We start from the raw sequence: 138224 nt of genomic DNA, 5'->3' as shown, positions 1-138224 counted from the left end.
GCGGAATATGCACAAGAAGAAAGTGCCTCCTGTTGGTAGGAGGCTGCTGCTTTGCAGGACCGCAGGACCCCTTTGGTGCTCCTTCTCCCATTCTTTGAGAGCACCAAGCTGTGGTGCATCTGCTCAGGATGAGGAGGTAGTTCAGGGTGTGTTGCGGGTGCTGAGAGCGCCCGTGATAGGGTTGCTGTCCTCAGAGCACGCCAAGAGGACCTGGATCTTTCACTTCTGTGAGGGAACTGCCTGCCACCCTGTTAGAGGTGGCGGCTGGTCCATCTCTCTTGATGGGAACACAGGGAGTGCGGTCCTCCTTGTCCTGCAGAGCTGTCTTCTGCTGCAGAAGGAGGCACACAGCCGCTGAGCCCAACATGCATGGAGTGCAGAGCACTCTGCTCCGGCTGAGCCCCTGGCGCCTGCTCTTGCACTGCTCTTGCACCAGGGGAACAAGGCAAGAGCCCGCCAAGTCCTCCAGCAAATGCCACGCAAAGCCCTGCCACTGTGACCGTCCCAGGAAGGCAAGATGGCTGCAGCTTCCCAGAGGCTTTGGTATTCAGGGGGGAAGAAAGCGGGCAGAACCCTGTGAAGAGATCTGCTTTCAGCCCCTCTCCTGGCACAACCAGAAGGCTTTCTCTGCCTTGGCATGCTCTTGTGCCATGCAATCGGGAACTTTGAGGCAGTGCCCTGTGCTGCGAAAGCTGCAGCTGCAGCACCTGGGGCTGCCCTTGGAGCCCAGGGGCCCTGCCCTGTTGCCTGCACCAAAGACAAGAGCCGTCCTTCCCCTCCGGCAGACAGCTCCTTTGATCAGGAGTGGTGCAAGCACAACTGGCTCTTAGCGGCGCTGAGGCAGGAGGCAGGCTCGCTGCACCTGCACAGTGAAGGTGGCACATCTCTGTGCTGAGGGATCACACGAGCTGTGGGGGACACCTTTCCAAGAGGCTCTTTGCTTCCTCATGCCTCACAACTTAATCGAAACAAGTGAACAAGTGCCCTCAGACTGCCTGGAAGAGCAGAGTCCTGCTTTGCAGAGAGCCAGCTGCCCTTCTGCCTCTCTCTACATGTGCTCAGCATGCGTAGCTTGTGCAGCCTGCCTCAGGAATGGAACTTCAGGAGCCACACATAGCACCAAGGTGAACTGACACAAGACAGACTCCTTTATTGTGATTCACAGAACCTCTCTACTCTCCTGGCTCAGCTGGAACCTCTGAGCTGCCATTATGCCATGAACCTGCACTCGGTAAAGGCAGGTGTACTCGTGCTTCCCCCAGTTGCTCTTCACCTTGAATTTGATGAACTGGAAGGCTCTGGGAAGCTGCTTCTGTAAAGGAAATGCAGTGTTAGCCCTGCTGGGAAGCAAAAAGTATCCCCGAGCAAGGAGGCAGCCACGGGTCATAAGGCAGAGCCACAAGGCACAGGACTCTTTGGGTCACCCTCTGTTGCCCAAGCCCTTGCAGGCTAACCCAGCTCCTTCCTTGCATTGTGCCCACACGCACTCACAGTACCTTGAGGTGGAAGGTCTGAACCGCCTCTTGCTCCACATCATATGCAAAAAGCCCCAGGAGCTCTTCTTCGGGGCCTTCCTCATCCATACCCTTAAAAGCAACCGACAAGGATAGCAGGTAATGCTCAGGCAGAGCCAATGGAGAAGAGCCCGCTCAGTCACCATTGGGAAGCCTGCATTATGTCCCACTGCTCTAGCAACAGGTGGGTTGAATCCCAGAAAGCACAACGCTGGAGAGGCCAAAGCACTCCAGAGCTCCCCACAGGCCCATGCAGGATATGCTGCTCTGCAGCAACAAGGCCGCCCTTCTTGGAGAGGAGGCGCCAAGACAGTGAGGCCTCCCCTGGCCCTTCCCTCCCAGCAGGTGCAAAGCAGAGACTTACAAAGACGGCAAAATCTTTGGGGGCACTGCTGACTTCCCCGGATGGAGACACTGCCTTTGAGATGTGCTCCACGGTGACAGCCACTGGCCAGATGTGCTGCGGCAACCGTATGACCACTTGGCCCTCGGCTCCTTGGAAAGCCCAGCACTGACCAGGGGAGGTCTTCGGCTGCAAGCAGAAAGCAGCCCCCTTCAGCGGCAAGGCACTCCAGGAGCCCACACTGGCACACTGGGGGCTTTGCAAGAAGCGCACACCTGGGGCTGGCGTTGTGCATGGAGAGGCACACAAGGGGCGCAAAGGGGCAGGAGGGCACTGGGCACCTGTGCTCAGCAGACCAAAACCCTCAGTAGGAAACATCTCAGAGCGAGTGACTTCCCAAAAGCCGCTCTCATCTTGCACGCCATCGCGAGAGAGCTCAGGGCTCCCTGGGGGAGGCCACGGCAGAGCCTTCAAAGCCTGAGGCAGTGGCAAGGCCCTTGTGAGCCCCCACACTTCTCCAAGGGGACAGACCCCAGCAGACCCTCCTCAACTGCCCTCTCTCAAAAACAGGGGCCTTCGGCGTGGAGGTGGCAAAATGCAGCTGCCAAGGACAAGGTCCCCAGAAAAATGCCACCAACCCTTGCGGGCACCTTGCTGCTGTTCTTGGCTTCAGCCCTGGTGGGAGTGCAGTGGCCAAAGGCACGCGGTGGTCAGGAAGAGGGGCAGCGCAGTAGGGCTCAGCGAGCCTGGGGCTGTGAAGGGAAGTGCTTGGCCTTGGTGCCCCCGCTAGAAACAAGGAACTGTCTCGGACGTCCTGCATGCTCTCCATGCTGTTACCTGCAAAATGGTGTCCGGAGGATAGGCCTGGGTAAAGAAGACTCGACAAAGCCAGCAAGATACAGAGTGTCGCCCACTGTAACTCTCCGATGTGCGGGCTCTGTCGATGGTGGCCCCTGAAATACACATGCAAAGCAGCTGCCTAGGACCCTCCAAGAGCTAGGAGAAGCAGTGAGCTAGCACGGATCTCTGAGGCTGCAAGCCCACCTACGCAGTCTTTTGGGGAGGACCATACAGCAGCCCAGTGCCCGCACACTTCCCAAAGGCTTACCTGTGCTTTGCAGAGCCCAGTCAGCCATCTCAACATACGTGGCCCCTATCTGCTCAAGAGCTGCCCGGGTCAACTCAAGAAGGGCCTGAGGAAAACATTGCAAAGGTGGAGATGGAAATTAACGCAGAGAATGAGAGCAGCTCCTCAATGGGCACGTCTGCATGAACACTAAGTGCGAGGCAAGGGCAGCCGCGCGGTGCATCGGCCTAGGGCATCTCCCGGTGGGGAATGGTACCACAGCTTTTTGGTGAGCGCTTTGTGACGAGTCAAGGGGGCACAGTGGGAGAACAGCAGTCTCCTGAGCCACAGAGTAGACCTTGCTCAGCTCCCCGCTGCCCCAAGGAGCCCTGAGAGACACCTTTGCCCCGGGCAGCAAGAGGACAGAGTCACTCTGGAAGGGCCGAGAGGAAGCAGCAGCGGGGAGCCTCCAAACGAGAGCAAGGCCTTGCATCAGATGACAGTCTCTTTACCTCTCTCTTCTCAGCGTCCATCTCCCTCTCCTCCAAGACGTCTTCCACTGAGCGCAGGATGGCCTCATGTTCATGCCTGATCTCTTCATGCAGGCGAATCACCTGCTTTTCTAGAAGCTCCCGCTCTCTCTTTTTCTCCTTCAGCAACCCCAACGTGTTACTAAGGACAAAGGGAAAGCAGGTCTTGTGCAGCACCTGCGCAGCCCCTGCAGGCAGCTCCCCAATGCACTCACAAGCAGCTTGCCACCTTCTTGCCCCCATCCCCTTCCCTCTCTCGCATTAACAAAGGCTTCCCTTGCACTCTGAGCACAGGCGGCAGCCTGCAGCCCTGCCTATTTTTCCATTCAAGCAGGTGCGGGCCAAGGAAGCGCTCTTACCTGAGAGCTGAGAGCTCAGCTTCAGGCACGCTGGCCTTATCCTGCAACACAAAGGGCCTCCGTGAGAGCAAGTCCCACGAGCAGCATGGGCACTTCCCACAGGATCCTCCCCTAGGAGGCAGAGTGCCTGCTGCTTTCCAGCACTTGGAGCAAGGCAGAGGAACGAGGCCTCTCAGCAGCCGGTGTCTTGGGGCAGCCCATTTCCTCTTGGAGCACTTGCAGGCTCCAGGAGCTAAAGCAAGAGCAAAGGCACCTCCTGCCCAATGTCTCTCGTCTGCTGCCTATAAAGCCACAGAGCTGACTCCAGTGGGGAGATCTTGGCCTCAGAGCTCATTCAGCAGCTATGCAGACACAAGGACAAGCACAAGCATCGACACAAGTCCCTCTCCCGCCCTGATCTCTGTGAGGACTAGCCCTCCAAAGCTGCACCACATTCTGAACTTTTGTAGGGGAAGCAGGAGCTCTGCTCTACGGCCTTCACAACGCTTTTCATTCCCATAACAAGAGGCACGTACCTGCAGCGCTTCCTCTTCACACTTGGTCTTGGGGAGGAGCAAGACCCAGCAGTAAACGCCAACTGCAAGTCACAACATCAAGAGCTTCTGAAGCAGGGAGGCACTTCTAGCCATAACGCTCCTAAGCACTCCACTCTTTCACACTGCCTGAACCCATGGAAGGTAGGAGGCAGGCTGTGCTCCACCTAAGTGACCCGCCCTGGCATTCCCAGCTTCCTATCTTGGAGATCTCGGGATCTGCCGCCTCTCCCTCCCCCTCAAAGCTGCCCTCCAGCATGCCTGGGCAGCCCCACCAGATGGTTGGTCAGCACTGCTCACCAGCAAACACTGGGGCCAGCAAGAAAAGGATCTGGATGAGCCTTCTGCCACCCCGTGCTGAGGAGACGCATGGCCTGCAGGAGAAGGAATGCAGGTGTTTTACCAGCCTAGAGCTGAGCTTTAGTGTCCCGCTCCTGTGCCTGGGGGCTTCACTTCCGCCAGGTTTCCCAGTGCGGCAGGACGGTGAAGACCCACGGGCTTTAGGAAGCTCTGCGGTGGAGCAGCCCTCCCTGTGCGCGCTGAGGCCCGTGAAGACCTCTGGCTTGCACACACAGTCCCTGCCCGGTATCGTGTTCTGGCCCGACACGGTGTGGTGCCCCGGGACTCTCCCGAGGAGAATGGGCTGTGCCTTGCGCCCCGAAAGGCTCTGCTGGGCTGCCTGGCTCCCCAGTCTGGAGGGCAGTGCTGCCCACAGCCCAGTGCTCAGGAGCGCTCTGGCCCCACCAAGGAAGCTGCCAGGATGCGCACAGGGCTTCTGCTCTTCTCCCTCCCTGCTCTTTGGGCCCCATTGCACCCACCGGACCAGACCGGCTGGCATCTCTGCTCTGCTCCAGGTAAGACTCCAGCAAAAGAGAAAAGGTCGCTGATCTGCAAAGACACCAACGCCTCTTCCCAAGCACTTGCTGGCCTCTGCAAACCTGTTCACTCGCAGAGCGACAGCCCTCTGCGCACTGGCCTTTTATGTAGGGCAGCTGAGGGTGAGGTCACAAGAGCCGAGTGCTGTGAGGTCAGGGGCCGCCTGTGATGACCTGCGCAGAGGGGTCTTAGCACGGAGTGAGGCCGCAGTCTGTGGCCTCTGCTGCGGCCTCTGCAGTCTGTCAATGCCGCCCTTGCACTGGCAGGATCCAGCATGGACACAGGCGAGCCGACCGGGTGCTGAGTGTCTTCCTCGCACTCTGCCATCCACTCGCGCAGGAAGAGCTGATGCAGCCCCATGCAGGTTTGGGCTTTGCTGACGCTGGAGCATATTCCCAGCTCTTGTTTTGCTTGCTCTGTGCCAGGGCACCCAGGGCCCTTTGCCCCGGCCAATGATGCCGCAGCCTGTTCTGCTTTTCCTGCTTGCACTCAGCCAGCGCCAGGGCAGCTCCGCAGGACAGCCCTTTCCTTTGACCATTGCTAAGGCTCAAGGAGGTCTAGGTTCTCGGCACGCTTGCTGGGGGTGCTGGCAATTCCCACACCCTTCTGGTGTAGAGAGCTCCTGAGTAGGATGAGAGTGAGGGGAGCTCCAGAGCAGCTCTACTTGGGAGCAGCTGCTCTTTGCACTTGGAGGAATTAAGCAGCAACCTTGGAGCTCAGCGCTTGATGCAGTCTCTAGGCATGGAGGCTTGTGGCACGTCTGCCCACTTCTGCTCTTGCCATGTCGTGAGCACTTTGCTTCTAGGCTGCCAGGTGCTCACGCCTCCTTGTCTAGCTCTTCCTTTTGCTCCTCAGTGTCGCTGCTTGCCGCTCCGAGCAGCAGGCTCTCCAGGCAGAGCAGGGCTCCCATGGCTCTAGCGCTTCTCAGGCTATCTTCTCTCTGCCCCGCAGCACCACCCTCCAGGATGCCTGAGGTGGGAAGGGACATCTCGCAATGCTGCCCAAGCCCCTCTGCTCCCGAAGGGTCACCTAGAGCATGTTGGCCAGGACCGCCTCCTGGGGACTTTGGACTCTCTCGAAGGATGGAGAGGCCACAAGCTCTCTGCGCCATCTGTTGCGCGGCACAGTCACCCTCCTAGGAAATAAATGATTGCTCATGAGGAGATGGTGGTCCAGTGCGTGCCCACTGCCTGGCGTCGTGTTGCTGGGCACCACTGAAAAGAGGCTGGCCTCATCCTCATGAGACACATTAATAGCATCTAAAATCTTCTCCAGGCCTAAGAAGAGCACCTCTGTCAGACTTTCCTCATAGACGAGGTGTTTCTGTGCCTGCCTTATCCTGCCTCCTAAAAAGCAGCATATTACAAAGTTATGTTACATCTTAAATTTCCATTCTTTGGCCTCTTCTCTTGATCTTGCAGAGTGTATAGCGGCCACCAGTAATTAGAATACTGCACAAGTTACTTACACTAACTGTCATTCGTGTCAACAGCAGGCCTATTGGCCTACACTTGCCTCCTAGATGGCCCTTGTCAGGGATTGCAGCTGGTCAGTGGAATCCATGGCTCCCATAGCAAAGAATGTTAGCCTTGAAAAGATTAGCGTGAATCTATGAGGCGGAGTTCACACGGAGACAGCAGAAAATTCTGATCAATTTAAGGAGGTTATGGCCACGGAGCAGAAGCTGGCCAAGCTAAGAATCGTCCAGTCATAACTCTGTTACTAGCTACTGTCATTTGTAGTCCTCACCAATAAGTAGCAGCCACGACGAGAAAATCTCAGTATAAATAATGTACTTAGAGAACAATAAAGCATAGTTTGCATTGCATCTACTGCGGTTCTTTGTGGTTTTGGCCGCCACTGGATAGAAATTGTGTTAGTGCTGTTTGTGTCTGTGGTCTTTAGATCTGTATTGTGTAATATATATCAGCAGAGAGGGCTGAATAAGCACAACAAGAAAGTGCAGAGTTTGAAAGCAGGAAAGCCAGGAATAACTGAGACTGCGGCGCCCACCCACCCCACCAGTGTAGGACTGGGAGCCGTACTCTGACTTGTATCCTTGGAAAGAGACTAGGGAAATACTTTGGCATAGGAAACAAGAATGAAGCGATGGCCAAGCTCCAGTGCGACTGGCATGGAAGGAGCAGCAACGGTCCTTACAAATTGTAAAAGCCTCTGTTGCTCCTGGAGCGAAGGCCTCCTTAATATATGGAAATCCCAAGCAATTTTTGGGGAGGAAACCAAATTGAAGTTGTACAAGCATAAATAGAAATGAAAATAGAGAATCTCCCAAAATGATTGTATTCAGTTATCATAATTCCTGTTGCTGAATATGTAATTGGAATTGATATTTTAAAGGGACTGACTTTTAAACTTTCTGACGCCTTGTAGCAATTTGGAACAAAGAACTACATTAGTACCCAGACAATTTTAGTCAGAAAAGTAAAAATGCCCTCTGTGCAGATTCATGCCGCAACTAAATCAATAGCCACGACACAGTACAAGATTCTGGGGGCATGAAGACATTTCGCAGACAATTAAAGACCTAGTGGATGCAGCAGTTATAAACCCACTACCACAGCTTGGAATAACCCTGTCTGGCCCGTCAAAAAGAGTGACGAGTTGTGGAGAACGACTGTCGCCACGACTGCGACAGGCCCTCAGAGAGAGAGGTGACCATCACTTACATCAAGGTCTGGCATGGCATATGTCCCCACCGCTCAACGCCTAATGGGTGGCAGCCAACAGCAGAGCTCAAGTTTCTTCTTGGTGGCGAACACAGAGGCCAACCCAGTCTCGCCCTTGACTATGGTTCACCAGGACTCCAGGTAGCAGGCCCATAATGCTTGATTATTCTTTCAGGAGGCTACTCAGTCTTCCCCCACTTTTGTTTTCCACCTATATTAACCTCGACAGATCGCTTGTCGCAGGCAACCTCTCTCTCTCCCAGATTACCATACTCCGATTAAAAGCTTGGCTTACAGGTCTTGCTAACGAAACAAATTCGTTATCCTTAAATGGATCATATAGATTGGTGGAATTTGGGGGAATTGGCTTCTCCTTACTCTTAGAGATAACCCTCCAGAACAATATAATTAAAAATGACATAGACATTTTAACCAAATTATATTACAATCAGCATCTGGTTCACATCTTCTGTGGGCGAATCTGGGTCACTTGCTTCTTCTTGAAATGAAACAAAAGACTTCTCGAGTTAGAAAGAGGGAACAATCCAACAATCTTATGGATTTTCCCATGGGTGTTTTTTGCCTTCCAGGTGTATTTGTTTATTGGAGTGTCCAATACCAGTGGTACCGCCCTCACGGCGGGGATTTCAACCAAGACAGGCTGTCCTGGGGAATAAGATGGATCTCTAGGGTGATCAGGATCATGTGGGGTTGGTATGATCTTTGGAGCGTTTGGGTAAAATGTTGTGATCTTTGGACATCCATTTATTCCCCAGTGACTGTTAACACTGATCACCACATCCCACACCTGCTCAGCCCATCCTGGCTCATGTGGTTTGAGGAATTGTTTTCATAAGACCGTTCTTTCCACGATTCCATTCGCTTGAGGGTAATATGGAGTATGAAACACCCACGAAATTTCCTCCTGGGCTGCCCACTCCTGGACCACTTTAGCTGTATAATGTGAGCCGTTATCTGATTGAATTGACTGCGGTTTGGGGAAGATTCCAAACCATTCTTTCAGAGCCTTTATGGTGTTTTCTCCTATTGCCTTAGCACATGCTTTAGCTTGCACTAATCCAGATACTCTGTCTGCGCCTGCCAGTACATAGTGCTTTCCCTCTGACCTTCGAAAGGGGCCGATGTAATCAATGTGCCAGGCCTCCCACAGGCCTTTTCCCTCTCTCAAGTGCAGAGGGGCAGCTCCCAGAGGGTGTCTGTCCAGATGGACTCAGCATTATTTGCAAGAAGATACACAGGTTTTACACTCCTCCCTTGTAACCGGCCACCCTCGGGCTTGTGCCTCACAAAACAGCTCCTTCGCTCCTGAAGGTTTCCGTTTTACATGTAGCCATTCCAAGAGATGTTCCCAATTCTCCGCTATCTGGGTGTTTTGTAGGGGAGCCAGCCCGTGCTAGTTCATCCACTTTGGCATTCCATCGGTTCACCGCGGTGTCATCTCGTTGATGAGATGCTATCCAAGCTACTGCAAATGCCCCTTGTTTGGCAATGGTAAGAATATCCTGCCATTTTTCCTTTTGCCATAGAGATATTGTATTGACCTCCCATCAGTTTTATTCCCAGAATGGAAGCCACTCAGTGCAGCCTTTAAACACGGCATAAGACTCAGTACAGATATAGACAGGAGAAGCAGCTTGAGCCTCATGTGGGAAAACGCTCCACACAGCGGTTAGTTCTCCTACTTGTACACTACCTTCTCCTTCAGTAATGATCTGTTCCTCAGTACCTATCCAAAGTGCCACTGCTGGATATTTCCAAGTTTTTCCCTCTCGCTTTGACGAGGCATCCGTAAACCAGACATTCTGCAATTGTTCAGAAAACAGAAGAGCTACCTGTATTACAGATCATAACCCGGGTGTTTCTCTATCCAAGTCCACCTCATCTTGTATACTGAACGCCTTTGTGGTTCCTTCAGATACAGAAAAAAAATCACGATAGTGTTCTATTTGTGCGTACCATTTTCGCACAGAGTCTCTCAGAGCCACCCCATCAGGGGGTGGGGTTCCTGCCAATACTGCTTTAATCACTTTAAATGGGCCTCTGAGCACTATAGGTTGTTGCCAGATAGTCCGTTCAGCTTCCCTTAGAGCTTAACTAACTACAAATAAACCTTTCTGCCAAGCTGTATATCCTTTTTCAGCGTCTTTAAAGCTGTGAGAATAAAAACCAATGGGCCCACTAGGTCCCTCTGGACCCTTTTGCCGCAAACGGATTCACAGTCCAGTCTTGGCAAATCCCCATTCAGTTTGAACTGGATCGGATGGGTGAGTGGGACCAAGGGCCTGATAGGCAGTCGCTTCAAACACCAACAGCTGTAAAGCCTCATCATGAACCTGAGTCCATTCCCACTGAACTCTTTTTCGCAGTAAGTCGTACAGGGGTCTGGCAGTAATTGAAAAGTGAGCAATATGCTTCCTCCAGAACACAAGCAACCCTAGTGCATGCTGTAAGTCTCTCTTGGATTCTGGCATCTTGATCCGGTCAAGAGAGGAAAGGGTATCCGGTGGGATACATGTCATTCCTCCCACCCAACCCCTAAAAATGTTACCTTACTTGAAGGAGCTTGTATTTTCTCAGGTGGAATTGTCAAGCCTGTACTTTCTAAGTGGTTGATGATGTCCTTCTGGGTTTCTCTAACTTCTTCCACCTGACTCCCTCCTATCAGCACATCATCTATATATTGATAGATCTTTACTTCCGCCCTTAGGAGGATTTTTTGTAACTCTTGCGCTAGAGCATGGTGGGCCAGCGTCAAGGAGTGCTTGTATCCTCGTGGGAGTCGTGTAAAGGTGTACTGGTGTCCCTCCTAGGTGAAGGCAAAACAATCCTGGTCCTCAGGTTGTAAAGGGACCATGAAAAATATATCCTTGACATCGATCATTGCCATAACAGGATGAGATTGTTCCTGAATGGTCGCTCTGAATTCAGCAATGTTAGTGGACCTGTGTTGGCATTCAGTCTCCGGTAATCTATAGTCAATCTCCATTTACCGTCTGCCTTTCTGAAAGGCCACGCTGGGGAGTTAAGGGGGGAGTGAGTGGAAACTGCAACCACTTGTTTCTCTAAATCCCCCAGAACTGGTGTGATCCCCTCTGTGGCTCCTAATGGCAGTGGATAGGGTTTCAGATCTGTCAGTTTGGAAGCGGGGAGGGTAGGCGCCACTTGCAGCGGATATTCCGGTCAATTGCCTGATCTATACAGGCTGGACAACTGGGCGGTGAAAAACCTCATGCAATTCAACAAGGCCAAGTGCAAGGTCCTGCACCTGGGGAGGAATAACCCCAGACACCAATGCAGGCTGGGGACTGACCTTCTGGAGAGCAGCTCTGCGGAGAAAGACCTGGGTGTTGTGGTGCATGACAAGTTGACCATGAGGCAGCAGTGTGCCCTCGTGGCCAAGAAGGCCAATGAGATCCTGGGGTGCATTAAGAAGAGCATCTCCAGCAGGTCGAGGGAGGTGATCCTGCCCCTCTACTCAGTCCTAGCGAGGCCTCATCTGGAGTATTGTGTCCAGTTCTGGGCCCCACAGTACAAGAGGGATGTGGAGCTGCTGGAGAGAGTCCAGCGCAGGGCCACAAGGATGATCAGGGGCCTGGAACATCTGCCCTATGAGGAGAGGCAGAGGGAGCTGGGCCTGTTCAGCCTGGAGAAGAGAAGGCTGAGAGGGGATCTGATCAGCGTATATAAATACCTCAAGGGAGGGAGCGCAGAGGACAGTGCTGGTCTCTTTTCAGTGGTGGCCACTGATAGGACTAGAGGAAATGGCCGGAAACTGAAGCACCAAAAATTCCATAGGAACTTAAGGAAAAATTTCTTAACAGTGAGGGTGACAGAGCACTGGAACAGGCTGCCCAGAGAGGTTGTGGAGTCTCCTTCTCTGGAGATCTTCAAAACCTGCTTGGATGCAGTCCTGTGCCACGTGCTCTAGGTGACCCTGCGTATGCAGGGAGGTTGGACTAGATGATCTCTAGAGGTCCCTTCCAACCCTAAGCATTCTATGATTCTATGATTCTATGATCTGGGAAATACCAAAAGACCACGAATTTCCCTGGGTATCACGCCACTGCCTACCCTTCAAAACATCTATGCCTAGAAGATTCATCTGAAAAGAGCCTACGGCCACAGTGGTCTTGACAGGCTCTTGTTCTTCTGGTAACCATAGTGTCACTGGACTCACAGGCACCGACTGTGTTTTTCCCAAGGCATTTAAAACAATTAGCTTCCTGGATGGAATCGAGATTCCACATCACTCTGCTTCAGTCCACATTAGTGCGGTAATTTGTGCTCCTGTATAAATTAAAAAGGCTACCGGTCTTCTCCTTGGTCCTACAGCAACAGTAATCAATAAATCCCCTTTCGTATTGCAGGTGACTTGTCTTGCAAACATCCATCCTCCGCCTCCCCCCTCACCCTCTGGGAGAGGAGGAATTAGTTTCCCGCCCTTGCCTTCTTCTCAGCCAGCTCCTCCTCAAGGTCTATTAAGGGCGTGGCACTGGGGGTTGATCTGAAAGAGGCCGTTTGCCCTGACCATTCCTGCACTAGTCGTTCTAATTCCTTGGTTGGGAGTCCGTCCATCGAATCCCGGGGAATACCTTTCTGAAGCCCTAGCCGCAACAGCTCGTTTCAGGTTGGAAGATTCTCTCTCCCAGAACTGTGATTTTGGATTGACCCCAAATCTCGACCCTTCACGGGGGATGATCACCGCCCACTAACCCGTTCTGCAGCCCATATAACCCTGGTTTCACTTCTTTGGGACAATTCGGCAACAGGGCCGTATTTTCTCCCCAGATTAATCAACTCCTGGGCGATCTCTCCCCATTTCCATACTTTCCTCCCTGGCCACTGACAGTCAGGGGTCACCATCCCCTCCAGAGCGGCTTTCTCCATCACGGGTAATGGAATCCCAATGGGTTTCAGGGAGTCAGGAAGTCCTCGTATCAGGGGAGTCATTCTCTCTGGGTCCACAGGCAGCATCATTAGGGAACGCTGGTTAGGCTTCAGCTCCTGATCACACATCATCTGGAGACAGGCCGCCTTTTGCACAGTTTCCACTAACTGATCCACCGTCCCCGTTAGGGCAAGCGGATCTCCTCTTTCCAAAGGGGTCAGCCCTCCAGCCCAATACGCAGCTCTCTGAGTCAATGACCATGGGGCTCAGCGATCGCCAGCAGTCAGAAACACAACCGGACCCTGATACCCTTTTCTTTCTTTTTCTGACAACAAGATTCCATCCCCTCCTGACAAAGACACTCTCCACACATACTCTGTCTCTGATTCCTGCGCAGTTTTTGCAAAATCTTTTCTCAGCTTTGCTAATTCAGTTGCAGTGAATGGGACTTCTTTGGTGGTAACCTGAGGATGTTCATCGCCATAGTCCTCATACACATACTCTTGTTTTAATCAGTGGACACGTATGGGGTGGGCTTTTTACAGCTTCTTTGGCCTTCTGTAAATCTCCCTGGGGATAAATTTGCTGTGCCCCCTTCTCTGCACGTGTCATTTCTATTTCTGACAAAGTATCTACTTCCCTCAAAAAAGAGTTGTTTCCTCAACTCTTTCTTTAATATCATCTTTTGGTTTCTTTCCTCCTCCAACAATTGTTTGTTCTCCTTTAGCTGTTCCTGCAGAGTGTTTACTGCCCCTTGCAGGGAGTGGATCACCGTATCATCTTGACAAAACTTCTGCTTTCTCTCTTCCACCGCATCTGAATAAGCACAACAAGAAAGTGCAGAATTTGAAAGCGGGAAAGCCAGGAATAACTCAGACTGCGGCGCCCACCCGCCCCACCAGTGGAGGACTGGGAGCCCTACTCTGACTAGTACCCTTGGAAAGAGACGAGAGAAATACTTTGGCATAGGAAACAAGAATGAAGCGATGGCCAAGCTCCAGTGCGACTGGCATGGAAGGAGCAGCAACGGTCCTTACAAATTGTAAAAGCCTCAGTTGCTACTGGAGAGAAGATGGGCTGGAGAGAGCGGGGGCGAGGATCCTAACATCGAAGTCTACGTTGTCTCCGCAGGGACACCCGCTGAGTTAGGAGCCTGTCAGCAACCCTGTAAGCCGCCAACTCGAGAGAATGTTCAGTCTCAGGATCCTGCAGGCAAGTATTACCTCAAGAGTAATTATTCATACTTTGCTTCTTTAATGTGGTTTCACCTGAAAAAAGACTCGCCATAGCCACCTTTTTGTGTGTGATTATTGCCGAACCCCAAGCCCATTCGCAACCTAATTGGCGACGAGGATGGCATTCGGCAATTGAAACAGTGGAACTCACTAGGGGAGTGCACAGCTATGTGAGGTTGTGCCACTGGATAGAAACTGTGTCTGTGCTGTTTGTGTCTGTGGTCTTCAGATCTTTATTGTGTAATATATATCAGCAGAGAGGGCGGAATATGCACAAGAAGAAAGTGCCTCCTGTTGGTAGGAGGCTGCTGCTTTGCAGGACCGCAGGACCCCTTTGGTGCTCCTTCTCCCATTCTTTGAGAGCACCAAGCTGTGGTGCATCTGCTCAGGATGAGGAGGTAGTTCAGGGTGTGTTGCGGGTGCTGAGAGCGCCCGTGATAGGGTTGCTGTCCTCAGAGCACGCCAAGAGGACCTGGATCTTTCAGTTCCGCGAGGGAACTGCCTGCCACCCTGTTAGAGATGGCACCTGGTCCATCTCTCTTGATGGGAACACAGGGAGTGCAGTCCTCCTTGTTCTGCAGAGCTGTCTTCTGCTGCAGAAGGAGGCACACAGCCGCTGAGCCCAACATGGAGTGCAGAGCACTCTGCTCCTGCTGAGCCCCTGGCGCCTGCTCTTGAACTGCTCTTGCACCAGGGGAGCAATGCAAGAGCCCGCCAAGTCCTCCAGTAAATGCCACGTTGCAGCTTCCCAGAGGCTTTGGTATTTAGCAGGGGAGAAAGCAGGCAGAACCTTGTGGAGTGACCTGTTTTCAGCCCCTCTCCTGGCACAGCCGGAAAGCTTTCCCTGCCTTGGCATGCTCTTGTGCCATGCAATCGGGAACTTTGAGGCAGTGCCCTGTGCTGCGAAAGCTGCAGCTGCAGCACCTGGGGCTGCCCTTGGAGCCCAGGGGCCCTGCCCTGTTGCCTGCACCAAAGACAAGAGCCGTCCTTCCCCTCCGGCAGACAGCTCCTTTGATCAGGAGTGGTGCAAGCACAACTGGCTCTTAGCGGCGCTGAGGCAGGAGGCAGGCTCGCTGCACCTGCACAGTGAAGGTGGCACATCTCTGTGCTGAGGGATCACACGAGCTGTGGGGGACACCTTTCCAAGAGGCTATTTGCTTCCTCATGCCTCACAACTTAATCGAAACAAGTGAACAAGTGCCCTCAGACTGCCTGGAAGAGCAGAGTCCTGCTTTGCAGAGAGCCAGCTGCCCTTCTGCCTCTCTCTACATGTGCTCAGCATGCGTAGCTTGTGCAGCCTGCCTCAGGAATGGAACTTCAGGAGCCACACATAGCACCAAGGTGAACTGACACAAGACAGACTCCTTTATTGTGATTCACAGAACCTCTCTACTCTCCTGGCTCAGCTGGAACCTCTGAGCTGCCATTATGCCATGAACCTGCACTCGGTAAAGGCAGGTGTACTCGTGCTTCCCCCAGTTGCTCTTCACCTTGAATTTGATGAACTGGAAGGCTCTGGGAAGCTGCTTCTGTAAAGGAAATGCAGTGTTAGCCCTGCTGGGAAGCAAAAAGTATCCCCGAGCAAGGAGGCAGCCACGGGTCATAAGGCAGAGCCACAAGGCACAGGACTCTTTGGGTCACCCTCTGTTGCCCAAGCCCTTGCAGGCTAACCCAGCTCCTTCCTTGCATTGTGCCCACACGCACTCACAGTACCTTGAGGTGGAAGGTCTGAACCGCCTCTTGCTCCACATCATATGCAAAAAGCCCCAGGAGCTCTTCTTCGGGGCCTTCCTCATCCATACCCTTAAAAGCAACCGACAAGGATAGCAGGTAATGCTCAGGCAGAGCCAATGGAGAAGAGCCCGCTCAGTCACCATTGGGAAGCCTGCATTATGTCCCACTGCTCTAGCAACAGGTGGGTTGAATCCCAGAAAGCACAACGCTGGAGAGGCCAAAGCACTCCAGAGCTCCCCACAGGCCCATGCAGGATATGCTGCTCTGCAGCAACAAGGCCGCCCTTCTTGGAGAGGAGGCACCAAGACAGTGAGGCCTCCCCTGGCCCTTCCCTCCCAGCAGGTGCAAAGCAGAGACTTACAAAGACGGCAAAATCTTTGGGGGCACTGCTGACTTCCCCGGATGGAGACACTGCCTTTGAGATGTGCTCCACGGTGACAGCCACTGGCCAGATGTGCTGCGGCAACCGTATGACCACTTGGCCCTCGGCTCCTTGGAAAGCCCAGCACTGACCAGGGGAGGTCTTCGGCTGCAAGCAGAAAGCAGCCCCCTTCAGCGGCAAGGCACTCCAGGAGCCCACACTGGCACACTGGGGGCTTTGCAAGAAGCGCACACCTGGGGCTGGCGTTGTGCATGGAGAGGCACACAAGGGGCGCAAAGGGGCAGGAGGGCACTGGGCACCTGTGCTCAGCAGACCAAAACCCTCAGTAGGAAACATCTCAGAGCGAGTGACTTCCCAAAAGCCGCTCTCATCTTGCACGCCATCGCGAGAGAGCTCAGGGCTCCCTGGGGGAGGCCACGGCAGAGCCTTCAAAGCCTGAGGCAGTGGCAAGGCCCTTGTGAGCCCCCACACTTCTCCAAGGGGACAGACCCCAGCAGACCCTCCTCAACTGCCCTCTCTCAAAAACAGGGGCCTTCGGCGTGGAGGTGGCAAAATGCAGCTGCCAAGGACAAGGTCCCCAGAAAAATGCCACCACCCTTGCGGGCACCTTGCTGCTGTTCTTGGCTTCAGCCCTGGTGGGAGTGCAGTGGCCAAAGGCACGCGGTGGTCAGGAAGAGGGGCAGCGCAGTAGGGCTCAGCGAGCCTGGGGCTGTGAAGGGAAGTGCTTGGCCTTGGTGCCCCCGCTAGAAACAAGGAACTGTCTCGGACGTCCTGCATGCTCTCCATGCTGTTACCTGCAAAATGGTGTCCGGAGGATAGGCCTGGGTAAAGAAGACTCGACAAAGCCAGCAAGATACAGAGTGTCGCCTACTGTAACTCTCCGATGTGCGGGCTCTGTCGATGGTGGCCCCTGAAATACACATGCAAAGCAGCTGCCTAGGACCCTCCAAGAGCTAGGAGAAGCAGTGAGCTAGCACGGATCTCTGAGGCTGCAAGCCCACCTACGCAGTCTTTTGGGGAGGACCATACAGCAGCCCAGTGCCCGCACACTTCCCAAAGGCTTACCTGTGCTTTGCAGAGCCCAGTCAGCCATCTCAACATACGTGGCCCCTATCTGCTCAAGAGCTGCCCGGGTCAACTCAAGAAGGGCCTGAGGAAAACATTGCAAAGGTGGAGATGGAAATTAACGCAGAGAATGAGAGCAGCTCCTCAATGGGCACGTCTGCATGAACACTAAGTGCGAGGCAAGGGCAGCCGCGCGGTGCATCGGCCTAGGGCATCTCCCGGTGGGGAATGGTACCACAGCTTTTTGGTGAGCGCTTTGTGACGAGTCAAGGGGGCACAGTGGGAGAACAGCAGTCTCCTGAGCCACAGAGTAGACCTTGCTCAGCTCCCCGCTGCCCCAAGGAGCCCTGAGAGACACCTTTGCCCCGGGCAGCAAGAGGACAGAGTCACTCTGGAAGGGCCGAGAGGAAGCAGCAGCGGGGAGCCTCCAAACGAGAGCAAGGCCTTGCATCAGATGACAGTCTCTTTACCTCTCTCTTCTCAGCGTCCATCTCCCTCTCCTCCAAGACGTCTTCCACTGAGCGCAGGATGGCCTCATGTTCATGCCTGATCTCTTCATGCAGGCGAATCACCTGCTTTTCTAGAAGCTCCCGCTCTCTCTTTTTCTCCTTCAGCAACCCCAACGTGTTACTAAGGACAAAGGGAAAGCAGGTCTTGTGCAGCACCTGCGCAGCCCCTGCAGGCAGCTCCCCAATGCACTCACAAGCAGCTTGCCACCTTCTTGCCCCCATCCCCTTCCCTCTCTCGCATTAACAAAGGCTTCCCTTGCACTCTGAGCACAGGCGGCAGCCTGCAGCCCTGCCTATTTTTCCATTCAAGCAGGTGCGGGCCAAGGAAGCGCTCTTACCTGAGAGCTGAGAGCTCAGCTTCAGGCACGCTGGCCTTATCCTGCAACACAAAGGGCCTCCGTGAGAGCAAGTCCCACGAGCAGCATGGGCACTTCCCACAGGATCCTTCCCTAGGAGGCAGAGTGCCTGCTGCTTTCCAGCACTTGGAGCAAGGCAGAGGAATGAGGCCTCTCAGCAGCCGGTGTCTTGGGGCAGCCCATTTCCTCTTGGAGCACTTGCAGGCTCCAGGAGCTAAAGCAAGAGCAAAGGCACCTCCTGCCCAATGTCTCTCGTCTGCTGCCTATAAAGCCACAGAGCTGACTCCAGTGGGGAGATCTTGGCCTCAGAGCTCATTCAGCAGCTATGCAGACACAAGGACAAGCACAAGCATCGACACAAGTCCCTCTCCCGCCCTGATCTCTGTGAGGACTAGCCCTGCAAAGCTGCACCACATTCTGAACTTTTGTAGGGGAAGCAGGAGCTCTGCTCTACGGCCTTCACAACGCTTTTCATTCCCATAACAAGAGGCACGTACCTGCAGCGCTTCCTCTTCACACTTGGTCTTGGGGAGGAGCAAGACCCAGCAGTAAACGCCAACTGCAAGTCACAACATCAAGAGCTTCTGAAGCAGGGAGGCACTTCTAGCCATAATGCTCCTAAGCACTCCACTCTTTCACACTGCCTGAACCCATGGAAGGTAGGAGGCAGGCTGTGCTCCACCTAAGTGACCCGCCCTGGCATTCCCAGCTTCCTATCTTGGAGATCTCGGGATCTGCCGCCTCTCCCTCCCCCTCAAAGCTGCCCTCCAGCATGCCTGGGCAGCCCCACCAGATGGTTGGTCAGCACTGCTCACCAGCAAACACTGGGGCCAGCAAGAAAAGGATCTGGATGAGCCTTCTGCCACCCCGTGCTGAGGAGACGCATGGCCTGCAGGAGAAGGAATGCAGGTGTTTTCCCAGCCTAGAGCTGAGCTTTAGTGTCCCGCTCCTGTGCCTGGGGGCTTCACTTCCGCCAGGTTTCCCAGTGCGGCAGGACGGTGAAGACCCACGGGCTTTAGGAAGCTCTGCGGTGGAGTAGCCCTCCCTGTGCGCGCTGAGGCCCGTGAAGACCTCTGGCTTGCACACACAGTCCCTGCCCGGTATCGTGTTCTGGCCCGACACGGTGTGGTGCCCCGGGACTCTCCCGAGGAGAATGGGCTGTGCCTTGCGCCCCGAAAGGCTCTGCTGGGCTGCCTGGCTCCCCAGTCTGGAGGGCAGTGCTGCCCACAGCCCAGTGCTCAGGAGCGCTCTGGCCCCACCAAGGAAGCTGCCAGGATGCGCACAGGGCTTCTGCTCTTCTCCCTCCCTGCTCTTTGGGCCCCATTGCACCCACCGGACCAGACCGGCTGGCATCTCTGCTCTGCTCCAGGTAAGACTCCAGCAAAAGAGAAAAGGTCGCTGATCTGCAAAGACACCAACGCCTCTTCCCAAGCACTTGCTGGCCTCTGCAAACCTGTTCACTCGCAGAGCGACAGCCCTCTGCGCACTGGCCTTTTATGTAGGGCAGCTGAGGGTGAGGTCACAAGAGCCGAGTGCTGTGAGGTCAGGGGCCGCCTGTGATGACCTGCGCAGAGGGGTCTTAGCACGGAGTGAGGCCGCAGTCTGTGGCCTCTGCTGCGGCCTCTGCAGTCTGTCAATGCCGCCCTTGCACTGGCAGGATCCAGCGTGGACACAGGCGAGCTGACCGGGTGCTGAGTGTCTTCCTCGCACTCTGCCATCCACTCGCGCAGGAAGAGCTGATGCAGCCCCATGCAGGTTTGGGCTTTGCTGACGCTGGAGCATATTCCCAGCTCTTGTTTTGCTTGCTCTGTGCCAGGGCACCCAGGGCCCTTTGCCCCAGCCAATGATGCCGCAGCCTGTTCTGCTTTTCCTGCTTGCACTCAGCCAGCGCCAGGGCAGCTCCGCAGGACAGCCCTTTCCTTTGACCATTGCTAAGGCTCAAGGAGGTCTAGGTTCTCGGCACGCTTGCTGGGGGTGCTGGCAATTCCCACACCCTTCTGGTGTAGAGAGCTCCTGAGTAGGATGAGAGTGAGGGGAGCTCCAGAGCAGCTCTACTTGGGAGCAGCTGCTCTTTGCACTTGGAGGAATTAAGCAGCAACCTTGGAGCTCAGCGCTTGATGCAGTCTCTAGGCATGGAGGCTTGTGGCACGTCTGCCCACTTCTGCTCTTGCCATGTCGTGAGCACTTTGCTTCTAGGCTGCCAGGTGCTCACGCCTCCTTGTCTAGCTCTTCCTTTTGCTCCTCAGTGTCGCTGCTTGCCGCTCCGAGCAGCAGGCTCTCCAGGCAGAGCAGGGCTCCCATGGCTCTAGCGCTTCTCAGGCTATCTTCTCTCTGCCCCGCAGCACCACCCTCCAGGATGCCTGAGGTGGGAAGGGACATCTCGCAATGCTGCCCAAGCCCCTCTGCTCCCGAAGGGTCACCTAGAGCATGTTGGCCAGGACCGCCTCCTGGGGACTTTGGACTCTCTCGAAGGATGGAGAGGCCACAAGCTCTCTGCGCCATCTGTTGCGCGGCACAGTCACCCTCCTAGGAAATAAATGATTGCTCATGAGGAGATGGTGGTCCAGTGCGTGCCCACTGCCTGGCGTCGTGTTGCTGGGCACCACTGAAAAGAGGCTGGCCTCATCCTCATGAGACACATTAATAGCATCTAAAATCTTCTCCAGGCCTAAGAAGAGCACCTCTGTCAGACTTTCCTCATAGACGAGGTGTTTCTGTGCCTGCCTTATCCTGCCTCCTAAAAAGCAGCATATTACAAAGTTATGTTACATCTTAAATTTCCATTCTTTGGCCTCTTCTCTTGATCTTGCAGAGTGTATAGCGGCCACCAGTAATTAGAATACTGCACAAGTTACTTACACTAACTGTCATTCATGTCAACAGCAGGCCTATTGGCCTACACTTGCCTCCTAGATGGCCCTTGTCAGGGATTGCACCTGGTCAGTGGAATCCATGGCTCCCATAGCAAAGAATGTTAGCCTTGAAAAGATTAGCGTGAATCTATGAGGCGGAGTTCACACGGAGACAGCAGAAAATTCTGATCAATTTAAGGAGGTTATGGCCACGGAGCAGAAGCTGGCCAAGCTAAGAATCGTCCAGTCATAACTCTGTTACTAGCTACTGTCATTTGTAGTCCTCACCAATAAGTAGCAGCCACGACGAGAAAATCTCAGTATAAATAATGTACTTAGAGAACAATAAAGCATAGTTTGCATTGCATCTACTGCGGTTCTTTGTGGTTTTGGCCGCCACTGGATAGAAATTGTGTTAGTGCTGTTTGTGTCTGTGGTCTTTAGATCTGTATTGTGTAATATATATCAGCAGAGAGGGCTGAATAAGCACAACAAGAAAGTGCAGAGTTTGAAAGCAGGAAAGCCAGGAATAACTGAGACTGCGGCGCCCACCCGCCCCACCAGTGTAGGACTGGGAGCCGTACTCTGACTTGTATCCTTGGAAGCAGACTAGGGAAATACTTTGGCATAGGAAACAAGAATGAAGCGATGGCCAAGCTCCAGTGCGACTGGCATGGAAGGAGCAGCAACGGTCCTTACAAATTGTAAAAGCCTCTGTTGCTCCTGGAGCGAAGGCCTCCTTAATATATGGAAATCCCAAGCAATTTTTGGGGAGGAAACCAAATTGAAGTTGTACAAGCATAAATAGAAATGAAAATAGAGAATCTCCCAAAATGATTGTATTCAGTTATCATAATTCCTGTTGCTGAATATGTAATTGGAATTGATATTTTAAAGGGACTGACTTTTAAACTTTCTGACGCCTTGTAGCAATTTGGAACAAAGAACTACATTAGTACCCAGACAATTTTAGTCAGAAAAGTAAAAATGCCCTCTGTGCAGATTCATGCCGCAACTAAATCAATAGCCACGACACAGTACAAGATTCTGGGGGCATGAAGACATTTCGCAGACAATTAAAGACCTAGGGATGCAGCAGTTATAAACCCACTACCACAGCTTGGAATAACCCTGTCTGGCCCGTCAAAAAGAGTGACAAGTTGTGGAGAACGACTGTCGCCACGACTGCTACAGGCCCTCAGAGAGAGAGGTGACCTTCACTTACATCAAGGTCTGGCATGGCATATGTCCCCACCGCTCAACGCCTAATGGGTGGCAGCCAACAGCAGAGCTCAAGTTTCTTCTTGGTGGCGAACACAGAGGCCAACCCAGTCTCGCCCTTGACTATGGTTCACCAGGACTCCAGGTAGCAGGCCCATAATGCTTGATTATTCTTTCAGGAGGCTACTCAGTCTTCCCCCACTTTTGTTTTCCACCTATATTAACCTCGACAGATCGCTTGTCGCAGGCAACCTCTCTCTCTCCCAGATTACCATACTCCGATTAAAAGCTTGGCTTACAGGTCTTGCTAACGAAACAAATTCGTTATCCTTAAATGGATCATATAGATTGGTGGAATTTGGGGGAATTGGCTTCTCCTTACTCTTAGAGATAACCCTCCAGAACAATATAATTAAAAATGACATAGACATTTTAACCAAATTATATTACAATCAGCATCTGGTTCACATCTTCTGTGGGCGAATCTGGGTCACTTGCTTCTTCTTGAAATGAAACAAAAGACTTCTCGAGTTAGAAAGAGGGAACAATCCAACAATCTTATGGATTTTCCCATGGGTGTTTTTTGCCTTCCAGGTGTATTTGTTTATTGGAGTGTCCAATACCAGTGGTACCGCCCTCACGGCGGGGATTTCAACCAAGACAGGCTGTCGTGGGGAATAAGATGGATCTCTAGGGTGATCAGGATCATGTGGGGTTGGTATGATCTTTGGAGCGTTTGGGTAAAATGTTGTGATCTTTGGACATCCATTTATTCCCCAGTGACTGTTAACACTGATCACCACATCCCACACCTGCTCAGCCCATCCTGGCTCATGTGGTTTGAGGAATTGTTTTCATAAGACCGTTCTTTCCACGATTCCATTCGCTTGAGGGTAATATGGAGTATGAAACACCCACGAAATTTCCTCCTGAGCTGCCCACTCCTGGACCACTTTAGCTGTATAATGTGAGCCGTTATCTGATTGAATTGACTGCGGTTTGGGGAAGATTCCAAACCATTCTTTCAGAGCCTTTATGGTGTTTTCTCCTATTGCCTTAGCACATGCTTTAGCTTGCACTAATCCAGATACTCTGTCTGCGCCTGCCAGTACATAGTGCTTTCCCTCTGACCTTCGAAAGGGGCCGATGTAATCAATGTGCCAGGCCTCCCACAGGCCTTTTCCCTCTCTCAAGTGCAGAGGGGCAGCTCCCAGAGGGTGTCTGTCCAGATGGACTCAGCATTATTTGCAAGAAGATACACAGGTTTTACACTCCTCCCTTGTAACCGGCCACCCTCGGGCTTGTGCCTCACAAAACAGCTCCTTCGCTCCTGAAGGTTTCCGTTTTACATGTAGCCATTCCAAGAGATGTTCCCAATTCTCCGCTATCTGGGTGTTTTGTAGGGGAGCCAGCCCGTGCTAGTTCATCCACTTTGGCATTCCATCGGTTCACCGCGGTGTCATCTCGTTGATGAGATGCTATCCAAGCTACTGCAAATGCCCCTTGTTTGGCAATGGTAAGAATATCCTGCCATTTTTCCTTTTGCCATAGAGATATTGTATTGACCTCCCATCAGTTTTATTCCCAGAATGGAAGCCACTCAGTGCAGCCTTTAAACACGGCATAAGACTCAGTACAGATATAGACAGGAGAAGCAGCTTGAGCCTCATGTGGGAAAACGCTCCACACAGCGGTTAGTTCTCCTACTTGTACACTACCTTCTCCTTCAGTAATGATCTGTTCCTCAGTACCTATCCAAAGTGCCACTGCTGGATATTTCCAAGTTTTTCCCTCTCGCTTTGACGAGGCATCCGTAAACCAGACATTCTGCAATTGTTCAGAAAACAGAAGAGCTACCTGTATTACAGATCATAACCCGGGTGTTTCTCTATCCAAGTCCACCTCATCTTGTATACTGAACGCCTTTGTGGTTCCTTCAGATACAGAAAAAAAATCACGATAGTGTTCTATTTGTGCGTACCATTTTCGCACAGAGTCTCTCAGAGCCACCCCATCAGGGGGTGGGGTTCCTGCCAATACTGCTTTAATCACTTTAAATGGGCCTCTGAGCACTATAGGTTGTTGCCAGATAGTCCGTTCAGCTTCCCTTAGAGCTTAACTAACTACAAATAAACCTTTCTGCCAAGCTGTATATCCTTTTTCAGCGTCTTTAAAGCTGTGAGAATAAAAACCAATGGGCCCACTAGGTCCCTCTGGACCCTTTTGCCGCAAACGGATTCACAGTCCAGTCTTGGCAAATCCCCATTCAGTTTGAACTGGATCGGATGGGTGAGTGGGACCAAGGGCCTGATAGGCAGTCGCTTCAAACACCAACAGCTGTAAAGCCTCATCATGAACCTGAGTCCATTCCCACTGAACTCTTTTTCGCAGTAAGTCGTACAGGGGTCTGGCAGTAATTGAAAAGTGAGCAATATGCTTCCTCCAGAACACAAGCAACCCTAGTGCATGCTGTAAGTCTCTCTTGGATTCTGGCATCTTGATCCGGTCAAGAGAGGAAAGGGTATCCGGTGGGATACATGTCATTCCTCCCACCCAACCCCTAAAAATGTTACCTTACTTGAAGGAGCTTGTATTTTCTCAGGTGGAATTGTCAAGCCTGTACTTTCTAAGTGGTTGATGATGTCCTTCTGGGTTTCTCTAACTTCTTCCACCTGACTCCCTCCTATCAGCACATCATCTATATATTGATAGATCTTTACTTCCGCCCTTAGGAGGATTTTTTGTAACTCTTGCGCTAGAGCATGGTGGGCCAGCGTCAAGGAGTGCTTGTATCCTCGTGGGAGTCGTGTAAAGGTGTACTGGTGTCCCTCCTAGGTGAAGGCAAAACAATCCTGGTCCTCAGGTTGTAAAGGGACCATGAAAAATATATCCTTGACATCGATCATTGCCATAACAGGATGAGATTGTTCCTGAATGGTCGCTCTGAATTCAGCAATGTTAGTGGACCTGTGTTGGCATTCAGTCTCCGGTAATCTATAGTCAATCTCCATTTACCGTCTGCCTTTCTGAAAGGCCACGCTGGGGAGTTAAGGGGGGAGTGAGTGGAAACTGCAACCACTTGTTTCTCTAAATCCCCCAGAACTGGTGTGATCCCCTCTGTGGCTCCTAATGGCAGTGGATAGGGTTTCAGATCTGTCAGTTTGGAAGCGGGGAGGGTAGGCGCCACTTGCAGCGGATATTCCGGTCAATTGCCTGATCTATACAGGCTGGACAACTGGGCGGTGAAAAACCTCATGCAATTCAACAAGGCCAAGTGCAAGGTCCTGCACCTGGGGAGGAATAACCCCAGACACCAATACAGGCTGGGGACTGACCTTCTGGAGAGCAGCTCTGCGGAGAAAGACCTGGGTGTTGTGGTGCATGACAAGTTGACCATGAGGCAGCAGTGTGCCCTCGTGGCCAAGAAGGCCAATGAGATCCTGGGGTGCATTAAGAAGAGCGTCTCCAGCAGGCCGAGGGAGGTGATCCTGCCCCTCTACTCAGTCCTAGCGAGGCCTCATCTGGAGTATTGTGTCCAGTTCTGGGCCCCACAGTACAAGAGGGATGTGGAGCTGCTGGAGAGAGTCCAGCGCAGGGCCACAAGGATGATCAGGGGCCTGGAACATCTGCCCTATGAGGAGAGGCAGAGGGAGCTGGGCCTGTTCAGCCTGGAGAAGAGAAGGCTGAGAGGGGATCTGATCAGTGTATATAAATACCTCAAGGGAGGGAGCGCAGAGGACAGTGCTGGTCTCTTTTCAGTGGTGGCCACTGATAGGACTAGAGGAAATGGCCGGAAGCTGAAGCACCAAAAATTCCATAGGAACTTAAGGAAAAATTTCTTAACAGTGAGGGTGACAGAGCACTGGAACAGGCTGCCCAGAGAGGTTGTGGAGTCTCCTTCTCTGGAGATCTTCAAAACCCGCTTGGATGCAGTCCTGTGCCACGTGCTCTAGGTGACCCTGCGTATGCAGGGAGGTTGGACTAGATGATCTCTAGAGGTCCCTTCCAACCCTAAGCATTCTATGATTCTATGATTCTATGATCTGGGAAATACCAAAAGACCACGAATTTCCCTGGGTATCACGCCACTGCCTACCCTTCAAAACATCTATGCCTAGAAGATTCATCTGAAAAGAGCCTACGGCCACAGTGGTCTTGACAGGCTCTTGTTCTTCTGGTAACCATAGTGTCACTGGACTCACAGGCACCGACTGTGTTTTTCCCAAGGCATTTAAAACAATTAGCTTCCTGGATGGAATCGAGATTCCACATCACTCTGCTTCAGTCCACATTAGTGCGGTAATTTGTGCTCCTGTATAAATTAAAAAGGCTACCGGTCTTCTCCTTGGTCCTACAGCAACAGTAATCAATAAATCCCCTGTCGTATTGCAGGTGACTTGTCTTGCAAACATCCATCCTCCGCCTCCCCCCTCACCCTCTGAGAGAGGAGGAATTAGTTTCCCGCCCTGGCCTTCTTCTCAGCCAGCTCCTCCTCAAGGTCTATTAAGGGCGTGGCACTGGGGGTTGATCTGAAAGAGGCCGTTTGCCCTGACCATTCCTGCACTAGTCGTTCTAATTCCTTGGTTGGGAGTCCGTCCATCGAATCCCGGGGAATACCTTTCTGAAGCCCTAGCCGCAACAGCTCGTTTCAGGTTGGAAGATTCTCTCTCCCAGAACTGTGATTTTGGATTGACCCCAAATCTCGGCCCTTCACGGGGGATGATCACCGCCCACTAACCCGTTCTGCAGCCCATATAACCCTGGTTTCACTTCTTTGGGACAATTCGGCAACAGGGCCGTATTTTCTCCCCAAATTAATCAACTCCTGGGCGATCTCTCCCCATTTCCATACTTTCCTCCCTGGCCACTGACAGTCAGGGGTCACCATCCCCTCCAGAGCGGCTTTCTCCATCACGGGTAATGGAATCCCAATGGGTTTCAGGGAGTCAGGAAGTCCTCGTATCAGGGGAGTCATTCTCTCTGGGTCCACAGGCAGCATCATTAGGGAACGCTGGTTAGGCTTCAGCTCCTGATCACACATCATCTGGAGACAGGCCGCCTTTTGCACAGTTTCCACTAACTGATCCACCGTCCCCGTTAGGGCAAGCGGATCTCCTCTTTCCAAAGGGGTCAGCCCTCCAGCCCAATACGCAGCTCTCTGAGTCAATGACCATGGGGCTCAGCGATCGCCAGCAGTCAGAAACACAACCGGACCCCGATACCCTTTTCTTTCTTTTTCTGACAACAAGATTCCATCCCCTCCTGACAAAGACACTCTCCACACATACTCTGTCTCTGATTCCTGCGCAGTTTTTGCAAAATCTTTTCTCAGCTTTGCTAATTCAGTTGCAGTGAATGGGACTTCTTTGGTGGTAACCTGAGGATGTTCATCGCCATAGTCCTCATACACATACTCTTGTTTTAATCAGTGGACACGTATGGGGTGGGCTTTTTACAGCTTCTTTGGCCTTCTGTAAATCTCCCTGGGGATAAGTTTGCTGTGCCCCCTTCTCTGCACGTGTCATTTCTATTTCTGACAAAGTATCTACTTCCCTCAAAAAAGAGTTGTTTCCTCAACTCTTTCTTTAATATCATCTTTTGGTTTCTTTCCTCCTCCAACAATTGTTTGTTCTCCTTTAGCTGTTCCTGCAGAGTGTTTACTGCCCCTTGCAGGGAGTGGATCACCGTATCATCTTGACAAAACTTCTGCTTTCTCTCTTCCACCGCATCTGAATAAGCACAACAAGAAAGTGCAGAATTTGAAAGCGGGAAAGCCAGGAATAACTCAGACTGCGGCGCCCACCCGCCCCACCAGTGGAGGACTGGGAGCCCTACTCTGACTAGTACCCTTGGAAAGAGACGAGAGAAATACTTTGGCATAGGAAACAAGAATGAAGCGATGGCCAAGCTCCAGTGCGACTGGCATGGAAGGAGCAGCAACGGTCCTTACAAATTGTAAAAGCCTCAGTTGCTACTGGAGAGAAGATGGGCTGGAGAGAGCGGGGGCGAGGATCCTAACATCGAGGTCTACGTTGTCTCCGCAGGGACACCCGCTGAGTTAGGAGCCTGTCAGCAACCCTGTAAGCCGCCAACTCGAGAGAATGTTCAGTCTCAGGATCCTGCAGGCAAGTATTACCTCAAGAGTAATTATTCATACTTTGCTTCTTTAATGTGGTTTCACCTGAAAAAAGACTCGCCATAGCCACCTTTTTGTGTGTGATTATTGCCGAACCCCAAGCCCATTCGCAACCTAATTGGCGACGAGGATGGCATTCGGCAATTGAAACAGTGGAACTCACTAGGGGAGTGCACAGCTATGTGAGGTTGTGCCACTGGATAGAAACTGTGTCTGTGCTGTTTGTGTCTGTGGTCTTCAGATCGTTATTGTGTAATATATATCAGCAGAGAGGGCGGAATATGCACAAGAAGAAAGTGCCTCCTGTTGGTAGGAGGCTGCTGCTTTGCAGGACCGCAGGACCCCTTTGGTGCTCCTTCTCCCATTCTTTGAGAGCACCAAGCTGTGGTGCATCTGCTCAGGATGAGGAGGTAGTTCAGGGTGTGTTGCGGGTGCTGAGAGCGCCCGTGATAGGGTTGCTGTCCTCAGAGCACGCCAAGAGGACCTGGATCTTTCACTTCTGTGAGGGAACTGCCTGCCACCCTGTTAGAGGTGGCACCTGGTCCATCTCTCTTGATGGGAACACAGGGAGTGCGGTCCTCCTTGTCCTGCAGAGCTGTCTTCTGCTGCAGAAGGAGGCACACAGCCGCTGAGCCCAACATGCATGGAGTGCAGAGCACTCTGCTCCGGCTGAGCCCCTGGCGCCTGCTCTTGCACTGCTCTTGCACCAGGGGAGCAATGCAAGAGCCCGCCAAGTCCTCCAGTAAATGCCACGTTGCAGCTTCCCAGAGGCTTTGGTATTTAGCAGGGGAGAAAGCAGGCAGAACCTTGTGGAGTGACCTGTTTTCAGCCCCTCTCCTGGCACAGCCGGAAAGCTTTCCCTGCCTTGGCATGCTCTTGTGCCATGCAATCGGGAACTTTGAGGCAGTGCCCTGTGCTGCGAAAGCTGCAGCTGCAGCACCTGGGGCTGCCCTTGGAGCCCAGGGGCCCTGCCCTGTTGCCTGCACCAAAGACAAGAGCCGTCCTTCCCCTCCGGCAGACAGCTCCTTTGATCAGGAGTGGTGCAAGCACAACTGGCTCTTAGCGGCGCTGAGGCAGGAGGCAGGCTCGCTGCACCTGCACAGTGAAGGTGGCACATCTCTGTGCTGAGGGATCACACGAGCTGTGGGCGACACCTTTCCAAGAGGCTCTTTGCTTCCTCATGCCTCACAACTTAATCGAAACAAGTGAACAAGTGCCCTCAGACTGCCTGGAAGAGCAGAGTCCTGCTTTGCAGAGAGCCAGCTGCCCTTCTGCCTCTCTCTACATGTGCTCAGCATGCGTAGCTTGTGCAGCCTGCCTCAGGAATGGAACTTCAGGAGCCACACATAGCACCAAGGTGAACTGACACAAGACAGACTCCTTTATTGTGATTCACAGAACCTCTCTACTCTCCTGGCTCAGCTGGATCCTCTGAGCTGCCATTATGCCATGAACCTGCACTCGGTAAAGGCAGGTGTACTCGTGCTTCCCCCAGTTGCTCTTCACCTTGAATTTGATGAACTGGAAGGCTCTGGGAAGCTGCTTCTGTAAAGGAAATGCAGTGTTAGCCCTGCTGGGAAGCAAAAAGTATCCCCGAGCAAGGAGGCAGCCACGGGTCATAAGGCAGAGCCACAAGGCACAGGACTCTTTGGGTCACCCTCTGTTGCCCAAGCCCTTGCAGGCTAACCCAGCTCCTTCCTTGCATTGTGCCCACACGCACTCACAGTACCTTGAGGTGGAAGGTCTGAACCGCCTCTTGCTCCACATCATATGCAAAAAGCCCCAGGAGCTCTTCTTCGGGGCCTTCCTCATCCATACCCTTAAAAGCAACCGACAAGGATAGCAGGTAATGCTCAGGCAGAGCCAATGGAGAAGAGCCCGCTCAGTCACCATTGGGAAGCCTGCATTATGTCCCACTGCTCTAGCAACAGGTGGGTTGAATCCCAGAAAGCACAACGCTGGAGAGGCCAAAGCACTCCAGAGCTCCCCACAGGCCCATGCAGGATATGCTGCTCTGCAGCAACAAGGCCGCCCTTCTTGGAGAGGAGGCACCAAGACAGTGAGGCCTCCCCTGGCCCTTCCCTCCCAGCAGGTGCAAAGCAGAGACTTACAAAGACGGCAAAATCTTTGGGGGCACTGCTGACTTCCCCGGATGGAGACACTGCCTTTGAGATGTGCTCCACGGTGACAGCCACTGGCCAGATGTGCTGCGGCAACCGTATGACCACTTGGCCCTCGGCTCCTTGGAAAGCCCAGCACTGACCAGGGGAGGTCTTCGGCTGCAAGCAGAAAGCAGCCCCCTTCAGCGGCAAGGCACTCCAGGAGCCCACACTGGCACACTGGGGGCTTTGCAAGAAGCGCACACCTGGGGCTGGCGTTGTGCATGGAGAGGCACACAAGGGGCGCAAAGGGGCAGGAGGGCACTGGGCACCTGTGCTCAGCAGACCAAAACCCTCAGTAGGAAACATCTCAGAGCGAGTGACTTCCCAAAAGCCGCTCTCATCTTGCACGCCATCGCGAGAGAGCTCAGGGCTCCCTGGGGGAGGCCACGGCAGAGCCTTCAAAGCCTGAGGCAGTGGCAAGGCCCTTGTGAGCCCCCACACTTCTCCAAGGGGACAGACCCCAGCAGACCCTCCTCAACTGCCCTCTCTCAAAAACAGGGGCCTTCAGCGTGGAGGTGGCAAAATGCAGCTGCCAAGGACAAGGTCCCCAGAAAAATGCCACCAACCCTTGCGGGCACCTTGCTGCTGTTCTTGGCTTCAGCCCTGGTGGGAGTGCAGTGGCCAAAGGCACGCGGTGGTCAGGAAGAGGGGCAGCGCAGTAGGGCTCAGCGAGCCTGGGGCTGTGAAGGGAAGTGCTTGGCCTTGGTGCCCCCGCTAGAAACAAGGAACTGTCTCGGACGTCCTGCATGCTCTCCATGCTGTTACCTGCAAAATGGTGTCCGGAGGATAGGCCTGGGTAAAGAAGACTCGACAAAGCCAGCAAGATACAGAGTGTCGCCCACTGTAACTCTCCGATGTGCGGGCTCTGTCGATGGTGGCCCCTGAAATACACATGCAAAGCAGCTGCCTAGGACCCTCCAAGAGCTAGGAGAAGCAGTGAGCTAGCACGGATCTCTGAGGCTGCAAGCCCACCTACGCAGTCTTTTGGGGAGGACCATACAGCAGCCCAGTGCCCGCACACTTCCCAAAGGCTTACCTGTGCTTTGCAGAGCCCAGTCAGCCATCTCAACATACTTGGCCCCTATCTGCTCAAGAGCTGCCCGGGTCAACTCAAGAAGGGCCTGAGGAAAACATTGCAAAGGTGGAGATGGAAATTAACGCAGAGAATGAGAGCAGCTCCTCAATGGGCACGTCTGCATGAACACTAAGTGCGAGGCAAGGGCAGCCGCACGGTGCATCGGCCTAGGGCATCTCCCGGTGGGGAATGGTACCACAGCTTTTTGGTGAGCGCTTTGTGACGAGTCAAGGGGGCACAGTGGGAGAACAGCAGTCTCCTGAGCCACAGAGTAGACCTTGCTCAGCTCCCCGCTGCCCCAAGGAGCCCTGAGAGACACCTTTGCCCCGGGCAGCAAGAGGACAGAGTCACTCTGGAAGGGCCGAGAGGAAGCAGCAGCGGGGAGCCTCCAAACGAGAGCAAGGCCTTGCATCAGATGACAGTCTCTTTACCTCTCTCTTCTCAGCGTCCATCTCCCTCTCCTCCAAGACGTCTTCCACTGAGCGCAGGATGGCCTCATGTTCGTGCCTGATCTCTTCATGCAGGCGAATCACCTGCTTTTCTAGAAGCTCCCGCTCTCTCTTTTTCTCCTTCAGCAACCCCAACGTGTTACTAAGGACAAAGGGAAAGCAGGTCTTGTGCAGCACCTGCGCAGCCCCTGCAGGCAGCTCCCCAATGCACTCACAAGCAGCTTGCCACCTTCTTGCCCCCATCCCCTTCCCTCTCTCGCATTAACAAAGGCTTCCCTTGCACTCTGAGCACAGGCGGCAGCCTGCAGCCCTGCCTATTTTTCCATTCAAGCAGGTGCGGGCCAAGGAAGCGCTCTTACCTGAGAGCTGAGAGCTCAGCTTCAGGCACGCTGGCTTTATCCTGCAACACAAAGGGCCTCCGTGAGAGCAAGTCCCACGAGCAGCATGGGCACTTCCCACAGGATTCTTCCCTAGGAGGCAGAGTGCCTGCTGCTTTCAAGCACTTGGAGCAAGGCAGAGGAACGAGGCCTCTCAGCAGCCGGTGTCTTGGGGCAGCCCATTTCCTCTTGGAGCACTTGCAGGCTCCAGGAGCTAAAGCAAGAGCAAAGGCACCTCCTGCCCAATGTCTCTCGTCTGCTGCCTATAAAGCCACAGAGCTGACTCCAGTGGGGAGATCTTGGCCTCAGAGCTCATTCAGCAGCTATGCAGACACAAGGACAAGCACAAGCATCGACACAAGTCCCTCTCCCGCCCTGATCTCTGTGAGGACTAGCCCTCCAAAGCTGCACCACATTCTGAACTTTTGTAGGGGAAGCAGGAGCTCTGCTCTACGGCCTTCACAACGCTTTTCATTCCCATAACAAGAGGCACGTACCTGCAGCGCTTCCTCTTCACACTTGGTCTTGGGGAGGAGCAAGACCCAGCAGTAAACGCCAACTGCAAGTCACAACATCAAGAGCTTCTGAAGCAGGGAGGCACTTCTAGCCATAACGCTCCTAAGCACTCCATTCTTTCACACTGCCTGAACCCATGGAAGGTAGGAGGCAGGCTGTGCTCCACCTAAGTGACCCGCCCTGGCATTCCCAGCTTCCTATCTTGGAGATCTCGGGATCTGCCGCCTCTCCCTCCCCCTCAAAGCTGCCCTCCAGCATGCCTGGGCAGCCCCACCAGATGGTTGGTCAGCACTGCTCACCAGCAAACACTGGGGCCAGCAAGAAAAGGATCTGGATGAGCCTTCTGCCACCCCGTGCTGAGGAGACGCATGGCCTGCAGGAGAAGGAATGCAGGTGTTTTCCCAGCCTAGAGCTGAGCTTTAGTGTCCCGCTCCTGTGCCTGGGGGCTTCACTTCCGCCAGGTTTCCCAGTGCGGCAGGACGGTGAAGACCCACGGGCTTTAGGAAGCTCTGCGGTGGAGCAGCCCTCCCTGTGCGCGCTGAGGCCCGTGAAGACCTCTGGCTTGCACACACAGTCCCTGCCCGGTATCGTGTTCTGGCCCGACACGGTGTGGTGCCCCGGGACTCTCCCGAGGAGAATGGGCTGTGCCTTGCGCCCCGAAAGGCTCTGCTGGGCTGCCTGGCTCCCCAGTCTGGAGGGCAGTGCTGCCCACAGCCCAGTGCTCAGGAGCGCTCTGGCCCCACCAAGGAAGCTGCCAGGATGCGCACAGGGCTTCTGCTCTTCTCCCTCCCTGCTCTTTGGGCCCCATTGCACCCACCGGACCAGACCGGCTGGCATCTCTGCTCTGCTCCAGGTAAGACTCCAGCAAAAGAGAAAAGGTCGCTGATCTGCAAAGACACCAACGCCTCTTCCCAAGCACTTGCTGGCCTCTGCAAACCTGTTCACTCGCAGAGCGACAGCCCTCTGCGCACTGGCCTTTTATGTAGGGCAGCTGAGGGTGAGGTCACAAGAGCCGAGTGCTGTGAGGTCAGGGGCCGCCTGTGATGACCTGCGCAGAGGGGTCTTAGCACGGAGTGAGGCCGCAGTCTGTGGCCTCTGCTGCGGCCTCTGCAGTCTGTCAATGCCGCCCTTGCACTGGCAGGATCCAGCGTGGACACAGGCGTGCCGACCGGGTGCTGAGTGTCTTCCTCGCACTCTGCCATCCACTCGCGCAGGAAGAGCTGATGCAGCCCCATGCAGGTTTGGGCTTTGCTGACGCTGGAGCATATTCCCAGCTCTTGTTTTGCTTGCTCTGTGCCAGGGCACCCAGGGCCCTTTGCCCCGGCCAATGATGCCGCAGCCTGTTCTGCTTTTCCTGCTTGCACTCAGCCAGCGCCAGGGCAGCTCCGCAGGACAGCCCTTTCCTTTGACCATTGCTAAGGCTCAAGGAGGTCTAGGTTCTCGGCACGCTTGCTGGGGGTGCTGGCAATTCCCACACCCTTCTGGTGTAGAGAGCTCCTGAGTAGGATGAGAGTGAGGGGAGCTCCAGAGCAGCTCTACTTGGGAGCAGCTGCTCTTTGCACTTGGAGGAATTAAGCAGCAACCTTGGAGCTCAGCGCTTGATGCAGTCTCTAGGCATGGAGGCTTGTGGCACGTCTGCCCACTTCTGCTCTTGCCATGTCGTGAGCACTTTGCTTCTAGGCTGCCAGGTGCTCACGCCTCCTTGTCTAGCTCTTCCTTTTGCTCCTCAGTGTCGCTGCTTGCCGCTCCGAGCAGCAGGCTCTCCAGGCAGAGCAGGGCTCCCATGGCTCTAGCGCTTCTCAGGCTATCTTCTCTCTGCCCCGCAGCACCACCCTCCAGGATGCCTGAGGTGGGAAGGGACATCTCGCAATGCTGCCCAAGCCCCTCTGCTCCCGAAGGGTCACCTAGAGCATGTTGGCCAGGACCGTCTCCTGGGGACTTTGGACCCTCTCGAAGGATGGAGAGGCCACAAGCTCTCTGCGCCATCTGTTGCGCGGCACAGTCACCCTCCTAGGAAATAAATGATTGCTCATGAGGAGATGGTGGTCCAGTGCGTGCCCACTGCCTGGCGTCGTGTTGCTGGGCACCACTGAAAAGAGGCTGGCCTCATCCTCATGAGACACATTAATAGCATCTAAAATCTTCTCCAGGCCTAAGAAGAGCACCTCTGTCAGACTTTCCTCATAGACGAGGTGTTTCTGTGCCTGCCTTATCCTGCCTCCTAAAAAGCAGCATATTACAAAGTTATGTTACATCTTAAATTTCCATTCTTTGGCCTCTTCTCTTGATCTTGCAGAGTGTATAGCGGCCACCAGTAATTAGAATACTGCACAAGTTACTTACACTAACTGTCATTCATGTCAACAGCAGGCCTATTGGCCTACACTTGCCTCCTAGATGGCCCTTGTCAGGGATTGCACCTGGTCAGTGGAATCCATGGCTCCCATAGCAAAGAATGTTAGCCTTGAAAAGATTAGCGTGAATCTATGAGGCGGAGTTCACACGGAGACAGCAGAAAATTCTGATCAATTTAAGGAGGTTATGGCCACGGAGCAGAAGCTGGCCAAGCTAAGAATCGTCCAGTCATAACTCTGTTACTAGCTACTGTCATTTGTAGTCCTCACCAATAAGTAGCAGCCACGACGAGAAAATCTCAGTATAAATAATGTACTTAGAGAACAATAAAGCATAGTTTGCATTGCATCTACTGCGGTTCTTTGTGGTTTTGGCTGCCACTGGATAGAAATTGTGTTAGTGCTGTTTGTGTCTGTGGTCTTTAGATCTGTATTGTGTAATATATATCAGCAGAGAGGGCTGAATAAGCACAACAAGAAAGTGCAGAGTTTGAAAGCAGGAAAGCCAGGAATAACTGAGACTGCGGCGCCCACCCGCCCCACCAGTGTAGGACTGGGAGCCGTACTCTGACTTGTATCCTTGGAAGCAGACTAGGGAAATACTTTGGCATAGGAAACAAGAATGAAGCGATGGCCAAGCTCCAGTGCGACTGGCATGGAAGGAGCAGCAACGGTCCTTACAAATTGTAAAAGCCTCTGTTGCTCCTGGAGCGAAGGCCTCCTTAATATATGGAAATCCCAAGCAATTTTTGGGGAGGAAACCAAATTGAAGTTGTACAAGCATAAATAGAAATGAAAATAGAGAATCTCCCAAAATGATTGTATTCAGTTATCATAATTCCTGTTGCTGAATATGTAATTGGAATTGATATTTTAAAGGGACTGACTTTTAAACTTTCTGACGCCTTGTAGCAATTTGGAACAAAGAACTACATTAGTACCCAGACAATTTTAGTCAGAAAAGTAAAAATGCCCTCTGTGCAGATTCATGCCGCAACTAAATCAATAGCCACGATACAGTACAAGATTCTGGGGGCATGAAGACATTTCGCAGACAATTAAAGACCTAGGGATGCAGCAGTTATAAACCCACTACCACAGCTTGGAATAACCCTGTCTGGCCCGTCAAAAAGAGTGACAAGTTGTGGAGAACGACTGTCGCCACGACTGCTACAGGCCCTCAGAGAGAGAGGTGACCATCACTTACATCAAGGTCTGGCATGGCATATGTCCCCACCGCTCAACACCTAATGGGTGGCAGCCAACAGCAGAGCTCAAGTTTCTTCTTGGTGGCGAACACAGAGGCCAACCCAGTCTCGCCCTTGACTATGGTTCACCAGGACTCCAGGTAGCAGGCCCATAATGCTTGATTATTCTTTCAGGAGGCTACTCAGTCTTCCCCCACTTTTGTTTTCCACCTATATTAACCTCGACAGATCGCTTGTCGCAGGCAACCTCTCTCTCTCCCAGATTACCATACTCCGATGTAATGGGAGTATTACGAATAACAAATTCGTTATCCTTAAATGGATCATATAGATTGGTGGAATTTGGGGGAATTGGCTTCTCCTTACTCTTAGAGATAACCCTCCAGAACAATATAATTAAAAATGACATAGACATTTTAACCAAATTATATTACAATCAGCATCTGGTTCACATCTTCTGTGGGCGAATCTGGGTCACTTGCTTCTTCTTGAAATGAAACAAAAGACTTCTCGAGTTAGAAAGAGGGAACAATCCAACAATCTTATGGATTTTCCCATGGGTGTTTTTTGCCTTCCAGGTGTATTTGTTTATTGGAGTGTCCAATACCAGTGGTACCGCCCTCACGGCGGGGATTTCAACCAAGACAGGCTGTCCTGGGGAATAAGATGGATCTCTAGGGTGATCAGGATCATGTGGGGTTGGTATGATCTTTGGAGCGTTTGGGTAAAATGTTGTGATCTTTGGACATCCATTTATTCCCCAGTGACTGTTAACACTGATCACCACATCCCACACCTGCTCAGCCCATCCTGGCTCATGTGGTTTGAGGAATTGTTTTCATAAGACCGTTCTTTCCACGATTCCATTCGCTTGAGGGTAATATGGAGTATGAAACACCCACGAAATTTCCTCCTGAGCTGCCCACTCCTGGACCACTTTAGCTGTATAATGTGAGCCGTTATCTGATTGAATTGACTGCGGTTTGGGGAAGATTCCAAACCATTCTTTCAGAGCCTTTATGGTGTTTTCTCCTATTGCCTTAGCACATGCTTTAGCTTGCACTAATCCAGATACTGTGTCTGCGCCTGCCAGTACATAGTGCTTTCCCTCTGACCTTCGAAAGGGGCCGATGCAATCAATGTGCCAGGCCTCCCACAGGCCTTTTCCCTCTCTCAAGTGCAGAGGGGCAGCTCCCAGAGGGTGTCTGTCCAGATGGACTCAGCATTATTTGCAAGAAGATACACAGGTTTTACACTCCTCCCTTGTAACCGGCCACCCTCGGGCTTGTGCCTCACAAAACAGCTCCTTCGCTCCTGAAGGTTTCCGTTTTACATGTAGCCATTCCAAGAGATGTTCCCAATTCTCCGCTATCTGGGTGTTTTGTAGGGGAGCCAGCCCGTGCTAGTTCATCCACTTTGGCATTCCATCGATTCACCGCGGTGTCATCTCGTTGATGAGATGCTATCCAAGCTACTGCAAATGCCCCTTGTTTGGCAATGGTAAGAATATCCTGCCATTTTTCCTTTTGCCATAGAGATATTGTATTGACCTCCCATCAGTTTTATTCCCAGAATGGAAGCCACTCAGTGCAGCCTTTAAACACGGCATAAGACTCAGTACAGATATAGACAGGAGAAGCAGCTTGAGCCTCATGTGGGAAAACGCTCCACAGAGCGGTTAGTTCTCCTACTTGTACACTACCTTCTCCTTCAGTAATGATCTGTTCCTCAGTACCTATCCAAAGTGCCACTGCTGGATATTTCCAAGTTTTTCCCTCTCGCTTTGACGAGGCATCCGTAAACCAGACATTCTGCAATTGTTCAGAAAACAGAAGAGCTACCTGTATTACAGATCATAACCCGGGTGTTTCTCTATCCAAGTCCACCTCATCTTGTATACTGAACGCCTTTGTGGTTCCTTCAGATACAGAAAAAAAATCACGATAGTGTTCTATTTGTGCGTACCATTTTCGCACAGAGTCTCTCAGAGCCACCCCATCAGGGGGTGGGGTTCCTGCCAATACTGCTTTAATCACTTTAAATGGGCCTCTGAGCACTATAGGTTGTTGCCAGATAGTCCGTTCAGCTTCCCTTAGAGCTTAACTAACTACAAATAAACCTTTCTGCCAAGCTGTATATCCTTTTTCAGCGTCTTTAAAGCTGTGAGAATAAAAACCAATGGGCCCACTAGGTCCCTCTGGACCCTTTTGCCGCAAACGGATTCACAGTCCAGTCTTGGCAAATCCCCATTCAGTTTGAACTGGATCGGATGGGTGAGTGGGACCAAGGGCCTGATAGGCAGTCGCTTCAAACACCAACAGCTGTAAAGCCTCATCATGAACCTGAGTCCATTCCCACTGAACTCTTTTTCGCAGTAAGTCGTACAGGGGTCTGGCAGTAATTGAAAAGTGAGCAATATGCTTCCTCCAGAACACAAGCAACCCTAGTGCATGCTGTAAGTCTCTCTTGGATTCTGGCATCTTGATCCGGTCAAGAGAGGAAAGGGTATCCGGTGGGATACATGTCATTCCTCCCACCCAACCCCTAAAAATGTTACCTTACTTGAAGGAGCTTGTATTTTCTCAGGTGGAATTGTCAAGCCTGTACTTTCTAAGTGGTTGATGATGTCCTTCTGGGTTTCTCTAACTTCTTCCACCTGACTCCCTCCTATCAGCACATCATCTATATATTGATAGATCTTTACTTCCGCCCTTAGGAGGATTTTTTGTAACTCTTGCGCTAGAGCATGGTGGGCCAGCGTCAAGGAGTGCTTGTATCCTCGTGGGAGTCGTGTAAAGGTGTACTGGTGTCCCTCCTAGGTGAAGGCAAAACAATCCTGGTCCTCAGGTTGTAAAGGGACCATGAAAAATATATCCTTGACATCGATCATTGCCATAACAGGATGAGATTGTTCCTGAATGGTCGCTCTGAATTCAGCAATGTTAGTGGACCTGTGTTGGCATTCAGTCTCCGGTAATCTATAGTCAATCTCCATTTACCGTCTGCCTTTCTGAAAGGCCACGCTGGGGAGTTAAGGGGGGAGTGAGTGGAAACTGCAACCACTTGTTTCTCTAAATCCCCCAGAACTGGTGTGATCCCCTCTGTGGCTCCTAATGGCAGTGGATAGGGTTTCAGATCTGTCAGTTTGGAAGCGGGGAGGGTAGGCGCCACTTGCAGCGGATATTCCGGTCAATTGCCTGATCTATACAGGCTGGACAACTGGGCGGTGAAAAACCTCATGCAATTCAACAAGGCCAAGTGCAAGGTCCTGCACCTGGGGAGGAATAACCCCAGACACCAATACAGGCTGGGGACTGACCTTCTGGAGAGCAGCTCTGCGGAGAAAGACCTGGGTGTTGTGGTGCATGACAAGTTGACCATGAGGCAGCAGTGTGCCCTCGTGGCCAAGAAGGCCAATGAGATCCTGGGGTGCATTAAGAAGAGCGTCTCCAGCAGGCCGAGGGAGGTGATCCTGCCCCTCTACTCAGTCCTAGCGAGGCCTCATCTGGAGTATTGTGTCCAGTTCTGGGCCCCACAGTACAAGAGGGATGTGGAGCTGCTGGAGAGAGTCCAGCGCAGGGCCACAAGGATGATCAGGGGCCTGGAACATCTGCCCTATGAGGAGAGGCAGAGGGAGCTGGGCCTGTTCAGCCTGGAGAAGAGAAGGCTGAGAGGGGATCTGATCAGTGTATATAAATACCTCAAGGGAGGGAGCGCAGAGGACAGTGCTGGTCTCTTTTCAGTGGTGGCCACTGATAGGACTAGAGGAAATGGCCGGAAGCTGAAGCACCAAAAATTCCATAGGAACTTAAGGAAAAATTTCTTAACAGTGAGGGTGACAGAGCACTGGAACAGGCTGCCCAGAGAGGTTGTGGAGTCTCCTTCTCTGGAGATCTTCAAAACCCGCTTGGATGCAGTCCTGTGCCACGTGCTCTAGGTGACCCTGCGTATGCAGGGAGGTTGGACTAGATGATCTCTAGAGGTCCCTTCCAACCCTAAGCATTCTATGATTCTATGATTCTATGATCTGGGAAATACCAAAAGACCACGAATTTCCCTGGGTATCACGCCACTGCCTACCCTTCAAAACATCTATGCCTAGAAGATTCATCTGAAAAGAGCCTACGGCCACAGTGGTCTTGACAGGCTCTTGTTCTTCTGGTAACCATAGTGTCACTGGACTCACAGGCACCGACTGTGTTTTTCCCAAGGCATTTAAAACAATTAGCTTCCTGGATGGAATCGAGATTCCACATCACTCTGCTTCAGTCCACATTAGTGCGGTAATTTGTGCTCCTGTATAAATTAAAAAGGCTACCGGTCTTCTCCTTGGTCCTACAGCAACAGTAATCAATAAATCCCCTTTCGTATTGCAGGTGACTTGTCTTGCAAACATCCATCCTCCGCCTCCCCCCTCACCCTCTGGGAGAGGAGGAATTAGTTTCCCGCCCTGGCCTTCTTCTCAGCCAGCTCCTCCTCAAGGTCTATTAAGGGCGTGGCACTGGGGGTTGATCTGAAAGAGGCCGTTTGCCCTGACCATTCCTGCACTAGTCGTTCTAATTCCTTGGTTGGGAGTCCGTCCATCGAATCCCGGGGAATACCTTTCTGAAGCCCTAGCCGCAACAGCTCGTTTCAGGTTGGAAGATTCTCTCTCCCAGAACTGTGATTTTGGATTGACCCCAAATCTCGGCCCTTCACGGGGGATGATCACCGCCCACTAACCCGTTCTGCAGCCCATATAACCCTGGTTTCACTTCTTTGGGACAATTCGGCAACAGGGCCGTATTTTCTCCCCAAATTAATCAACTCCTGGGCGATCTCTCCCCATTTCCATACTTTCCTCCCTGGCCACTGACAGTCAGGGGTCACCATCCCCTCCAGAGCGGCTTTCTCCATCACGGGTAATGGAATCCCAATGGGTTTCAGGGAGTCAGGAAGTCCTCGTATCAGGGGAGTCATTCTCTCTGGGTCCACAGGCAGCATCATTAGGGAACGCTGGTTAGGCTTCAGCTCCTGATCACACATCATCTGGAGACAGGCCGCCTTTTGCACAGTTTCCACTAACTGATCCACCGTCCCCGTTAGGGCAAGCGGATCTCCTCTTTCCAAAGGGGTCAGCCCTCCAGCCCAATACGCAGCTCTCTGAGTCAATGACCATGGGGCTCAGCGATCGCCAGCAGTCAGAAACACAACCGGACCCCGATACCCTTTTCTTTCTTTTTCTGACAACAAGATTCCATCCCCTCCTGACAAAGACACTCTCCACACATACTCTGTCTCTGATTCCTGCGCAGTTTTTGCAAAATCTTTTCTCAGCTTTGCTAATTCAGTTGCAGTGAATGGGACTTCTTTGGTGGTAACCTGAGGATGTTCATCGCCATAGTCCTCATACACATACTCTTGTTTTAATCAGTGGACACGTATGGGGTGGGCTTTTTACAGCTTCTTTGGCCTTCTGTAAATCTCCCTGGGGATAAGTTTGCTGTGCCCCCTTCTCTGCACGTGTCATTTCTATTTCTGACAAAGTATCTACTTCCCTCAAAAAAGAGTTGTTTCCTCAACTCTTTCTTTAATATCATCTTTTGGTTTCTTTCCTCCTCCAACAATTGTTTGTTCTCCTTTAGCTGTTCCTGCAGAGTGTTTACTGCCCCTTGCAGGGAGTGGATCACCGTATCATCTTGACAAAACTTCTGCTTTCTCTCTTCCACCGCATCTGAATAAGCACAACAAGAAAGTGCAGAATTTGAAAGCGGGAAAGCCAGGAATAACTCAGACTGCGGCGCCCACCCGCCCCACCAGTGGAGGACTGGGAGCCCTACTCTGACTAGTACCCTTGGAAAGAGACGAGAGAAATACTTTGGCATAGGAAACAAGAATGAAGCGATGGCCAAGCTCCAGTGCGACTGGCATGGAAGGAGCAGCAACGGTCCTTACAAATTGTAAAAGCCTCAGTTGCTACTGGAGAGAAGATGGGCTGGAGAGAGCGGGGGCGAGGATCCTAACATCGAGGTCTACGTTGTCTCCGCAGGGACACCCGCTGAGTTAGGAGCCTGTCAGCAACCCTGTAAGCCGCCAACTCGAGAGAATGTTCAGTCTCAGGATCCTGCAGGCAAGTATTACCTCAAGAGTAATTATTCATACTTTGCTTCTTTAATGTGGTTTCACCTGAAAAAAGACTCGCCATAGCCACCTTTTTGTGTGTGATTATTGCCGAACCCCAAGCCCATTCGCAACCTAATTGGCGACGAGGATGGCATTCGGCAATTGAAACAGTGGAACTCACTAGGGGAGTGCACAGCTATGTGAGGTTGTGCCACTGGATAGAAACTGTGTCTGTGCTGTTTGTGTCTGTGGTCTTCAGATCGTTATTGTGTAATATATATCAGCAGAGAGGGCGGAATATGCACAAGAAGAAAGTGCCTCCTGTTGGTAGGAGGCTGCTGCTTTGCAGGACCGCAGGACCCCTTTGGTGCTCCTTCTCCCATTCTTTGAGAGCACCAAGCTGTGGTGCATCTGCTCAGGATGAGGAGGTAGTTCAGGGTGTGTTGCGGGTGCTGAGAGCGCCCGTGATAGGGTTGCTGTCCTCAGAGCACGCCAAGAGGACCTGGATCTTTCACTTCTGTGAGGGAACTGCCTGCCACCCTGTTAGAGGTGGCGGCTGGTCCATCTCTCTTGATGGGAACACAGGGAGTGCGGTCCTCCTTGTCCTGCAGAGCTGTCTTCTGCTGCAGAAGGAGGCACACAGCCGCTGAGCCCAACATGCATGGAGTGCAGAGCACTCTGCTCCGGCTGAGCCCCTGGCGCCTGCTCTTGCACTGCTCTTGCACCAGGGGAGCAATGCAAGAGCCCGCCAAGTCCTCCAGTAAATGCCACGTTGCAGCTTCCCAGAGGCTTTGGTATTTAGCAGGGGAGAAAGCAGGCAGAACCTTGTGGAGTGACCTGTTTTCAGCCCCTCTCCTGGCACAGCCGGAAAGCTTTCCCTGCCTTGGCATGCTCTTGTGCCATGCAATCGGGAACTTTGAGGCAGTGCCCTGTGCTGCGAAAGCTGCAGCTGCAGCACCTGGGGCTGCCCTTGGAGCCCAGGGGCCCTGCCCTGTTGCCTGCACCAAAGACAAGAGCCGTCCTTCCCCTCCGGCAGACAGCTCCTTTGATCAGGAGTGGTGCAAGCACAACTGGCTCTTAGCGGCGCTGAGGCAGGAGGCAGGCTCGCTGCACCTGCACAGTGAAGGTGGCACATCTCTGTGCTGAGGGATCACACGAGCTGTGGGCGACACCTTTCCAAGAGGCTCTTTGCTTCCTCATGCCTCACAACTTAATCGAAACAAGTGAACAAGTGCCCTCAGACTGCCTGGAAGAGCAGAGTCCTGCTTTGCAGAGAGCCAGCTGCCCCTTCTGCCTCTCTCTACATGTGCTCAGCATGCGTAGCTTGTGCAGCCTGCCTCAGGAATGGAACTTCAGGAGCCACACATAGCACCAAGGTGAACTGACACAAGACAGACTCCTTTATTGTGATTCACAGAACCTCTCTACTCTCCTGGCTCAGCTGGATCCTCTGAGCTGCCATTATGCCATGAACCTGCACTCGGTAAAGGCAGGTGTACTCGTGCTTCCCCCAGTTGCTCTTCACCTTGAATTTGATGAACTGGAAGGCTCTGGGAAGCTGCTTCTGTAAAGGAAATGCAGTGTTAGCCCTGCTGGGAAGCAAAAAGTATCCCCGAGCAAGGAGGCAGCCACGGGTCATAAGGCAGAGCCACAAGGCACAGGACTCTTTGGGTCACCCTCTGTTGCCCAAGCCCTTGCAGGCTAACCCAGCTCCTTCCTTGCATTGTGCCCACACGCACTCACAGTACCTTGAGGTGGAAGGTCTGAACCGCCTCTTGCTCCACATCATATGCAAAAAGCCCCAGGAGCTCTTCTTCGGGGCCTTCCTCATCCATACCCTTAAAAGCAACCGACAAGGATAGCAGGTAATGCTCAGGCAGAGCCAATGGAGAAGAGCCCGCTCAGTCACCATTGGGAAGCCTGCATTATGTCCCACTGCTCTAGCAACAGGTGGGTTGAATCCCAGAAAGCACAACGCTGGAGAGGCCAAAGCACTCCAGAGCTCCCCACAGGCCCATGCAGGATATGCTGCTCTGCAGCAACAAGGCCGCCCTTCTTGGAGAGGAGGCACCAAGACAGTGAGGCCTCCCCTGGCCCTTCCCTCCCAGCAGGTGCAAAGCAGAGACTTACAAAGACGGCAAAATCTTTGGGGGCACTGCTGACTTCCCCGGATGGAGACACTGCCTTTGAGATGTGCTCCACGGTGACAGCCACTGGCCAGATGTGCTGCGGCAACCGTATGACCACTTGGCCCTCGGCTCCTTGGAAAGCCCAGCACTGACCAGGGGAGGTCTTCGGCTGCAAGCAGAAAGCAGCCCCCTTCAGCGGCAAGGCACTCCAGGAGCCCACACTGGCACACTGGGGGCTTTGCAAGAAGCGCACACCTGGGGCTGGCGTTGTGCATGGAGAGGCACACAAGGGGCGCAAAGGGGCAGGAGGGCACTGGGCACCTGTGCTCAGCAGACCAAAACCCTCAGTAGGAAACATCTCAGAGCGAGTGACTTCCCAAAAGCCGCTCTCATCTTGCACGCCATCGCGAGAGAGCTCAGGGCTCCCTGGGGGAGGCCACGGCAGAGCCTTCAAAGCCTGAGGCAGTGGCAAGGCCCTTGTGAGCCCCCACACTTCTCCAAGGGGACAGACCCCAGCAGACCCTCCTCAACTGCCCTCTCTCAAAAACAGGGGCCTTCAGCGTGGAGGTGGCAAAATGCAGCTGCCAAGGACAAGGTCCCCAGAAAAATGCCACCAACCCTTGCGGGCACCTTGCTGCTGTTCTTGGCTTCAGCCCTGGTGGGAGTGCAGTGGCCAAAGGCACGCGGTGGTCAGGAAGAGGGGCAGCGCAGTAGGGCTCAGCGAGCCTGGGGCTGTGAAGGGAAGTGCTTGGCCTTGGTGCCCCCGCTAGAAACAAGGAACTGTCTCGGACGTCCTGCATGCTCTCCATGCTGTTACCTGCAAAATGGTGTCCGGAGGATAGGCCTGGGTAAAGAAGACTCGACAAAGCCAGCAAGATACAGAGTGTCGCCCACTGTAACTCTCCGATGTGCGGGCTCTGTCGATGGTGGCCCCTGAAATACACATGCAAAGCAGCTGCCTAGGACCCTCCAAGAGCTAGGAGAAGCAGTGAGCTAGCACGGATCTCTGAGGCTGCAAGCCCACCTACGCAGTCTTTTGGGGAGGACCATACAGCAGCCCAGTGCCCGCACACTTCCCAAAGGCTTACCTGTGCTTTGCAGAGCCCAGTCAGCCATCTCAACATACTTGGCCCCTATCTGCTCAAGAGCTGCCCGGGTCAACTCAAGAAGGGCCTGAGGAAAACATTGCAAAGGTGGAGATGGAAATTAACGCAGAGAATGAGAGCAGCTCCTCAATGGGCACGTCTGCATGAACACTAAGTGCGAGGCAAGGGCAGCCGCACGGTGCATCGGCCTAGGGCATCTCCCGGTGGGGAATGGTACCACATCTTTTTGGTGAGCGCTTTGTGACGAGTCAAGGGGGCACAGTGGGAGAACAGCAGTCTCCTGAGCCACAGAGTAGACCTTGCTCAGCTCCCCGCTGCCCCAAGGAGCCCTGAGAGACACCTTTGCCCCGGGCAGCAAGAGGACAGAGTCACTCTGGAAGGGCCGAGAGGAAGCAGCAGCGGGGAGCCTCCAAACGAGAGCAAGGCCTTGCATCAGATGACAGTCTCTTTACCTCTCTCTTCTCAGCGTCCATCTCCCTCTCCTCCAAGACGTCTTCCACTGAGCGCAGGATGGCCTCATGTTCGTGCCTGATCTCTTCATGCAGGCGAATCACCTGCTTTTCTAGAAGCTCCCGCTCTCTCTTTTTCTCCTTCAGCAACCCCAACGTGTTACTAAGGACAAAGGGAAAGCAGGTCTTGTGCAGCACCTGCGCAGCCCCTGCAGGCAGCTCCCCAATGCACTCACAAGCAGCTTGCCACCTTCTTGCCCCCATCCCCTTCCCTCTCTCGCATTAACAAAGGCTTCCCTTGCACTCTGAGCACAGGCGGCAGCCTGCAGCCCTGCCTATTTTTCCATTCAAGCAGGTGCGGGCCAAGGAAGCGCTCTTACCTGAGAGCTGAGAGCTCAGCTTCAGGCACGCTGGCTTTATCCTGCAACACAAAGGGCCTCCGTGAGAGCAAGTCCCACGAGCAGCATGGGCACTTCCCACAGGATTCTTCCCTAGGAGGCAGAGTGCCTGCTGCTTTCAAGCACTTGGAGCAAGGCAGAGGAACGAGGCCTCTCAGCAGCCGGTGTCTTGGGGCAGCCCATTTCCTCTTGGAGCACTTGCAGGCTCCAGGAGCTAAAGCAAGAGCAAAGGCACCTCCTGCCCAATGTCTCTCGTCTGCTGCCTATAAAGCCACAGAGCTGACTCCAGTGGGGAGATCTTGGCCTCAGAGCTCATTCAGCAGCTATGCAGACACAAGGACAAGCACAAGCATCGACACAAGTCCCTCTCCCGCCCTGATCTCTGTGAGGACTAGCCCTCCAAAGCTGCACCACATTCTGAACTTTTGTAGGGGAAGCAGGAGCTCTGCTCTACGGCCTTCACAACGCTTTTCATTCCCATAACAAGAGGCACGTACCTGCAGCGCTTCCTCTTCACACTTGGTCTTGGGGAGGAGCAAGACCCAGCAGTAAACGCCAACTGCAAGTCACAACATCAAGAGCTTCTGAAGCAGGGAGGCACTTCTAGCCATAACGCTCCTAAGCACTCCATTCTTTCACACTGCCTGAACCCATGGAAGGTAGGAGGCAGGCTGTGCTCCACCTAAGTGACCCGCCCTGGCATTCCCAGCTTCCTATCTTGGAGATCTCGGGATCTGCCGCCTCTCCCTCCCCCTCAAAGCTGCCCTCCAGCATGCCTGGGCAGCCCCACCAGATGGTTGGTCAGCACTGCTCACCAGCAAACACTGGGGCCAGCAAGAAAAGGATCTGGATGAGCCTTCTGCCACCCCGTGCTGAGGAGACGCATGGCCTGCAGGAGAAGGAATGCAGGTGTTTTCCCAGCCTAGAGCTGAGCTTTAGTGTCCCGCTCCTGTGCCTGGGGGCTTCACTTCCGCCAGGTTTCCCAGTGCGGCAGGACGGTGAAGACCCACGGGCTTTAGGAAGCTCTGCGGTGGAGCAGCCCTCCCTGTGCGCGCTGAGGCCCGTGAAGACCTCTGGCTTGCACACACAGTCCCTGCCCGGTATCGTGTTCTGGCCCGACACGGTGTGGTGCCCCGGGACTCTCCTGAGGAGAATGGGCTGTGCCTTGCGCCCCGAAAGGCTCTGCTGGGCTGCCTGGCTCCCCAGTCTGGAGGGCAGTGCTGCCCACAGCCCAGTGCTCAGGAGCGCTCTGGCCCCACCAAGGAAGCTGCCAGGATGCGCACAGGGCTTCTGCTCTTCTCCCTCCCTGCTCTTTGGGCCCCATTGCACCCACCGGACCAGACCGGCTGGCATCTCTGCTCTGCTCCAGGTAAGACTCCAGCAAAAGAGAAAAGGTCGCTGATCTGCAAAGACACCAACGCCTCTTCCCAAGCACTTGCTGGCCTCTGCAAACCTGTTCACTCGCAGAGCGACAGCCCTCTGCGCACTGGCCTTTTATGTAGGGCAGCTGAGGGTGAGGTCACAAGAGCCGAGTGCTGTGAGGTCAGGGGCCGCCTGTGATGACCTGCGCAGAGGGGTCTTAGCACGGAGTGAGGCCGCAGTCTGTGGCCTCTGCTGCGGCCTCTGCAGTCTGTCAATGCCGCCCTTGCACTGGCAGGATCCAGCGTGGACACAGGCGTGCCGACCGGGTGCTGAGTGTCTTCCTCGCACTCTGCCATCCACTCGCGCAGGAAGAGCTGATGCAGCCCCATGCAGGTTTGGGCTTTGCTGACGCTGGAGCATATTCCCAGCTCTTGTTTTGCTTGCTCTGTGCCAGGGCACCCAGGGCCCTTTGCCCCGGCCAATGATGCCGCAGCCTGTTCTGCTTTTCCTGCTTGCACTCAGCCAGCGCCAGGGCAGCTCCGCAGGACAGCCCTTTCCTTTGACCATTGCTAAGGTTCAAGGAGGTCTAGGTTCTCGGCACGCTTGCTGGGGGTGCTGGCAATTCCCACACCCTTCTGGTGTAGAGAGCTCCTGAGTAGGATGAGAGTGAGGGGAGCTCCAGAGCAGCTCTACTTGGGAGCAGCTGCTCTTTGCACTTGGAGGAATTAAGCAGCAACCTTGGAGCTCAGCGCTTGATGCAGTCTCTAGGCATGGAGGCTTGTGGCACGTCTGCCCACTTCTGCTCTTGCCATGTCGTGAGCACTTTGCTTCTAGGCTGCCAGGTGCTCACGCCTCCTTGTCTAGCTCTTCCTTTTGCTCCTCAGTGTCGCTGCTTGCCGCTCCGAGCAGCAGGCTCACCAGGCAGAGCAGGGCTCCCATGGCTCTAGCGCTTCTCAGGCTATCTTCTCTCTGCCCCGCAGCACCACCCTCCAGGATGCCTGAGGTGGGAAGGGACATCTCGCAATGCTGCCCAAGCCCCTCTGCTCCCGAAGGGTCACCTAGAGCATGTTGGCCAGGACCGTCTCCTGGGGACTTTGGACCCTCTCGAAGGATGGAGAGGCCACAAGCTCTCTGCGCCATCTGTTGCGCGGCACAGTCACCCTCCTAGGAAATAAATGATTGCTCATGAGGAGATGGTGGTCCAGTGCGTGCCCACTGCCTGGCGTCGTGTTGCTGGGCACCACTGAAAAGAGGCTGGCCTCATCCTCATGAGACACATTAATAGCATCTAAAATCTTCTCCAGGCCTAAGAAGAGCACCTCTGTCAGACTTTCCTCATAGACGAGGTGTTTCTGTGCCTGCCTTATCCTGCCTCCTAAAAAGCAGCATATTACAAAGTTATGTTACATCTTAAATTTCCATTCTTTGGCCTCTTCTCTTGATCTTGCAGAGTGTATAGCGGCCACCAGTAATTAGAATACTGCACAAGTTACTTACACTAACTGTCATTCATGTCAACAGCAGGCCTATTGGCCTACACTTGCCTCCTAGATGGCCCTTGTCAGGGATTGCACCTGGTCAGTGGAATCCATGGCTCCCATAGCAAAGAATGTTAGCCTTGAAAAGATTAGCGTGAATCTATGAGGCGGAGTTCACACGGAGACAGCAGAAAATTCTGATCAATTTAAGGAGGTTATGGCCACGGAGCAGAAGCTGGCCAAGCTAAGAATCGTCCAGTCATAACTCTGTTACTAGCTACTGTCATTTGTAGTCCTCACCAATAAGTAGCAGCCACGACGAGAAAATCTCAGTATAAATAATGTACTTAGAGAACAATAAAGCATAGTTTGCATTGCATCTACTGCGGTTCTTTGTGGTTTTGGCTGCCACTGGATAGAAATTGTGTTAGTGCTGTTTGTGTCTGTGGTCTTTAGATCTGTATTGTGTAATATATATCAGCAGAGAGGGCTGAATAAGCACAACAAGAAAGTGCAGAGTTTGAAAGCAGGAAAGCCAGGAATAACTGAGACTGCGGCGCCCACCCGCCCCACCAGTGTAGGACTGGGAGCCGTACTCTGACTTGTATCCTTGGAAGCAGACTAGGGAAATACTTTGGCATAGGAAACAAGAATGAAGCGATGGCCAAGCTCCAGTGCGACTGGCATGGAAGGAGCAGCAACGGTCCTTACAAATTGTAAAAGCCTCTGTTGCTCCTGGAGTGAAGGCCTCCTTAATATATGGAAATCCCAAGCAATTTTTGGGGAGGAAACCAAATTGAAGTTGTACAAGCATAAATAGAAATGAAAATAGAGAATCTCCCAAAATGATTGTATTCAGTTATCATAATTCCTGTTGCTGAATATGTAATTGGAATTGATATTTTAAAGGGACTGACTTTTAAACTTTCTGACGCCTTGTAGCAATTTGGAACAAAGAACTACATTAGTACCCAGACAATTTTAGTCAGAAAAGTAAAAATGCCCTCTGTGCAGATTCATGCCGCAACTAAATCAATAGCCACGATACAGTACAAGATTCTGGGGGCATGAAGACATTTCGCAGACAATTAAAGACCTAGGGATGCAGCAGTTATAAACCCACTACCACAGCTTGGAATAACCCTGTCTGGCCCGTCAAAAAGAGTGACGAGTTGTGGAGAACGACTGTCGCCACGACTGCTACAGGCCCTCAGAGAGAGAGGTGACCATCACTTACATCAAGGTCTGGCATGGCATATGTCCCCACCGCTCAACACCTAATGGGTGGCAGCCAACAGCAGAGCTCAAGTTTCTTCTTGGTGGCGAACACAGAGGCCAACCCAGTCTCGCCCTTGACTATGGTTCACCAGGACTCCAGGTAGCAGGCCCATAATGCTTGATTATTCTTTCAGGAGGCTACTCAGTCTTCCCCCACTTTTGTTTTCCACCTATATTAACCTCGACAGATCGCTTGTCGCAGGCAACCTCTCTCTCTCCCAGATTACCATACTCCGATGTAATGGGAGTATTACGAATAACAAATTCGTTATCCTTAAATGGATCATATAGATTGGTGGAATTTGGGGGAATTGGCTTCTCCTTACTCTTAGAGATAACCCTCCAGAACAATATAATTAAAAATGACATAGACATTTTAACCAAATTATATTACAATCAGCATCTGGTTCACATCTTCTGTGGGCGAATCTGGGTCACTTGCTTCTTCTTGAAATGAAACAAAAGACTTCTCGAGTTAGAAAGAGGGAACAATCCAACAATCTTATGGATTTTCCCATGGGTGTTTTTTGCCTTCCAGGTGTATTTGTTTATTGGAGTGTCCAATACCAGTGGTACCGCCCTCACGGCGGGGATTTCAACCAAGACAGGCTGTCCTGGGGAATAAGATGGATCTCTAGGGTGATCAGGATCATGTGGGGTTGGTATGATCTTTGGAGCGTTTGGGTAAAATGTTGTGATCTTTGGACATCCATTTATTCCCCAGTGACTGTTAACACTGATCACCACATCCCACACCTGCTCAGCCCATCCTGGCTCATGTGGTTTGAGGAATTGTTTTCATAAGACCGTTCTTTCCACGATTCCATTCGCTTGAGGGTAATATGGAGTATGAAACACCCACGAAATTTCCTCCTGAGCTGCCCACTCCTGGACCACTTTAGCTGTATAATGTGAGCCGTTATCTGATTGAATTGACTGCGGTTTGGGGAAGATTCCAAACCATTCTTTCAGAGCCTTTATGGTGTTTTCTCCTATTGCCTTAGCACATGCTTTAGCTTGCACTAATCCAGATACTCTGTCTGCGCCTGCCAGTACATAGTGCTTTCCCTCTGACCTTCGAAAGGGGCCGATGTAATCAATGTGCCAGGCCTCCCACAGGCCTTTTCCCTCTCTCAAGTGCAGAGGGGCAGCTCCCAGAGGGTGTCTGTCCAGATGGACTCAGCATTATTTGCAAGAAGATACACAGGTTTTACACTCCTCCCTTGTAACCGGCCACCCTCGGGCTTGTGCCTCACAAAACAGCTCCTTCGCTCCTGAAGGTTTCCGTTTTACATGTAGCCATTCCAAGAGATGTTCCCAATTCTCCGCTATCTGGGTGTTTTGTAGGGGAGCCAGCCCGTGCTAGTTCATCCACTTTGGCATTCCATCGATTCACCGCGGTGTCATCTCGTTGATGAGATGCTATCCAAGCTACTGCAAATGCCCCTTGTTTGGCAATGGTAAGAATATCCTGCCATTTTTCCTTTTGCCATAGAGATATTGTATTGACCTCCCATCAGTTTTATTCCCAGAATGGAAGCCACTCAGTGCAGCCTTTAAACACGGCATAAGACTCAGTACAGATATAGACAGGAGAAGCAGCTTGAGCCTCATGTGGGAAAACGCTCCACAGAGCGGTTAGTTCTCCTACTTGTACACTACCTTCTCCTTCAGTAATGATCTGTTCCTCAGTACCTATCCAAAGTGCCACTGCTGGATATTTCCAAGTTTTTCCCTCTCGCTTTGACGAGGCATCCGTAAACCAGACATTCTGCAATTGTTCAGAAAACAGAAGAGCTACCTGTATTACAGATCATAACCCGGGTGTTTCTCTATCCAAGTCCACCTCATCTTGTATACTGAACGCCTTTGTGGTTCCTTCAGATACAGAAAAAAAATCACGATAGTGTTCTATTTGTGCGTACCATTTTCGCACAGAGTCTCTCAGAGCCACCCCATCAGGGGGTGGGGTTCCTGCCAATACTGCTTTAATCACTTTAAATGGGCCTCTGAGCACTATAGGTTGTTGCCAGATAGTCTGTTCAGCTTCCCTTAGAGCTTAACTAACTACAAATAAACCTTTCTGCCAAGCTGTATATCCTTTTTCAGCGTCTTTAAAGCTGTGAGAATAAAAACCAATGGGCCCACTAGGTCCCTCTGGACCCTTTTGCCGCAAACGGATTCACAGTCCAGTCTTGGCAAATCCCCATTCAGTTTGAACTGGATCGGATGGGTGAGTGGGACCAAGGGCCTGATAGGCAGTCGCTTCAAACACCAACAGCTGTAAAGCCTCATCATGAACCTGAGTCCATTCCCACTGAACTCTTTTTCGCAGTAAGTCGTACAGGGGTCTGGCAGTAATTGAAAAGTGAGCAATATGCTTCCTCCAGAACACAAGCAACCCTAGTGCATGCTGTAAGTCTCTCTTGGATTCTGGCATCTTGATCCGGTCAAGAGAGGAAAGGGTATCCGGTGGGATACATGTCATTCCTCCCACCCAAACCCTAAAAATGTTACCTTACTTGAAGGAGCTTGTATTTTCTCAGGTGGAATTGTCAAGCCTGTACTTTCTAAGTGGTTGATGATGTCCTTCTGGGTTTCTCTAACTTCTTCCACCTGACTCCCTCCTATCAGCACATCATCTATATATTGATAGATCTTTACTTCCGCCCTTAGGAGGATTTTTTGTAACTCTTGCGCTAGAGCATGGTGGGCCAGCGTCAAGGAGTGCTTGTATCCTCGTGGGAGTCGTGTAAAGGTGTACTGGTGTCCCTCCTAGGTGAAGGCAAAACAATCCTGGTCCTCAGGTTGTAAAGGGACCATGAAAAATATATCCTTGACATCGATCATTGCCATAACAGGATGAGATTGTTCCTGAATGGTCGCTCTGAATTCAGCAATGTTAGTGGACCTGTGTTGGCATTCAGTCTCCGGTAATCTATAGTCAATCTCCATTTACCGTCTGCCTTTCTGAAAGGCCACGCTGGGGAGTTAAGGGGGGAGTGAGTGGAAACTGCAACCACTTGTTTCTCTAAATCCCCCAGAACTGGTGTGATCCCCTCTGTGGCTCCTAATGGCAGTGGATAGGGTTTCAGATCTGTCAGTTTGGAAGCGGGGAGGGTAGGCGCCACTTGCAGCGGATATTCCGGTCAATTGCCTGATCTATACAGGCTGGACAACTGGGCGGTGAAAAACCTCATGCAATTCAACAAGGCCAAGTGCAAGGTCCTGCACCTGGGGAGGAATAACCCCAGACACCAATACAGGCTGGGGACTGACCTTCTGGAGAGCAGCTCTGCGGAGAAAGACCTGGGTGTTGTGGTGCATGACAAGTTGACCATGAGGCAGCAGTGTGCCCTCGTGGCCAAGAAGGCCAATGAGATCCTGGGGTGCATTAAGAAGAGCGTCTCCAGCAGGCCGAGGGAGGTGATCCTGCCCCTCTACTCAGTCCTAGCGAGGCCTCATCTGGAGTATTGTGTCCAGTTCTGGGCCCCACAGTACAAGAGGGATGTGGAGCTGCTGGAGAGAGTCCAGCGCAGGGCCACAAGGATGATCAGGGGCCTGGAACATCTGCCCTATGAGGAGAGGCAGAGGGAGCTGGGCCTGTTCAGCCTGGAGAAGAGAAGGCTGAGAGGGGATCTGATCAGTGTATATAAATACCTCAAGGGAGGGAGCGCAGAGGACAGTGCTGGTCTCTTTTCAGTGGTGGCCACTGATAGGACTAGAGGAAATGGCCGGAAGCTGAAGCACCAAAAATTCCATAGGAACTTAAGGAAAAATTTCTTAACAGTGAGGGTGACAGAGCACTGGAACAGGCTGCCCAGAGAGGTTGTGGAGTCTCCTTCTCTGGAGATCTTCAAAACCCGCTTGGATGCAGTCCTGTGCCACGTGCTCTAGGTGACCCTGCGTATGCAGGGAGGTTGGACTAGATGATCTCTAGAGGTCCCTTCCAACCCTAAGCATTCTATGATTCTATGATTCTATGATCTGGGAAATACCAAAAGACCACGAATTTCCCTGGGTATCACGCCACTGCCTACCCTTCAAAACATCTATGCCTAGAAGATTCATCTGAAAAGAGCCTACGGCCACAGTGGTCTTGACAGGCTCTTGTTCTTCTGGTAACCATAGTGTCACTGGACTCACAGGCACCGACTGTGTTTTTCCCAAGGCATTTAAAACAATTAGCTTCCTGGATGGAATCGAGATTCCACATCACTCTGCTTCAGTCCACATTAGTGCGGTAATTTGTGCTCCTGTATAAATTAAAAAGGCTACCGGTCTTCTCCTTGGTCCTACAGCAACAGTAATCAATAAATCCCCTTTCGTATTGCAGGTGACTTGTCTTGCAAACATCCATCCTCCGCCTCCCCCCTCACCCTCTGGGAGAGGAGGAATTAGTTTCCCGCCCTGGCCTTCTTCTCAGCCAGCTCCTCCTCAAGGTCTATTAAGGGCGTGGCACTGGGGGTTGATCTGAAAGAGGCCGTTTGCCCTGACCATTCCTGCACTAGTCGTTCTAATTCCTTGGTTGGGAGTCCGTCCATCGAATCCCGGGGAATACCTTTCTGAAGCCCTAGCCGCAACAGCTCGTTTCAGGTTGGAAGATTCTCTCTCCCAGAACTGTGATTTTGGATTGACCCCAAATCTCGGCCCTTCACGGGGGATGATCACCGCCCACTAACCCGTTCTGCAGCCCATATAACCCTGGTTTCACTTCTTTGGGACAATTCGGCAACAGGGCCGTATTTTCTCCCCAAATTAATCAACTCCTGGGCGATCTCTCCCCATTTCCATACTTTCCTCCCTGGCCACTGACAGTCAGGGGTCACCATCCCCTCCAGAGCGGCTTTCTCCATCACGGGTAATGGAATCCCAATGGGTTTCAGGGAGTCAGGAAGTCCTCGTATCAGGGGAGTCATTCTCTCTGGGTCCACAGGCAGCATCATTAGGGAACGCTGGTTAGGCTTCAGCTCCTGATCACACATCATCTGGAGACAGGCCGCCTTTTGCACAGTTTCCACTAACTGATCCACCGTCCCCGTTAGGGCAAGCGGATCTCCTCTTTCCAAAGGGGTCAGCCCTCCAGCCCAATACGCAGCTCTCTGAGTCAATGACCATGGGGCTCAGCGATCGCCAGCAGTCAGAAACACAACCGGACCCCGATACCCTTTTCTTTCTTTTTCTGACAACAAGATTCCATCCCCTCCTGACAAAGACACTCTCCACACATACTCTGTCTCTGATTCCTGCGCAGTTTTTGCAAAATCTTTTCTCAGCTTTGCTAATTCAGTTGCAGTGAATGGGACTTCTTTGGTGGTAACCTGAGGATGTTCATCGCCATAGTCCTCATACACATACTCTTGTTTTAATCAGTGGACACGTATGGGGTGGGCTTTTTACAGCTTCTTTGGCCTTCTGTAAATCTCCCTGGGGATAAGTTTGCTGTGCCCCCTTCTCTGCACGTGTCATTTCTATTTCTGACAAAGTATCTACTTCCCTCAAAAAAGAGTTGTTTCCTCAACTCTTTCTTTAATATCATCTTTTGGTTTCTTTCCTCCTCCAACAATTGTTTGTTCTCCTTTAGCTGTTCCTGCAGAGTGTTTACTGCCCCTTGCAGGGAGTGGATCACCGTATCATCTTGACAAAACTTCTGCTTTCTCTCTTCCACCGCATCTGAATAAGCACAACAAGAAAGTGCAGAATTTGAAAGCGGGAAAGCCAGGAATAACTCAGACTGCGGCGCCCACCCGCCCCACCAGTGGAGGACTGGGAGCCCTACTCTGACTAGTACCCTTGGAAAGAGACGAGAGAAATACTTTGGCATAGGAAACAAGAATGAAGCGATGGCCAAGCTCCAGTGCGACTGGCATGGAAGGAGCAGCAACGGTCCTTACAAATTGTAAAAGCCTCAGTTGCTACTGGAGAGAAGATGGGCTGGAGAGAGCGGGGGCGAGGATCCTAACATCGAGGTCTACGTTGTCTCCGCAGGGACACCCGCTGAGTTAGGAGCCTGTCAGCAACCCTGTAAGCCGCCAACTCGAGAGAATGTTCAGTCTCAGGATCCTGCAGGCAAGTATTACCTCAAGAGTAATTATTCATACTTTGCTTCTTTAATGTGGTTTCACCTGAAAAAAGACTCGCCATAGCCACCTTTTTGTGTGTGATTATTGCCGAACCCCAAGCCCATTCGCAACCTAATTGGCGACGAGGATGGCATTCGGCAATTGAAACAGTGGAACTCACTAGGGGAGTGCACAGCTATGTGAGGTTGTGCCACTGGATAGAAACTGTGTCTGTGCTGTTTGTGTCTGTGGTCTTCAGATCGTTATTGTGTAATATATATCAGCAGAGAGGGCGGAATATGCACAAGAAGAAAGTGCCTCCTGTTGGTAGGAGGCTGCTGCTTTGCAGGACCGCAGGACCCCTTTGGTGCTCCTTCTCCCATTCTTTGAGAGCACCAAGCTGTGGTGCATCTGCTCAGGATGAGGAGGTAGTTCAGGGTGTGTTGCGGGTGCTGAGAGCGCCCGTGATAGGGTTGCTGTCCTCAGAGCACGCCAAGAGGACCTGGATCTTTCACTTCTGTGAGGGAACTGCCTGCCACCCTGTTAGAGATGGCACCTGGTCCATCTCTCTTGATGGGAACACAGGGAGTGCGGTCCTCCTTGTCCTGCAGAGCTGTCTTCTGCTGCAGAAGGAGGCACACAGCCGCTGAGCCCAACATGCATGGAGTGCAGAGCACTCTGCTCCGGCTGAGCCCCTGGCGCCTGCTCTTGCACTGCTCTTGCACCAGGGGAGCAATGCAAGAGCCCGCCAAGTCCTCCAGTAAATGCCACGTTGCAGCTTCCCAGAGGCTTTGGTATTTAGCAGGGGAGAAAGCAGGCAGAACCTTGTGGAGTGACCTGTTTTCAGCCCCTCTCCTGGCACAGCCGGAAAGCTTTCCCTGCCTTGGCATGCTCTTGTGCCATGCAATCGGGAACTTTGAGGCAGTGCCCTGTGCTGCGAAAGCTGCAGCTGCAGCACCTGGGGCTGCCCTTGGAGCCCAGGGGCCCTGCCCTGTTGCCTGCACCAAAGACAAGAGCCGTCCTTCCCCTCCGGCAGACAGCTCCTTTGATCAGGAGTGGTGCAAGCACAACTGGCTCTTAGCGGCGCTGAGGCAGGAGGCAGGCTCGCTGCACCTGCACAGTGAAGGTGGCACATCTCTGTGCTGAGGGATCACACAAGCTGTGGGGGACACCTTTCCAAGAGGCTCTTTGCTTCCTCATGCCTCACAACTTAATCGAAACAAGTGAACAAGTGCCCTCAGACTGCCTGGAAGAGCAGAGTCCTGCTTTGCAGAGAGCCAGCTGCCCTTCTGCCTCTCTCTACATGTGCTCAGCATGCGTAGCTTGTGCAGCCTGCCTCAGGAATGGAACTTCAGGAGCCACACATAGCACCAAGGTGAACTGACACAAGACAGACTCCTTTATTGTGATTCACAGAACCTCTCTACTCTCCTGGCTCAGCTGGATCCTCTGAGCTGCCATTATGCCATGAACCTGCACTCGGTAAAGGCAGGTGTACTCGTGCTTCCCCCAGTTGCTCTTCACCTTGAATTTGATGAACTGGAAGGCTCTGGGAAGCTGCTTCTGTAAAGGAAATGCAGTGTTAGCCCTGCTGGGAAGCAAAAAGTATCCCCGAGCAAGGAGGCAGCCACGGGTCATAAGGCAGAGCCACAAGGCACAGGACTCTTTGGGTCACCCTCTGTTGCCCAAGCCCTTGCAGGCTAACCCAGCTCCTTCCTTGCATTGTGCCCACACGCACTCACAGTACCTTGAGGTGGAAGGTCTGAACCGCCTCTTGCTCCACATCATATGCAAAAAGCCCCAGGAGCTCTTCTTCGGGGCCTTCCTCATCCATACCCTTAAAAGCAACCGACAAGGATAGCAGGTAATGCTCAGGCAGAGCCAATGGAGAAGAGCCCGCTCAGTCACCATTGGGAAGCCTGCATTATGTCCCACTGCTCTAGCAACAGGTGGGTTGAATCCCAGAAAGCACAACGCTGGAGAGGCCAAAGCACTCCAGAGCTCCCCACAGGCCCATGCAGGATATGCTGCTCTGCAGCAACAAGGCCGCCCTTCTTGGAGAGGAGGCACCAAGACAGTGAGGCCTCCCCTGGCCCTTCCCTCCCAGCAGGTGCAAAGCAGAGACTTACAAAGACGGCAAAATCTTTGGGGGCACTGCTGACTTCCCCGGATGGAGACACTGCCTTTGAGATGTGCTCCACGGTGACAGCCACTGGCCAGATGTGCTGCGGCAACCGTATGACCACTTGGCCCTCGGCTCCTTGGAAAGCCCAGCACTGACCAGGGGAGGTCTTCGGCTGCAAGCAGAAAGCAGCCCCCTTCAGCGGCAAGGCACTCCAGGAGCCCACACTGGCACACTGGGGGCTTTGCAAGAAGCGCACACCTGGGGCTGGCGTTGTGCATGGAGAGGCACACAAGGGGCGCAAAGGGGCAGGAGGGCACTGGGCACCTGTGCTCAGCAGACCAAAACCCTCAGTAGGAAACATCTCAGAGCGAGTGACTTCCCAAAAGCCGCTCTCATCTTGCACGCCATCGCGAGAGAGCTCAGGGCTCCCTGGGGGAGGCCACGGCAGAGCCTTCAAAGCCTGAGGCAGTGGCAAGGCCCTTGTGAGCCCCCACACTTCTCCAAGGGGACAGACCCCAGCAGACCCTCCTCAACTGCCCTCTCTCAAAAACAGGGGCCTTCGGCGTGGAGGTGGCAAAATGCAGCTGCCAAGGACAAGGTCCCCAGAAAAATGCCACCAACCCTTGCGGGCACCTTGCTGCTGTTCTTGGCTTCAGCCCTGGTGGGAGTGCAGTGGCCAAAGGCACGCGGTGGTCAGGAAGAGGGGCAGCGCAGTAGGGCTCAGCGAGCCTGGGGCTGTGAAGGGAAGTGCTTGGCCTTGGTGCCCCCGCTAGAAACAAGGAACTGTCTCGGACGTCCTGCATGCTCTCCATGCTGTTACCTGCAAAATGGTGTCCGGAGGATAGGCCTGGGTAAAGAAGACTCGACAAAGCCAGCAAGATACAGAGTGTCGCCCACTGTAACTCTCCGATGTGCGGGCTCTGTCGATGGTGGCCCCTGAAATACACATGCAAAGCAGCTGCCTAGGACCCTCCAAGAGCTAGGAGAAGCAGTGAGCTAGCACGGATCTCTGAGGCTGCAAGCCCACCTACGCAGTCTTTTGGGGAGGACCATACAGCAGCCCAGTGCCCGCACACTTCCCAAAGGCTTACCTGTGCTTTGCAGAGCCCAGTCAGCCATCTCAACATACTTGGCCCCTATCTGCTCAAGAGCTGCCCGGGTCAACTCAAGAAGGGCCTGAGGAAAACATTGCAAAGGTGGAGATGGAAATTAACGCAGAGAATGAGAGCAGCTCCTCAATGGGCACGTCTGCATGAACACTAAGTGCGAGGCAAGGGCAGCCGCACGGTGCATCGGCCTAGGGCATCTCCCGGTGGGGAATGGTACCACAGCTTTTTGGTGAGCGCTTTGTGACGAGTCAAGGGGGCACAGTGGGAGAACAGCAGTCTCCTGAGCCACAGAGTAGACCTTGCTCAGCTCCCCGCTGCCCCAAGGAGCCCTGAGAGACACCTTTGCCCCGGGCAGCAAGAGGACAGAGTCACTCTGGAAGGGCCGAGAGGAAGCAGCAGCGGGGAGCCTCCAAACGAGAGCAAGGCCTTGCATCAGATGACAGTCTCTTTACCTCTCTCTTCTCAGCGTCCATCTCCCTCTCCTCCAAGACGTCTTCCACTGAGCGCAGGATGGCCTCATGTTCGTGCCTGATCTCTTCATGCAGGCGAATCACCTGCTTTTCTAGAAGCTCCCGCTCTCTCTTTTTCTCCTTCAGCAACCCCAACGTGTTACTAAGGACAAAGGGAAAGCAGGTCTTGTGCAGCACCTGCGCAGCCCCTGCAGGCAGCTCCCCAATGCACTCACAAGCAGCTTGCCACCTTCTTGCCCCCATCCCCTTCCCTCTCTTGCATTAACAAAGGCTTCCCTTGCACTCTGAGCACAGGCGGCAGCCTGCAGCCCTGCCTATTTTTCCATTCAAGCAGGTGCGGGCCAAGGAAGCGCTCTTACCTGAGAGCTGAGAGCTCAGCTTCAGGCACGCTGGCTTTATCCTGCAACACAAAGGGCCTCCGTGAGAGCAAGTCCCACGAGCAGCATGGGCACTTCCCACAGGATTCTTCCCTAGGAGGCAGAGTGCCTGCTGCTTTCAAGCACTTGGAGCAAGGCAGAGGAACGAGGCCTCTCAGCAGCCGGTGTCTTGGGGCAGCCCATTTCCTCTTGGAGCACTTGCAGGCTCCAGGAGCTAAAGCAAGAGCAAAGGCACCTCCTGCCCAATGTCTCTCGTCTGCTGCCTATAAAGCCACAGAGCTGACTCCAGTGGGGAGATCTTGGCCTCAGAGCTCATTCAGCAGCTATGCAGACACAAGGACAAGCACAAGCATCGACACAAGTCCCTCTCCCGCCCTGATCTCTGTGAGGACTAGCCCTCCAAAGCTGCACCACATTCTGAACTTTTGTAGGGGAAGCAGGAGCTCTGCTCTACGGCCTTCACAACGCTTTTCATTCCCATAACAAGAGGCACGTACCTGCAGCGCTTCCTCTTCACACTTGGTCTTGGGGAGGAGCAAGACCCAGCAGTAAACGCCAACTGCAAGTCACAACATCAAGAGCTTCTGAAGCAGGGAGGCACTTCTAGCCATAACGCTCCTAAGCACTCCATTCTTTCACACTGCCTGAACCCATGGAAGGTAGGAGGCAGGCTGTGCTCCACCTAAGTGACCCGCCCTGGCATTCCCAGCTTCCTATCTTGGAGATCTCGGGATCTGCCGCCTCTCCCTCCCCCTCAAAGCTGCCCTCCAGCATGCCTGGGCAGCCCCACCAGATGGTTGGTCAGCACTGCTCACCAGCAAACACTGGGGCCAGCAAGAAAAGGATCTGGATGAGCCTTCTGCCACCCCGTGCTGAGGAGACGCATGGCCTGCAGGAGAAGGAATGCAGGTGTTTTCCCAGCCTAGAGCTGAGCTTTAGTGTCCCGCTCCTGTGCCTGGGGGCTTCACTTCCGCCAGGTTTCCCAGTGCGGCAGGACGGTGAAGACCCACGGGCTTTAGGAAGCTCTGCGGTGGAGCAGCCCTCCCTGTGCGCGCTGAGGCCCGTGAAGACCTCTGGCTTGCACACACAGTCCCTGCCCGGTATCGTGTTCTGGCCCGACACGGTGTGGTGCCCCAGGACTCTCCCGAGGAGAATGGGCTGTGCCTTGCGCCCCGAAAGGCTCTGCTGGGCTGCCTGGCTCCCCAGTCTGGAGGGCAGTGCTGCCCACAGCCCAGTGCTCAGGAGCGCTCTGGCCCCACCAAGGAAGCTGCCAGGATGCGCACAGGGCTTCTGCTCTTCTCCCTCCCTGCTCTTTGGGCCCCATTGCACCCACCGGACCAGACCGGCTGGCATCTCTGCTCTGCTCCAGGTAAGACTCCAGCAAAAGAGAAAAGGTCGCTGATCTGCAAAGACACCAACGCCTCTTCCCAAGCACTTGCTGGCCTCTGCAAACCTGTTCACTCGCAGAGCGACAGCCCTCTGCGCACTGGCCTTTTATGTAGGGCAGCTGAGGGTGAGGTCACAAGAGCCGAGTGCTGTGAGGTCAGGGGCCGCCTGTGATGACCTGCGCAGAGGGGTCTTAGCACGGAGTGAGGCCGCAGTCTGTGGCCTCTGCTGCGGCCTCTGCAGTCTGTCAATGCCGCCCTTGCACTGGCAGGATCCAGCGTGGACACAGGCGTGCCGACCGGGTGCTGAGTGTCTTCCTCGCACTCTGCCATCCACTCGCGCAGGAAGAGCTGATGCAGCCCCATGCAGGTTTGGGCTTTGCTGACGCTGGAGCATATTCCCAGCTCTTGTTTTGCTTGCTCTGTGCCAGGGCACCCAGGGCCCTTTGCCCCGGCCAATGATGCCGCAGCCTGTTCTGCTTTTCCTGCTTGCACTCAGCCAGCGCCAGGGCAGCTCCGCAGGACAGCCCTTTCCTTTGACCATTGCTAAGGCTCAAGGAGGTCTAGGTTCTCGGCACGCTTGCTGGGGGTGCTGGCAATTCCCACACCCTTCTGGTGTAGAGAGCTCCTGAGTAGGATGAGAGTGAGGGGAGCTCCAGAGCAGCTCTACTTGGGAGCAGCTGCTCTTTGCACTTGGAGGAATTAAGCAGCAACCTTGGAGCTCAGCGCTTGATGCAGTCTCTAGGCATGGAGGCTTGTGGCACGTCTGCCCACTTCTGCTCTTGCCATGTCGTGAGCACTTTGCTTCTAGGCTGCCAGGTGCTCACGCCTCCTTGTCTAGCTCTTCCTTTTGCTCCTCAGTGTCGCTGCTTGCCGCTCCGAGCAGCAGGCTCTCCAGGCAGAGCAGGGCTCCCATGGCTCTAGCGCTTCTCAGGCTATCTTCTCTCTGCCCCGCAGCACCACCCTCCAGGATGCCTGAGGTGGGAAGGGACATCTCGCAATGCTGCCCAAGCCCCTCTGCTCCCGAAGGGTCACCTAGAGCATGTTGGCCAGGACCGTCTCCTGGGGACTTTGGACTCTCTCGAAGGATGGAGAGGCCACAAGCTCTCTGCGCCATCTGTTGCGCGGCACAGTCACCCTCCTAGGAAATAAATGATTGCTCATGAGGAGATGGTGGTCCAGTGCGTGCCCACTGCCTGGCGTCGTGTTGCTGGGCACCACTGAAAAGAGGCTGGCCTCATCCTCATGAGACACATTAATAGCATCTAAAATCTTCTCCAGGCCTAAGAAGAGCACCTCTGTCAGACTTTCCTCATAGACGAGGTGTTTCTGTGCCTGCCTTATCCTGCCTCCTAAAAAGCAGCATATTACAAAGTTATGTTACATCTTAAATTTCCATTCTTTGGCCTCTTCTCTTGATCTTGCAGAGTGTATAGCGGCCACCAGTAATTAGAATACTGCACAAGTTACTTACACTAACTGTCATTCATGTCAACAGCAGGCCTATTGGCCTACACTTGCCTCCTAGATGGCCCTTGTCAGGGATTGCACCTGGTCAGTGGAATCCATGGCTCCCATAGCAAAGAATGTTAGCCTTGAAAAGATTAGCGTGAATCTATGAGGCGGAGTTCACACGGAGACAGCAGAAAATTCTGATCAATTTAAGGAGGTTATGGCCACGGAGCAGAAGCTGGCCAAGCTAAGAATCGTCCAGTCATAACTCTGTTACTAGCTACTGTCATTTGTAGTCCTCACCAATAAGTAGTAGCCACGACGAGAAAATCTCAGTATAAATAATGTACTTAGAGAACAATAAAGCATAGTTTGCATTGCATCTACTGCGGTTCTTTGTGGTTTTGGCCGCCACTGGATAGAAATTGTGTTAGTGCTGTTTGTGTCTGTGGTCTTTAGATCTGTATTGTGTAATATATATCAGCAGAGAGGGCTGAATAAGCACAACAAGAAAGTGCAGAGTTTGAAAGCAGGAAAGCCAGGAATAACTGAGACTGCGGCGCCCACCCGCCCCACCAGTGTAGGACTGGGAGCCGTACTCTGACTTGTATCCTTGGAAGCAGACTAGGGAAATACTTTGGCATAGGAAACAAGAATGAAGCGATGGCCAAGCTCCAGTGCGACTGGCATGGAAGGAGCAGCAACGGTCCTTACAAATTGTAAAAGCCTCTGTTGCTCCTGGAGCGAAGGCCTCCTTAATATATGGAAATCCCAAGCAATTTTTGGGGAGGAAACCAAATTGAAGTTGTACAAGCATAAATAGAAATGAAAATAGAGAATCTCCCAAAATGATTGTATTCAGTTATCATAATTCCTGTTGCTGAATATGTAATTGGAATTGATATTTTAAAGGGACTGACTTTTAAACTTTCTGACGCCTTGTAGCAATTTGGAACAAAGAACTACATTAGTACCCAGACAATTTTAGTCACAAAAGTAAAAATGCCCTCTGTGCAGATTCATGCCGCAACTAAATCAATAGCCACGATACAGTACAAGATTCTGGGGGCATGAAGACATTTCGCAGACAATTAAAGACCTAGGGATGCAGCAGTTATAAACCCACTACCACAGCTTGGAATAACCCTGTCTGGCCCGTCAAAAAGAGTGACGAGTTGTGGAGAACGACTGTCGCCACGACTGCTACAGGCCCTCAGAGAGAGAGGTGACCATCACTTACATCAAGGTCTGGCATGGCATATGTCCCCACCGCTCAACGCCTAATGGGTGGCAGCCAACAGCAGAGCTCAAGTTTCTTCTTGGTGGCGAACACAGAGGCCAACCCAGTCTCGCCCTTGACTATGGTTCACCAGGACTCCAGGTAGCAGGCCCATAATGCTTGATTATTCTTTCAGGAGGCTACTCAGTCTTCCCCCACTTTTGTTTTCCACCTATATTAACCTCGACAGATCGCTTGTCGCAGGCAACCTCTCTCTCTCCCAGATTACCATACTCCGATGTAATGGGAGTATTACGAATAACAAATTCGTTATCCTTAAATGGATCATATAGATTGGTGGAATTTGGGGGAATTGGCTTCTCCTTACTCTTAGAGATAACCCTCCAGAACAATATAATTAAAAATGACATAGACATTTTAACCAAATTATATTACAATCAGCATCTGGTTCACATCTTCTGTGGGCGAATCTGGGTCACTTGCTTCTTCTTGAAATGAAACAAAAGACTTCTCGAGTTAGAAAGAGGGAACAATCCAACAATCTTATGGATTTTCCCATGGGTGTTTTTTGCCTTCCAGGTGTATTTGTTTATTGGAGTGTCCAATACCAGTGGTACCGCCCTCACGGCGGGGATTTCAACCAAGACAGGCTGTCCTGGGGAATAAGATGGATCTCTAGGGTGATCAGGATCATGTGGGGTTGGTATGATCTTTGGAGCGTTTGGGTAAAATGTTGTGATCTTTGGACATCCATTTATTCCCCAGTGACTGTTAACACTGATCACCACATCCCACACCTGCTCAGCCCATCCTGGCTCATGTGGTTTGAGGAATTGTTTTCATAAGACCGTTCTTTCCACGATTCCATTCGCTTGAGGGTAATATGGAGTATGAAACACCCACGAAATTTCCTCCTGAGCTGCCCACTCCTGGACCACTTTAGCTGTATAATGTGAGCCGTTATCTGATTGAATTGACTGCGGTTTGGGGAAGATTCCAAACCATTCTTTCAGAGCCTTTATGGTGTTTTCTCCTATTGCCTTAGCACATGCTTTAGCTTGCACTAATCCAGATACTGTGTCTGCGCCTGCCAGTACATAGTGCTTTCCCTCTGACCTTCGAAAGGGGCCGATGCAATCAATGTGCCAGGCCTCCCACAGGCCTTTTCCCTCTCTCAAGTGCAGAGGGGCAGCTCCCAGAGGGTGTCTGTCCAGATGGACTCAGCATTATTTGCAAGAAGATACACAGGTTTTACACTCCTCCCTTGTAACCGGCCACCCTCGGGCTTGTGCCTCACAAAACAGCTCCTTCGCTCCTGAAGGTTTCCGTTTTACATGTAGCCATTCCAAGAGATGTTCCCAATTCTCCGCTATCTGGGTGTTTTGTAGGGGAGCCAGCCCGTGCTAGTTCATCCACTTTGGCATTCCATCGGTTCACCGCGGTGTCATCTCGTTGATGAGATGCTATCCAAGCTACTGCAAATGCCCCTTGTTTGGCAATGGTAAGAATATCCTGCCATTTTTCCTTTTGCCATAGAGATATTGTATTGACCTCCCATCAGTTTTATTCCCAGAATGGAAGCCACTCAGTGCAGCCTTTAAACACGGCATAAGACTCAGTACAGATATAGACAGGAGAAGCAGCTTGAGCCTCATGTGGGAAAACGCTCCACACAGCGGTTAGTTCTCCTACTTGTACACTACCTTCTCCTTCAGTAATGATCTGTTCCTCAGTACCTATCCAAAGTGCCACTGCTGGATATTTCCAAGTTTTTCCCTCTCGCTTTGACGAGGCATCCGTAAACCAGACATTCTGCAATTGTTCAGAAAACAGAAGAGCTACCTGTATTACAGATCATAACCCGGGTGTTTCTCTATCCAAGTCCACCTCATCTTGTATACTGAACGCCTTTGTGGTTCCTTCAGATACAGAAAAAAAATCACGATAGTGTTCTATTTGTGCGTACCATTTTCGCACAGAGTCTCTCAGAGCCACCCCATCAGGGGGTGGGGTTCCTGCCAATACTGCTTTAATCACTTTAAATGGGCCTCTGAGCACTATAGGTTGTTGCCAGATAGTCCGTTCAGCTTCCCTTAGAGCTTAACTAACTACAAATAAACCTTTCTGCCAAGCTGTATATCCTTTTTCAGCGTCTTTAAAGCTGTGAGAATAAAAACCAATGGGCCCACTAGGTCCCTCTGGACCCTTTTGCCGCAAACGGATTCACAGTCCAGTCTTGGCAAATCCCCATTCAGTTTGAACTGGATCGGATGGGTGAGTGGGACCAAGGGCCTGATAGGCAGTCGCTTCAAACACCAACAGCTGTAAAGCCTCATCATGAACCTGAGTCCATTCCCACTGAACTCTTTTTCGCAGTAAGTCGTACAGGGGTCTGGCAGTAATTGAAAAGTGAGCAATATGCTTCCTCCAGAACACAAGCAACCCTAGTGCATGCTGTAAGTCTCTCTTGGATTCTGGCATCTTGATCCGGTCAAGAGAGGAAAGGGTATCCGGTGGGATACATGTCATTCCTCCCACCCAACCCCTAAAAATGTTACCTTACTTGAAGGAGCTTGTATTTTCTCAGGTGGAATTGTCAAGCCTGTACTTTCTAAGTGGTTGATGATGTCCTTCTGGGTTTCTCTAACTTCTTCCACCTGACTCCCTCCTATCAGCACATCATCTATATATTGATAGATCTTTACTTCCGCCCTTAGGAGGATTTTTTGTAACTCTTGCGCTAGAGCATGGTGGGCCAGCGTCAAGGAGTGCTTGTATCCTCGTGGGAGTCGTGTAAAGGTGTACTGGTGTCCCTCCTAGGTGAAGGCAAAACAATCCTGGTCCTCAGGTTGTAAAGGGACCATGAAAAATATATCCTTGACATCGATCATTGCCATAACAGGATGACATTGTTCCTGAATGGTCGCTCTGAATTCAGCAATGTTAGTGGACCTGTGTTGGCATTCAGTCTCCGGTAATCTATAGTCAATCTCCATTTACCGTCTGCCTTTCTGAAAGGCCACACTGGGGAGTTAAGGGGGGAGTGAGTGGAAACTGCAACCACTTGTTTCTCTAAATCCCCCAGAACTGGTGTGATCCCCTCTGTGGCTCCTAATGGCAGTGGATAGGGTTTCAGATCTGTCAGTTTGGAAGCGGGGAGGGTAGGCGCCACTTGCAGCGGATATTCCGGTCAATTGCCTGATCTATACAGGCTGGACAACTGGGCGGTGAAAAACCTCATGCAATTCAACAAGGCCAAGTGCAAGGTCCTGCACCTGGGGAGGAATAACCCCAGACACCAATGCAGACTGGGGACTGACCTTCTGGAGAGCAGCTCTGCGGAGAAAGACCTGGGTGTTGTGGTGCATGACAAGTTGACCATGAGGCAGCAGTGTGCCCTCGTGGCCAAGAAGGCCAATGAGATCCTGGGGTGCATTAAGAAGAGCGTCTCCAGCAGGTCGAGGGAGGTGATCCTGCCCCTCTACTCAGTCCTAGCGAGGCCTCATCTGGAGTATTGTGTCCAGTTCTGGGCCCCACAGTACAATGAGGGATGTGGAGCTGCTGGAGAGAGTCCAGCGCAGGGCCACAAGGATGATCAGGGGCCTGGAACATCTGCCCTATGAGGAGAGGCAGAGGGAGCTGGGCCTGTTCAGCCTGGAGAAGAGAAGGCTGAGAGGGGATCTGATCAGCGTATATAAATACCTCAAGGGAGGGAGCGCAGAGGACAGTGCTGGTCTCTTTTCAGTGGTGGCCACTGATAGGACTAGAGGAAATGGCCGGAAACTGAAGCACCAAAAATTCCATAGGAACTTAAGGAAAAATTTCTTAACAGTGAGGGTGACAGAGCACTGGAACAGGCTGCCCAGAGAGGTTGTGGAGTCTCCTTCTCTGGAGATCTTCCAAACCCTCTTGGATGCAGTCCTGTGCCACGTGCTCTAGGTGACCCTGCGTATGCAGGGAGGTTGGACTAGATGATCTCTAGAGGTCCCTTCCAACCCTAAGCATTCTATGATTCTATGATTCTATGATCTGGGAAATACCAAAAGACCACGAATTTCCCTGGGTATCACGCCACTGCCTACCCTTCAAAACATCTATGCCTAGAAGATTCATCTGAAAAGAGCCTACGGCCACAGTGGTCTTGACAGGCTCTTGTTCTTCTGGTAACCATAGTGTCACTGGACTCACAGGCACCGACTGTGTTTTTCCCAAGGCATTTAAAACAATTAGCTTCCTGGATGGAATCGAGATTCCACATCACTCTGCTTCAGTCCACATTAGTGCGGTAATTTGTGCTCCTGTATAAATTAAAAAGGCTACCGGTCTTCTCCTTGGTCCTACAGCAACAGTAATCAATAAATCCCCTTTCGTATTGCAGGTGACTTGTCTTGCAAACATCCATCCTCCGCCTCCCCCCTCACCCTCTGGGAGAGGAGGAATTAGTTTCCCGCCCTTGCCTTCTTCTCAGCCAGCTCCTCCTCAAGGTCTATTAAGGGCGTGGCACTGGGGGTTGATCTGAAAGAGGCCGTTTGCCCTGACCATTCCTGCACTAGTCGTTCTAATTCCTTGGTTGGGAGTCCGTCCATCGAATCCCGGGGAATACCTTTCTGAAGCCCTAGCCGCAACAGCTCGTTTCAGGTTGGAAGATTCTCTCTCCCAGAACTGTGATTTTGGATTGACCCCAAATCTCGGCCCTTCACGGGGGATGATCACCGCCCACTAACCCGTTCTGCAGCCCATATAACCCTGGTTTCACTTCTTTGGGACAATTCGGCAACAGGGCCGTATTTTCTCCCCAGATTAATCAACTCCTGGGCGATCTCTCCCCATTTCCATACTTTCCTCCCTGGCCACTGACAGTCAGGGGTCACCATCCCCTCCAGAGCGGCTTTCTCCATCACGGGTAATGGAATCCCAATGGGTTTCAGGGAGTCAGGAAGTCCTCGTATCAGGGGAGTCATTCTCTCTGGGTCCACAGGCAGCATCATTAGGGAACGCTGGTTAGGCTTCAGCTCCTGATCACACATCATCTGGAGACAGGCCGCCTTTTGCACAGTTTCCACTAACTGATCCACCGTCCCCGTTAGGGCAAGCGGATCTCCTCTTTCCAAAGGGGTCAGCCCTCCAGCCCAATACGCAGCTCTCTGAGTCAATGACCATGGGGCTCAGCGATCGCCAGCAGTCAGAAACACAACCGGACCCCGATACCCTTTTCTTTCTTTTTCTGACAACAAGATTCCATCCCCTCCTGACAAAGACACTCTCCACACATACTCTGTCTCTGATTCCTGCGCAGTTTTTGCAAAATCTTTTCTCAGCTTTGCTAATTCAGTTGCAGTGAATGGGACTTCTTTGGTGGTAACCTGAGGATGTTCATCGCCATAGTCCTCATACACATACTCTGTTTTAATCAGTGGACACGTATGGGGTGGGCTTTTTACAGCTTCTTTGGCCTTCTGTAAATCTCCCTGGGGATAAATTTGCTGTGCCCCCTTCTCTGCACGTGTCATTTCTATTTCTGACAAAGTATCTACTTCCCTCAAAAAAGAGTTGTTTCCTCAACTCTTTCTTTAATATCATCTTTTGGTTTCTTTCCTCCTCCAACAATTGTTTGTTCTCCTTTAGCTGTTCCTGCAGAGTGTTTACTGCCCCTTGCAGGGAGTGGATCACCGTATCATCTTGACAAAACTTCTGCTTTCTCTCTTCCACCGCATCTGAATAAGCACAACAAGAAAGTGCAGAATTTGAAAGCGGGAAAGCCAGGAATAACTCAGACTGCGGCGCCCACCCGCCCCACCAGTGGAGGACTGGGAGCCCTACTCTGACTAGTACCCTTGGAAAGAGACGAGAGAAATACTTTGGCATAGGAAACAAGAATGAAGCGATGGCCAAGCTCCAGTGCGACTGGCATGGAAGGAGCAGCAACGGTCCTTACAAATTGTAAAAGCCTCAGTTGCTACTGGAGAGAAGATGGGCTGGAGAGAGCGGGGGCGAGGATCCTAACATCGAAGTCTACGTTGTCTCCGCAGGGACACCCGCTGAGTTAGGAGCCTGTCAGCAACCCTGTAAGCCGCCAACTCGAGAGAATGTTCAGTCTCAGGATCCTGCAGGCAAGTATTACCTCAAGAGTAATTATTCATACTTTGCTTCTTTAATGTGGTTTCACCTGAAAAAAGACTCGCCATAGCCACCTTTTTGTGTGTGATTATTGCCGAACCCCAAGCCCATTCGCAACCTAATTGGCGACGAGGATGGCATTCGGCAATTGAAACAGTGGAACTCACTAGGGGAGTGCACAGCTATGTGAGGTTGTGCCACTGGATAGAAACTGTGTCTGTGCTGTTTGTGTCTGTGGTCTTCAGATCTTTATTGTGTAATATATATCAGCAGAGAGGGCGGAATATGCACAAGAAGAAAGTGCCTCCTGTTGGTAGGAGGCTGCTGCTTTGCAGGACCGCAGGACCCCTTTGGTGCTCCTTCTCCCATTCTTTGAGAGCACCAAGCTGTGGTGCATCTGCTCAGGATGAGGAGGTAGTTCAGGGTGTGTTGCGGGTGCTGAGAGCGCCCGTGATAGGGTTGCTGTCCTCAGAGCACGCCAAGAGGACCTGGATCTTTCAGTTCCGCGAGGGAACTGCCTGCCACCCTGTTAGAGATGGCACCTGGTCCATCTCTCTTGATGGGAACACAGGGAGTGCAGTCCTCCTTGTTCTGCAGAGCTGTCTTCTGCTGCAGAAGGAGGCACACAGCCGCTGAGCCCAACATGGAGTGCAGAGCACTCTGCTCCTGCTGAGCCCCTGGCGCCTGCTCTTGAACTGCTCTTGCACCAGGGGAGCAATGCAAGAGCCCGCCAAGTCCTCCAGTAAATGCCACGTTGCAGCTTCCCAGAGGCTTTGGTATTTAGCAGGGGAGAAAGCAGGCAGAACCTTGTGGAGTGACCTGTTTTCAGCCCCTCTCCTGGCACAGCCGGAAAGCTTTCCCTGCCTTGGCATGCTCTTGTGCCATGCAATCGGGAACTTTGAGGCAGTGCCCTGTGCTGCGAAAGCTGCAGCTGCAGCACCTGGGGCTGCCCTTGGAGCCCAGGGGCCCTGCCCTGTTGCCTGCACCAAAGACAAGAGCCGTCCTTCCCCTCCGGCAGACAGCTCCTTTGATCAGGAGTGGTGCAAGCACAACTGGCTCTTAGCGGCGCTGAGGCAGGAGGCAGGCTCGCTGCACCTGCACAGTGAAGGTGGCACATCTCTGTGCTGAGGGATCACACGAGCTGTGGGGGACACCTTTCCAAGAGGCTCTTTGCTTCCTCATGCCTCACAACTTAATCGAAACAAGTGAACAAGTGCCCTCAGACTGCCTGGAAGAGCAGAGTCCTGCTTTGCAGAGAGCCAGCTGCCCTTCTGCCTCTCTCTACATGTGCTCAGCATGCGTAGCTTGTGCAGCCTGCCTCAGGAATGGAACTTCAGGAGCCACACATAACACCAAGGTGAACTGACACAAGACAGACTCCTTTATTGTGATTCACAGAACCTCTCTACTCTCCTGGCTCAGCTGGAACCTCTGAGCTGCCATTATGCCATGAACCTGCACTCGGTAAAGGCAGGTGTACTCGTGCTTCCCCCAGTTGCTCTTCACCTTGAATTTGATGAACTGGAAGGCTCTGGGAAGCTGCTTCTGTAAAGGAAATGCAGTGTTAGCCCTGCTGGGAAGCAAAAAGTATCCCCGAGCAAGGAGGCAGCCACGGGTCATAAGGCAGAGCCACAAGGCACAGGACTCTTTGGGTCACCCTCTGTTGCCCAAGCCCTTGCAGGCTAACCCAGCTCCTTCCTTGCATTGTGCCCACACGCACTCACAGTACCTTGAGGTGGAAGGTCTGAACCGCCTCTTGCTCCACATCATATGCAAAAAGCCCCAGGAGCTCTTCTTCGGGGCCTTCCTCATCCATACCCTTAAAAGCAACCGACAAGGATAGCAGGTAATGCTCAGGCAGAGCCAATGGAGAAGAGCCCGCTCAGTCACCATTGGGAAGCCTGCATTATGTCCCACTGCTCTAGCAACAGGTGGGTTGAATCCCAGAAAGCACAACGCTGGAGAGGCCAAAGCACTCCAGAGCTCCCCACAGGCCCATGCAGGATATGCTGCTCTGCAGCAACAAGGCCGCCCTTCTTGGAGAGGAGGCGCCAAGACAATGAGGCCTCCCCTGGCCCTTCCCTCCCAGCAGGTGCAAAGCAGAGACTTACAAAGACGGCAAAATCTTTGGGGGCACTGCTGACTTCCCCGGATGGAGACACTGCCTTTGAGATGTGCTCCACGGTGACAGCCACTGGCCAGATGTGCTGCGGCAACCGTATGACCACTTGGCCCTTGGCTCCTTGGAAAGCCCAGCACTGACCAGGGGAGGTCTTTGGCTGCAAGCAGAAAGCAGCCCCCTTCAGCGGCAAGGCACTCCAGGAGCCCACACTGGCACACTGGGGGCTTTGCAAGAAGCGTACACCTGGGGCTGGCGTTGTGCATGGAGAGGCACACAAGGGGCGCAAAGGGGCAGGAGGGCACTGGGCACCTGTGCTCAGCAGACCAAAACCCTCAGTAGGAAACATCTCAGAGCGAGTGACTTCCCAAAAGCCGCTCTCATCTTGCACGCCATCGCGAGAGAGCTCAGGGCTCCCTGGGGGAGGCCACGGCAGAGCCTTCAAAGCCTGAGGCAGTGGCAAGGCCCTTGTGAGCCCCCACACTTCTCCAAGGGGACAGACCCCAGCAGACCCTCCTCAACTGCCCTCTCTCAAAAACAGGGGCCTTCGGCGTGGAGGTGGCAAAATGCAGCTGCCAAGGACAAGGTCCCCAGAAAAATGCCACCAACCCTTGCGGGCACCTTGCTGCTGTTCTTGGCTTCAGCCCTGGTGGGAGTGCAGTGGCCAAAGGCACGCGGTGGTCAGGAAGAGGGGCAGCGCAGTAGGGCTCAGCGAGCCTGGGGCTGTGAAGGGAAGTGCTTGGCCTTGGTGCCCCCGCTAGAAACAAGGAACTGTCTCGGACGTCCTGCATGCTCTCCATGCTGTTACCTGCAAAATGGTGTCCGGAGGATAGGCCTGGGTAAAGAAGACTCGACAAAGCCAGCAAGATACAGAGTGTCGCCCACTGTAACTCTCCGATGTGCGGGCTCTGTCGATGGTGGCCCCTGAAATACACATGCAAAGCAGCTGCCTAGGACCCTCCAAGAGCTAGGAGAAGCAGTGAGCTAGCACGGATCTCTGAGGCTGCAAGCCCACCTACGCAGTCTTTTGGGGAGGACCATACAGCAGCCCAGTGCCCGCACACTTCCCAAAGGCTTACCTGTGCTTTGCAGAGCCCAGTCAGCCATCTCAACATACTTGGCCCCTATCTGCTCAAGAGCTGCCCGGGTCAACTCAAGAAGGGCCTGAGGAAAACATTGCAAAGGTGGAGATGGAAATTAACGCAGAGAATGAGAGCAGCTCCTCAATGGGCACGTCTGCATGAACACTAAGTGCGAGGCAAGGGCAGCCGCGCGGTGCATCGGCCTAGGGCATCTCCCGGTGGGGAATGGTACCACAGCTTTTTGGTGAGCGCTTTGTGACGAGTCAAGGGGGCACAGTGGGAGAACAGCAGTCTCCTGAGCCACAGAGTAGACCTTGCTCAGCTCCCCGCTGCCCCAAGGAGCCCTGAGAGACACCTTTGCCCCGGGCAGCAAGAGGACAGAGTCACTCTGGAAGGGCCGAGAGGAAGCAGCAGCGGGGAGCCTCCAAACGAGAGCAAGGCCTTGCATCAGATGACAGTCTCTTTACCTCTCTCTTCTCAGCGTCCATCTCCCTCTCCTCCAAGACGTCTTCCACTGAGCGCAGGATGGCCTCATGTTCGTGCCTGATCTCTTCATGCAGGCGAATCACCTGCTTTTCTAGAAGCTCCCGCTCTCTCTTTTTCTCCTTCAGCAACCCCAACGTGTTACTAAGGACAAAGGGAAAGCAGGTCTTGTGCAGCACCTGCGCAGCCCCTGCAGGCAGCTCCCCAATGCACTCACAAGCAGCTTGCCACCTTCTTGCCCCCATCCCCTTCCCTCTCTCGCATTAACAAAGGCTTCCCTTGCACTCTGAGCACAGGCGGCAGCCTGCAGCCCTGCCTATTTTTCCATTCAAGCAGGTGCGGGCCAAGGAAGCGCTCTTACCTGAGAGCTGAGAGCTCAGCTTCAGGCACGCTGGCCTTATCCTGCAACACAAAGAGCCTCCGTGAGAGCAAGTCCCACGAGCAGCATGGGCACTTCCCACAGGATCCTTCCCTAGGAGGCAGAGTGCCTGCTGCTTTCAAGCACTTGGAGCAAGGCAGAGGAACGAGGCCTCTCAGCAGCCGGTGTCTTGGGGCAGCCCATTTCCTCTTGGAGCACTTGCAGGCTCCAGGAGCTAAAGCAAGAGCAAAGGCACCTCCTGCCCAATGTCTCTCGTCTGCTGCCTATAAAGCCACAGAGCTGACTCCAGTGGGGAGATCTTGGCCTCAGAGCTCATTCAGCAGCTATGCAGACACAAGGACAAGCACAAGCATCGACACAAGTCCCTCTCCCGCCCTGATCTCTGTGAGGACTAGCCCTCCAAAGCTGCACCACATTCTGAACTTTTGTAGGGGAAGCAGGAGCTCTGCTCTACGGCCTTCACAACGCTTTTCATTCCCATAACAAGAGGCACGTACCTGCAGCGCTTCCTCTTCACACTTGGTCTTGGGGAGGAGCAAGACCCAGCAGTAAACGCCAACTGCAAGTCACAACATCAAGAGCTTCTGAAGCAGGGAGGCACTTCTAGCCATAACGCTCCTAAGCACTCCATTCTTTCACACTGCCTGAACCCATGGAAGGTAGGAGGCAGGCTGTGCTCCACCTAAGTGACCCGCCCTGGCATTCCCAGCTTCCTATCTTGGAGATCTCGGGATCTGCCGCCTCTCCCTCCCCCTCAAAGCTGCCCTCCAGCATGCCTGGGCAGCCCCACCAGATGGTTGGTCAGCACTGCTCACCAGCAAACACTGGGGCCAGCAAGAAAAGGATCTGGATGAGCCTTCTGCCACCCCGTGCTGAGGAGACGCATGGCCTGCAGGAGAAGGAATGCAGGTGTTTTCCCAGCCTAGAGCTGAGCTTTAGTGTCCCGCTCCTGTGCCTGGGGGCTTCACTTCCGCCAGGTTTCCCAGTGCGGCAGGACGGTGAAGACCCACGGGCTTTAGGAAGCTCTGCGGTGGAGCAGCCCTCCCTGTGCGCGCTGAGGCCCGTGAAGACCTCTGGCTTGCACACACAGTCCCTGCCCGGTATCGTGTTCTGGCCCGACACGGTGTGGTGCCCCGGGACTCTCCCGAGGAGAATGGGCTGTGCCTTGCGCCCCGAAAGGCTCTGCTGGGCTGCCTGGCTCCCCAGTCTGGAGGGCAGTGCTGCCCACAGCCCAGTGCTCAGGAGCGCTCTGGCCCCACCAAGGAAGCTGCCAGGATGCGCACAGGGCTTCTGCTCTTCTCCCTCCCTGCTCTTTGGGCCCCATTGCACCCACCGGACCAGACCGGCTGGCATCTCTGCTCTGCTCCAGGTAAGACTCCAGCAAAAGAGAAAAGGTCGCTGATCTGCAAAGACACCAACGCCTCTTCCCAAGCACTTGCTGGCCTCTGCAAACCTGTTCACTCGCAGAGCGACAGCCCTCTGCGCACTGGCCTTTTATGTAGGGCAGCTGAGGGTGAGGTCACAAGAGCCGAGTGCTGTGAGGTCAGGGGCCGCCTGTGATGACCTGCGCAGAGGGGTCTTAGCACGGAGTGAGGCCGCAGTCTGTGGCCTCTGCTGCGGCCTCTGCAGTCTGTCAATGCCGCCCTTGCACTGGCAGGATCCAGCATGGACACAGGCGAGCCGACCGGGTGCTGAGTGTCTTCCTCGCACTCTGCCATCCACTCGCGCAGGAAGAGCTGATGCAGCCCCATGCAGGTTTGGGCTTTGCTGACGCTGGAGCATATTCCCAGCTCTTGTTTTGCTTGCTCTGTGCCAGGGCACCCAGGGCCCTTTGCCCCAGCCAATGATGCCGCAGCCTGTTCTGCTTTTCCTGCTTGCACTCAGCCAGTGCCAGGGCAGCTCCGCAGGACAGCCCTTTCCTTTGACCATTGCTAAGGCTCAAGGAGGTCTAGGTTCTCGGCACGCTTGCTGGGGGTGCTGGCAATTCCCACACCCTTCTGGTGTAGAGAGCTCCTGAGTAGGATGAGAGTGAGGGGAGCTCCAGAGCAGCTCTACTTGGGAGCAGCTGCTCTTTGCACTTGGAGGAATTAAGCAGCAACCTTGGAGCTCAGCGCTTGATGCAGTCTCTAGGCATGGAGGCTTGTGGCACGTCTGCCCACTTCTGCTCTTGCCATGTCGTGAGCACTTTGCTTCTAGGCTGCCAGGTGCTCACGCCTCCTTGTCTAGCTCTTCCTTTTGCTCCTCAGTGTCGCTGCTTGCCGCTCCGAGCAGCAGGCTCTCCAGGCAGAGCAGGGCTCCCATGGCTCTAGCGCTTCTCAGGCTATCTTCTCTCTGCCCCGCAGCACCACCCTCAAGGATGCCTGAGGTGGGAAGGGACATCTCGCAATGCTGCCCAAGCCCCTCTGCTCCCGAAGGGTCACCTAGAGCATGTTGGCCAGGACCGCCTCCTGGAGACTTTGGACTCTCTCGAAGGATGGAGAGGCCACAAGCTCTCTGCGCCATCTGTTGCGCGGCACAGTCACCCTCCTAGGAAATAAATGATTGCTCATGAGGAGATGGTGGTCCAGTGCGTGCCCACTGCCTGGCGTCGTGTTGCTGGGCACCACTGAAAAGAGGCTGGCCTCATCCTCATGAGACACATTAATAGCATCTAAAATCTTCTCCAGGCCTAAGAAGAGCACCTCTGTCAGACTTTCCTAATAGACGAGGTGTTTCTGTGCCTGCCTTATCCTGCCTCCTAAAAAGCAGCATATTACAAAGTTATGTTACATCTTAAATTTCCATTCTTTGGCCTCTTCTCTTGATCTTGCAGAGTGTATAGCGGCCACCAGTAATTAGAATACTGCACAAGTTACTTACACTAACTGTCATTCATGTCAACAGCAGGCCTATTGGCCTACACTTGCCTCCTAGATGGCCCTTGTCAGGGATTGCACCTGGTCAGTGGAATCCATGGCTCCCATAGCAAAGAATGTTAGCCTTGAAAAGATTAGCGTGAATCTATGAGGCGGAGTTCACACGGAGACAGCAGAAAATTCTGATCAATTTAAGGAGGTTATGGCCACGGAGCAGAAGCTGGCCAAGCTAAGAATCGTCCAGTCATAACTCTGTTACTAGCTACTGTCATTTGTAGTCCTCACCAATAAGTAGCAGCCACGACGAGAAAATCTCAGTATAAATAATGTACTTAGAGAACAATAAAGCATAGTTTGCATTGCATCTACTGCGGTTCTTTGTGGTTTTGGCCGCCACTGGATAGAAATTGTGTTAGTGCTGTTTGTGTCTGTGGTCTTTAGATCTGTATTGTGTAATATATATCAGCAGAGAGGGCTGAATAAGCACAACAAGAAAGTGCAGAGTTTGAAAGCAGGAAAGCCAGGAATAACTGAGACTGCGGCGCCCACCCGCCCCACCAGTGTAGGACTGGGAGCCGTACTCTGACTTGTATCCTTGGAAGCAGACTAGGGAAATACTTTGGCATAGGAAACAAGAATGAAGTGATGGCCAAGCTCCAGTGCGACTGGCATGGAAGGAGCAGCAACGGTCCTTACAAATTGTAAAAGCCTCTGTTGCTCCTGGAGTGAAGGCCTCCTTAATATATGGAAATCCCAAGCAATTTTTGGGGAGGAAACCAAATTGAAGTTGTACAAGCATAAATAGAAATGAAAATAGAGAATCTCCCAAAATGATTGTATTCAGTTATCATAATTCCTGTTGCTGAATATGTAATTGGAATTGATATTTTAAAGGGACTGACTTTTAAACTTTCTGACGCCTTGTAGCAATTTGGAACAAAGAACTACATTAGTACCCAGACAATTTTAGTCACAAAAGTAAAAATGCCCTCTGTGCAGATTCATGCCGCAACTAAATCAATAGCCACAACACAGTACAAGATTCTGGGGGCATGAAGACATTTCGCAGACAATTAAAGACCTAGGGATGCAGCAGTTATAAACCCACTACCACAGCTTGGAATAACCCTGTCTGGCCCGTCAAAAAGAGTGACGAGTTGTGGAGAACGACTGTCGCCACGACTGCTACAGGCCCTCAGAGAGAGAGGTGACCATCACTTACATCAAGGTCTGGCATGGCATATGTCCCCACCGCTCAACGCCTAATGGGTGGCAGCCAACAGCGGAGCTCAAGTTTCTTCTTGGTGGCGAACACCAGTCTCGCCCTTGACTATGGTTCACCAGGACTCCAGGTAGCAGGCCCATAATGCTTGATTATTCTTTCAGGAGGCTACTCAGTCTTCCCCCACTTTTGTTTTCCACTTATATTAACTTTGACAGATCGCTTGTCGCAGGCCACCTCTCTGTCTCCCAAATTATCATACTCCGATTAAAAGTTTGGCTTACAGGTCTTGCTAACGAAACAAATTCGTTATCCTTAAATGGATCATATAGATTGGTGGAATTTTGGGGAATTGGCTTCTCCTTACTCTTATAGATAACCCCCCAGACCAATCTGTGTATATCTTTTTTCAGCGTCTTTAAAGCTGCGAGAATAAAAACCAATGGGCCAGCTAGGTCCCTCTGGACTCTTTTGCCGCAAATGGATTGACAGTCCAGTCTTGGCAAATCCCCATTCAGTTTGAACTGGATCAGATGGGTGTGTGGGACCAAGGGCCTGATAGGCAGTCGCTTCAAACACCAACAGCTGTAAAGCCTCATCATGAACCTGAGTCCATTCCCACTGAACTCTTTTTCGCAGTAAGTCGTACAGGGGTATGGCAGTAATTGAAAAGTGAGCAATATGCTTCCTCCAGAACACAAGCAACCCTAGTGCATGCTGTAAGTCTCTCTTGGATTCTGGCATCTTGATCAGGTGCCGGAAGACTGGAAGAAGGCCAGTGTCACACCAGTCTTCAAAAAAGGCAAGAAGGAGGACCCAGGCAACTACAGGCCAGTGAGCCTCACCTCCGTCCCCGGAAAAGTGATGGAACGGCTCATACTGGCCGTTGTCTCCAGGCATATGGAGGACAAGAAATTGCTCAAGAGTAGTCAGCATGGATTCACCAAGGGGAAATCTTGCCTGACTACCTGACTAACCTGATAGCCTTCTATGATGAAATGACCGTTTGGATAGATGAGGGCAGAGCGGTGGATGTCGTCTATCTTGACTTCACCAAGGCTTTTGACACCGTCCCTCACAACACCCTCCTGGGCAAGCTCCGGAAGTGTGGGATAGATGAGTGGACAGTGAGGTGGATTAGGAACTGGCTGGGTGGCAGGGCCCAGAGAGTGGTGATCAGTGGTGCAGAGTCTAGTTGGAGGCCTGTAGCTAGCGGGGTTCCCCAGGGGTCAGTCCTTGGTCCAGTCCTGTTCAATTTATTCATCAACGATCTGGATGAAGGCACAGAGTGCTCCCTCAGCAAGTTTGCTGATGACACGAAACTGGGAGGAGTAGCCGATACCCCAGAGGGCTGTGCTGCCATCCAGAGGGACCTGGACAGACTGGACAACTGGGTGGTGAAAAACCTCATGCAATTCAACAAGGCCAAGTGTGAGGTTCTGCACCTGGGGAGGAATAACGCCAGACACCAATACAGGCTGGGGACTGACCTTCTGGAGAGCAGCTCTGCGGAGAAAGACCTAGGTGTCATGGTGGATGATAAGTTGACCATGAGGCAGCAGTGTGCCCTCGTGGCCAAGAAGGCCAATGAGATCCTGGGGTGCATTAAGAAGAGCGTCTCCAGCAGGCCGAGGGAGGTGATCCTGCCCCCCTACTCAGGCCAGGTGAGGCTGCATCTGGAGTATTGTGTCCAGTTCTGGGCCCCACAGTACAAGAGGGATGTGGAGCTGCTGGAGAGAGTCCAGCGCAGGGCCACAAGGATGATGAGGGGCCTGGAACATCTGCCCTATGAGGAGAGGCTGAGGGAGCTGGGCCTGTTCAGCCTGGAGAAGAGAAGGCTGAGAGGGGACCTAATCAGCGTATATAAATACCTCAAGGGAGGGAGCGCAGAGGACAGTGGTGGTCTCTTTTCAGTGGTGGCCACTGATAGGGCTAGGGGAAATGGCTGGAAACTGAAGCACCAAAAATTCCACAGGAACTTAAGGAAAAATTTCTTAACAGTGAGGGTGACAGAGCACTGGAACAGGCTGCCCAGACAGGTTGTGCAGTCTCGTTCTCTAGAGATCTTCAAAACCCGCTTGGACGCAGTACTGTGCCACGTGCTTTAAGTGACCCTGTGTATGCAGGGGGTTTGGACTAGATGATCTCTAGAGGTCTCTTCCAACCCTAAGCATTCTATGATTTTATGATTCTATGATCTGGTCAAGAGAGGAAAGGGTATCCGGTGGGATACATGACATTCCTCCCACCCAACCCCTAAAAGTGTTACCTTACTTGAAGGAGCTTGTATTTTCTCAGGTGGAATTGTCAAGCCTGTACTTTCTAAGTGGTTGATGATGTCCTTCTGGGTTTCTCTAACTTCTTCCACCTGACTCCCTCCTATCAGCGCATCATCTATATATTGATATATCTTTACTTCTGCCCTTAGGAGGATTTTTTCCAACTCTTGCGCTCTTGCGCTAGTACTAACCTGTTCTGTAGCCCATATAACCCTGGTTTCACTTTGGGACAATCTGACAACAGGGCCGTAGTTTCTCCCCAAATTAATCAACTCCTGGGCGATCTCCCCCCGTTTCCATACTTTCCTCCCTGGCCACTGACAGTCAGGTGTCACCATCCCCTCCAGAGCGGCTTTCTCCATCATGGGTAATGGAATCCCAATGGGTTTCAAGGAGTCAGGATGTCCTCGTATCAGGGGAGTCATTCTCTCTGGGTCCACAGGCAGCATCATTAGGGAACCCTGGTTAGGCTTCAGCTCCTGATCACACATCATCTGGAGACAGGCCGCCTTTTGCACAGTTTCCACTAACTGATCCACCGTCCCCGTTAGGGCAAGCGGATCTCCTCTTTCCAAAGGGGTCAGCCCTCCAGCCCAATACGCAGCTCTCTGAGTCGATGACCATGGGGCTCAGCGATCGCCAGCAGTCAGAAACACAACCGGACCCCAATACCCTTCTCCTTCTTTCTCTGACAACAAGATTCCATCCCCTCCTGACAAAGACACTCTCCACACATGCTCTGTCTCCGATTCCTTCGCAGTTTTTGCAAAATCTTTTCTCAGCTTTGCTAATTCAGTTGCAGTGAATGGGACTTCTTTGGTTGTAACGTGAGGACGGTCATCGCTATCGTCCTCATACACATACTCTTGTTTTAATCAGCGGACACGTATGGGGTGGGCTTTTTACAGCTTCTTTGGCCTTCTGTAAATCTCCCTGGGGATAAATTTGCTGTGCCCCCCTTCTCTGCACGTGTCTTTTCTATTTCTGACAAAGTATCTACTTCCCTCAAAAAAGAGTTGTTTCCTCAACTCTTTCTTTAATATCATCTTTTGGTTTCTTTCCTCCTCCAACAATTGTTTGTTCTCCTTTAGCTGTTCCTGCAGAGTGTTTACTGCCCCTTGCAGGGAGTGGATTACCGTTTCATCTTGACAAAACTTCTGCTTTCCCTCTTCCACCGCAACTGCCAGGCTCCCTCCCAGCACTGCACAAATTATAGCTTTTCCCTTCCCCCTCTTAGCCATAGCTTCTTTCTGTAATACTCTTATCCCACCTACCACACTCTGCAGTTGGAAGCAACAGTTCTTTGCCCAATCTTGTCCCTCGGGTGAGGGGCGAGATCGGTGCATCTCTAAGAAATCATATATTTTCCTTTAAGTCCTTCAAGCAGCCAGGGCACATAATCACAAGCATCGGCTGCGTGTTGAGCAGCCATGTTCACAACAAAGGGGACATCGTCCTGAGAGGGTCACACCTTCAAAATCCAAATTTCCCCTATACACTCCCAGGAGAACACAAGTTTTACAGCACAAGCAGTTTCACAACAAGGTAGCACGGCACTCTTGTCTCCAGGGATCCTGTCCGTGACACCAATAAAAATGGCCCGATCTGTTGTCGGGAGAGGTCTTGTTATGATCCTAAGAGTGAGATTAAGACACAAACAAGGTCATATGCCGTACCCCCTTGTAAGCTTTATTCTTATAAGTGCAATAGGACAGAGAGAAGAAGAAAGAAAAAAAAAAAAAAAAGGAAAGAAAAATAAGCAAGCAAGCGGGAGAGAGAGATGCAGCAGGATTATAGTTACCACCTCCACGAGTCCAGCGAAGTGTCATCTCTGCTTCGGTGCAGGTGCAGGTGATGTCCCACAAACCTCGATGCAGGTGATGTCCCGGGAAAGAAGCCGTGCACCCCAGAAGAAAGCGCACACACCTGGGAAGAAGCCGCTGCACGCCCCCCGGGGGGGAATACGCAGTCCTTTTATGTCCCTGTTCTTGCAGAGTCTGCCCCCCCTTCTCTGCTTGCTCTGGGGCTCCTCTTACCCAAACCTGAGTGCCAGCACTGCTCCATAGACACTGCTGGGCATCCTTTGGGCCTCGTGTTAATCTCACAGTCGTCCCACAGGTGGGGTGCCAAGGTCGAAAAGCAGATAATTGTGGGGAGACAAAACGCCTGGAGCTGAATCATGCTCTTGCCAGAGCCAAGGCCAAGGAGTTGTGGCAACAATGTCGAGACAAAAGACAATTCAAAACAGTCTCTTACACCACCCCATGGCTCGACATTGCTGTTTTGTGGTGGTGTGGAAAGAAAAGAGGTACACAGAGAGAGAGAGACAGAGAGAGGGAGAGAGAAAGCACATACAGCAGTATCTTAATCTTTTTTTTTCAAACAATCAAAAGATATGTCATCATATAAAACTCCAGATATTATTGTCTGCTAGGTGATTCAATAACTGTTACAAGATAAACAAGCAATAACAATACAAACAACCACAAAAACCCAATAGGAAATGTTAACTCTCTAGAAAGATCATTCAAATACCTACAACGTCAAACTAAATATGTAAAACAAGGTTAGCTAAACAAGTGCCCTAAAACAAAAAATGTTAACAAAGTTATCTTTTAACTCACTAAACGATATATCTGCCGGCTTCGGTTGGCAAACAGCGCATGTTGGGGCTTTAGCGCTTTTGCAAGAATACGAGGAGCTGAAGTGATGAGAACCGAGGAGCTGAGGCGATGAGAACCGAGGAGCTGAAGCGGTGGGAACCAAGGCCACCCGGAGAAGATAACGCCTGTTAGCAACTTTTTAATGAATTAGGCCAGCCATAAGCAGATAAGCATCTGGGAGGCGCAGCAACAGAGCAGCAGGAAAGAATGCCAGTCAGCTGCAAGCTAACTATGTATGGACACTATAGCCTAACCAATGAGAATGCTGTTGCTTAGCGCGTCTGCGTTTACGGGTGATAGAATTGTATAAAGCTACATAGTAGACAATAGTAAAGCGAATTGAACCTGCTTCACATTGAAGTGTTGTTCATTCTGTCTCGCGGGGTCGGCCTCGGCATCTGGTGACCCCGACGTGATAGTGGGTAGAGTGGAGCCGAGAACGCGAGGGATCCTGTAGCCAAGGGAGAAGTAGCTGGGCGCCCGAAGAAAGGCGGATCGTGGCCACGGCTGACCTGGTGAGTCAGGAAGCAGGATGGGAATTGCTGCATCAGCATCTAGAATGGGAATTGCTGCATCAGCAACGGAGCGTGCTACTGTAGAAAGTTTGTTAAAGCTCACTCAAAAGACTGAGACTGAGATCTCAAAAGACGATTTAATTGACTTGCTGCTGTTTTGTAAGCAGAAAAAACTCATAGAGGAAACTTCTCAGGCATATAAGCTCGAGTCCTGGGAGCGAGTGGGAAAGGAACTGTGGGATGGTGTGCAAGTAGGTTCAAAGGAAGCTCGGCGACTTGCGAAAATATATTGTTCCGTGCGGCTAATGCTTGAACAATTGCACGGGGAGGCTCAAGTCGCTGCTGCTTTGCGGGAAGCACTCCGTGGAGGAAAAGGGGAGGAGAGTGGTTCGGGAGACTCCGAGTGGACTGAAATTACTGAGCCGAGTCCAGGCGAGGAAATGGACGATAGGAAAAAGGGGCTTCATCTGGGCAGGCGTGCCCAGTAACTCTAGCTGAATGTGAAGTATGGGGGGGAGCGGATGAGGATCTTCCACCGTGGGAGTGGGAGGAACGACCACCCGCGGAACGACCACCCCCCACAGCGCCCAAAATGGACGTGGATCCGATTAAAGCACCGATCCCGGATGGGTCGGACAACGATGACGCAATTGTCCAAGGAATGCAACGAGAACTTCGGGAGCAAGCGGAGAGAATGACGGAGTTATTGGAACAGATGCGGCAATTAGACGGCGGGTCCAGGGCAAGGGATGTGAAGGCAGCATATAAGACTGCCCATAAGGCTATAGTAGAGGGGTTGGAGAATGTGGATAAACAACTGGGGCAATGGGAGGTGCGAAAAGGTACTTCTAGCTTTAAGGCGGTGACTGAAGAGGTTTTGGGACAGAAAAAAGAGTGGGTACTGCAGATGGTCAAAGAAGGGAGTATGACACTTGATGAAGCAAAAAATTATCTGCAGGCAAAATTTGGCCTGGAGGGCTGCCTTTTGGGCAGAGAGGTTGAGGAGTTATGGAAGATTCAAAAGAAACGGGAAGCAGCTGGAGGAAGCGATCCAGCTGAGGAGGGGTTGTTGTTGTGGCTTCGAGCCACTGTAAGTGGAAGTGATGGTGGGGGAAAGTGTAAGGATATGGCGCCACCTGTTGATCCAACTTTTAGTGCGGGAGCGCAGTATAAGGGGTTGGTAGAGAATGCTCGTTTACAGGGGGACTTTGTATTAACTCCACTAGCAGCCCCGGTAGTAGTGGGAGCCCAGGGCCCCAAGTGGGAGCCTTTAGATTGGAAATTGGTGCAAAGTTTACAAAAAACAGTGATGCAATATGGACATGATAATAAGCTAGTTCGAAACCAAATCTCTGCTTTGTTTAAATATTCTAATATGGTTCCTGCGGACAGCAGGGCTATAATGGAACTTCTGCTTTCCTCTACTACCTATATGCTCTGGCTAGCAAAGTGGCAAGAAAGGTTGGAAGAGAAGCAATTGGAAAATTTAAATTGTAGTATGGATGATCCATTAAGGATCACCACTCTCAACCAACTGATGGGAAATGGGCGTTATCGGGCACCCGAGGCCCAAGCAGCGCTTCATCCTAGAATATTACAACAGTCGAAAAATGCAGCTTTAGCAACCTTTCTTGCCCTGCCACAGATAGGAACACCTCAATTACCATATACCAAAATAGTACAAAAGCCAGACGAGCCTTTTTTCGGCCTTGTCGACCGGCTAAAGGATGCCCTGGATATCAGAGATGAAAGCGATATTGGCTAAGGAATTGGCAATACAAAACGCGAACCAATCCTGTAAATAACTGTTGGCTATTTTGCCACCAGGGGCCTCAGTTGTTCAAATGATAGAAGTATGTTCCCGAGTACCAATGGTTGAGGAAGAGCAAAAGGCTAAAATACATGCCGTGGCTTTGGCCGCAGCACTCAAGGAGGGGAGAATGTCTGGAAAGGGGCATAAAGGATCTCACGGAGCGTGTTTTCAATGTGGCCAACCAGGACATGTGAAAAGGAGGTGTCCCAACAAATTTAGGATTGAAGGTGTGGGCCCAAAAGGATTTAATGGGAACTGTGCAAAATGCCAAAAGTTTGGGCATAGGGCAGCAGAGTGTCGGTCACAATTTTATAAGAACGGTACACCGTTGCAGGGAAACGGGAGCTGCCGCGTTATGAGGGACGCGGCGAACAAATATCCCCAAACGATGGTTGCCTCTGCGAACTCTCCTCCACAACTTGCGGAAGTGCAGGAGTCGATCTGGCAGTGGCAAAATCCACAATAATTAGAGATTCTGATGTGCACATATTAGAGTCTACGTGCACTGGTCCCCTGGGGAGGGGCCTATCCGCTTTGGTGATTGGCCGTTCCTCAGCTTCAAAAATGGGCATTTTTGTTCTACCAGGGTGTATTGATGCTGATTACTCTGGAAATATTGGTATAATGATAAAAATTTTCAACCCTCCTATTGCTATTCCAGCATTGAGCAGGATAGCCCAATTGATACCTTTTCGAGCCATAGTTCCTAATCCTGGACAGGCCTAGCGTGGAAACAAAGGCTTTGGATCTTCTGGACCCCCCCAGGTCGCCTTTTGTGAAAAGATAACTGCTCAGCGTCCGACAAGACTCGTGAGTATGGTGGGACCGGATGGTGTTCGTCTTACTGATGTTGCCATGATGATTGATACAGGTTCAGATACCACTATCGTTCCCAAGTTTGCGTGGCCACCACAGTGGGATCTGCAAGAAATTGATGCTCCTGTGACAGGTATCGGAGGGCAATCTCCTACGCAGGTTCGTCGATGTTTTGTAACAGTCATGGATGAAGAGGGAAACAGAGCCATGATAAAGCCTTATGTGATGTGCACGTCACTGTGGCTGCTGGGAAGGGATGTTCTGGTCCAGTGGGGAGTCATCTTGCAGACACCTTTTCCCTAGCGGCCATTGGGGGCAGCTTCCGCCCTACCTTAAAGTTAACATGGACCACGAAGGACCCTGTGTGGGTGGACCAATGGCTGCTGCCAGAGGAAAAGCTGCGTTACCTAAAGGAACTAGTCAAAGAACAGTTAGACCAAGGTCACATTAAGCCGTCAACAAGTCCTTGGAATACCCCTATTTTCACCATTAGGAAAAAATCAGGAAAGTGGAGGTTGTTACATGATCTCCGAGCTGTTAACGCACACATGGAAAACATGGGAGCCTTACAGCCAGCGTTGCCCTCACCTGTTATGCGCCCACAGGCATGGAATTTGCTAATAATTGATCTGAAAGATTGTTTCTTTACAATACCCCTCGATCCAGCGGACAGTGAAAAATTTGCCTTCATGGTTCCTACAATTAACAGGGAAGGCCCATCAGAGCGATACCAGTGGGTAGTTCTTCCCCAGGGAATGAAAAATTCGCCAACCATCTGTGAATGGTTTGTGAATTTGGCCCTGAAACCGTGGAGGGAAAATCACTCAGATTTGATTACGTACCACTATATGGATGACATCCTAGTAGCAAGCCCTGAAGTTTTACCAGCCGAGCAGGAAGAGGAATTAATTAACTGTTTAAAGGAATTTGGTTTGGTCGTTGCCCCTGAAAAAGTTCAAAGGCAAGCTCCTTGGAATTATTTGGGTATGGTTGTCACAGAGGCTAGAATTAGACCCCAAAAGCTTAAATTGCAGACAAAAATTGACACTGTTAACTGTGTGCAAAAATTAGTGGGAGACATTCAATGGATCAGGAATTTTTGTGGTATTACGAATGAGGAAATGGAGCCGTTGCTTTGCAAGGAAGCATGCTTTTGGGGTATCACATATCCGTAGTCATACTGCACTCCCTGGCCCTTTAACAGAAGGTAATGCAGTCATAGATAGTGCCGTGTCAGCAGCAGGTATTCCTTGTTCGGTGGAACAGCAGGCATCAACTTCTCATTCATTTTTCCATCAATCTGCTCGAGCGTTACAACGCGAATTTAAAATTTCCCGAGCAACAGCTCGCGCTATTATTGCTGCCTGTCCCGATTGTGCAAGATTGACCCCTTTACAGGAAATGGGTACCAACCGGAGAGGGTTACAACCAAGGCAGATATGGCAGTCAGATGTTACAGAATTTGCACCCTTTGGGCGACTAAAGTATTTACATGTTACTGTGGATACCTGTTCGAAGGCTCTATGGGCAACCCCAGCCACTTCCACAAATGCCAAGTCGGCCTGCAAACATTGGGCTCAGGCAATTGCCATCTTAGGAAAGCCTGACATCATAAAGACAGATAACGCACCTGCGTATAAGAGTAACACCTGTAAAACCTTTCTCCAGCAATGGGGAATAATCCATCAGATGGGTATCCCTTATAATTCCGGTGGTCAGGCCATTATCGAGCGTCACCATCAAAATTTGAAACAATTATTGTTTGCTTTGAAAAAAGAGGGGGAGAAGAGTCCCTACGAATTAATCAGTAAAGCATGCTATGTTTTAAATTGGCTTAACCCTTGAAATGATGATAACATACCTATTTTCACCCATTTTTCTAAAAACTCAGCTGATCTTTCAGGAAAAAAGGTGCAAGTAGAAGTTTTCTGGCCGCAGAAACAGATCTGGGAAGGTCCAGTCGAGTTAGTTACGTGGGGACGGGGTTATGCTTGTGTACTTGCAGGAGATGGAGCGACCTGGGTACCGGCCAAGTGGGTATGACCGTGGTTGCAGAAGAGACAGGAACAGTTAATGGACCAGGATGTCAGAATGGACCAGGTTCAGCTGGTTGGTAATCATCTTGATAATGGTGACAGCGATAGTGCAGGGGAAATGGCAGACAGAAATTCAGCAGAGGGAGAACATTTGGGTCACCATAGCTAATCAGACAGGCCAAAATGCCTTCTGTCCTAGCTTGCAACATCCAGGAGACCCTTTCTGCACTTGCTTGATAGGTTTCCCTGTTTGGCAACCTCAAGAATTCAATGGGTACGTAGCTAATTTTGCTGTGCTTAATGATACTTTATTAAATACCACTATGTGCCCTTACCGGTCAAGGCGAACGGCAGAACAGTTAGACGGGTATTGGCAGTGTGAAATCATCAAAAGTCTGAATGGCACTTTGACTTCCCCGCCGGAGGAATTAGACTTGTTGGGAAGTCTGAATGCCACAAATACCACCCAAAACGGTGGATGGGTTAGTTTTGAACTGCATAGCAAAGGTGCACTTGAAGAAAGTACATCGCAATGGGTGACAGTTAACTCGGGGCTGAAAATTAATAATGTTTATCTTCACACATATACCCAATGTAAATTAACGAGCTTCTCTGCAAAACGGCTACCGCCAGGAGTGTTTTTAATATGCGGAGACCGGGCATGGAACGGAGTACCGTCCGGTCCACAAGGAGGTCCATGTTACCTGGGGAAACTGAGCTTGTTTCATCCTAATATATCCCAAGTGATGACCTTTGTATCCAAAAGGAAGAAATGATCGATACATGAGTTAGATTGTACAAAAGTTGGGGATCCAAGGTTTTGGTCAAGGGTTAAAACTATCTTTGTGTCCCTACTTGTCCCAGGGAGCACTGCCGCCCGAACAATGACTTCCTTAAAACAGCTAGCATGCTGGACAAGGAATGAGTTAAATTTAACATCAGACATTTTAGACCAGCTATCGCAAGATGTAGCTAGCGTAAATCATGCAGTACTGCAGAATAGAGCCGCAGTAGATTTTCTGCTATTAGCACATGGGCATGGGTGTGAGGATTTTGAAGGTATGTGTTGTTTAAACTTATCCGATCATCAGAGTCCATCCATAAAAAGATTGTGCTCTTGAGGGAAGGGTTGCACAAGTTAAAGGAAGAAAGTTGGGGATTGGAAGATTGGCTCAGATCATTAGGTTTAGGACCATGGATTACAAAATGTTGTACCACTTGTGCGTGATTGGGATGGTTATACTCGTGCTTGTGATTATGTTACCTTGCTTTTGCCAATGCTTGCAACGCTTGACGCATAATATTGCTAATTCTCTTTTTGAAAAAAGAGGGGGAAATGTTGGGGCTTTAGCGCTTTTGCAAGAATATGAGGAGCTGAAGTGATGAGAACCGAGGAGCTGAGGTGATGAGAACGGAGGAGCTGAAGCGACAGGAACCAAGGCCACCCGGAGAAGATAACGCCTGTTAGCAACTTTTTAATGAATTAGGCCAGCCATAAGCAGATAAGCATCTGGGAGGCGCAGCAACAGAGCATCGGGAAAGAACGCCAGTCAGCTGCAAGCTAACTATGCATGGACACTATAGCCTAACTAATGGGAATGCTGTTGCTTAGCGCGTCTGCGTTTACGGGTGATAGAATTGTATAAAGCTACATAGTAGACAATAGTAAAGCGAATTGAACCTGCTTCACATTGAAGTGTTGTTCATTCCGTCTCGCGGGGTCGGCCTCGGCAAGCACAAACCTGTTTTATACCATCCGGTGAGACAGGAGATACGAATTGCATATTAGATACAACACATTGCATTAATTGAATAAAACAAGGGATGATACATGAGAAAAATATTAAGGCAGCAAATGCGCATAACAAATAAAATAAAAGCTGCTTTCCCCCTTCCTCTACCTCTTCCCATTACCATCCACTTCTTGAAGCATTTACTCCAATTCCTTAAATCTGATACCTTTGCAATTCCTCAAATTTGATGCAGGCATTCCCTCTGCTCCCACTGCCTATCACAGTGTTCTGCTGTGCTTGGCTCCTGCCTACAAACTCCATCCTTCATCTCCTTTATGAGCAATGCCCCCTTTGCCTGCAACTGGATTCCATCCCTTATTTCCTTTACCATCAGTCCCCCCCTTTCCTCAGAGACCATCAATTGCACATGCTCAGACCATCATTTGCGCATTCTCAGACCGGCAATCGCACATCTTCACACCATCATCACTTACAAAGTCTTTCAAACATTTTTCTCAGTACTGCAAGCCAAACAAAGAGGAGACACCTTCTTTTTGTTCTCCATCATTGTTAACACATTCAAATCAGCTTTAAATCAGATATTGCATATCCTCTTTCTTGTATTTCGGTCCACTTATCCACTTATTCTGCCTTCTAAAAAACAACATATTACAAAGTTATGTTACATCTTAAATTTCCATGCTTTCACCCCTTCTCTTGATCTTGCAGAGTGTATAGCGGCCAGCAATGATTACAATACTGCACAAGTCACTTACACCAACTGTCATTCATGCCAACAGCAGGCTGATTAGCCTACACTTGCCTCTTAGATGGCCCTTGTCAGGGATTACAGCTGGTCTGTGGAATCTATGGCTCCCTTAGCAGAGAACGTTAACCTTGAAAAGATTAGCGTGAATCTATGAGACAGAGTTCACATGGAGACAGCAGAAAGTTCTGAACAATTTAAGGAGGTTTTGGCCACGGAGCAGAAACTGGCCAAGCTAAGAGTCGTCCAATCACAACTCTGTTACTAGCTACTGTCCTTTGTAGTCCTCACCAATAAGCCGCAGCCACGAGGAGAAATGCTCAGCATAAATAATGTACTTAGAGAACAATAAAGTCTATTTTGTGTTGCTTCTACCCCAGTTGTTTGTGTTTTTGGCTGCCACGACTGCGGCAACTGGTGACCCGGACGTGATAATAAGAGGTGGACCACCTGGCAACTGGCGCTGGTGGCAGAGCCTGAGAGCAGCAGGGAGGCTGCCTGATCCGGACCAGTGATTTGACTCCTTGTGAAGGTGAGCCTCTGGGAACGGGACTCACACCTCTTGAAGGTGCAAACGGGACGGGCACCTCTCAAAGGTGCCACGGAAATATAGAGACACGGGGCAAAACCCAACAAAGCAGGAAGCCCTAGTCTTATCTACTTGGAAAGCTTTGCTTGTTCACAGAGGTATCACAATTACTGACTATGCATTACACCGAATGTTGTTTTGGTGCCAGGGCCAGCATCCCATTCCTGTAGAGGCCGTCACGGAGCAAATGGATGCTTTACAGTGCTCTACCGGCGCCCCCGGGCCATCAGACCGTAAAGATGATCTGAGTCATAAGTACCCCTCACCCAGTGAGCAGGCAAAGGTGCGGCAGGGGTGGGAGTCTCTTAATGAGCTCTCACCCTCTCTCTATAAAACATCTGCACAGCAGCTGGCTGAGTGGGAGGCTTTGAATAAATCTATGTTCCACTCTGCTTCTCCTGAGGAGGAGGAGAAGGAAGATGATGAAGAGATCCCCAGTAAAGGCCTTTACCACCATCCCTGACATTACAGCCTGAGAAAGAGATGGGGGAGGATGTGCCCCCATTGCCAGAAGATCCGGAGTGGGACTTGCAGGGCGCTGCCGGTTATGCAGGATATGCTGGATAAATCCGGGAGGGGTAAGGATATCAGGCCTGGGGATTTGATCCGTCTTTTAAAGTGGGGGTTGGAGAATTGTAATGCGTTAAGTGAGGACAGAAACTGTTATTAGGACTGTTATTTCTATTTGCTATGTTCGTCTGTATTATGTGTTGTATCCTTTGTACAATGATGCTGACATGAGGTATGGCTGAAACTGCTATGAAAACGTCATCTTTCTATTTATCATCATCCAATTTATTCATCAATGATCTGGATGAAGGTACAGAGTCCTCCCTCAGCAAGTTTGCTGATGATACCAAACTGGGAGGAGTAGCTGATACCCCAGAGGGCTGCGCTGCCAGCCAGAGGGACCTGGAGCAACTGGACAACTGGGCGGTGAAAAACCTCATGCAATTCAACAAGGCCAAGTGCAAGGTTCTGCACCTGGGGAGGAATAACGCCAGACACCAGGACAGGCTGGGGACCTGTGGGAAACTGAGAAACCGTGAGAAACTGGGAAGCTGTGGGAATGGTGAAAGTTAGGAGTGAGAGACTGTGAAAGTTAGGAATAGAGAAAGTTAGCAGATAGAGAAACCTAAAACACAGTCTGGACGCACCAATCTCTGCTTGGTTAGGTGTTGTCCGTTAGCAGGATTGGACCCAGATAGCAATAGAGTCAAGGAACTGGCTGGAGGGAGCGCGTGGACAGTGTATGCTGACATACTCGGAGAATATAAAAGTTTGGTCTGATGCTCAATAAAATGGCTTCTGGTCCTAAACCTTAAGCCGCTGCTCCTTTCAATGACTCCCACAAATGGCGCCGGAACAGGGACCGAGACAGGCGAACGGGGAAGATCATGCGGTGGAGAAAACTCGACAGGACGGAAGAAGGACAACATGTACACGGCCGCAAGTGATAAACGGTAATGAAGCTCTGAACCATGGGGGAGTGCGAGCTTGGAAGCTCTGGTACTCAGGAATTGCGGGCCTTGGAAGCTCCGACGTGGGGGAGTGCAAGCCTCAGAAGCTCTGGCACTCGGGAGTGCAAGCCTCGGAAGCTCCAGCACTGGGAATTGCGGGCTGTGGAAGCTCTAAAGCGGGGGTAGTGTGAGCCTCAGAAGCTCCGGCACTCAGGGGTGAGAGCCTCGGAAGCTCCAGCACTGGGAACTGCAGGCCTTGGAAGCTCTGGTGCGGTGAGAGTGCGAGCCTCGGAAGCTCTGGCATGGGACGTTGGAGCCTAGCTGTCGAGGATGATACGGGGATCCATGACAAAGGAGCAGGAAAAGTTGTGGATAGCGTGGTTCGGCTCTGGCTCAAGGAGAAGGGCCTTGGCAGCCAGCTGGAGTTAGTGTAAGTAGGTTATAGTGCACACCAAGGTTACCCTGACATTGTCCTAACCACAAGGATAGCAAGAACCGGTTAGGACCGGCTTGATAGCAGCGGAATGAGGAGATTTCGCTACCCGGGGATTCCAGTACTTTCCAGCCCGACAGCCAATCGTGAGCTCAGGCTTCGCAATATGTATGAGGCTAATTATTTCCTGTATAAATATACTCGCTTCTAAGACAATAAACGAGTTCTGTTGATGACCAACGGGTGTCTGCAGTCTCCCTCTCTCCGACAAAAAGTTGCTGCAGACTAGGCAGCATGTTTTAGATAGGTCCGGGATAGGTCAGGATATCCAAACCAGGGATTTGTTGTTTCTTTTAAAATGGGGATTAGGCCATTGCAATGCTTTAAGTGAGACAACAATATGCGATCCCGGGACTTGGGACGAGTTCGGTGCAGTTTTGTGGGACTGGGCTACCCGAGGGGACTTCACGGCTTCATCACTGTCGCGCGCGTGGCGTATTGTATGTGAGGCATTGCAAGAATATGCACTTACATCAGAAACAGGGATAGACACGAGGGCGGTCCCCACCTCCCCTGCCCCCTCCACGCGATTCAAGACCTCCACTTTTGCCATCTTTGTTATCTTTGCTATCTTTGCCACCTTTGCGGAGGACCGCTATCCACCAAGGTATACTTATCCACCTGCCCCAGCCTCGGGTCTTCACACACAGCCTCCCGTACCCCCGGACGGGGGATTGCAGGAGGTTGTGGTGCCACCACCCATGGAACCAGGTGGGGATCGTAAAAGGGAAAGAATCGAGAATCCGTGGGCAACGGTTATGCATGAGATGTTGCAGGAGGGTGATTTCAATATAGGAGAGGCAGCAGGGCAGGAAGTGGAAGATAACTCAGGCGATCCGTTGCAGATGCTTGCCGGTGCTTATGCGTCTCTTGCTGCGGCTCGGTCGGCAGGTTCCGGGGCTTGCTATGTGTGCGGGCAGATGGGTCACTTTAAGCGAGACTGTCCACGGCAACGTAAACCGCCTGCGGCACCCGGACCCTGCCCCCGCTGTGAAAAGGGAAGGCATTGCACACATCAATGTGCAGGGGCATTGTTCTTTAACTCATCAAGATGGGCGAATTTTGCCTAAGGGGGGAAACGGAAGCGCAGCATGGGGGGGTGCTTGCGTGAGGACACTGCATTTTACCTAGGAGCACTGATGCGTAGCTGACTCCTGCCCTCAACTGGCTCACGTACAAGCTAGCGTGGGTGGATGAGTGGCTCCTCCCTGAGGAGAAGCTGCACCACCTTTGCGAGCTTGTCGCAGACCAACTACATCAAGGCCACCTTCGGCCATCCACCAGCCCGTGGAACACGCCTGTGTTTGTCATTAGAAAGAAAAGCAGTAAATGGCAATTACTACAAGATGTACGTAAAATTAATGAAGACCTCTAATAAGCTGGGGGCGAGGGTATGCTTCTATTCATGTTGCAGGACAAAACCGTTGGGTACCAGCGTGTTAGATAAAGCCAGCATTATCAACACCGACGGCTGCGGAGAGAGGAGTTTGGTCTGATGCTCAAAAAAAATGGCTTCTGGTCCTCAACATTAAGCCTCTGCTCCTTTCGATGACTCCCACAGGGACCGACCTTCTGCAGAGCAACTCTGCAGAGAAGGACCTCGGTTTCATGGTGGACGACAAGTTGACCATGAGGCAGCAGTGTGCCCTCGTGGCCAAGAAGGCCAATGGGATCCTGGGGTGCGGTAAGAAAAGTGTCTCCGGCAGGTCGAAGGAGGTGATCCTGCCCCACTACTCAGCCCTGGTGAGGCCGCATCTGGAGTATTGTGTCCAGTTCTGGGCCCCACAGTACAGGAGGAATGTGGAGCTGCTGGAGAGAGTCCAGCGCAGGGCCACAAGGATGATCAGGGGCCTGGAACATCTGCCCTATGAGGAAAGACTGAGAGAGCTGGGCCTTTTCAGCCTGGAGAAGAGAAGGCTGAGAGGGGATCTAATCAGTGTCTGTAAGTACCTCCAGGGAGGCAGTGAAGAGGTTGTTGCTAGCCTCTTTTCAGTGCTGGCCACCAACAGAACTAGACGAACCGGTCAGAAACTGATGCATCAAAAGTTCCACAGGAACTTCACGAAAAATATCTTAACAGTGAGGGTGACAGAGCACTGCAACAGATTGCCAAGAGAGGTTGTGGAGTCTCCTTCTCTGGAGATCTTCCAAACCCGCTTGGATGCAGTCCTGTGCCACGTGCTCTAGGTGACACTGCGTGCGCAGGGGCATTGGACTAGATGACCTCTAGAGCTCCCTTCCAACCTTAAGCATTCTATGATTCTATGATTCTATGATCTGTTTGGGTCCTTCGCTACTAGAGATTGACCTCTACAGATGAAAGGCTGGCATATATTGGAGGTGGAAATTTGTACGATCTGTAGAGTCATAAAACTATTGTGTGAAATAGAATCCAGATTTTGAGAAAGAAGATGTTTGCCCCCCTGGGCTGAGCGATAAGGAGCACGGGGGCGACTGCTCAGCCAGGTTCACAGCCGACCTCTCCAAAAGCAGTCGAAGGCAGCTGCTCGACTGGACTTGTAGCCAACTTAACTGCAAACATCCTTTAAACTAGTTCGAAGGTCAAGCACCCGGGAGGGAGGTAGATGAGAAAGGCAGAACCCTCAGACTGACGGCTGGGGCCCCTTCTTGGTATGCGCACCTGTACATCCAGGAGGGAAGGTTATGTGACTGAAGGTGGAGTTTGTCCGCCCCCTGGTCTGCCTGCTGGCACGTACGGGCCCTACGTGGCAGGATGCACTGGGCATAAAAAGACAGGGTGGAGAGAGGGGGGGGGTGAGGATTCTAACACCAAGGCCTACGGTGTCTCCGCAGGGATGCCCACCGAGTTAGGAGCCTGTCAGCAACCCTATAAGCCGCCAACTCGAGAGAATGTTCAGTCTCAGGATCCTGCAGGCAAGTATTACCTCAAGAGTAATTACTCATACTTTGCTTGTTTAATGTGGTTTCACCTGAAAAAAGGCTCGCCGTAGCCACCTTGTTTTGTGTGAGTATTGCCGAACCCCAAGCCCATTCACAACCTAATTGGCAATGAGAATGGCATTCGGCAATTGAAATAATGGAACTCACTAGTGGACTGCACAGCTACGTGAGGTGGTGCAACTGGACAGAAACTGTGTTTTTTGCTGTTTGTGTCTGCGGTCTTTAGATCTGTATTGTGTGATATGTACCAGCAGAGAGGGCTGAAAAAGCACAACAAGAAAGTGCAGAATTTCTAAGCGGGAAAGCCAGGAATAACTCAAATGTGGCGCCCACCCGCCCCACCAGTGGAGGACTGGGAGCCGTACTCCGACTTGTATCCTGGAAGGAGACTAGGGAAATACTTTGGCATAGGAAACAAGAATGAAGTGACGGCCAAGCTCCACTGCGACTGGAAGGTCCTTACAAATTGTAAAACCTCAGTTGTTCCTGGAGCGAAGGCCTCCTTAATATATGGAAATCCTAAGCAATTTTTGGAGAGGAAACCAAATTGAAGCTGTACAGGCATAAACAGAAATGAAAATAGAGAATCTCCCAAAATGATTGTATTCAGTTATTATTCCTGTCGCTGAATATATAATTGGAATTGATATTTTAAAGGGACTGACTTGGAACCTTTCTGATGCCTCGTAGTAATTTAGAACAAAGAGAGAGGCTCTTTGCTTCCTCATGCCGCACAATTTAATCAAAAAAAGCAAACAAGTGCCCTCACAATGCCTGGAAAAGCAGAGTCATGCTTTGCGGAGAGCCAGCTGCCATCCTGCCTCTCTCTACATGTGCTCAGCATGCGTAGCTTGTGCAGCCTGCCTCAGGAAATGAACTCCAGGAGCCACGCATTAACACCAATGTGAACTGACACAGGACCAACTCCTTTATTTTGATTCACAGGACCTCTGCTCTCCTGGCTCAGCTGGAACCTCTGAGCTGCCATTATCCCATGAATCTGCACTTGGCAAAAGCAGGTATACTGGCGCTTCCCTCAGTTGCTCTGCACCTTGAATTTCATGAATTGGAAGGCTCTGGGAAGCTGCTTCTGTAAAGGAAACGTGGGGAGACATCATTACTCAGGTGTAAAGAACAAGAGCACAGCAGCGTGCTGTGCTTTGCCAGCGTTAGCCCTGCTGGGAAGCTAAAAGTATCCCTGAGCAAGGAGGCAGCCACGGGTCATAAGGCAGAGCCACAAGGCACAGGACTCTTTGGGTCACCCTCTGTTGCCCAAGCCCTTTCAGGCAAACTCAGTTCCCTCCTTCTGTGGTGCCCAAACGCATTCACAGTACCTTGAGGTGGAAGGTCTGAACCGCCTCTTGCTCCACATCATATGCAAAAAGCCCCAGGAGCTCTTCTTCGGGACCTTCTTCATGCATACCCTTAAAAGCAACCGACAAGGGCAGCAGGTCACGCTCAAGCAGAGCCACAAAGAGAAGAGCCCGCTCGGCCACCATTGGGAAGCCTGCATTATGTCCCACTGCTCCAGCAACAGGTGGGAATTGTGGCTGTGCGTCAGGCTCTTTTTTAGGCAGCGCTCCAAGACCCCAACACCCAGAAAGCACAACGCTGGAGAGCCCAGAGTGCTCCGGAGCTCCCCATACGGCCCATGCAGGACACGCTGCTCTGCAGCAAAAAGGCCGCCCTTCTTGGAGAGGAGACGCCAAGACGACGAGGCCTCCCTTGGCCCTTTCCTCCCAGCAGGTGCAAAGCAGAGACTTACAAAGACGGCAAAATCTTTGGGCACGCTGCTGGCTTCCCCGGATGGAGACACTGGCTTTGAGATGTGCTGCACAGTGCTGCTGTTGGCTTCAGCCCTGTCTCCTCCCAGGCGGGATTGCTGTGGCTAAGGGCACACAGTGGTCAGGAAGAAGGGCAGCACAGTGGGGCTCACATAGCCTGGGGCTGTGAAGGGAAGCGCTTGGCTTTGCCCCAACTATAAACAAGGACTGCCTCCGAAGTTCTGCATGACCTCCATGCTGTTATCTGCAAAATGGTGTCCGGACGATTGGACAGGGTACAAAAAACTCGACAAAGCCAGCAAGCTCCAGAGTCTCGCCCACTGTAACTCTCCGATGTGCGGGCTCTATCGATGGTGGCCCCAGAAATACACATACAAAGCAGCTGCCTAGGACCCTCCAAGAGCTAGGAGAAGCAGTGAGCTAGCATGGATCTCAGCCTGCAAGCCCACCTATGCAGCCTTTTGGGGAGGACCATACAGCAGCCCCATGCCCGCACACTTCCCAAAGGCTTACCTGTGCTTTGCAGAGCCCAGTCAGCCATCTCAACATACTTGGCCCCTATCTGCTCAAGAGCTGCCCGGGTCAACTCGAGAAGGGCCTGAGGAAAACATTGCAAAGGTAGAGATGGAAATGAACGCAGAGAATGAGAGCAGCTCCTCAATGGGCACGTCTGCATGAACACTAACTGCGAGCCAAGGGGAGCCGCGCGGTGCGTCTGCCTAGGAGAGCTCCCGGTGGGGAATGGTGCCACAGCTTTTGGCGAGCGCTTTGTGACCAGTCAAGGGGCACAGCGGGAGAACAGCAGTCTCCTGAGCCACAGAGTAGACCTTGCTCAGCTCCCCGCTGCCCCAAGGAGACCTGAGAGACACCTTTGCCCTGGGCAGCAAGAGGACAGAGTCACTCTGGAAGGGCCGAGAGGAAGCAGCAGCGGGGAGCCTCCAAACGAGAGCAAGGCCTTGCATCAAATGACAGCCTCTTTACCTCTCTCTTCTCAGCAGCTATCTTCCTCTCCTCCAAGATGTCTAACACCGAGCGCAGCGTGGCCTCTTGTTTGTGCCTGATCTCTTCATGCAGGAGAGTCACCTGCTTTTCTAGAAGCTCCCGCTCTCTCGTTTTGTCCTTCAGCAACCCCGATGTGTTGCTAAGGACAAAGGGAAAGCAGGTCTTGTGCAGCAGCTGCGCAGCCCCTGCAGGCAGCTCCTCAATGCACTCGCAAGCAGGCTGCCACATTCTTGCCCCCATCCCCTTCCCTCTCTCGCATTAACAAAGGCTTCCCTTGTACTCTGAGCACAGGCGGCAGCCTGCAGCCCTGCCTATTTTTCCATTCAAGCAGGTGCGGGCCAAGGAAGCGCTCTTACCTGAGAGCTGAGAGCTCAGCTTCAGGCACGCTGGCCTTATCCTGCAACACAAAGGGCCTCCGTGAGAGCAAGTCCCACGAGCAGCATGGGCACTTCCCACAGGATCCTTCCCTAGGAGGCAGAGTGCCTGCTGCTTTCCAGCACTTGGAGCAAGGCAGAGGAACGAGGCCTCTCAGCAGCCGGTGTCTTGGGGCAGCCCATTTCCTCTTGGAGCACTTGCAGGCTCCAGGAGCTAAAGCAAGAGCAAAGGCACCTCCTGCCCAATGTCTCTCGTCTGCTGCCTATAAAGCCACAGAGCTGACTCCAGTGGGGAGATCTTGGCCTCAGAGCTCATTCAGCAGCTATGCAGACACAAGGACAAGCACAAGCATCGACACAAGTCCCTCTCCCGCGCTCATCTCTGTGAGGACGAGCCCTGCAAAGCTGCACCACATTCTGAACTTTTGTAGGGGAAGCAGGAGCTCTGCTCTACGGCCTTCACCACGCTTCCCCTTCCCACAACAAGAGGCACGTACCTGCAGCGCTTCCTCTTCACTCTTGGTCTTGGGGAGGAGCAAGACCCAGCTTGCCAACTGCAAGTCACCACATCAAGAGTCAGTTCTACCAAGAAGGTTTCTAATGGTCCCCGCAGCCACATTTCCTCCTCCTAAAACCAAGGGACAAGAGCTTGGCTGGCAGAGCTGGAGCTGCATCCAGAGCAAAAGGAGGATGTGACCCCAACCTCTGGGGCAGTCTCCGGGCATAAGAGCCTGGGAAATGCAGACACACGGCAGCCACAGCCCCACACCCTGAGGAAGCCCTGTGCTCCTGAGGCAAGGGAAAACACACCAGCCCATGGATGTTTCTTCCGAAACATTCCATCCCAAAAGCTTCTGAAGCAGGGAGGCACTTCTAGCCATAATGCTCCTAAGCACTCCACTCCTTCACACTGCCTGAACCCATGGAAGGTAGGAGGCAGGCTGTGCTCCACCTAGCTGACCCACCATGGCACTACCAGCTTCCTATCTTGGAGATCATGGGATTTACCATCTCTCCCTCCCCCTCAAAGCTGCCCTCCAGCACACCTGGGCAGCCCCACCAGATGGTTGCTCAGCACTGCTCACCAGAAAACACTGTGGCCAGCAGGAAAAGGATCTTGTAGAGCCTTCTGCCCCTCCGTTGTGAGGAGACGCATGGCCTGCAGGAGAATGAATGCAGCTGTTTTCCCAGCCTACAGCTGAGCTTTAATGTCCCGCTCCTGTGCCTGGGGGCTTCACTTCCGCCAGGTTTCCCAGTGCGGCAGAACGGAGAAGCTCCGCGGCCCTTAGGAAGCCCCCAGGCGCCGCCATCCCCGCACGGCTGCCACAACATGGTGCCCGCCACTGTGGAGGGCGGGAAGAGGAGGGGCTGCCCACGGCTCACACAACGGCATCACCCTAGTGCTGCCCTCCTATTGGCCGGCAAGGGCAGGAGAGGGCCCTCAGCCAGCCAATGGGAGCGCAGCAGGTGCCCAAGGCGCCCTGGGGCGCAGAGGAGCCCCCCTGCGAGGCCGCCGGGCGGGAGGCTCCGCCTCTGCCGGGGCCAGGGCCCTGCTCAGGCCTTGCCCTGAGTCTTGGGCTCCCCAGGGCCGGTTTGGCCGCACCGAGGCCAGTGGGAGGCCACGGGGACACTCAGGGAGGCTGCTCAGGAGCTGTCGCAGCCTTGGGGGAGGCTGGGGCAGTGCCAGGCGGCAGGAGCTGCGTGGCACAACCTGAGTCGCCACATTTCCTCTGAGAGGAGAGATTCCACCAGGCTTGGGGGCCTGCAGGAGGTTCTGCTCTTGCCTCTGTGGCTTGAAAGACTCACCCCCTGCGGCCAAATTCCCCTCCCTCCAGAAAGGGACCATTGGCGGGTAGGTGGGAAAAAGCAGGTGCCAAGCACAGGCATCCCCAAAGATGCCTGTGGGCTGGTTGCCGCTACTTCGAAACAAGGAATGCTCTCCCGAACATGACCAGACTGGCTAGCATCTCTGCTCTGCTCCAGGAAAGACTCCAGCAAAAGAGAAAAGGTCGCTGATCTGTAAAGACACCAAAGCCTCTTCCCAAGCACTTGCTGGCCTCTGCAAACCTGTTCATTCCCATAGCTACAGCCCTCTGCGCGCTGGCCTTTGCTGATGCTGGAGCGTAATGTATTCCCAGCTCCTGTTTCGCTTGCTCTGTGCCAGGGCAGCCATGGCCCTTTCATAGAATCATAGAGTCATTACGGTTGGAAGGGACCTCTAGAGGTCACCTAGTCCTGCACACGCAGTGTCACCTAGAGCACGTGGCACAGGACTGCGTCCAAGCGGGTTGGGAAGCTCTCCAGAGAAGGAGACTCCACAACCTCTCTTGGCAACCTGTTGCAGTGCTCTGTCACCCTCACTGTTAAGATATTTTTCGTGAAGTTCCTGTGGAACTTTTGATGCTTCAGTTTCCGACTGGTTCCTCTAGTTCTGTTGGTGGCCACCACTGAAGAGAGGCCAGCACCAACCTCTTCACTGCCTCCCTGGAGGTACTTATAGACACTGATTAGATTCCCTCTCAGCCTTCTCTTCTCCAGGCTGAACAGGCCCAGCTCTCTCAGTCTTTCCTCATAGGGCAGATGTTCCAGGCCCCTGATCATCCTTGTAGCCCTGTGCTGGTCTCTCTCCAGCAGCTCCACATCCCTCTTGTACTGTGGGGCCCAGAACTGGACACAATATTCCAGATGCGGCCTCACCAGGGCTGAGTAGAGGGGCAGGATCGTCTCGCTCGACCTGCTGGAGACGTTCTTCTTAACGCACCCCAGGATCCCATTGGCCTTCTTGGCCACGAGGGCACACTGCTGCCTCATGGTCACCTTGTCGTCCACCACAACGCTCAGGTCCCTCTCTGCAGAGCTGCTCTCCAGAAGGTTGGTTCCCAGCCTGTCCTGGTGTCTGGGGTTATTTCTCCCCAGGTGCAGGACCTTGCACTTGGCCTTTTTGAATTGCATGAGGTCTTTTCTCGGCCAGTTGTCCAGTCTGTCCATGTCCCTCCGGATGGCAGCGCAGCCTGTGCAGCTGCTCCTGCTTGCGCTCAGCCAGCGCCAGGGCAGCTCAGCAGGACAGCCCTTTCCTTTGACCATTGCTAATGCTCAAGCAGGTCTAGGTTCTCAGCACACTTGCTGGGGGTGCCATCAATGCCCACAGCCTTGTGGTGTAGAGAGCTCCTGAGTAGGATGAGAGTTAGGGGAGCTCCTGGGAAGCTCTACTTGGGAGCAGCTGCCCTTTGCACTTGGAGGAATTAAGCAGCAAACTTGGAGCTCAGCACTTGATGCAGTCTCTGGGCATGGGGGCTTGTGTCACGTCTGCCCACTTCTGCTCTTGCCATGTCGTGAGCACTTTGCTTCTAGGCTGCCATGTGCTCACGCCTCCTTGTCTAGCTGTTCCGTTTGCTCCTCAGTGTTGCTGCTTGCTGCTCCAAGCAGCAGGCTCTCTAGGCAGAGCAGTGCTCCCATGGCTGTAGCGCTTCTCATGCTCTCTTTGCTCTTCCCCCCAGCGCCGCCCTCCGGAATGCCAGGATGCTGGAGGTTGGAAGGGACCTCTGGAGATGTTGCCCAAGCCCCTGTGTTCCAGCAGGGTCACCTAAAGCGTGTTGGCCAGGACCATCTTCTGGTGACTTTGGACTCTCTCAAAGGATGGAGGGGCCACAAGCTCTCTGCGCCATCTGTTGCAGGGCCCAGGCACCCTCCTAGGAAATAAATGATTGCTCATGAGGAGATGGTGGTCCAGTGCATGCCCACTGCCTGGTGTCGTCTTGCTGAGCACCACTGAAAAGAGTCTGGCCTCATCCTTGTGACACCCTCCCTTACATAGACACGTTAATAGCATCTAAGGTCTTCTCCAGGCCTAAGAAGAGCAGCTCTCAGCCTTTCATCATAGGCGAGGTGTTTCTGTGCCTTCCTCATCTTCCTCACCTTTTGCTGAACCAGGTGCAGTAGCTCCTTGTGTCTCTGTGTGCAGGAGCCCAGAGCTGGGCACAGAGCTGTGGAGGTGCCTCCCCGGGCCTGAGGAGGGGGAGAGGATCCCCTCCCTCGACCTGCTCATAGTGCACTGCCTATTACGGCCCAGATAGCACTGGCCTTGTTGGCCACAGGGGCACACGACTGGTCAACTTGGCATCAACCAGGTCTCCCAGATCCTTCTCTGCAGAGCTGCTTTCCAAGAGGGCAGCTCCTAAGCTCTGCTGCTGCAAGGTGTTATCCTTTCCTAAGTGCTGCACTGCACACTTGCCTTGCTTGAACTTCAGGAGGTTCCTGTGCAGCCATCTCCACAGCCTCTGAGGCTCCCCCTGAGTGGCACCACAATCCTCTGGTGTATCAGCCACATCTCTACCTTGTCTACCAACAGCAGCCTGGCAGGGAGTGCCCTCTATCCCTTCATCCGGGCCACGGATGAAGACACTTGAACAATGTGGCACCACAATTGATTCCTGGGGGGCACCGCTAGCCACGGGGCTCCACTAGACTTTGTGCTAGGGAGAACAACCTTCTGAGCTCTGCCCTTCACTCGCCTCTCAATCCACATCGCTGTCCACTCATCTAGCCCACCCTCCAGGATCTTGCCTAGGAGCACGTTATGGGAGACGGTGTCAACAGCCTGATTCCAGTGAGGGCAGATAAGCTGCCCTGCTCTTCCCTTAGCACAGCATCCCAGCATCCCTTAGTGCAGCATCCACCGCACGTCCACCTGCCCTGGGGGGAATATGCAGTCCTTTAATGTCCCTGTTCTTGCAGAGTCCGCCCCCCTCAGCCCTTCATGGGGCGGGATCACCGCCCACTAACCCGTTCTGCAGCCTGTATAACCCTGGTTTCGCTTCTTTGGGACAATCCGGCAGCAGGGCTGTATTTTCTCCCCAAATTAATCAACTCCTGCGCTATCTCCCTCCATGTCCATACTTTCCTCCCTGGCCACCGACAGTCAGGTGTCACCATCCCCTCCAGAGCGGCTTTCTCCATCGGGGGTAATGGAATCCCAATGGGTTTCAGGGCATCAGGAAGTCCTCGTATCAGGGGAGTCATTCTCTCTGGGTCCACAGGCAGCATCATTAGGGAACCCTGGTTAGGCTTCAGCTCCTGATCACACATCATCTGGAGACAGGCCGCCTTTTGCACGCTTTCCACTAACTGACCCATCGTCCCCGTTATGGCAAGTGGATCTCCCCTTTCCAAAGGGGTCAGCCCTCCAGCCCAATACGCAGCTCTCTGAGTCAATGGCCATGGGGCTCAGCGATCGCCGGTAGTCAGAAACACAACCAGACCCCAATACCCTTCTCCTTCTTTCTCTGACAACAAGATTCCATCCCCTCCTGACAAAGACACTCTCCACACATACTCTGTCTTTGATTCCTTCGCAGTTTTTGCAAAATCTTTTCTCAGCTTTGCTAATTCAGTTGCAGTGAATGGGACTTCTTTGGTTGTAACGTGAGGACAGTCATCGCTATCGTCCTCATACACATACTCCGTTTTAATCAGCGGACACATATGAGGTGGGCTTTCTACAGCTTCTCTGGTCTTCTGTAAATCTCCCTGGGGATAAATTTGCTGTGCCCCTTTGCATGTGTCATTTCTATTTCTGACGGAGTATCTACTTCCCTCAAAAAAGAGTTGTTTCCTCAACTCTTTCTTTAATATCATCTTTTGGTTTCTTTCCTCCTCCAACAATTGTTTGTTCTCCTTTAGCTATTCCTGCAGAGTGTTTACTGCCCCTTGCAGGGAGTGGATCACCGTATCATCTTGACAAAACTTCTGCTTTCTCTTTTCCACTGCAGCTGCCAGGCTCGCTCCCAGCACTGCACAAATTATAGCTTTTCCCTTCCCCCTCTTAGCCATAGCTTCTTTCTGCAGTACTCTTATCCCATCTACCACACTCTGTGGTTGGAAACAACAGTTCTTTGCCCAATCTTGCCCCTCGGGTGAGGGGCGAGATCGGTGCACATCTAAGAAATCATATATTTTCCTTCAAGCTGCCAGGGCACATAATCACAAGCATCGGCTGCGTGTTGAGCAGCCATGTTCACAACAAAGGGGATATCGTCCTGAGAGGGTCACACCTTCAAAATCCAAATTTCCCCTATACACTCCCAGGAGTGTATAGTTTTACAGCACAAGCAGTGTCACAACAAGGTAGCACGGCACTGTCGTCTCCAGGAATCCTGTCCGTGACGCCAATAAAAATGGCCCAATCCGGTGCCCGGGAGGTCTCGATACGATCCCAAGAGTGAGATTAAGACACAAACGGGGTCAAACGCCGTACGTCCTTGTAAGCTTTATTCTCCTAAGTGCCATAGGACAGAGAGAAGAAGAAGAAGAAGAAAAAAAAAAAAAAAAAGGAAAGAAAAGAAAAATAAGCAAGCAAGTGGGAGAGAGAGATGCAGCAGTTTTGTAGTTACCACCTCCACGAGTCCAGCGAAGTGGCGTTGTCTCTGCTTCGGTGCAGGTGCAGGTGATGTTCCACACACCTCGGTGCAGGTGATGTCCTGGGAAAGAAGCCGTGCACCCCAGAAGAAAGCGCACACACCTGGGAAGAAGCCGCTGCACTCTCTGCTCCTGCTGAGCCCCTGACGCCTGCTCTTGCACTACTCTTGCACCAGGGGAGCAAGGCAAGAGCCCGCCAAGTCCTCCATCAAATGCCATGCAAAGCCCTGCCCCTGTGACCATCCCAGGAGAGCAGGATGGCTGCAGGATCCCAGAGGCTTTGGCATTTAGCGGGGGAGAAAGCGGGCAGAACCCTGTGGAGAGATCTGCTTTCAGCTTCTCTCCTGGCACAACCGGAAGGCTTTCCCTGCCTTGGCATGCTCTTGTGCCATGGAATCGGGAACTTTGAGGTAGTGCCCTGTGCTGCGAAAGCTGCAGCTGCAGCACCTGGGGCTGCCCTTGGAGCCCAGGGGCCCTGCCCTGTTGCCTGCACCAAAGACAAGAGCCGTCCTTCCCCTCCAGCAGACAGCTCCTTTGATCAGGAGTGGTGCAAGCACAACTGGCTCTTAGCGGCGCTGAGGCGGGAGGCAGGCTCGCTGCGCCTGCACAGTGAAGGTGGCACATCCCTGTGCCGAGGGATCACAGGAGCTGTGGGGGGATACCTTTCCAAGAGGCTCTTTGCTTCCTCATGCCGCACAACTTAATTGAAACAAGTGAACAAGTGCCCTCACAATGCCTGGAAGAGCAGAGTCCTGCTTTGCAGAGAGCCAGCTGCCCTCCTGCCTCGTTCTTCATACTCTCAGCATGCGTAGCTTGTGCAGCCTGCCTCAGGAATTGAACTCCAGGAGCCACGCATAACACCAAGGTGAACTGACACATGACTGACTCCTTTATTCTGGTTCACAGGGCGACTCTGCTCTCCTGGCTCAGCTGGAACCTCTGAGCTGCCATTATCCCATGAATCTGCACTCGGTAAAGGCAGGTGTACTCGTGCTTCCCCCAGTTGCTCTGCAGCTTGAATTTGATGAACTGGAAGGCTCTGGGAAGCTGCTTCTGTAAAGGAAACGTGGGGAGACATCATTACTCAGGTGTAAAGAACAAGAGCGCAGCATCGTGCTGTGCTTTGCCAGCGTTAGCCCTGCTGGGAAGCTAAAAGTATCCCTGAGCAAGGAGGCAGCCGCGGTTCCCAAGGCAGAGCCACAAGGCACAGGACTCTTTGGGTCACCCTCTGTTGCCCAAGCCCTTGCAGGCAAACTCAGCTCCCTCCTTGCGTTGTGCCCACACGCACTCACAGTACCTTGAGGTGGAAGGTCTGAACCGCCTCTTGCTCCACATCATATGCAAAAAGCCCCAGGAGCTCTTCTTCTGGGCCTTCCTCATCCATACCCTTAAAAGCAACCGACAAGGGCAGCAGGTCATGCTCAAGCAGAGCGAATGGAGAAGAGCCCGCTCAGTCACCATTGGGAAGCCTGCATTATGTCCCACTGCTCCAGCAACAGGTGGGAATTGTGGCTTTGCGTCAGGCTCTTTTTTAGACTTCACTCATTTTTAGCCAGGGCTCCAAGACCCCATCACCCAGAAAGCACAACACTGGAGAGGCCAAAGCGCTCCAGAGCTCCCCACAGGCCCATGCAGGACACGCTGCTCTGCAGCAACAAGGCCGCCCTTCTCAGAGAGGAGGCACCAAAACAACGAGGCCACCCTTGGCCCTTCCGTCCTGGGAGATGCAAAGCAGAGACTTACAAAGACGGCAAAATCTTTGGGGGCACTGCTGACTTCCCCGGATGGAGACACTGCCTTTGAGATGTGCTCCACGGTGACAGCCACTGGCCAGATGTGCTGCGGCAACCGTATCACCATTTGGCCCTCAGCTCCTTGGAAAGCCCAGCACTGACCAGGGGAGGTCTTTGGCTGCAAGCAGAAAGCAGCCCCCTTCAGCGGCAAGGCACTCCAGGAGCCCACACTAGCACACGGGGGACTTTGCGAGAAACGCGCACCTGGGGCTGGCGTTGTGCATGGAGAGGCACACAAGGGACGCAAAGGGGCAGGAGGGCACTGGGCATCTGTGCTCAGCAGACCAAAACCCTCAGTAGGAAACATCTCAGAGCGAGTGACTTCCCAAAAGCCGCTCTCATCTTGTACACCATTGCGAGAGAGCGCAGAGCTCCCTGGGGGAGGCCACGCCAGAGCCTTCAAAGCCTGAGGCAGGGGCAAGGCCCTTGTGAGCCCCCACACTTCTCCAAGGGGACAGACCCCAGCAGACCCTCCTCAACTGCCCTCTCTCAAAAACAGGGGCCTTCGGCGTGGAGGTGGCAAAATGCAGCTGCCAAGGACAAGGTCCCCAAAAAAATGCCACCAACACTTGTGGGCAGCTTGCTGCTGCTGTTGGCCTCAGCCCTGTCTCCTCCCAGGCAGGAGTGCTGTGGTCAAGGGCACGTGGTGGTCAGGAAGAGAGGCAGCGCAGTGGGGCTCATCAAGCCTGGGGCTGTGGAGGGAGATGCTTGGCCTTGGTGCCCGTGCTAGAAACAAGGAGCTGCCTCGGTCGTCCTGCATGCTCTCCAGTGACTGTTAACACTGATCACCGCATCCCACACCCGCTCAGCCCATCCTGGCTCATGTGGTTTGAGGAATTGTTTTCATAAGACCATTTGTTCTTTCCACGATTCCATTCGCTTGAGGGTAATACGGACTATGAAACACCCACGAAATTTCCTCCTGAGCTGCCCACTCCTGGACCACTTTAGATGTATAATGTGAGCCGTTATCTGATTGAATTGACTGTGGTTTGGGGAAGATTCCAAACCATTCTTTCAGAGCCTTTATGGTATTTTTTCCTGTTGCCTTAGCACATGCTTTAGCTTGCACTAATCCGGATACTATCTCTGCACCTGCCAGTACATAGTGCTTTCCCTCTGACCTTCGAAAGGGGCCGATGTAATCAATGTGCCAGGCCTCCCACAGGCCTTTTCCCTCTCTCAAGTGCAAGGGGGCGCCTCCCAGAGGGTGTCTGTCCAGATGGACTCAGCATTATTTGCAAGAAGATACACAGGTTTTACACTCCTCCCTTGTAACTGGCCACCCTTGGGTTTGTGCCTCACAAAACAGCTCCTTCGCTCCTGAAGGCTTTCGTTTTACATGTAGCCATTCCAAGAGATGTTCCCAATTCTCCCCTATCTGGGTGTTTTGTAGGGGAGGCAGCCGGGCTAGTTCATCCACCTTGGCATTTCATCGGTTCACTGCGATCTCATCTCGTTGATGAGATGCTATCCAAGCTACTGCAAATTCCCCTTGTTTGGCAATGGTAGGAATATCCTGCCATTTTTCCTTTTGCCATAGAGATATTGTATTGACCTCCCATCGCTTTTGTTCCCAGAATGGAAGGCACTCAGTGAGCCTTTAAACACAGCATAAGAGTCAGTACAGATATAGACAGGAGAAGCAGCTTGAGCCTCATGTGGGAAAACACTCCACACAGCAGTTAGTTCTCCTGCTTGTGCACTACCTCCCCCTTCAGTAACGATCTGTTCCTCAGTGCCTATCCAAAGTGCCACTGCTCGATATTCCCAAGTTTTCCCCTCTTGCTTTGACGAAGCATCCGTAAACCACACATTCTGCAAATTGTTCAGAAAATGGAGGAGCTACCTGTATTACAGATCATAACCCGGGTGTTTTTCTATCCAAGTCCACCTCATCTTGTATATTGAACACCTTTGTGGTTCCTTCAGATAGGGTGGGGTTCCTGCCAGTACTGTTTTGATCACTTTAAATGGGCCTCTGAGCACTATAGGTTGTTGCCGGATAGTCCATTCAGCTTCTGTCAAAGCTAGACTAACTACAAATAAACGTTTCTGCCAAGCTGTATATCTTTTTTCAGCGTCTTTAAAGCTGCAAGAAAAAAAACCAATGGGCCAACTAGGTCCCTCTGGACCCTTTTGCCACAAATGGATTAACAGTCCAGTCTTGGCAATTCCCCATTCAGTTTGAACTGCATCGGGTGGGTGAGTGGGACAAAGGGCCTGATAGGCAGTCACTTCAAACACCAACAGCTGTAAAGCCTCATCATGAGCCTGAGTCCATTCCCACTGAGCTCTTTTTCGCCATAAGTCGTACAGGGGTCTGGCAATAATTGAAAAGACAGGAATATGCTTCCTCCAGAACACAAGCAACCCTAGGTCTCCCTAGTGGAGGCCACGCCAGCGCCTTCAAAGCCTGAGCCAGTGGCAAGGCCCTTGTGAGCCCCTACACTTCCTCCAAGGGGACAGACCCCAGCAGGCCCTCCTCAAGTGCCCTCTCTCAAAAACAGGGGCCTTCGGCATGGAGGTGGCAAAATGCAGCTGCCAAGGACAAGGTCCCCAGAAAAATGCCACCAACGCTTGTGGGCAGCTTGCTGCTGTTCTTGGCTTCAGCCCTGTCTCTTCCCAGGTGGGAGTGCAGTGGCCAAAGGCACACGGTGGTCAGGAAGAAGGGCAGCGCAGTAGGGCTCAGCCAGCATGGGGCTGTGAAGGGAGGTGCTTGGCCTTGGTTCCCCCGCTAGAAACAAGGAACTGCCTTGGACGTCCTGCATGCTCTCCATGCTGTTACCTGCAAAATGTTGTCCGGAGGATTGGCCTGGGTAAAGAAGACTCGACAAAGCCAGCAAGATCCAGAGTCTCGCCCACTGTAAGTCTCCGATGTGCGGGCTCTGACGTTGGTGGCTCCTGAAATACACATGCAATGTTGCAGTCGTGGCAGCCAAAAACACAAACAACTGGGGTAGATGCAACGCAAACTACGCTTTATTGTTTTTTAGGTACATTATTTATACCGAGCTCTCCTCGTCGTGACTGCTGCTTATTGGTGAGGGCTACAAAGGACAGTAGCTAGTAACAGATTTATGATTGGATGATTCTTAGCTTGGCCAATTTCTGCTCCACGGCCAAAACCTCCTTAAACCTGTTCAGAACTTTCTGCTGTCTCCGTGTGAACTCCGTCTCATAGATTCACGCTAATCTTTTCAAGGTTAACGTTCCTTGCTAAGGGAGCCATGGATTCCACAGACCAGCTGCAATCCCTGACAATTCCCCCTTTTTGTATTTGTGCTACAAAAATGGCACTAACGGTTTACTGCAGGGCCCTTTGCAGCAGACCGATCAAACAAGGTACCATTAATAACACAGTTACAATAATTACCAAAATCAGCAAACCTGTTTTCACTAGAGATGGTATCCACCCAGACAAACCCGAGTTGCAAAACAACTTATTTAACTACTTCCATCCATCATCCACTTGCAACTTGCAGACTCCGTCAGTTAGAGCAACTGTAGTCTTTACCCTCGCCCTGAGTCTGGATCTCTGGTCTCATTGATCCATTGCCAGCATATTAGGCAGCAGTTGAAGCCCTTGTATTCGGCTCGCGCAGATACCCGCCACCAATCGGCTTCTCTGTGGGAACTCCCACCGGACACGTAGAAAAAGGATTTCGAGGATCGCTGGTAGCCAGGCATACAGTGCTTTGATTGATTGATGGTGTTGGCTAAGGTTACCCAGATGTTGCTGCCAGTTCTTCAGGGAGGGGCTGGACGCCAATCTCCTCCTCCATAACCTCCGAGGATGAGGAGGGCAGCGACTGCAACGCAGGTTGCACACACCGTGCTGGAACCCATCGAGGTCCACTTTCTGTGGAGACACAAGCATATCCCCTTCCCCAAGTTAGGAGCTCATGTGGCCCAGACCATTGGCCAGTAACCAGATCACAAACTTGCACCGGTACCCGCTGTGGTATCTTTTCTGTTGTAGTCTAAGAGGAAAAATGCGAAAAAAATGGGTGATAGAGTAGAGTTGTTAGGGAAGGAAAGAAAATTAAGCACATATACAGCTTTATCTAGTCTTGCCTGTGGGGACTCCCCCTGCCTTCCCCCTTTTTGTTTTTGTTTTTGCATGGTGCTTCAGAGTGCCATGTAAACGTTCGACAATGGCTTGGCCTGTAGGGGAATGGGGAATCCCAGTCATGTGGTGAACACCCCATTGATTTAGAAAACTCTGCACCTTTTTGGAAACATAGGAGCACTTGGGATTGGGACGAAGAGCTGCAGCTAGAGCAGTCATTTTATGCGTTATTGTTCCCGCTCTTGAGCAAGCTGTTAGCATATCAGGAATAGTTGGGTTCCCTGGCATTGCTTCAATTATTTTCTGACAATCTTTGTTAGCATTATCTTTAGCTAGCTGAGTGCACAGTCTCTCTCTCAAATCATCATCCTCTACTTGTTTTTCTAATGATGTAGCAATCCGTTCAACAAATTTTAAGAATGGCTCTTTAACCTCTTGCTTGATTGTTGTATATCTAGGACAGGGCGAGGCCAGCTCCATAGTTCGTGTCAGAGCTGACATACCTAAATGTTGTGCCTGTGCAAGAATACTAGGATCCCATTGAGCCTGAAGATCAGGGTTAGCAAAAAGACCCATTCCCATCAAAGCGTCAACTCCAGCTCCCTGCCGCGGATCTCCTTGCGGCAATCGCATGTTATCTAATGCAGCCCGCTCAGCTAATCTCCTCCAGTGTGCCATAAACACTTGATTCTCTACAGGCTGGAACAGAATCTGAGCAAGATGGGTTATATCATACGGGGCTAAAAGATCCGCATTAATAATTCAGATCAGCCGCATTACCTCTGAAGAGTTAATACCATATTTTGATGTACATGTCTGCAGGTCTTGCAGTACTTTCCAGGCAATCGTGCTATGTTCATCCCTTCTTCCAGAGTTGGGGGCCGCCTTAAACACAGGAAAAGCTTCCAAACCACAGCCGACAACTTGAGTGGAGGCCTCTGAGGGGTAACCGATCTTATCTAACAAATCCCATTGCCCCATTTCGGCTGCCTTTTTTCTAACCTGATCCCAGAATTTGCCAGGCTGCCGCGGCAACACAGTCACCGTGGCGGGGGGGAGAGTCCAGGGTTCAGCTGCTAATCTCAAGGTCCGACACTGACTACTCCCTATAGTCTCTTTCACAGAAGGACGAACAGCAGAAACCGCCTCCTCCTCCTCATCCGAGGAGTCTTGGGGGAGGGAGGGTGGGAAATGTTTTTTACTGCGGATTTCTTCATCATTTTCCTTCTCCTCCTCTCCAGGAGGAGCAGAGGGAAGCACAGGTTTATTTAAACTTGAGTTGTAAGTACCCCTCGCCTGATGAGCTGGCTAAGAGGCGGCGATGGGGGAAGTCTCCCAGTGAGTTTTTGCCCCCCCTTTATAAGACACCTGCGTAACAGTCACTCGGCCAACTGTTACGCAGGTGTCTTATAAAGGGGGGGCAAAAACTCACTGGGAGACTTCCCCCATCGCCGCCTCTTAGCCAGCTCATCAGGCGAGGGGTACTTACAACTCAAGTTGGTTTCATGTTTCAACGACCCAGAGGCGCCCGTGGAGCACTGCAAAGCGTCCGTTTGCTCCGTAACAGACTCTATAGGAGAAGGATGCTTCTCCTGGTCCTCTCTGTCTTCCCTCAATAGAGGGGTACTTTCCGGCATCACAGGAATGCTCTCCTGGTTGTGCTCCGCTGCCCAATCCTCCAAAGTCTCCTGCAGCAGTCGCCAAGTAGTAGGTAAACCCTCTACCTCTTTAGAGCCTCTAGAAAGGGCATCCCACAGCTTATCACCGACCTTCTGCCAAGCGCTCACACTAAATGCAACAGCTGAAGTGGCTTCAAACCCCTGTCCTCGGCACCAGAGCAACAGGCGGCGTAACGCATAGTCAGTAACTTTAATACCTCTCTGAGCAAGTAAGGTCTTCCATGTAGATAAAACTAGGGCTTCCTGCTTTGTCAGGTTTTGCCCCATATCTGTATATTTCCGCTCTCTGCAGCGTACCTTCGAGAGGTGTCAGTCCCGTTCGCACCTTCAAGAGGTGTCAATCCCGTTCGCACCTTCAAGAGGTGTCAATCCCGTTCCCGGCGGCTCACCTTCACAAGGAGTCAAAGCACAGGTCCGGACCACGCAGCTTCCCTGCTGCTCTCAAGTTCCGCCGGGCTCCGCCACCACCGCCAGTCGCCAGGCAGTCCACTTCTTATTATCACGTCGGGGTCACCAGTTGCCGCAGTCGTGGCGGCCAAAAACACAAACAACTGGGGTAGATGCAACACAAACTACGCTTTATTGTTTTTTAGGTACATTATTCATACCGAACTCTCCTCGTCGTGGCTGCTGCTTATTGGTGAGGGCTACAAAGGACAGTAGCTAGTAACAGATTTATGATTGAATGATTCTTAGCTTGGCCAGTTTCTGCTCTGTGGCCAAACCTCCTTAAACTTGTTAATAACTGTCTGCTGTCTCTGTGTGAACTCCCTATCTCATAGATACACTCTAATCTTTTCAAGGTTAACATTCTCTGCTAAGGGAGCCAGGGATTTCACAGACCAGCTGCAATCCCTGACACTGCCCCGTGTGAGGAACGTCTTGTCAGAAGAAAAGAAACAAAGCCAGGACAACCACCCGGGTGGCAAGATGCTGGTTGGTTGTAAGCTTTGAACACCTTGTGTTAAGAATGTATAAAAAGAGGTTGGTTTGTAAACAAAGTTGTCTCAGTCTGCACCCCAGACTGAGTCCATTTCTTCACCAAGGTGCAACATTACCTCACTAAAACATATTACTGCTTCTCTCTTATGGGAGGACTGCATCATTCCTCACCATCCTCAACACTCTGCCCAGGACCAGTTCATGGTAACAGGACTCCAGGCACTGCCTCCTCTTGCTGCCATAAGGTGAGAGAAGGCAGAGAGATTGAAAGGCAGTCTGGAGCAGGAGGACAGAGGAGAGCTCCTTGTGGGAGACATCTTCCCAGCCTTTTGCATTGGAAATGTCTGGTTGTGGATTAATGCTAGAGAGGACATTGTCAGAGTCTTATAAACTCATTCCATTCTATGACTGTTTTTTAAGGATCACTGTCCCAACCTCTGCAGTATGCTGGAGGAATTCACTGCCACATGATCAGAAGGACAGGATGTCTTGCTACCTTCTGCCAGGGACACTGCAGGGGCATGAATCTAGTGGATTCACACAGGTCTGCCTAGAACTGTGATTCAGAGCAGTTCTGAGGGCCCAGTGGGTGGGATGTGATCTGTGAGCACTGAGAAGGGAGAGATGTGGGAATAGAGACACCAGTTCCTGCAGGGACAGCTCCAGACAGCAGAGTCCAAATGTAGGCAGAAGCTACAAATTTCAGCTCTCCTAACTCTCAATGTCTTTCTCTCCTTGGACAGTCCCCATGCCCAAAGGAAGCAAATGTCCAACAGAAGCTTCTTCAATGAGTTCCTCCTCCTGGCATTCTCAGAAACACAGGAGCTGCAGCTCTTGCACTTCTCATTGTTCATAGGCATCTACATGGCTGCACTCCTAGGGAATGGCCTCATCACAGCAGTAGCCTATGATCACCACCTCCACACACCCATGTACTTCCTTCTCAACCTCTCTGTCTTGGATATTGGCTCCATCTCCACCTCTGTTCCCAAATCCATGTCCAATTTCTTGTGGGACACCAGGGCCATTTTCTACTCAGGATGTGCTCCCCAACTCTTTCTGCTTGCCTTTTTCATTTTGGCTGAGTACTTTCTTCTCACTGTCATGGCCTATGACCGCTTTGTTGCCATCTGCAGACTCCTGCACTATGGGACCCCCCTGGGCAGTAGAGTCTGTCAAAATGGAAGCAGCTGCCTGGGGCAGTGGTTTTCTCTGTGTTGTCCTGCACACGGCTAATACATTTTCAATACCGCTCTGCCAAAGCAATGCTCTGCACTAGTTCTTCTGTCAAATTCCTCAGCTCCTCAAGCTCTCCTGCACAGGATCCTACTCCAGGGAATCTGGAGCTATTGTGGTGAGTGCTTGGTTAATCTTTGGGTGCTTCATTTTCATTGTGGTGTCCTATGTACAGATTTTCAGAGCTGTGCTGAGGATCCCCTCTGAGCAGGGACGGCACAAAGCCTTTTCTACGTGCCTCCCTCACCTGACTGTGGTCTCCCTGTTTGTCAGCATGCTTGTGTTTGCTCATCTGAAGCCCCTCTCCATTTCCCAACCAAATCTGGATCTGATGATGGCTGTTATGTACTTGATGATGCCTCCAACCAGTCAACCCACTCATCTACAGCTTGAGGAATAAGGAGCTCAAAAATGCCAAAAGGAAACTGATCCAATGAGTAAATTGTCAGCATGAATAACTGTCTCATGTGCCTCTGCTCCCCATTCCCAAGATATTTGCTGTCTATTCTATGCATTGTTCATTTCATTTTGAGTTACTTTTCTTTGACGCGTTCTTGTGAAAAGGAAAATTTTGGTTCTTGCTGCTTTGTGACCCACCATTAAGTTTCATCATATAAAAAAAATGCAGAGGAGATGGGCAAAGTGTGAGGTGCCCAGAAAGCTCAGGAATCATGTAGCATGTAGCATCTCTGCTGTACTACCAAGAACTGATTTCATCCCAACACACGGGGCACCAGAGGATGACCTTCATGTCAAAGAAGCAGCTATAACTCTTGAGTGGATTAACAGGTGTAAACATTTCTTCCTGATTTGATAATATGAACATGAATATCTCCCTGAAATTATACAGAACAGCATGAGGCAAGCATATGCATGGTTCAGCCCAGCATAAGGTATAAAACCTGAACAACTAACAAAGGACTTTTGCAGAAAGCAATGGCCTTGTCCTGAATTCATCCCGTGAATTCCTTCCTGGCAACTAGGGATGCCCAGCATCATGAACGTGACCATACTGTAGATACTGATAACAGTAATCACATTGGTATTGCAACTGAACCGTGTAAGTGCATTTTTGATTTCTGTACATTGCGGAATCACACTGCTAAATCAAAATCCTTTGTAACACACACACATATAAATATATGTATACACATATCTATAAATCCCTAAAACTCTGTTACTCTGTTCCTCAAAACCTCATTGAACTAGAGATAAAGATACTGAAAAGGCCTTCCGAATGAGCAGTACCTTTCACCTGACAGAAATTCTGTACATCAGAGTTAGTCTATTCCCTCCTTCCCACCACTGTACAGCAGGACTAAGCGCTCTGCAGCCCATGGGTAGAGCCCTTGGCTCCTCACAGCCTGCTCAGCCACTGCAGAGCAGAGCTGAAGCAAGAGAGTTGCTATGAATGAGGCATCATCATGTGTTCCAACGGTGTGGCAGACCTTCCCATTCACACCTTTGCAAGCAGAGATAAGTCTGTTAAAAGGGTGTTATGCTGGGAGGAAAAAAGGACAGAGATGGACAGTGTGGGCCTTTAAGAACACTGTGACTTCATGTGGACCAGAAGCTCCATTTCTGGTGGTTCCTTGCCTCTTACAGACGACAGTATCGCAGAACGGCTGAGTTTGGAAGGGCCTTCTAGGGACCATCTAGTGCAACCCCCCGGCTAAGCAGGGACATCTTGTTCTGTCACTGGCCACCACCAAGAAGAGTTTGGTCCCATCCTCTTTACATTCTCCTCTCAGGTATTTATAAATATTGATAAAATCCCCTCTCATTCTTCTCTTCTCCCAGCTAAACAGGAGTAGCTCATACAGTCTTTCCTCATATGACAGATGTTTCATCTTGGTTTCATCTGAGTCCCTTACTCATCTTAGTTGCTCTACGCTGGCCCCCTCTAGAAGCTCCACATCCATTTTGTACTGGGGAGCCCAGAACTTCACCCAATACTCCAAGTGTGGCCTCACCAGAGCTGAGGGGCAGGATCACCTCCCTCGACCTCCTGGCAACACCCCTCCTAATGCAGGCCAGGATCCCCTTGACCAGCTTGGCTACGGGGCACATTGCTTGGTTAACTTGTTGTCCAGGAGGACTTCCAGATCCCTCTACAGGCAACCCTGTAGCGTGTGCTTGTGTGGGTGAGAGGCATCCTCAGCACAACAGAGCTACATTCCAGCGGGTCAATCTCTAACAGATGCTTCTGCAAAATATGTCTCAGGAAATACTGGTGTTTATTCAAATCATTTTCCCAAAAGTGTACTTCTCTCCCATTCTCTTTCAGTTGCCTTCCTTGTCACTTCAACAAAAGGCAAAGGAAAGAGAAATTCGTCTTTAATTCTGAAGTGATATTTCTGGACCTGTGGGGCCATAGAAGAGAAACAACAAAGATTAGGACTGGCCTCTCTTCTTTTCCAGTGCATGAAGATCACTTCTCATCTTCTCTTCTGCTCCTTCACTTGAGCCTTCCTCATAGCTCTCTTATACCCCTAAGCTAGTAGCAGCAGGTCAGAACATCTGCCAATTGTGTTTTTGATCTAACTGGTGAGCTGAGGCAAACCAGAACTGCTTTCCATATCCTTGAAAATCCTAGGAGGTAGTTTCCCACTAGTACCAAACAGGGCCTTCTGATGTCTTTCCTGAGAACACAGTAGTTAAAATTTCATTGCAAAACTAGAGCATGACCTGCAGTCTTTATAACAAAGACATGGCAAGGTTGGTCAGTGGCCAAATGAACCCTCAGGAAGGGACCGTTCACGTTCACTGCCTAGAGAACTCTGCTTTCCCACAAATCCATAGGGCATAAGGAGGATCTTCTCAATTCTATTCTCCACTTTCTCAACTGTGGGGATGGCTGCAGTACTCTCCTCCCTCCTGTCCTTTCTCACTTTCAATGAGGATTGTTGCAGCTTAATGGTGGGCAGGGGGAGGAATTTGGTAAGAGATGAATCCCCTTGCATTCCAGCTGATCCTCAAAGGTTAGAGGGACTGGGGGTGGCTGGACTCATCTCTCCTGGCTGGCCAGGAAAGCAGCTGCTCATGACATGTTTTGTAAGCTTGTGTTGCCAGTCCTTGTGAAGGCCACTCAAAAAGCCATTTATGAGCAACACTTTCAAATATGCATCAAAGTACATGTTCCAGTTAGTGACTGCCCTGGGACATTTTCATGTCTTCTGTGAGACCTCCATGACTCAAATGTGTCCTGAATGTGTTCTCTTGGGTGAACATTTTTTTTCTTTTTGTGGGGAGACCTGTGTAGGCCACAGTGAAACCTATGCCCAGTGGGGTTTTGGAGAACTTTATCCTCACTCCCATGGTGCCCAGTGTTTTGTTCCATTACGTGTATGGGAGATGGAGGTTCTTTTTCACTCACGCATAGCCATGATTGAGGGAACGCTAGCAAGTGTTCCCAAGGGTGAGACAAGAATTAAAAAGGATACTGAAAAGCTGTAGGAAAGGAGACTAAAGTGTTCTGCCTGATCATGAGCATGAACAGGAGATCGGTAATTATCCCAACAGCACACAGGGGATTTGGTTGAATTGATTTGGCATTTTCACAGGAAGCACAAGAAAGTACTGCAAGAGTCAGAGGAGAAAGGTCATGCCCTTCTAGGCACTGGAGCTTTTCCTGATGTCTCTCAGCTTAATGACACACTCCTCCAGCATCTGGCCTATTCTGCCTATTGTGCTTTGAAAAAAGAGGGAGTTCCTAGCACCTCCCCAGTGCCCCTTTGTCCGCTCTTATTCACACCAGGTGCAAAGGAATTGTGGTGCCCCCCACCCCGCCTTTAGAGTGATGCCTTTGCGTCTTTCCAGGTATAAGCTTGAGAGTAGACCTAGAAAACCACCTGGGGCACCTGTAAAGCCTAGGCGTGAGGAGGAGAGGAGAGGCCAGCATTGGCTAGAAAGGTAATGGAACAGATGGTTCCTGGCAGGGGTTTGTGCCTTCTTCTTCTATGCTCCTGGGTAGCCATTGGAGCCCAATTAACAGTGTGATGGCTCAGGCAGCATGAGGCACTAGAGGTGACGCTGCACACCCAATAGGGCAAATCTCAAGCGAGTCCTGAGGGAACAAGACATCAGTGCAGCACAACACTCCCACCTGTATTTATACCTCCAGGTTCATCTGCTCCCATTTCCATGAACTGGCCTCATAAACACGCCTCGTGAACATTCCCAAAACAATTCGTGGGTTTTGATGGTGTCAACAGAGGAACTAGAGGCCTATTAGATCAGTAGGCAGATCAAAGCATCTGCTCCCTTGCCTGAAATTATCACCCTCCCAGAGACTCTGTTAGGCCACCCATACATCCCAGCAAATCTCCTTTCTCTGAATAGGACAGAGAGTGAGAAAAGCACTAGCCCAAGAAATGATACTGTAAAGTACAAATTGAAGGACAGAGAGAAGGCAGTGCCCAGAATGGCCAAAGCCCACCCAAGAAACAAGGCATCAAAGGAATCAGCCTGACACTTCACCATTTGACCTCAGGCTGAGAACTGCATAGCCTTCCTTTGCAAAAGGCCTCTGCAATGCGATCCTGAAGGGTTTTCTTGGCTTCTGCCTACAGGAAATCTTCCTGCCAACCGCCTCCTCTCGAGAAAAAGTGACTCAGCACCCACACTTCCTGCTAAGAATATATAGAAAGAACAGAGCAAGAAACTTAAAAGGAAAGCAACTTACGGCAGGTGAGACACTTGAAGGAATGGAGGAGGGCAAACCTGTAGCCGTGTGCTTGTGTGGGTGAGAGGCATCCTCAGCACAACAGGTTCAAAGTAGTTCTGAGATTTTTTGATCCCATCTCACCAGGACTCCGGATCCCTCAATGGCAGGAATACCTATAAAGGCCTTAGCGCTCTCTCCCTCTTGGACTCTGGGTCTCTAGAACAGTCATTTTCCATTTCCTAGCTGAGACTGTCAGGCAGTGTTCAATATATTTGCAATGTCTCTTAGAAACTGCCTTTGTAAAGAACCCTGCTTCTCTCATGCTGCATCAAGAGAGAGCCAGGCATATGAAGCATTCCTGTGTGGACATCTTGCAGCTCTGGCCCTTTCAGCTGGGCATGATCTTGCTCTCTGTTCGTGTGAACACAGTCAGTTGAGCCCACATCATTCATGGCAACAGCCAACACAACTGCTTTGTGCTGCAGAATCTTGTGAGGACAGATGGAGACCAAAATTCCTCTGTGCTCACAGCATCTCCCCATAATGTCTCTTTTCAGCAAACTTTCAGCCGTCAACAGGAGATCTGCTTAGAAGACAAAGAAGGGCAGTGTACCCATGCCCTGAGTTGAGAAACTGGTGAAAGGAGTTGTGAGGTGGCCAGGAGAGGTATGTGCTACTGCCTGAGATCCTCCTTATGCGGTATGGATTGTGGCAAAGCACAGTTCTATGGGCAGGGAGTGTGAAAGAACCCTTCCTGTGGATTCATGTGGCCACTGGGAAATCTTGTCATGCCTTTGCTATAAAAGGTCCTGCTCTAGTTTTGCAATGCATTTGTCACTGCTGCATTCACAGGAAAGACATCAGAGGGCCCTCTTTAGTTCTAGTGAGAAGGTACCTGCTAGGCCTCTCAGGGATAGGGGGATGCCCTGTTGTCGTTTAGCTCAGCTCATTCATCAGTCACGTCCAAAACACAATTTGCAGACCTGCTAGGATTACTTTAGGAGCATAAGAGAGCTGTAAAGAAGGCTCAACTGAAGGGATAGAAGAGAGGATGAGAAGTGACCATCGTGCACTGGAAAAGCCAGTTATAATCTTTGTTATTTCTTTTCTGTGGCCCTCCAGGTAGAATATCACTTTGGAGTAATGGGGGAAGGGACTCCCATCTGTCCTCCAATCTGAACACCTGGGACAATTTCCCTTTCCCTTATCATTTCTTGAAGAGAAAAGGAAGGCAGCTGAGAGAGAATGAGAGAGAAACACACTTTTGGGACATTTGAATAAACACCAGTATTTTTTCAGACTTGTTTTCCAGAAGCACCTGTAAGAGGTTAGGAACCAGGAGGAATGGGGCTTGTGGTGCATGTGAAGCCATCCCTTTCTTAAAGGTCAATGACTTGGCTGTCTGGTGCTGAGGAAGCTCAAGTGAGGCCAAGAAACCTGATGCTGAGAGGACAAGCAAAACAAGGGTGTTTTAGGTCACTCGGTGTGAAGTGTGAAACCTCCCAGAGGAGGGTTGCATTGCACACAGGCTTGTCTGGATCACACTTTGTTTTCTTACCAAAACATCTCACCCATCAGGATGCTGTGGCCAGCCCAGCTGCAGAAACCTGCAGGCCCCGTCCCTGCACAGAGGGAGAAACCCTGCTCCTGCAGCCCCACAAGCCCCTCAGGTCCTCTGGGCAGCTCCTGCTGATCCCCTCTCTCCCATCAGGGGCACTGCTGTGGCTGCTAACCAGGAATTCCTGCTCTGTCTCCAGTCTGATGCTCCCTCCAACAGCAAGAATAGTCCAAGGATCTTCAGTCCAAGGACAAAGCATAGACTCGACAGAGAGCACTGTCCTCTACTCCGATGTTCTGGGCACATGAAGGACTGACCCTGGCACAGGAGTCTCTGGCAGAACTGTCTGCACAGGAGGCACATGTGTGAATTGATTCCATATCCCCATATTCTAGCTTCTGTGCTTCCCATCAGCAAAGGGAATGGAACAACTCACCTCAGCTGAGCTCAGGTTTAACAGGAAACCTGCATCTTTCGTGCTGCTCTCCAGCTTTTCTCGCCATGCCACATGCTCCAGAAAGGATGTGCCATAGCGGCGTATATGTCCCAGCCACCAGCAGATCTGCTGTCCGAGAGACAGCTCCCCAGGGATGGATCTCCAGAGAAGTCTGGCTTTTGTTGTGACTGAGCTGACTGAGAGGAATGGGTAGAGGAAGGAGATGTTCACCCAAGCAAGGTGATTGTCTTGCCTCTTTTGAGGATCAGATTGATAAAGTTTAACTGTAGGAAGAGTGACTGTGAAATTAGAACAGCTTGAAAACAGTGCTTTCAGTTTGGTCTTGATCTGGAAATAGGAGCATCTTTGATGAGAATGGGGCTTGGGTCCATGCTCATGGAGCAGAAATCATTAGCAGTTCATTGTTGCAGCCTCTTGTCCACCTTGTTGCCATGCTACTGTATATCAGTTTGTATATCAGGTTTGTATATCAGGTTTTCAACTCTGTGCAAGGCAAAGCAAGCTATAGCAGGTGGTTCTGGCCTCCTCATTTAGCCTTTGAACATCAGGGCTGCCCAGTAGGGAGTCATCTGACACTAACGTGTCCTGCATTCTTGTAGGCAGCACAGAATCCAGCAGCCCTGCACACTTTCCCCTGGTGTGGGGAGGATAATTTTCCCTTTTCCTTCCAGTTTCCCAATTCAATTCCTGGGAGTTGGAAAAAAGCCTTCCTGGCGAGCATGGGAGGTGCAGGGATGTTCCCAGCACATCAAGGGGCTGGTGAAAACACAACCATGAGATGCTTTGAGAAAGCATTTGCAATTAATGTGTGACTGTTCATGATTCCCTTTCTTCTCTTCCTTGGAGGATGACACAGGGCAGACTGGACAGTGCTCAGTTCTGATTCTATTTTATCCATGTGTGTCTTGTGCTTGGTGCTGCTCCTAATGTTGTTCGTCTCTGTCCATGTTTCCTCACAGCGTAACATCCCTTGCCAAGACCTATCTCTGCACACACAGGTGTGAAGGGGAAGGTCAGTGGCACCTGCCCCACCAGTGATGATGCCTCCATTCACAGCAGCCCTGGTTCAGCAGATGGGTCCTTCCCTGGCTGGCCTGATTCAGAGCCACAGGCCTACAACAGTTTTTATTTTTTCTCCACTAGTTCCTGTTGATCATGAGCAAAAGCCAGGGTGCCAGGCAGCACAATCTCCCAGGCATCCTACCAAGGATTCACCATCTGAGTCTGGGCCTGAACCACCAACCTCTCTGTTCAAAGGCAAACAGGTTCTCTCCCTCTGGCACAGAGAGTCCTGCCTGGGGCTCTCCTGGGCAGCTCTGGCATCAGGAGAGTCGCCCGTGCTGCAGAGAACATCCCTGAGCCCAGCCACGTCCCTAGCGCCAAGGAAGGGGATGCTGCCCTTGATCCACTGCTGGGTCCTGGTGGGCAGAATGGTTCAGGGGGAAGGCCTGGTGCCCAGGGGAGGGCTTGTGCTCAGCTCCCTGGCCAGGATTAGCAGCTCTTCCTGCTCTTCCACACTCCCCTGGGAGGGCAAGAGCATTGGAGCAGCACCTACAGTGAGAGTCTCCTCCTGTCCCAACAACTGCAGAGATGTTCAAGGGCCAGTGCTCCGTGGAGTGACCTGGGTCCAGATGCAGTCTTTCAGGGCCCCTGGAGCCAACTGTTTTCTGTGCTCCTGAAAGTGAGTGCTAAGTAGTAAAAAAGTCTTTCAGACAGAATGACAACCTCATATTTTTTACTGAAAATGAATAAATGAATCCTGGGTTTGATTTTCATTCGAAAGCTATATATTTTTCTTGCAAGTCATGAGTGAAGATTAATCCATGAACATTACAAAATGGCAACACCATGACAAGAAGGATCATGTGTCTCACTAATCAGCCCCCAATCTGTTATGCAGTGACCGTTGGGATTCTTCCACCGCAAGTGAAAGACTCTGCACTTTCCTGGACTGAATTACAGCTGGCTCCTTGTTAGCATGAGTAACAGTAACTCGGCCCTACAGCATGTAGAGCAGTTGATAACAGAGATGAGAGCCTTGGATCACTGATCAATGGACATTGAGATTATTACCCTTCTTACCCTTCCTACCGATAAAATTATCTGAGGCTTTCTGGAAAAGAGCAGATTCCTTGTGGGTGATTGAAGCAGGTATGTGGTACTGTGCAGAATTTGTTGGGGATGTTTTATAGGTATTATGGGACGGAACAAAGCTTATGCTGGGATGTTCCAGTGGTGGATCAAAGGCAGGGAAGAGATCCAAGTGTTCCTGCTCAAAGATAGGGAGAAATTGCTCAAGGGCTTCATCAAGTCTTGTCTATGAAGGATGAAGACCACACAGCCTCTCTGGACTACCTCTTGAGAGTTTTCTTGTTTCCATTTATGTCCATTGCCCTTCCTCATCCCACCATGCACCACTATGAAGGTCTTTATTTTGTCTTCTCAAAAATGTCCCTGTTGGTATTGAAAGGCTACTCTGAGATTCACCTGAATCTTCCTTTCTCTACACTGAACAAGTCCCATTCCTTCCGCTGCTCTCCCCAGGATCAAAATCCCTGAACACTTTGGTGACCCTTCAATGGACTCCCTCCTGTTTCTGCATGTCTTTCCTAGACTGAGGCTGCCAAAGCTGGAGGTAGAATTGCAGATGTAGTCTAATGAGTGCAGACAGAGTGAGATGATCACTTGGCCTTCCTTGTCACCAGGGCACACATGTGCCAGGGTACATGGCACTGGTGCCAGGGCGCATATTCACTTTAGGTCCATCAGTATCTTCCATTGGGCCTTCCCCACAGAGCTGCTCCCAGCCAGATATCCATAGCCTGGATCACAGCAAGGAGCTGTTCCTTCCAAGGGCAGTTTGCATTTGTTCCTGTTGGAACTCATATGATTTCTGTTGGCCCAATGTTCCAGCCTGTCAAGGTCCCTCTGGATAGCATTCATACCCTCAAACTTACCTATGGTCCCCTCTGCATAAGAACATTTGGCAACATGATGAGCAAGCACTCTGTCACCTCATATGATAAAATTCTTTGCTGAAGCTGAGAAGAAAAGCTCGTGTCCCAGGACATAGACCTGAGGTATGCCACGGTCAAAGTCCTCCTGGTTGATTACAATGCAGGTATCACTATTCTCTGAGCTTAATCATCCCACTGTTTTTGTTTTCTTTTTAGGCATCTGATTGTCCAGCCGTCCAGATAATGATATCCTAAAGTGGATACAAGACGGTTGTTGGACATCATGTTAAATATTTCTTCAAGTCACAAAAAAAAAATGACTTACAGTTCTTGTTCTCCACCACAAATCTAGTCTTTGTGTCATGAAATACACGCAGGTCAGGCAGGGAGGAAGGCAGTCAGGTCAGCCAGGTAGGTAGGACGTAACCTTGGTCACTCCACACTGCCTGTTCCTCCTTTATTTGCCCAGAAATATATTCCAGGAGGACTCCCAAGAATTTCCCAAGCACCACACTGTGCTTAATTGACCTATAGTTCCCTAGATCATCCTTATGACCATTTTTGAAGGTGGGTGCAAAATTGGTTTTCCTCCTATTATCTCAGTTCTCCTCTAATCTCTAAGCATTATAAAGACAAGAGAAATAGATGAGAGATGCCTTGAAAGGATGCTGGGCACGTCTCTTAGCACCTTCTGATGCAGTGTTTTCAGTCTCCTTTTTGCCAGACTGAAAAAGTCCTGATGCCCCAACATTTCTTCATAGGAGCTTTGCAGTCAGCACCTTACCATTTTCTGCTGGATCCTCCAAAGTTTCCCTCATCCCTCCTGGTCTGGAGGGCCCATAATCATGATCAATATTCAAAATGTGGCCTTGCCATCTGTGAGTCTGAGGCAGTAGCAACTTGCCTTGATGTGCTGACCACTGCCCTTTTCCAGGCCTCTGTCTGCAATAGGACCCCTCAGAGGGAAAAGATGAGCACATTGCCAAGTGTCTCAGGGAGCACTCCAATTGTATTGGCTGTGGTCACGTGGGTTAGTTTTGCTACACGGTCCTAACAGACTGGCACTCTCAAATGTCCCTAGAGGCTGTCATGCAGCAAGCTAGGACACATTGTAGGAAAATACTGTGCTGAGAGTCTGCACCACCCGCGCCTTGCTGATAATGTACAGGGAAGTGTTAGCGAATTGTCCTTGGCCGGCTGGGAATGAGGAGCTAGCTGGGAATGAGGAGCTAGCTTCTTCGGGTAAACAATTTTGCAGAACTGAGAAGAGCCTATGTGGTCGGGACCTAGCAACCCTCCTAGCAACCAATCATAACGAGCCTGGAAGTATATAATGCCTGTATGCGATAGCAATAAATGAAGTCTTGCCTTATTACTCATATTGAGTATGCTGCATTTCTTCCCCGCACCCTCTCCCCAGCAAACGGGTTAACTCTGAGAAGATTTCGCTTCAACATCTGGTGCCCGAACAGGGACCCGAGAGTCTGGGTGGGAGAGCGGCCGGACAAGAGCGCCGACAGCAGCATCGGTGGGCGAAGGGTAAAGCCTGGGGCAACCCGTAGTGGGCCCCGCACAGTCCGGGAAGAGAGAGCCACCTCACTGAGAGGTGCGTGAGGATTGCTGCACGAAGAGGAACCTCGCGCAGAGTGATCGCGGTGAACGTAGCTCCAACGGCTGCTGGCAGCCATGGAGAAAGAGGCAGTGTTCTCTCTTTTTAGTCACTTTTTAACAAAGCGGGAAGTAGATGTTAAACATCTGGCACCCCTTGTAACGTTTGGGCATGCCAAAGACTGTTTTCAACCACCTACGCTATACTTCGATGAAAAAGAGTGGCGGAGATTCGGGGACATATTATGGGAATTAGTAATCAAGGGAGATAAAATGGCGCAAAAGTTGTCAAAACCTTGGAGGGAGGTGATAAATTGTCTGAAGAAATACAAGCTGGAAAAGGATTTAGCGGCGGTGGTATCCCAACACCTGGATGCTCAGGTCCTTGTGGACCCCGGAGCAGAGATGGACAGTGTGTTTACTCCGGGCAGAGATTACACTCCCCGGCCACCTTCTGGACGCAAGATCTTAGTAAAACGGGGACCCTCATCAGAGAGCTCGAATGCGGCATTGCAAGTGATAGACCCAGAAATGGAGGAATCGGAGAAGCCGGAAATTGAACCATCTTGTGAAAGATGCCCTCCACCTATGGCTCCGCCATTGCACACCAAGATAGAGAAGTTGGGACTGGGGGAGAAGGGGGGTGCCCCATCATTTACGATGGTGAAGCAGGGATTGCAGGAGTCCTATGGAAATTTTGTGAATAGGCTTGGGCAATCCCTGGAGCAAGCTACTGAAGAACAGACCCTCTGCAAGCTTTCGATCTGGTGCAGAGAGAATGGGTTCAAAGCCGAGCCCCACCTAGCATTTGAATCCGATGTGAAAGCCAAAAGGAAAGTGGCCATCGGAGCCACGCCTTTGCGAGCACTTCAGGACCGGGACCGCCATGCCATTGAAAACCGCTGGTGTTTGGAGATCCACTGCCAACCTCCCCCGCCCGCGTCCTCGGCTGTGCCTGCAGCACCTGCATGGTCTGTGCCCCCGCTTCTGGACCGCCCCTGTCACGCCTGAAGAACGGCCTGGCTGGGCCCAGGACTTGTTAGATCTCAAAAAAAAAAAAAAAAAAAAAAAAAGAGAGAGAGAAAAGCGCGGGGCGGGGAAGAGAATGTGAATGAGATCAAGGAAACTTACATTGCTGAAGGTTTGACAACAGCCAGCGGGGAGGTGCAGGGGAATTTGATCGGTCTTTTAAAGTGGGTGTTGAAGAATTGTAATGCTTTAAGTGAGGACAGAAACCGTTATTAGGGCTGTTATTTCTGTTTATTTGCTATGTTTATCTCTATTATGTGTTGTATCCTTTGTATATTGATGCTGACACGAGGTATGGTTGAAAGCTGGAAATTTGTATGATCCGTAGAGTCATAAAACTATTGTGCAAAATAGAATCCAAGACCCTGAGAAAGAAGATGTTTGCCTGCCCAGGCTGAGAGATAAGGAGCACGGAGGCGGCTGCTCAGCCAGGCTCACAGCCAACCTCCTCCGAAAGCAGTTGAAGGTGGCTGCTGGACCGGGCTTGTAGCCAACTTAACTGCAAACATCCTCTAAGTTAATTTGAAGGTCAAACACCTGAGAGGGAGGGAGATGAGAGAGGCAGGACCCTCAGACTGACAGCTGGGACAATTTACTGACATGCGCACCTGCGCAACCAGGAGGGAAGGTTATGTGACTGAAGGTGGAGTTTGTCCGCCCCCCGGTCTGCCTGCTGGCACGTACTGGCCCTACATGGCAGGATGCACCGGGCATAAACAGACAGTGCAGAGAGAGGGGGGCGAGACTCCTAACACTGAGGCCCACGTTGTCTCTGCGGGGACGCCCGCCGAGTTGGGAGCCTGTCGGCAACCCTCTAATCTGCCAATTTAAGAGAATGTTCAGTCTCAGTGTCCTGCCGACAACCAGTGGAACTCACTAGTGGAGTGCACAGCTACATGAGGTTGTGCCACTGGATGGAAATTGTTTGTGCTGTTTGTGTCTGTGGTCTTTAGTTCTTTATTGTGTAATATATATCAGCAGAGAGGGCTGAATAAGCACAACAAGAAAGTGCAGAATTTGAAAGCGGGAAAGCCAGGAATAACTCAGACTACGGCGTTCCCTGCCCCCATCTCACCCGCCCACCCACCCCCCCCCCCCGCCCCCGCCAGTGGAGGCCTGGGAGCCGTGCTCTGACTTGTATCCTTGGAAAGAGAGGAAACCAAATTGAAGCTATGCAAACATAAATAGAAATGGAAATAGAGAACCTTCCAAAATGATTGGGACATCTTAATAATTGATTTAAAAGATTGTTTTTTCACCATTCCATGGCATCCTGAGGACCATGACATAGTGGAACATATGAACCAAATGCTGAAATGCCAGCTACAAAAAAATGAAAAATTGGCAAGAGCAGTATATGTTTTAAATTTTTGAGATTACCCTAGGACAGCCTAATCCCTCTGATGGTCAAACACAGGGCTGGGCTAAGGGGAGCCCTGACAGAAGTAAAATTAGGCCCGTGTAAGTTGATGCTGAGAGACTGGAACACAGGAAAATGGACAGGACCTTTGGACTTGATAACCTGGGGAAAAGGGTATGTTTGTGTCGTTACAGATACTGGAACCAGATGGATGCCAGCAAAATGGGTAAGACCTTGGCTGGAAGGAGACTCGCAGACATCAGATGTAGCAGGCAAGCAGCTGGTACCCTAACTGTGGAAAGTGTGAGCCTGCAGAAGAACAACATGGGAGGAAGAAGTGTTACTGTTATTATTAGCTGTATATTGTGGCTTTTAGGAGGTAATGTTGCTTTTAACGCTATTATAGAAGCAGATGCTACTTTTAACACTAATGGATTCGTTATGCTTCTTAGGCGTATTATTAATTATACCCAAATTAAGAGTTGTTGGCTTTGTGGGACAGCAGATCAATTTGATGCACGGGTGTTAGGTATTCCTCTAAGCAACTGGACAGGCCTAACTCCATATAGCCTACTCAATACAACATATCAGTGAAAAAAAAAAGGGGGGGGTAAATTGTGTGAGCATATCTAAGTAACGGAGACTTCCTGATAGAAGACGGATACAATAAGCTGGACTAAGACCGAGGCGAAAAGATCATGGAAAAGTCACCAGCTGCAAGAACACAGAAGTAGGAGAGGAAAAACCTGGAAACAAGTTTATCAGTGCAGGATAGAGGACTGTGTGCGGGCCAATCACGCAAACGTGTGCCCCGATATCCAGGAACGATGCATCCATCGCCTAGGACAGCTCATCTCCATCCGGTGGGCAGGACAGCGATGCCCTGAGCTTCCAATATGCCTCATGGTTGTCTTCAACCCAATCTCAATGTTTGCCCTCATCATGCAGTGGCAAAAGAAAAAAGGGGGAAAAGACGATTATCATTACACTCATCACTTTATTATTCTGGAATGTGTATTTTTAGCAATGCAGGAGTCTGGAGGGTCTGGTTGATCCTTGCGAAATTGACTTTAGCTAGCAATCCTGGAGTGAAGGAAGGTATGTGCTGTATGGACTTGCAGGACCACTCAAAAGCGATCCACCGACAGATTGATCAACTAATGAAGCACACAAATGCTGTGCAGCATGACGCCAGACTCTTCATCTGGGAAGACTTTGCAGACCAACATGGACTTGGGGATGGGTGCATGTATTAGTAAAATCGAGGCTAATGTTACTAGTTGTTTTATTGTTTATGCTTATCTTTAACTGTGCTTTTGCATGTATTAGGCGTATGATATTTTTGCTCACTAGCAAGGCTTGATTGGTACAAAAGAAAAAAGGGGGAATTGTAAGGAAATACTGTGCTGAGAGTCTGCACCACCCGCGCCTTGCTGATAATGTACAGGGGAGTGTTAGCGAATTGTCCTTGGCCAGCTGGGAATGAAGAGCTAGCTGGGAATGAGGAGATAGCTGCTTCGGGTAAACAATTTTGCAGAACTGAGAAGAGCCTATGCGGTTGGGACCTAGCAACCCTCCTAGCAACCAATCATAATGAGCCTGGAAGTATATAATGCCTGTATGTGATAGCAATAAACGAAGTCTTGCCTTATTACTCATATTGAGTATGCTGCATTTCTTCCCCGCACCCTCTCCCCAGCAAACGGGTTAACTCTGAGAAGATTTCACTTCAACAACACATGGCTCTTGTGGCCAAGAAGGCTAATGGTATCTAGAAGTGCATTAGGAAGTGTTGCCAGCAAGTTGAGGGATCCTCCCCCACTACTTAATCCTGCTGAGGCCACAAGTGAAATACTGTGTCCAGTTCTGGACTCTCTTGGATATGAGGGACATGGGATTACCGGAGTAGGGCTATGAAGATGTTGAAGGGACTGGAGCATCTCTCCTATCAGGAAAGGTTGGGAGAGCTGGACCTGTTCAGCCTGGAGAAGAGAAGACTGAGAGGGGAACTTATCAGCATGCACAAATATGTTAAGGGTGGGTGTCAGGAGAATGGGGTCAGATTATTTTCAGTGGTGCCCAGTGATAAGACAAGAAGCAATGGGCACAAACCAGAACACAGGAAATTCCATCAGAACATGAGGAAAAATGTCTTGTGAGAGTAACAAAGCACTGGAACAGGTATTCAAGTGTGGAGTCTCCCTCCCTTGAGGATGTTCAAAAGGCACCTGGACGCAATCCTGGGCAACATGTTCTAGGTGACCCTGTTTGAGCATAAGGGTTGGACTAGGTGATCTCCAGAGGCCCCTTCCAACCTCAATCATTCTGTGATTTGTTGTATTATTCTGTGTTTGCATGTGAGCAACTGACCTTCCATCTCCAGGGATAATAATGACATCTTAGACAATGGAATCACATTTAGATACCTGTTGTGCAAACATCAGCTTTGGCAAGAGGAATGCCACTACCTGTCAGTTTGCGGAGTGCATAAGAGGGATGTGAATTCCATTCACCACAGGGCTTTGAAACCTGGCATGAGATGCTCTCTCAGATTGATTCACCTGAAGGATGGGTAAATTACCTCACTCCTTGACCCCATGGAAGTTTGCTACATAGTTAAGAGGTGGAAATAAGGCCTCCCAGAGTGGGACAGTTCCACCTTTCCTAGATAACCATCCTCTGGTGAGACAATTTCTAATGCTGGCTTCAGTCTGTCTTTGTTTTTCAGAGGGACACCATAGATAATTAGTTGAGTCTGCTTCCATGACCATTTCCCAGAAGGAGGAGAAAGGACCAAAAGGAGAAATCAAGTCATGCCTCCAGCTGTGCCACTCTTCCAAGCATGGCCAGGCTCCTGGGGTAGAGCTTATGGCAATCTGGCAGCACTGTGTCCAGAAGAAGCTCTTCTGCAAAGAGCAACAGAGCTCCGGGCATTTCCTACAGGTGCCAACTTGAGACAAGCAAGATGAGCGAGGCAAGTGAAGTTAAAAGATGTTCAGAAGTGGAAGGATGTCTGAGAGCTCCATGGTGGAGAAATCATAGCCCTTAACACAGTGAGTCTCTCCTTTGCCAGGCGATGACATGAGATATCGTGTGGAGTCCTCTAAAGCTACCACATCCCATGGCCGATAGCATCTGCAAGGATGGCTCTCCTCATTTCCCTGGTGTGGAACAGGAGGTGTTCACAGCAGGGATTCCTTGCCACACTGTCAGAGTGCCCCTGCCACCCCAGGGTGCTGTGTGCTTGGGGCAGTGACTCTGCTGCCTGCAAGGGTCAACACTCAGTCTGCCTGGGGACTGCAGGGAGAAGCTCTGGGTGGAAGGAGAGAACCCCTGCAGGGCAGGTTCATTTTACATTTGAGAAATATCTCAAACTTCTCAGTTCTGTCTATCTCTCCCTATCCCTTCCTCCTTCAGCAGAAATATCATGGTATTGCTCTGTGTTTCCCACTTGTCCATGCTGCTCCTGTTCTTGCCCTGGGACTGTCTGGCCAGAGTGGGCTTCAGATGCAGTTCAGAGACCAACTCTGCAGATCCTCAGATCATCTGAGGAAGGGTGCAGAGTTCGCTGATGTGCACTTTGGTACTTGTTTCCTCTGTGCTCGGTGGTGTCATTTCTTTCTGGGCTGACATGTGCAAAGGTCCTGTACCTCCGAGGTGCAAGCAGAGGGCAGCTGTGAACAAGGTGGATGGAAAGCAGCTCTCCTCACTCTTCATTAACACTGTGGTGAGTTCTTTTAGGCAGCTCTTAGGAATCAGAGTGGCTCACTCTGAGTGCAGGAGCAATCCAGATGATTTCTATGTCCTCATAGCAACCACAGCACCTAATGGAGCTCAAGCCATATAGCTCATTGACAGTTTTGCTGAGATGGGGAGAGAGAAACAGTTTACTGCAGGGAAGGGGGAAAAATAAAACAGGATGAGAAAGTTCTGCTCATGGAAGTCTGTACTAACTTGTCTACATCTTCCTTGGACAGTCCCCCTCAGTGCTGCAAGGCAGCACATGTCCTACATCAGCTCCTTCAATGATATTCCCTACCTGACAGGCATTCGTGGACGCACGGGAGCTGCAGCTCTTGCACTTTTCAGTGTTTCTATGCATCTACCTGTTTGCCCTCCTGGGCAATGGCCTCATCATCACAGCCATAGTCTATGACCACCACCTCCACTCCCCCGTGTACTTCTTCTTTCTCAACCTCTCTGTTCTGGATATTGGCTTCATCTCCACTACTGTTCCCAAATCCATGGCCAGTTCTCTGTGGGATACCAGGGCCATTTCCTACTTAGGCTGTGCTGCCCAGGTCTTTTTCCTTGTTTTCCTACTTTCAGCAGAGTGTTCTCTTCTCACTGTCATGGCCTATGACCGCTTTGTGGCCATCTGCAGACCCCTGCACTATGGGACCCTCATGAGCAGCAGATCTTGTGTCAAAATGGCAGCAGCTGCCTGGAGCAGTGTTTTTCTCAGTGGTCTCCTGCACACTGCCAACGCATTTTCGATACCACTCTACCAAGGCAATGTTGTGGAACAGTTCTTCTGTGAAGGTCCCAAACTCCTCAAGCTCTCCTGCTCAGACTCCTACCTCAGGGAAGCTGCTATTATGGTGTTTACTCTTTGTTTAATATTTGAGTGCTTCATTTTTGGTGTGCTGTCCTACGTGCAGATCTTCACTGCTGGACTAAGAATGCCCTCTGAGCAGGGTCGACACAAAGCCTTTTCCATGTGCCTCCCTCACCTGACCATGGTCTCCCTTTCTCTCAGCACCAACATGATTGCCTACCTCAAGCCCCATTCCATCTTCTATCCACCACTTGATCTGAGGGTGGCTGTTCTTTACATGGTGGTGCCTCCAGCAGTGAACACCCTCATCTACAGCTTGAGGAACAAGGAGCTCAAGGATGCACTGAGAAAATTGCTTTAGCGTGTACAATGTCAGCACCAGTAACTGTCCCATGTGCATCTCCTCCTCCTGAGGACAGAGGCCCTCACCTCATGTCATGTTTGAAATGGATGTAAAAAGCCCTATGTGCAGTAGTTCACATGCTGGGGAGGCTCTATAAAGAAAGCCTAAGCAGCAAGAGAAGAAAGGACATAGAGGCAGAAGAAGAAACGAGAAATATGGCAACATGGGTGGAGTAATTCCTCAGAGCTTCTCCATTCAGAGTGTTGGTAGGGAATATATTCAGATGGCACACTGTTTATATAGATCTAACTGTATTATAGTCATACAAGGAGAGTAATTGCTGTAGTGCATCACATAGTGTTGCCAATTACAAAAAAAAAAAAGAAAGAAATCAAATTGATGATAAATACTGAAACTGTGCAAGTTTGATGAAGTGTCTAATCCTCTAGATTTTAAATCCCTAAGTTGCATGCAAAAATATGGTGGGATACGATATTATGTCAAACACGTTGCTAAAATCCAGATGAAAGATGTTTGCTCTTCTCCATCCAGAAATGCACCTATTTAATCATAGAAGGCAATCAGGCTGGTGAGGCAGTTTACCTTGGGAAAGCTATGTGGACTCTTCCCAGTCACTTCCTTCTCTTTCATGTGCCCTGAAATGTGATGTGAGAGGATTCACTCCATTGTACATTCCTCATCAAAGTGAGGCTGAGCAACAGTTCAGCAGTTGAACTCCCCAGCGATATGCTTAGCTGTAAGTGGGATGGGATTTGCCTAAAAACAATGGTAGAATTTAGTTGTTTGGGCTCAGGTTGATAATCTGAGCTGCCCGGGGGCGCTTGCCCAGCAGCCACCCAAGAAGGGAATGGCTTTCCCATAAGTCCCATGCTGCATCTGCTAGATACATGTGGTTGTACTGGACAAAGCAGACATTTCACATGGCCCTGAGGACCTATGTTTATGTCACTGTATCAAGTGTCTGCACCGAATTACATAAGCTATTTGCACTGTAGGGATCTGCCTGTGTCTCAGTTTCGTAGTGTGTGGAGCTATAATAGTAGCTATATTAGCTACAGTAGCTATAGAGTAGTATGCCTCTAGAACAATTGCAGATGTCCAAGGAAAATCCCCACCTGGCCCTCACATGATAAACGTGATGAATCCTGAGAAATTGAGCTCCCTTCTTGTCCCTGTCTAGCAGTCTTGTGTAGCTTAGGGATGGGAATAGACATTTCCAGAGTGGGGTATCATTTCCACCTCTTGTGGATAACCATTTAACTAATTTAATTGACTAATACTGACTTATGTTGGAATAAGTTTTTCTGCACTATTCAGAGAGAGACCATGGGTCTATCTTGGTTTCCCAGGAGGAGGGAGCACAAGGAAGAGACAAATTTATGCCTTCAGCAGGGTCTCTACCAGGCTCTTAGACTGGCGGGAGCTCATGGAAATGTGGCAGCACTGCCAAGAGGCAGCTCTGTGTTACCATGTGATCCCGTCCCCCAATCTGCCAGATATGCTTCTTTTTCCACCCAGCCCTCAACCTGACTACTCCATAAACAGCACACGGGCAGAGGCTTATTGATCATGTACCAACTAAAATCCATCTAGTATGCAAATATGACTATGAGTCAATCTTCTTCTCCCCTCCCCCTCCATTAATAGCATGGGCAGCCCAGAGCAAATTGAGCTCTCCTGCACAGCAGCAGTCTGTACTGCAGAACCTCCTCTGGAGCAGAGACACCTCTCAAGGATAGTCCTCGAAGTTGAAAGATTCCTCACCCACAACAGATCCTCAGTAAGTGACTAACAGCATGTTGAAGCTCTGCAAGCCTTTGAAACTTTCCTTAGTTGTATCTCTGATTGACTGTGCACATAATCCTTTAGATGTAAACTGCTGACCGCATCTGAGACTAGGATTGGATTCAGCCACCCCCAGTCTCCTCTGACAAGGAGTTTGGAAAGCAAGGTGATCCATTCTGAAACTGATGATTCAACAGGAGGGTCTCCTTGACACTTTCATCTGAGCCTGTTCTTCAAGCAGTGCATAAGTGAGTAAACCTTGCCATTGTTCATTTTTAATTATTGTGTTATTTATCATGGAAATATGTTAAACTACTATATCTAACCTCAGTAAAACATATTACTGCTTCTCTCTTATGGGAGGACTGCATCATTCCTCACTATTCTCAACGCTCTGCCCAGGACCAGTTCATGGTAACAGGACTCCAGGCACTGCCTCCTCTTGCTGCCGTAAGGTGAGAGAAGGCAGAGAGATGTGAAAGGCAGTGTGGAGCAGGAGGACAGAGGAGAGCTCCTTGTGGGAGCAATCTTTACAGCCTTTTGCATGGGAAATATCTGCTTGTGGATTAATGCAACAGAGGACAGTGGCGGAATCTTCTAAACTCATCCCATTCCATGACTGTGACCAGGATCACTCTCCCAGCTTCTCCAGTATGCAGTAGGAGGATATGTTTCCATTTGGAATTCACTGCCACATGCTCAGAAAGGCAGGGTGTCCTTCTGCCAGGGACACTGCAGGGGCATGAATCTAGTGGATTCACACAGGTCTGTCTGGAGCTGTGATTCAGAGCAGTTCTGAGGGCCCAGTGGGTGGGATGTGATCTGTGAACACTGAGAAGGGAGAGATGTGGGAACAGAGACACTGGTTCCTGCAGGGACAGCTCCAGGCAGCAGAGTCCAAGTGTGGGTGGAAATTACAAATTTCCAGGTCATGAGTTATTTCTTTGGTGACCGCATATGCAGAGGAGGAGAAACACCACAGTGCCTTCATGTCTCCCTGTGTCGCTGCCTCCTTAGCAGTAATATCATGCCATTGCTCCATGTCTCTCCACTTGTATGTGCTGCTCTTGCCTTTCCCTTGGACTCGCTTGTGAGGGGGATTCACATGCAGTTCAGACAAGACACTTGTGGCACTTGTCATACAGACCTGTCCTTGACAATGAGGTTCCCAAGTCCTCCTCTGACCTGTGGGGTCCTGGGCAATGAACTGCGAGGTGAGAGGGACTGTCTGGGAACGAGCTACCTCTCTCTTTAGGACACTCCATCCACAGGAC

At 51.4% G+C, this 138224-nt stretch overlaps 7 protein-coding genes and 7 pseudogenes across 7 annotated transcripts; all 14 read right to left on the bottom strand.

The window, feature by feature from the left end:
* Window positions 1–1159: 1159 nt before the first annotated feature.
* LOC148596142 (SUN domain-containing protein 3-like) lies at window positions 1160–5581 on the bottom strand. Its single transcript, XM_088529798.1, has 9 exons — window positions 5516–5581; window positions 4328–4354; window positions 3813–3853; window positions 3436–3595; window positions 2966–3050; window positions 2695–2810; window positions 1879–2046; window positions 1497–1586; window positions 1160–1312 (listed from the first exon to the last, which is right to left on the bottom strand). Exons 1-9 carry the CDS (start codon window positions 5579–5581, stop codon window positions 1160–1162), a joined length of 906 nt encoding a protein of 301 aa, XP_088385924.1.
* Window positions 5582–12357: 6776 nt separating this feature from the next.
* Window positions 12358–13429, bottom strand: LOC148596141 (uncharacterized; annotated as a pseudogene).
* A 1999-nt stretch (window positions 13430–15428) lies between these two features.
* On the bottom strand, window positions 15429–19849 carry LOC148596140 (SUN domain-containing protein 3-like). The gene is made up of 9 exons (XM_088529784.1): window positions 19784–19849; window positions 18596–18622; window positions 18081–18121; window positions 17704–17863; window positions 17234–17318; window positions 16963–17078; window positions 16148–16315; window positions 15766–15855; window positions 15429–15581 (listed from the first exon to the last, which is right to left on the bottom strand). The coding sequence occupies exons 1-9, from the start codon at window positions 19847–19849 to the stop codon at window positions 15429–15431; spliced, it is 906 nt and encodes a 301-aa protein (XP_088385910.1).
* Window positions 19850–26624: 6775 nt separating this feature from the next.
* On the bottom strand, window positions 26625–27696 carry LOC148596139 (uncharacterized; annotated as a pseudogene).
* Window positions 27697–29699: 2003 nt separating this feature from the next.
* Window positions 29700–34121, bottom strand: LOC148596138 (SUN domain-containing protein 3-like). Its single transcript, XM_088529764.1, has 9 exons — window positions 34020–34121; window positions 32868–32894; window positions 32353–32393; window positions 31976–32135; window positions 31506–31590; window positions 31235–31350; window positions 30419–30586; window positions 30037–30126; window positions 29700–29852 (listed from the first exon to the last, which is right to left on the bottom strand). Exons 1-9 carry the CDS (start codon window positions 34119–34121, stop codon window positions 29700–29702), a joined length of 942 nt encoding a protein of 313 aa, XP_088385890.1.
* A 6764-nt stretch (window positions 34122–40885) lies between these two features.
* On the bottom strand, window positions 40886–41957 carry LOC148596137 (uncharacterized; annotated as a pseudogene).
* Window positions 41958–43961: 2004 nt separating this feature from the next.
* Window positions 43962–48383, bottom strand: LOC148596136 (SUN domain-containing protein 3-like). The gene is made up of 9 exons (XM_088529748.1): window positions 48282–48383; window positions 47130–47156; window positions 46615–46655; window positions 46238–46397; window positions 45768–45852; window positions 45497–45612; window positions 44681–44848; window positions 44299–44388; window positions 43962–44114 (listed from the first exon to the last, which is right to left on the bottom strand). The coding sequence occupies exons 1-9, from the start codon at window positions 48381–48383 to the stop codon at window positions 43962–43964; spliced, it is 942 nt and encodes a 313-aa protein (XP_088385874.1).
* A 6764-nt stretch (window positions 48384–55147) lies between these two features.
* Window positions 55148–56219, bottom strand: LOC148596135 (uncharacterized; annotated as a pseudogene).
* Window positions 56220–58222: 2003 nt separating this feature from the next.
* On the bottom strand, window positions 58223–62644 carry LOC148596134 (SUN domain-containing protein 3-like). The gene is made up of 9 exons (XM_088529729.1): window positions 62543–62644; window positions 61391–61417; window positions 60876–60916; window positions 60499–60658; window positions 60029–60113; window positions 59758–59873; window positions 58942–59109; window positions 58560–58649; window positions 58223–58375 (listed from the first exon to the last, which is right to left on the bottom strand). The coding sequence occupies exons 1-9, from the start codon at window positions 62642–62644 to the stop codon at window positions 58223–58225; spliced, it is 942 nt and encodes a 313-aa protein (XP_088385855.1).
* A 6765-nt stretch (window positions 62645–69409) lies between these two features.
* On the bottom strand, window positions 69410–70480 carry LOC148596133 (uncharacterized; annotated as a pseudogene).
* Window positions 70481–72479: 1999 nt separating this feature from the next.
* On the bottom strand, window positions 72480–76901 carry LOC148596132 (SUN domain-containing protein 3-like). The gene is made up of 9 exons (XM_088529713.1): window positions 76836–76901; window positions 75648–75674; window positions 75133–75173; window positions 74756–74915; window positions 74286–74370; window positions 74015–74130; window positions 73199–73366; window positions 72817–72906; window positions 72480–72632 (listed from the first exon to the last, which is right to left on the bottom strand). The coding sequence occupies exons 1-9, from the start codon at window positions 76899–76901 to the stop codon at window positions 72480–72482; spliced, it is 906 nt and encodes a 301-aa protein (XP_088385839.1).
* A 974-nt stretch (window positions 76902–77875) lies between these two features.
* On the bottom strand, window positions 77876–100326 carry LOC148596131 (uncharacterized; annotated as a pseudogene).
* Window positions 100327–105239: 4913 nt separating this feature from the next.
* On the bottom strand, window positions 105240–107278 carry LOC148596130 (uncharacterized; annotated as a pseudogene).
* A 508-nt stretch (window positions 107279–107786) lies between these two features.
* Window positions 107787–113231, bottom strand: LOC148596129 (SUN domain-containing protein 3-like). The gene is made up of 6 exons (XM_088529685.1): window positions 113060–113231; window positions 112636–112662; window positions 111468–111583; window positions 108630–108797; window positions 108184–108273; window positions 107787–107939 (listed from the first exon to the last, which is right to left on the bottom strand). Exons 1-6 carry the CDS (start codon window positions 113229–113231, stop codon window positions 107787–107789), a joined length of 726 nt encoding a protein of 241 aa, XP_088385811.1.
* Between the last annotated feature and the right edge of the window lie 24993 nt (window positions 113232–138224).

Source organism: Tinamus guttatus, unplaced genomic scaffold (assembly GCF_059628265.1).
Source record: "Tinamus guttatus ecotype Peru unplaced genomic scaffold, ASM5962826v1 Tinamus_guttatus_pri_ptg000029l, whole genome shotgun sequence".
NCBI lineage: Eukaryota > Metazoa > Chordata > Aves > Tinamiformes > Tinamidae > Tinamus > Tinamus guttatus.
Note: the sequence above shows the minus strand (reverse complement) of the source record. Positions and strands in the feature narration are given on the sequence as shown.

Excerpts from the sequence above, each read along its gene's own strand:
- LOC148596138 (XM_088529764.1), bottom strand. The coding sequence starts at position 34,121 with ATGGGGCTGCATCAGCTCTTCCTGCGCGAGTGGATGGCAGAGTGCGAG. Across the intron at positions 31,351-31,505 it reads CTGGGCTCTGCAAAGCACAG|GGGCCACCATCGACAGAGCC; the intron begins GTAAGCCTTTGG and ends TGTGTATTTCAG. Across the intron at positions 30,127-30,418 it reads CCAAAGATTTTGCCGTCTTT|GGTATGGATGAGGAAGGCCC; the intron begins GTAAGTCTCTGC and ends GTTGCTTTTAAG.
- LOC148596132 (XM_088529713.1), bottom strand. The coding sequence starts at position 76,901 with ATGGGGCTGCATCAGCTCTTCCTGCGCGAGTGGATGGCAGAGTGCGAG. Across the intron at positions 74,371-74,755 it reads TGGACGCTGAGAAGAGAGAG|GCCCTTCTTGAGTTGACCCG; the intron begins GTAAAGAGACTG and ends TGTTTTCCTCAG. Across the intron at positions 72,633-72,816 it reads TTCAGACCTTCCACCTCAAG|AAGCAGCTTCCCAGAGCCTT; the intron begins GTACTGTGAGTG and ends TTTCCTTTACAG.
- LOC148596142 (XM_088529798.1), bottom strand. The coding sequence starts at position 5,581 with ATGGGGCTGCATCAGCTCTTCCTGCGCGAGTGGATGGCAGAGTGCGAG. Across the intron at positions 3,854-4,327 it reads GTGAAGAGGAAGCGCTGCAG|GATAAGGCCAGCGTGCCTGA; the intron begins GTACGTGCCTCT and ends TTTGTGTTGCAG. Across the intron at positions 3,051-3,435 it reads TGGACGCTGAGAAGAGAGAG|GCCCTTCTTGAGTTGACCCG; the intron begins GTAAAGAGACTG and ends TGTTTTCCTCAG.
- LOC148596134 (XM_088529729.1), bottom strand. The coding sequence starts at position 62,644 with ATGGGGCTGCATCAGCTCTTCCTGCGCGAGTGGATGGCAGAGTGCGAG. Across the intron at positions 61,418-62,542 it reads CCACGCTGGATCCTGCCAGT|ACCAAGTGTGAAGAGGAAGC; the intron begins GCAAGGGCGGCA and ends CTCCTCCCCAAG. Across the intron at positions 60,659-60,875 it reads GCTGAGCTCTCAGCTCTCAG|TAACACGTTGGGGTTGCTGA; the intron begins GTAAGAGCGCTT and ends CTTTGTCCTTAG.
- LOC148596129 (XM_088529685.1), bottom strand. The coding sequence starts at position 113,231 with ATGGAGCTGGCCTCGCCCTGTCCTAGATATACAACAATCAAGCAAGAG. Across the intron at positions 108,798-111,467 it reads CTCCGGACAACATTTTGCAG|CCAAAGACCTCCCCTGGTCA; the intron begins GTAACAGCATGG and ends TTCTGCTTGCAG. Across the intron at positions 107,940-108,183 it reads TTCAGACCTTCCACCTCAAG|AAGCAGCTTCCCAGAGCCTT; the intron begins GTACTGTGAGTG and ends TTTCCTTTACAG.
- LOC148596136 (XM_088529748.1), bottom strand. The coding sequence starts at position 48,383 with ATGGGGCTGCATCAGCTCTTCCTGCGCGAGTGGATGGCAGAGTGCGAG. Across the intron at positions 46,656-47,129 it reads GTGAAGAGGAAGCGCTGCAG|GATAAAGCCAGCGTGCCTGA; the intron begins GTACGTGCCTCT and ends TTTGTGTTGCAG. Across the intron at positions 44,389-44,680 it reads CCAAAGATTTTGCCGTCTTT|GGTATGGATGAGGAAGGCCC; the intron begins GTAAGTCTCTGC and ends GTTGCTTTTAAG.
- LOC148596140 (XM_088529784.1), bottom strand. The coding sequence starts at position 19,849 with ATGGGGCTGCATCAGCTCTTCCTGCGCGAGTGGATGGCAGAGTGCGAG. Across the intron at positions 17,864-18,080 it reads GCTGAGCTCTCAGCTCTCAG|TAACACGTTGGGGTTGCTGA; the intron begins GTAAGAGCGCTT and ends CTTTGTCCTTAG. Across the intron at positions 16,316-16,962 it reads CTCCGGACACCATTTTGCAG|CCGAAGACCTCCCCTGGTCA; the intron begins GTAACAGCATGG and ends TTCTGCTTGCAG.